Source organism: Paramisgurnus dabryanus, chromosome 1, assembly GCF_030506205.2.
Source record: "Paramisgurnus dabryanus chromosome 1, PD_genome_1.1, whole genome shotgun sequence".
Classification (NCBI taxonomy): Eukaryota; Metazoa; Chordata; class Actinopteri; order Cypriniformes; family Cobitidae; genus Paramisgurnus; species Paramisgurnus dabryanus.
The window spans coordinates 47196406-47319199 of NC_133337.1; the positions used below are offsets into that span (position 1 = coordinate 47196406).

At 37.4% G+C, this 122794-nt stretch overlaps 3 protein-coding genes across 7 annotated transcripts; 1 reads left to right on the forward strand and 2 right to left on the reverse strand.

Annotated features, from left to right (window-relative positions):
• Positions 1–12839: 12839 nt before the first annotated feature.
• Positions 12840–16134, reverse strand: socs3b (suppressor of cytokine signaling 3b). Its single transcript, XM_065262557.2, has 2 exons — positions 15904–16134; positions 12840–15070 (listed from the first exon to the last, which is right to left on the reverse strand). The coding sequence occupies exon 2, from the start codon at positions 14894–14896 to the stop codon at positions 14228–14230; it is 669 nt and encodes a 222-aa protein (XP_065118629.1). The 5' UTR covers positions 14897–15070; positions 15904–16134; the 3' UTR covers positions 12840–14227.
• Positions 16135–17197: 1063 nt separating this feature from the next.
• pgs1 (phosphatidylglycerophosphate synthase 1) lies at positions 17198–48070 on the forward strand. Its single transcript, XM_065262549.2, has 11 exons — positions 17198–17438; positions 19209–19410; positions 19870–19947; positions 21043–21139; positions 23630–23819; positions 26087–26265; positions 34982–35391; positions 38440–38515; positions 40203–40351; positions 41415–41577; positions 46976–48070. Exons 1-10 carry the CDS (start codon positions 17323–17325, stop codon positions 41532–41534), a joined length of 1617 nt encoding a protein of 538 aa, XP_065118621.2. The 5' UTR covers positions 17198–17322; the 3' UTR covers positions 41535–41577; positions 46976–48070.
• A 2610-nt stretch (positions 48071–50680) lies between these two features.
• cyth1b (cytohesin 1b) lies at positions 50681–119762 on the reverse strand. 5 transcript variants are annotated; one of them, XM_065262553.2, is made up of 13 exons: positions 119636–119762; positions 70787–70869; positions 65167–65231; positions 62894–62960; positions 62401–62519; positions 59807–59887; positions 59578–59690; positions 59223–59371; positions 58042–58154; positions 54252–54330; positions 54056–54127; positions 53565–53719; positions 50681–51855 (listed from the first exon to the last, which is right to left on the reverse strand). In XM_065262553.2, the coding sequence occupies exons 1-13, from the start codon at positions 119694–119696 to the stop codon at positions 51777–51779; spliced, it is 1236 nt and encodes a 411-aa protein (XP_065118625.1). In that variant the 5' UTR covers positions 119697–119762; the 3' UTR covers positions 50681–51776. The 5 variants fall into 5 exon arrangements, with proteins under 5 accessions (XP_065118625.1, XP_065118624.1, XP_065118626.1 ...); XM_065262552.2 differs by lacking the exon at positions 119636–119762 and adding an exon at positions 103313–103836 and having other exon boundaries at positions 54252–54328; positions 58043–58154; XM_065262554.2 differs by lacking the exon at positions 119636–119762 and adding an exon at positions 85234–85468.
• Between the last annotated feature and the right edge of the window lie 3032 nt (positions 119763–122794).

Genomic DNA, 122794 nt, shown 5'->3' on the forward strand with positions numbered 1-122794 from the left:
TGTTGTCTGACTACTTTTAAAGTCATGCATAAATTGAGAAATTAAAATATTTTGTATGTTAAACACAAATGGTGACAGAACTGGGCTACCATACATAGCATGTGACACTGGACCACAAAACCAATCATAAGGGTTCATTTTTAAAAATTTAGATTTGTGAATCATCTGAAATAGAAGAATTGAATAGAAGCTTTTCATATGGTTCTTTAGGATGGCCTAGATACAACTATTTGAAAATCTGGAATCTAAGGGGGGCAAAAATGTAAATATTGTATCCGTATCCACTCACAAAAAAAAGTTTTGATATATTTAGGGTAGGAAATGTATCATATATCTTCATGGATCATGATATTAACTTAATATCCTAATGATTTTTAACATTAAAGAAAAATCTATAATTTTTGAAGCATACAAAGTTTTTGGGCTATTGCTACAAATATACCCGTGTGGCTTCAGATTGGTTTTGTGGTCCAGGGTTGCATATGAGTTACCCCTTTCCAGTAGAGACAAACATAAGAGCATAATTATGAGATGAGCGCCGATCGTCTGCACACTAGTAAGTGTTAACAAGTGCTTACTCATATAATACCCAATAATGAGTCAATCTTCTGTAACATCTTAAGATACAATTTTGAATGAAAACCACAGAATGTGGGTTCACTTTGATTTTTTTCTGAGCTCTGTATTATATACAGTATAGTTCAAAAGGTCCTTTCTGCAAAACATAATGTTTATAAGAGATAAATGGGATGCAAAATAATTCTGCTTTACTATAAAGGGCAGGTTAGTCAGGCCAGTGCAGCTGTTTTGTGTATAAGGCTATTTTCTTTAAACGCTAAACAAACTAAGGTGTGTCTTCTAGCCCTTAAACAGGATTACATCAAGTATGAAAGTCTTGGACATTTCTATGAATTTGATGAATCATACGATTTATGCCTTTGTTTATAACCTAACTGTTTTATTATCTTGGCTGAAAGCAAAAACCAGCAATAGTATAAGAATGTCCCTGCAAACTAACTAAAATAACATTATCAGTTCAAGCACATTGTGATGTGGTTTCATATTTTCAGGAAATATGAGGATTCAAACAGGGCTGAAACCAAGTTTTTCTTTAAAACTGTAAATGTGGGTTGTGGTCACTGTTATAGGAATGCCTTATACACCATATCAGATATCACTTCAAATCGAAAAGAGCTATGCCGACTTTGGAAACCCACCGCCGGGTGTGTTCCAGTAAACTGCCAATCCATCACTGCAGGTCACAAAGTAAAACAGAAAAGAAAATGCCAATTACTGACCCCAGTCAAACTTTATTTCTTGTAAATTGTTCTCTCTATTTCCCCTCCTTCTTTAACTCTCACACGAGCTTCGGTATTGCAGGAGTCTGCTGTGCGATTCTTACTGCATTGGTGAAATTTCTTCCAGTTAAAATACGCCTACATGTAACCTGCTCTCTGCCACGAAAACATACTGATTCAGACTATCGCGTGTGTGTTTGTTAAAAGAACGTATACAAAACCTTCAGGTGTTACCTTTCCTTTGCCCAACTGAGCAGACAGGAAACCTCTCTCATTTCTTTGGTTTCCTGTCCTCAGATCTTTCAAACGCTCTGCAATCTCTTTCTGCTGTCTCTGTCATTTTGGTTGTTTGGCTTTGTTTGAACTTTTGGTGTTTTACTGTTCATGTTTACAATTCAAAGCTAAAAGGTTGCAAAGTTCATCACCACAATGCTTTTTTCAGTGTTTCGGTGATCTTTACATCTTTTCGGATCAGTAACCTAGGCTTCCAATTAAGTTTAAGATATACCTTTCGCTTTAAAAAAAAGTTTCAAAAGTAACTCCTGAACTCAGTACCAGTGACACCTGGAACAATGGATAGGAATTTTTTGGGATTTCAAGTGTTTGAGCTTTTAGTGCACACATGAGTTGTAATCTACAAATGTTGCAATATTTATTTAGAAATATTTTTAAGTGCACCGGTTGTTTGGGCCTCTTTGTACATTCACAAAAGATACAATTACTTTGGGTCAGTTTTATCGCAAAGCAGGAAGCATGTATTGCCCAAAACAATAGAACATGTTTAAAACTCAGATTACAGCTGACTGCTATAGGGCGCAATACAGGCTGTTTACTTTTCAGTGGCCTGTATGAGAAGTTTTTGTTTTTACAAAATTTTCTCCACAAGTATTTAAAAAAATACTTTCATTAAAGTCCTGTTTTAAAACAAACCAGCTAGATCCAAGATCACAACATTGCAATTTTAAAACATTTTTTGAAACATTTGAGGTATAATGCCTCGTTTGAGGAAAAACTGCTGTTCCCACAAAGCATTTAATGAACCAGAAACTTAATTACAATATAAATAGTATAAAATTCCTATGTTTATTGCACAATATTTAAATATATGCAAAGATATAAGTTGTTTAAAAGTGTTTCGCAATGTCTGAGCCGATGGTGTAGTGGCCGGGCAGCGCTCCGACATGGGTGTTCAATTCCCGGCTCGTGGTCAATTGCCGATCCCTGTACTTTCCTGTCCTCTACATACTCACTGTTAAATAAAGTCAAAAATGGCCAAAAAATATAACTACAAAAAAAAGTGTTTCGCAATACTTTATGAAAGTAGACCGTTACAAACGCAGCATGAAGTTAAAACAACTTGGCTTTGCAAGTTAATTCAACCTACTATTTTAAAGGGGACATATCATGAAAATCTGACTTTTTCAATGTTAAGTACTATAATTGGGTCCCCAGTGCTTCTATCAACCTAAAAAATGTGGAAAAGATCAACCCAGTAACTAAGTTTTGGTAAACCATTCTCTGCAAGCATGTGAAAAATAGGTAATTGAAATTTGGCTCCCCTTGTGATGTCAGAAGGGGATCATACCGCCCCTTAATCTGCATTATCCAACCACAACACTGCCATTTGGTGCAGAGATCTGCTCATTTGTATTTAACATGGCACATTTTGCTCACACCAACAAAGTGGCAATTTTAACGTTTTAATAAATTATCTATGATGTTTTAAGCTGAAACTTCACATATGTACTCTTTGGAAACCAAAGTTTTTTTGACATCTCGAAAAAGTCTTGTGAAATGTCCCCTTTAAGGTTTGGCTTGTGAAAAGTTGACATAACTTATAAAATCAATTTGTTTAACTTTATTTTTAAGTAAAAGTAACATTAAAATATTTTTGTTGACAAAAATGCAGTTTATTTTTTTAAAGTGTAAGCTCTTTTACATTTTGGCTTCATAGAAATTTGTGAATCTCTATGAATCTTTAGGCTACATTGTTAGAAAAAAATGGTGAAAAAGGTCCCATAGTTGTCACTGGGGCAGTACCCGTTTTAAAAAGTACACCTTTGCACAACGGTACATAATGCTATACATATCTCTTTTAAGAGGATTGTGCCCCAGTGACACCTTGGGACCATTTTTTGTTCTTTATGTTTTTTGCAATTAAACCAGATTTTTACGAATGAATTTGAAATCACATTCGCTTGTGCCTTTTACAGAGAAACATTTCATCACTTAACCTCAGAGCTCACGGTGGTCTTGAAACGTTTTAACGTTATCACCAAAAATCAATTCCTCTATTGAGAAAATAAATGGGATTCCGGTATCCTATTGTTATGCTGAAAGCATCACTCCACGCATACCTGCATCTTAATAAGGCTGCTATTTGCCGTAAATGGACGAACCATCCGTATAGTATAAAGTAGTATAGTAAAGTACGCATGCACTCTTTGCATCTCTATGCATTGTGTACAGTCAGTGCAATTTTGAATGTGCACAGATCCCGTGCAAGGTCAAAATATACCTTCACCCAAACAAAGCCAAATTTGAGTAGAAGTAGGAAAGGGTGCAGGGAGAAAGCGAGCAGTCAGGAGGGGGGGAAATGAGTTCTTACAGTAAAAGAACGCGTGAGTTTGTGCATGAGCTCCCGCTCTGCACCTCCCCTTCCTGTCTAAATGTGTCCTCTCTCTCTCTCTCTCACTCACATTGCAAGAGCAGTAAAGAGTCAACTCAATTAAAGAGCCTCTTTCCTGGAAACTGGGCTCTGATGGCACTGAAGGTATGAAGGGAATGGGAACCATGTGTGTTAGATGGGGAGGGGGATAGTCGGACTTTGCAAGTGCGTGTGCACGCGCGTACGAGGGAACGAGACTGAAACAGATGGAAATGAAGAAAGAGATGCGGCGGGAAGACTGGAGTCTTTGTTGCGACAAAAACACAAGCTCTCGGTCTCAATGTCGTTCATGACTTGTTTGAAAAGCAGGGTAGGGGGAATCTCACTCGCTGCACGGTGACCCCTCCTCTCTCTTTCCTTTTCTCTCAGGCATACTCAAGCAATTCCTCAAGCCATTAGTTGTTTGACCACAAAGTCCCTGCTGTAAATCTGTCCCACGAGGCCTTTTTTATTCTTGCATGCATTCGATAACTTCCCACAGGACTTTTCTCCTGCAGGGAAAATGAGTCCAACCGATAGCCTACTCAGTCAAACGTGCCACTCCACAGAGAACACAGGTCCGAACAACAACCCTTGTACAATGTAAACTGTTACCTAATCAAAACCTCAAGCCATCTTTCTGAGAAAGCACTGCAGTAAAGGAGAAGAGAAAATAACTTGCGGCATCAGTGTGGGGTTGTCTTGATTCACAAGTTTAGGCTATTAAATATTTTTATACTAACAATTTTTAGGAATGTTTAAATATTTTATTCGCCAAACTAAAAATTATTTACTTATTTGAGAGTGTGTTTTGGTGGTGTGATGATATGTGAGCAATAAAGTACGAGAGGCTGTGTGCATGACGCAAAGCAGGGTCAATGCAATCCCTTCAGACGTGACTGTAATGTACTAGCCTTGAGTAACCACAAAATACAAATATTAAAGCAAAAAAAAAAAATTTATCAATGCAATGAGGTAAGTACACTAAAAGTCTTCCTCTCCGCAAAAAAATAGTCCCTGACCGATTATGAACGGCAACAGAATGTTTCACATACTGTATGTTTACATTGCTGCGCTGAACTACACTGAGGGGCTGTCCACACAGAGACGCGTATCACTGTATACGTATAAATTTGTTATCGTATTGGCGTTTCATCCACACGGATCCGGCGTTTTGGGAGACTGAATCCGCTATTTTTTGAAGCGAAAACGTCATCACATCACGTGTCGGAAGCGTCACACGTAACAGCAACAACAATAATGGTGGACTACGTGATTGTGTTCGTGCTACAAAAGCTGCTAAAGCCTACTAGCTTTATAACAGCAAAATCTATTGCTTCTATGCAATTGTGGTGACCAACAAGCGATAATGGACAACACCATACGTTGGTTATGCGCATGCTCAAAGTCTTCTTCTCCGTGTATAGTGTATATCTGTGGCAGAATTACGCGCCCCATACTGGTCCGGCATATATACTACACCGCTTTCAGTCGGTTTCAGTGGTTTCGTGTTTACGGATTATTTTTTTAGAGCAAGGAAAAAAATGATCGGATAGGGACTGCACCGGCTTCGTGTGGACATAGCCATCCATGATCGTCGTCTTCAATCGTCTTTAAGAAACCAAACATTTGTTATTTTCGACGAGGTATTTGTTCCAATGTTCAGTTTAGCAACTAGTCAGAGCATTAAACAAATAGAATTTAAAAGGACACTCCACTTTTTAAAAAAATATGCTCATTTTCCAACTCCCCTAGAGTTACCACTTTTAGCATAGCTTAGCATAATCCATTGAATCTGATTAGACCATTAGCATCGTGCTCAAAAATAACCAAAGAGTTTCAATTTTTTCCTATTTAAATCTTGGCCCTTCTGTAGTTACATCAACCGACGAAAAATGTGAAGTTTGAGATTTTTTGGGCCGATATGGCTAGCAGCTATACTCTCATTCCGTAATAATCGTAATAATCAAGGACTTTGCTGCCATACCATTGCTGCAGGAGGCACGCAGTGCACGAAAATAGTCCCCTGCTATTGAAAGTTTCCAAGCGGACTATTTTCGGGCACTGCGTAATATCATTGCGCCTCCTGCACTCATGGTACTGCAGCAAAGTCCTTGATTATTACGCCAGCATGAGAGTATAGTTCCTAGCCATATCGGCCTAGAAAATTGCAAATTTTTATTTTCCATCTGTTTTAGTACACGATGTAACTACAGAAGAGTCAAGTGTTAAATAGGAAAAATATTGAAACTGTTTTGGTTATTTTTAGCGTGATGCTAATGGTCTAATCAGATTCAATAGATTATGCTAAGCTATGCTAAAAGTGGTACCGCCAGACTCGGAGATCGGCTGAATGGATTCCAAAACAGTGAAAATCAAATGTTTAACTCTATGGGAGATGGAAAATGAGAATATTTTCAAAAAAAGTGGAGTGTCCCTTTAAGTTCCGCTTAGACGCGTAACAGGGACAACACACGTGCATCCGATGAAACCGTCTACAGTATATTGACCAAGCAGAATCAAGGACTGGATTTTATAAATATGTTTATTGAAAAAGATATTTGGAAATATAAAAAGTATTTAAAGGTGGTGTGTGTATATTTTAGCGACATCTAGTGGTGAGATTGCGAATTGTAAACAACAGCTCACCCCTCAATTTCAAAGCACATATGAAAGCCGCCACAGGACAAACACCTTGTTGTTTGAGACAACATAGGGATGAAATGCACTCTGTAGAACAGTTTGTCCGCTTAGGACTACTGTTGAAATATGAAGCCGACTTCCATGTAATGAGACCTGCGGTGTATGGAGATAAAAACGGCTCATTCTAAGGTAATAAAAACAATAAAGTTTATTATGTGAGGTCTTATACACCACTGATAATATAGTTATTGCATATAGTATTGCATTTATGTCAAGAGATCCTTCTATAAGTTACACAATGCACCTATAAAACATCCCAAAATTAAGGGAAGATTTAAATTGTATAATTTCTACAAGTTTTTGGTAGAATATGCCACTATAACAACATCGAGCTCATGGGTTTGATTAGGAACATACAGTATACTGATAAAATCTGTTCTGCAACATTTAATAATCCAAAGGGGATCGCACACCAGCCGCGCAGCTCAGCGTCGTGCCGCGTCGAGTCGCGTCTAGGACAACTCGGAGTTATTGTAAATAGCGTGAGCTTCATCAGATAGCGTCTACTTCAATATGCAAAATATACGTTTGCAGCCAATGTTAATCGTTAATGATTTGGGACAAATATGATGTTATTTAATGTTAAACTATGAGAGTGGCGCTGTGTGGCGCGACAGGAATTTGAGCAACTTCCTGAGTCACAGCTGGGCGGCGTGGACAGGTGCCACCTGGCGGCGCCGGTGTACGTATACTCATAGAAAACAATGTGTTCGATATTTTTTTTGAACGGTGTGGCCGGTGTGCGATCCCCTTAAGTTTATGTACATTTCAGCAATTACCTATACATTTTTTTTAATCAAAAGTTGTAACTGTTAACATCAGCACAATGAACTAACACGAACAATCGTATAACATTGTTATAGATTAATAAATGCTTAAAAATTATAATGTTCATTGTTAGTTCATGTTAGCTAATGCATTTACTAACTGTATTGTAGTGCAACCATAAAAGTGTATGCAAACGTGTTTAGTGAAGTAAATAAGTGCAAATGCACTCATATTAAAGATATATCACAATACACAGAAAGTCGATTTTGCTTCTTAGATAATATATCTTGTTTTGAGGATGTTAAATTCTTTTCATTGGAAAACATAAGAAAGTGGTTGATTTACAGAATAACAGTACAGTTCAGAAGCAGCTGTGGTACTTTTATAGCTAACACTTTCTGTAAAATATGCAAATAACAAAACTTGACATTTGGAAAACTCACACGCTGAATTTTAATGCAAGTGCGTGTGTGTGAGGTCATGATGTCTAAAGTTTGTCTATTGCCAGTAGACCAAAGACCTGCAGTTTTCCATAGTGATGATGTCATAAAGCTGAAGTGGAAACTATAGGGCAACAAAAGTACTTTGGAGAAACAAAGACTCACTTGACATCATTTGTTTAAGCGGGAATAAGAGGAGAAAGAACAGAGAGATAAAAAAGCAAACTTTTACCAAAGGTATGAGCACAGTGTTTTGATTCTGTGTGATTAAAGGCAGACTTGACAACGATCTTGCGCAAAAGCGTGTTTCCCAACAAGGTCTGTATTTATCGTCGTCCATCACTGACACACAAATGCCTATGTGCACAGCCGCATACACAAATTTGCAGAGTCTTCCCTGGGCCCCTGCAGAAGGCCAGGATGTATAAAAAATGGCCTCGCATTCTTTTCCTGTTAAGTCAACCACAATATGGGACTGACACACGAGAGTACTGGACGGCTTCCCAGCACACACAACCCCTCCGGAGTCCCGTTACTTTCAGTCATTTAGTCAGACACACACATGCACACACGCACACACACACACGCACGAACGCACATGCATTCGTTTATTACCTCCTCAGGATTTATGATAGCAGATTAGCCATATAACTTATCTTTTGATGGTAATAATCAACGGATTTATCAGGGGTATCAACATAGCCTGGCTTACGGTAAATTTGCAAAATTCAGGGAAGTCGAAATATAAGCATATCTAGACATGTGCAGAGCAAGCTCAAGGGGAAGGCTCAGCAGAGTATTTCTTCCCTGGCATTACAGTAAGCGAATCAGAAAAAGACAAAGTGAGGTCACAGAGGTAATTTACTGTAAAGCCCTAACTAAAGCTGGTATTGATAGCAGTTAAACATAAACATCCTGTGGAGAACTGCAATTTTTTTTTTCTTTTTCTGCATGCACATGTGTTCATGGTTGTGTATGTTTTGTGCATGTGATATGTCTTATTGAGCAAAAATGTCAAATAAGTAAATAAACACTTTTGTTTTGGGTGGAGCGTTGCCAGGAACTTTCTGAGCCCAGGGGCTTTGTGTTTGACGGGCGTCGCCCGGACCAAATGGGACTCACTGACTGGAGCTTTGTTTTGAAAACACAAGGGAGGGAGGAAGGGCAGAACGAGTGTGAAGAAGAGGCGGAGACTTCCCAAATACCATAAAAAGAACATAGTAGGAGATACAGATTGTTCACTTGTTGCCTATGGGCGAGTTAACTGTTTATCAAGTCATAAGCCACACAGTTCACCTCTCTCTTTATTATGATTACGCTTCTGCACAAACACATTTGCTGGCTTTCTGTATTAATGTGTATGGATGGAATTAACCCATAATTCTCATGCACAACTTTAAAAAGCTTATCTCCAGGAAAGGGACACATAACATGAAATACTGATAACAGACATTACCCTTTATAAATATTTACACATATATAGATTTGCTTTCATATTCTTTATCTCGCAGCTTATTTATTTGACTTCTTTTCATGCAGTTTGCAAATCTGCAGTTGTGTACGGTAGCTTAAAGATTTCGATCAGCAAAGCAAGACTTGCTTTAATACTAGCACATTTCTTATATCCAGATTTATTTTATAGCTATTTATTTATATTTATCATATATATGTGTTTTTTTAATAGCTTATTTAGCTATTGTACTTAATTGTTTTTATAAGAGTTCATTAATATGACCACACCTCTTTATAACAGTACTAAAAGTGTTTAAACTGTCTAATGACAAAGATAATATTATAATTTAATATTAGGAATTTGTAATGAACATCACGGCTAGTTATTTTTTTATTGTTTTGAAGCTTTTGTGCTCCTAAGATTAAATGTCGACACGAGTTTCACAAACAAGGCTTAAAGCAATACTCCAGCCAAATATCAAAATAACCCCATGACGTACTCATCCTCAAACAATCCGAGATACATATTTCTATCATATTTCAGACAAACACATTTGGATTTATTATAGTAAATATTCTTGTTTTTCCAAGCTTATAATGGGAGAAAACAGGGATTTCTGACTTCTGACTTTGATTCCAAAAGAAGTGCATACATATTTCACAGAAGTAATCCAATGGGTAAATAAAGGTCTTTCGCGAGTAACTGATGCGATATTGTAAGGAAAATATCCATATTTTACACTTTATAAACTATAATAACTAGCTATTGCATGCAACGAACGCTCACTACGCTAAAACTGCACATGAGTCCAAGATTGCGCCATTACCGGACGGAAGCTATTTTTTAAAGTTTGAAATCTGGATATTTTTCTTACAAAATTACATTGATTACATGCAGAAGACCTTTATTAACCCGTTAAAGCCATGTGGATTACTTTTGTAAAGGATGAATGCACTTTTCTTGGGTTTAAAGTCAGAAGTTGTTGCCCGATCCCTGTTTTCTACCATTATAAAGCTTGAAAAAGGAAGGACACTTACTAAAATAACTCCATATATGCTTGTCTGAAATATGATGGACATATGTATCTCGGATTGCTTGAGGGTGAGTAAATCATGGGGTAATTTTTATATATGGAGCTGCTGGAGTATGCGTTTACGGTTAGTCCTACTAAGACACATATTGGAGCTGTCTCAACAGAAAATAACTTTAGATAGCACTGAGATCTTAAAGGGGCCATGGCATGAAAATCTGACTTTTTCCATGTTTAAGTGCTATGATTGGGTCCCCAGTGCTTCTATCAACCTAGAAAATTTGAAAAGGATCAACCCAATAAATTAGTTTTGGTAAACCATTCTCCGCAAACATGTGAAAAATTGGTCGTTGAAATTTGGCTCTCCTTATGATGTCATAAGGAGCTCTTATTATAATAATACCACCCCTTAATCTGCACTATCCAACCACATCACTGCCATTTAGTGCAGAGAAAAAGAGAGATAAATAATTCACAGCACAATTGAGTTTCAATTTCAACAAACCACCATCTTTGTGATCATTGTTTGCAATTCATCCGCTCATTTGCATTTTAAAGGACACACCCAAAACGGCACATTTTTGTTCACACCTACAAAGTGGCAATTTTAACATGCTATAATAAATTATTGATATGGTATTTTGACCTTAAACTTCACATATGTGCACTGGGGACACCAAAGATTTATTTGACATCTTAAAAAAAGTTTTGTGACATGGCCCCTTTAAAAATAAACCAGTGCCTTAATCTGTCTCAAGACACACACCAGTAACGTCTTTTTCTAAGGCATTTTTATAAGATGCTTAAACATCTTAATTTAACTAAGACCTAGTCCTGCCTAAGCCTTGTTAAACAAGGCCTGTAAGTCCTATATTGTGTCATTAGGCTGTATTGGGTTCGCTCAGAAAGATTATCAAGGCTTATTGATTTTTTTCACTTAGGCATTTAATGGTTTGTGAGTTACTACTTTTACAATGTGTTAATTATCATCTAATATGAGGACAGTGAACTGATAAAAGCCTTTACTTAAGTGGAGAGAAAATTAATTAGAGAGGGGTTAATCTATTAAATAAGTGCAATAGCGCAGGTCATAAACTGAAACAATTTCAATATATTCCCAGTATATACACTTAAAAAGCAATGTTAGATGAAAATTTTAGCTGATAGAAATGAAAATGTGAAGACAAAGTGCTTAAAGGCATAGTTCAACTAAAATAAAAATCTGTCAACATTTATTCATTTGTATTTGGTTTCATGTCCTTGCCTTAGGGCTCGATTGACTTGGCAGGTTTATTTTGGTTAAGCAGTTTTTTCAGTTCCTGCAATGTGCATGTGTACTATATATATATATATATATATATATATATAAAATTATTAAACCACCACCTGAATTTGATTTATTGGAGCAAATGTAAGGTTTCAGTATTAATGATTACCAAAATAATTTTTTAATGTTTCTGTAATGGTTAATCAACCAGTATGTGTAAGCTTTTAGCCACATTATATTTCTATTGCTAAAATATTATTGTTGCAATTCATACTTTTTCAAATGTACTGTTTTACATGAAATCCAGAAATAAATAGTAAAGCACTTTATTATTATTTTATTCAGATTTACTTGCAGTACTTAATAGAAAAATACGTTTTAATGGTTGAATATTAAGCTTGATTAATTTTTGCTTAAGAAAAGTTTAATGTGCCATAAAAAACGTAAATTTACTTTGACGTTCCTCACTTCTCTTCAAAAAGCAATTCATGATGCTGGATGGTCTTTGAGACAGATAGGTTGTTTAATAAATTTGTTAAGCACTGTGCAAAGATTTCAAAGTAACTTACCTCATCAATTTATAATATAAGTATATTTAATTCTGAGATTGAAATCACACATACAGGCAACTTTACTTTAACAAAGAAAGCAGAATGTTAGAGACTGAACGTCATTCACTTTCACTGCAACTCTTATCTATTCAATAAAAGTAAAGAGCGACTTAGGCTGTCAGCCCCTAACACTTTACCATAAAAGATGCCTCTCTTGTGCTCCAGATGGAGAGTTACAGTAAGCCATTGAAATGGCATTAGGGTGAATAATGACCGAATTTTTGGCTTCTTTAACCAACAGCTGCGTATGTAAAATACATATTAGTGATCAAGAACTTGAGTTGTGTTTACTTCCCGTTCATAAAGGTTTTTCCTGTAAGGAACAATGGATAACCTGGAGTGATCTATAGATCAAGGAGAGGCAATGTTTTAATGTTGATCAACAGAAAGTGCACTCAGACACATCCTGTACACACATACACACAAACGCACACCTCAAAGTAAGCCTCAGGCCTGTTTTTATGAAAACAAGAGCAGTTGTGGTATTTTCATCTATGTGTATGCATGTGTAGGAAGAAATGTTTTCTACAACAAATGCCACATTAACATCTTGCATATGTAAAGCCTGAGGCATGGGAGAACAACATAACATTTTCTCAAGAATGCGAGGCACTCGGTGGGATGCATTTTGTAAAAATAGTGCTCTTTAATATAAATTATGGAAATAGTTTATAAATATAAATATGTGCAAAGTTTCTTGCCGCATTTACTATTTTAATGCCTTTGTTTTCTGATCTTCAAGCTTGCACTGCGGTCATCAGACCAGATCTTAAGATGAGACATCTTTATAAAAGACAGAGTAAAACACATGCTGTCCCTGTTGGTGGCCACACATGTTAACACCTTGATCTGACAAAATATGAAAAACGTTGAACCATAAGCCCTTCCATAGACTCATAATACATTCAGTGAATAGCAGATTTTAGTCCTGCTAGCGAAACAAACACTGTGTCGTTGTTATTGAACGAGGGTGCTGAAGCGTAACTGATTTTTCATGCGCACATAAAGCACGAATGCCTCTCTGCGTGACCAGAGACGCATAGTTCTTCATGCCAAACGCCACCGTAAATCAGTTAAAGATTTGTCATACTGTGCTTGTATTTGTTTCACAGTATGTGAAAGTCAATTCGTGTATACATTTTACATTGTAATTTAACCATGAACAATCTTCACTTGTTGCCTGCCTTTTCCTAGCACAAATATGAAACTAATGCTTGCTTTGGCTCCTGTCAAAAACAAAGTAACAACAGTCCACTGAGCTGTCCTCAGGGGCCGTCTTCTCCAGAGAGGGCTAAGAGGGGTCAGAGGCCGAAAGCGTCCGAGTTAAAGGCCTCACGTCTGGTTTATCTGTTCTCTAGTCCTCCTCTTGACGCTGCACAGTCCACAGAGCAGACGAAGCAGTGTCGGCTCCGAGCGGTAAGTAGCCACCCCGTTTGCGCCCCCACGCCCACTTATGAGGCAATTACACTTGGCAAGAAGCAGTGGAAATGTGTGCGTCATCGCAAACAACCGGCTCTCGCTCAAACACGGAGGGCTAGCTAGAGCTTTCCTTCCAGGAGAAAGTCAAAAATGTCGAGCTGGATAAAACAGATTGTGAGAGCGTCTCCCGATCGATCGGACAGGAGCTGGACCGTTGCCACAGCAGCACACTTAACTCCTGTACTGATCAACTATCACTCGTGTTTATCTTCAGCAGTTTGTCTTTGCAACCAGCCACCAGAAAAAAATCGCTTCGTGTCAACAGCGGCCGAGATGTCAGATCCTGGCAGCCGTCCACTTGACCGGGAGTACACGCATCTCATGCTGTCCTTCAAATGGCAGCCACCTGCCAAAGTTCACAATCCAGAGGTCAAAGGCACAGCTGGCCCGCAATACTGACAGACACAGAGGTGTGGAGCGAAATATCTCCACTCACGCCATTCTGCGGATCTGTGAGCATTTATTGGCACGCACATCTTCTGCCCATGCGGCTCTTTCCATCTGAAACGCATCTGGAGCTTGAAAGAATGGCTAGATAGGGGCATCATACTCCTGGAGGAACTCTTGGAGTGTTTGAGGCAGTTGATCCCGTTTGGTGGACACATCTATATGGCCATTTAGAGTCTTTCGACACAGGTGCTGCAGACTGGACATGCTAGAGGCCAGTGGACGCAATAGCTGCAGCGGGATCTTCTCTCCACCAGAGTAAATGAAGTACGCGCTCCCGTCTGCTGACCTTCCGCTGTCCCCATCACCGCTACCTGCAGCCTGGACCATAGATGAGGTCCCTTTCGCAGGTGGCATGTAGTGATGGATAAGTTTGAGGACGCAATCAAAACGAGGCACCGCCTGCTCGCTCCGCGGGTCGGTCTGCAGATAGAACGAGCAGGAATCGCACTGGATGCGCAGGTTTTTGGTGCCCGTGGTCGTTTTAACGCTCAGGGTGAAAAAGTGGTGGTGGTCTGAGCTGTCACGCACCAAGAAGGTACCCGGGGGCTCCGCGCTCAAAAGCGAGCTGGCCTCCTTCCCGCTCACCGTGCTCCAGTAGAAGCCGCTCTCTTGAAGTTTTCGCACAGCCGCGAGCACCATCTGATACTGCGCCTCTGAACTGAAGGTCTTGTACCGGTGAGGGGGCAGGCGCACGCCGCCTTCAAAGGGGCTGCTGCTCATGACGCTGTCAAACCTGCTGTGCGTTACCATGGCGCTCTGCCCACCCCCCGTACCGCCCGGCAACCACTGGTGCTCGGTGTCCAGGGCCGAAGGGCCGTCCCAGCCAGGGTGCTCAGACACCGGAGAGCACCAACACAACGCCCAGAGCTCTGACACCTCTTCCACATTCAGAAGAACTGACGTCTCAGTGGGTATGGAAGGAGGCTAAAAGAGGAAAAAATGAGTGGATAAGTCAGCATATCCTGAACATTGGTGCCAGCAGACTACTGACATCTGCCATGACATCACATTTATGATACATCTTAACAACCAGATTCAATGTTTCTCACACGTGTTGGACTTAAAAACGTAGCCTTTCCCCTTCAAAGAACCCAAACGTTTCCCCTAAAGCTCAGCTGGTAAAGCAAGTGTTAGCAACGCAAAGCTAATAGGTTCTAATCCCAAGACACTTACTGATAAAACAATGCGTACTTTGCATGCCCTATAAGTCGTTTTTAGATAAAACAGTCTATCTATCAAATTAATACACGTAAATGTAAGCGTTTCAATGACGCAAATGTCCTGTCTGAAGAAAAATGAACTAGTTGGCAATCAAAGCTTTATTTTTAGCAGGAGTAAACTCGATATTCACTCGGTCTATTAGAAAGCGAGTTATGAATGAGGTCCTCCAGTTCGTTGTGAATAACCCAATTCCTCATTCATGACACACGGTCTCTGGCTCGTGTTACACTGTAAATACCCCTTCACTCTCTCTTACTGGAATAGACCAACTTAGTCAGGTTACATCGAGGTCGTTTTAGTCCGACTGGCACACATTTAGGTAAAAAACTAAAGTGGATTTTAAAGATAGCACGTTAGCGCGCGCTTGAGTATTAAGAAACGGTTTCACGCGGACGTGTAGCGCCGCATATATAAACACGTTATAACGCTGTTTATATCCCGGTATATTGATAAAAAGGTCCAAAGATACTCAACCATGGTTTTGGTTTTTATAACCGACAGTACATCAGAAAACACAGCAAAACCTTTGTATTTACCTTCAAAGCGTTATCCGACTCAATCTTGGACTTTTCCTAAAACATAGCTCCCTTTGTTGAGTCCCATACAAGTGTTTATACAAAACGTGCCTTCTTTGAAAGGGATAAAGATGAGTTTCATGTCAGTTGTTTAACAGTTGATCGGTGATCAGCTGTATTAAAGTCTTTCAGAGGTAGTGAAGGTATCCTACTGCTTGTGGCATGGAGTTGAAGTAGCGACTGATATTTCTAAAAGGCTCCTCCCTCCCATCGGTGTTCCAGTAAGCAACCACACACTCACACACAGACACGCAAGTGGCGGACTGCCAATAAATAATCAGTGTGACCCTTTTTTACGGGATTTCTTCCCCCTCCCTTCCCTGTTCACACAAGGTGAAAAAAATGCATTGCCCTTGCGGATAGAAATGTGCTCGGTGTGTTATGACCGACCACACACATGTTGCATATTATGCTGTTTTATTCGCACTCGATTTGATTTATTCATTTCTTTATTGATTGGTTTTGCAGAGCCGCACTATAATGTAATTTACTGGCATCCTCACGCGTGCATGATGGAACATTCGGTTTTCAGGAAAATGGGTTTTTGCAAAGCATTTTGCATACCGTCATGTTATTTAACCCTACATGAAGAAGAATGCAGTATACTTTAATATGTACTATATCATAAACTGTAGTAATATTTAGTTACTTAAGTGTTGTAAACCTATAGTAAATGCTAGTAAAAGTATAGCATACTAGTTTTTACAGAAAACTGCATTATATGCATTTTACTGTAATATTCTATAATACAGAGTATACTACAATTTGCTATAAAGTACCTTATGAATATAGTAAGTAGGCTATAGTATATCACATGTTTTTATTACTCTACTTACTGGATTTGTTCCATACGCCATCTATAGGAAACGAGCAGTAAACAATCTCGACTTCAATGAATCACCAGGCCAGGGTAATATTTACATTAGGCTACTAATCACCCTTTGTAAATGATTAGCTTTGGATATTTGCCAAAGTTGTGGACAGTACTGTACAAATTTAAAAATGCTTTTGAATATAAAAATTAAAATAAAGTAGCAAATAACACTTAAGTTATATGCGATTCAACAGAGCTATTATATAGTTAGAATCTAACCAGAAGTGGAATATTTAAAAATAGTGTACATGTAATAATAAGGTGTAATTAGCAACTATTATAATGAAAATTACACGTTGTATAAATAAAGTGAGTTCAGAATAGCACAATTTGGCAGAATTTATGCAGAAATCATTATATACAGATATAGTTGCATCAGTTGTATTACAAATTGAAACACGATATTCTTGTGTTTTGCGCTTTTTCACTCCAAAACGGATGTCTGTTGAGTGTCTGGGGAACGAGTGTTTACATAAAGTTTCTATATTCAAAATTCCCGTGAAAACATGGCGGCGCCCATGACATGGAAAAGACTTGTGTTCTCCGTCTACACTCCTGCATTCTCCTGGGTTTTCACGAGGATTTCAGACCGTTTCTTAAGGACTCATGATCGGAGGAGAGGGTTCGTTTCATGACATAAATACAGGGGATAGATAGAAATCCAGTTGTAGAGTCTTGCGTGTTTCACTAGCGTTAGCTTGTGGTTTTGTAAAGGAGAACTTTTCTATTCATGTGTTGCTTTAAAAGCGAATTAAATGCAGATATGTGCTGTAAATGTTAAGTAGAAGTTTTACATCTGCTAAAGTTAATTGCTTGTAATTTTCGGTAAACACCCTCGTGACTTTTCTATTGGTGATTGACAGCTGTCAAACTGCACTACGGTGTGATGAGAGTAAATAGAGATAAACAGGAAAATCAGATAGGGCATGTAACGTTGAAGCACTTGCGTTTTTAGGAGATGTTATCAAGTTCAGGCATCATCAGAGTACAACAACCATATTCTTGATTCAGACAGTTATTATGGAACATATTTTGATAATTTTGATTTTATTAACACATTTTGTTTTGTAGATGTTCATGCACTTAGTCAAAAAGACAAAATAATACAGTATTGCATTCCAGTAAAGTTAACTATTAGTTGTTTGAGTACAGTGAGCTTGCTGGATGTCTTTTGATAAATATATACATTTATGCAATGCTTTCACCAAAGCGACATACAGTTCTTTTCAGACTTAAGTAATAAGGTTTGCTATAATATTATTAGATGTGCATTGCAGTAAAAGAACACTCAGATATGAACTGTTTTGCAACACACCTATTATTTTATTAAAGTCATGTTTCTATTATCTAAATTAACTAACTTTCAATCAAGAAAGTTTTCCCCAGATTTTCTCATGCTTTTCGAACAAAGCCAGTACGTTACGGCAGATTTGTCACTGTGTGTTTTTATAACCGGTTTGATCTGTGTGAGAGATGGAGGTCATTTAGATTCGCAATCAGCAGTTCACCAGCATTGTTTTACACTCGGTCATAACGGCGCCTCTTTCATTTGGTTTTCTCTGGATTTATGTGAGCTCTACTGTCGTGTGCGGTAAGGCTCCGGATTCGATGAAGAAAAACACCGTCTGGGTTGTAAAGAACTCAGCGTGACCTTGGGGTTTGGCAGTAGATCTGAGTGAAGGGTTGCAGGGTTTTAGACTTCATGTTGTGTCATACAGACCATATTACTGCCTTTGTGCCTTGTTTTGTTGCCTTTGGAGCTGGACATTACCATGTTTAGTGTAAGTCCCAAATCAGATCAGTTGGTAGCCATCTTGGTAGCCCTCAAGGGCTGATATTTTTTGTAGGTAAGCCTAATATAAGTATACAAACAAAGCTCTAGGTGTTTTGGTATTATAAAGATTGCTTTTCACAGTTACATTTATGCATTTGGCAGATGCTTTTATCCGAAGCGACATACGGTGCATTATAAGGTATATATTTTTATCACTGTGTTCAAACCCATGGTCTTATTCGCTACTAATACCACTAAACTATACAGGAGCTCAAATCATCACATTAAACCATGTTTGCAGTGTTTTTCCAGCTTGTATACCTATAGGACAGCATATTTACTTTAACAAGAGTGGTTGGGTAGGCCTGTTTTGCATACAATTGAAGACTGATGCACAGAAGGAAAAGAAGAATAGGAGATCTCAGATCTCCTGAATGCATTGGCTTGTTGTTAAAGCAGAAAAGGAAAAAACAAGAATCATCATCACAGTTCAGCAACCAGATGTTAATTCACAAACGCCCTACATGAAAACAGCACATTGTGAAGCCAGATGAATAGCTCTGCCAGTCTAACTTTTGGATGCGGATTAAAGGGTTTTCTCTTCCTGTTATCCTGTAGATCTACTGTGCTACTCTTGGCCCCTCTCCTGGCAGAGACTGACCCGTCCCCCCTGGCCTCCTCCAGACCGCCAGGCTTCACCGGGGTCGATGGGCTCCACACTCGCTTCCACTGGATGGCAGATCATGTACCTGCTTTTAGGGTCCCTGGGGGCCACATTCGTGTTCTCCATTCACCTGATGAGTTTTATCAGGCTATGAAGGTATGTAAATGTGTCATACGATCACTAAATCTGTTTTTAATCCATTGCTGTCTAAGAGCCAATTACATTTGAAGTATCACAATGCTCCATTTGTGTGTAACTTTAAGTTTGCAAAACCAGATTGCAATTAGTTGGAAAATATGAGAATTAATGTGGTATTCACATATGTAATGACTATTTAATAAAGCCTCAAACACAGATTTACAATTTATTACAGTAACTTTTCAGTAGTTTTTTTTTTTTACATAACATTAAACTGTTTTGCAATGATGCCAAAATAATTTATTATACGGTAGTTGGGAATAATCTTATCTTTTGGATCACACCCATAAAGTTCCAATGAAAATAATGTAATACTTCCTTATATTGTCTCTAACAGCTCAGTTTGGTAATTTGTAATAAAGTTTTAACTTAATAGCTCTCATTTTTCATATCTCCTATAAATCTTTGTTTGACCAGGCTCGAATCAAGACAGCCAAGAGTCGTGTGGTCATGGCTTCCCTCTACCTTGGCACAGGACCTCTGGAGCAAGATCTTGTATGTATCCTGTTTGTACATTTTTACTGTAACTGAAAACAGCCTAACAAAAAACTGACTGTGGTCTAAGTGAGATTTTTTCTTAGGAAGGAAGCTGTCCAGGCCACTGCTGTTTAGATGTTAACCACTCAAATGTAAAAGGGAACTTCACATATTAGTAAAAACTAAGTTTTTAGAGAGGCTTAAGAAATGAAGTATGAAAATTAGTTAATGTCAGGTCAAGTCAGATGAGATAACCAATAAATCAGTGGTGCATGGGTAACTGCTTAGTGAATAAGTCATTTTATACCATCTGTTGCTAGAGGCATTTTTGCCTACCAGGTGAAAAATTTAGTGGCCATGGACCTCAGTGATAGGGACCCAGATTATCATAGATACTTTATAGGACTAGTGAGCAAAACTCAGTGACACAAAAAAACTCAGAACACTGTGCATACTCATCATATTCATGCCCATATTCAACCACCCTGACGTCAAATTTTGCATTGACAAGCATTCACATTTTCTGTTGAAAACGTCAAAATCTACTTTGGTATGTGTGTGTACTGTAAGTGTAATACTGTAAGCTCAGTCTACAGCAGGTTGTCATTTCCTTGTTCCAGCCAACATGCAAAACCAGCTGGACAAGACATTTGAAATCTTAAGTACAAGGAAAGGGAAACATTGCAGATTTAGAGGAATGTTTACATAATCTATTGTCATTGAAAACCTGTCAGTCTATCCGCATGTCTGCCTAATAATGGTATTTGGCTCATGTAACAGCTCAGGGTACTGTAGTTTCTACTTTTTACACCTGACATCCATAATATGTAGTTTTTTGGCCTAACCCAGTGGTTTTGAAACTGGTGCAATGAGTTTTTTGACATTTTATAAAATGCATATATTTTTCATAAATTCTGTGTAATTGAACCTTAAAAGAAAATAAGGGTACAAACCAACATCACTACATTGTATCATTTAATATGTTTATGTCATGAATCTTCTTTGGGGGGCTGCAAAAGGATGCACTGACTCTACACAATAGGCGGGTGGTGTTGGGGTACACCAGAAAGTTTGGTCTTACCTCTTCTAATGACAGTCTGATTTTCTGTGTAGGTTGACTGCATGGAAGAGGCATTAGAGCGATCGCAAGCAAAAGATGCACCTGATCTCAAAGTGGATTTTCTGCTAGATTATACTAGAGGATCAAGAGGTCGGTCTCTTTCTTCTTACTCACTCAGACTACCTGTATGACCAATTTTTCTCTCGGTGTGGGCGTGGGCTTATTCAGGGTACTCCGGTTTCCCCACATAGGTCACAAAAACATGCAAGTTAGGTGAATTGAAGATACCAAATTGCTTCTCCCCCAACCTGTGTGTTTCTCAAACTGGGGGTAAAGAACCAATTGTGGTTCGCAAGGAAATTGCGAAAGATGTTCATTAGTTGATAAAAAAAATATTTTTACAAATCTGAATAAAACACTTACTAACAAAATATAATGTTTTTTTATTCTGTATGTTATGTGACTATTAGACAACACTACAATACACTCACCTAAAGGATTATTAGGAACACCATACTACTACTGTGTTTTACCCCAGAACTGCCTTAATTCTATGTGGCATTGATTCAACAAGGTGCTGAAAGCATGCTTTAGAAATGTTGGCCCATATTGATAGGATAGCATCTTGCAGTTGATGGAGATTTGTGGGATGCACATCCAGGGCAAGAAGCTCCCATTCCACCACATCCCAAAGATGCTCTATTGGGTTGAGATCTGGTGACTGTGGGGGCCATTTTAGTACAGTGAACTCATTGTCATGTTCAAGAAACCAATTTAAAATGATTCGAGCTTTGAGACATGGTGCATTATCCTGCTGGAAGTAGCCAACAGAGGATGGGTACATGGTGGTCATAAGGGGATGGGCATGGTCAGAAACAATGCTCAGGAAGCCGTGGCATTTAAACGATGCCCAATTGGCACTAAGGGGACTAAAGTGTGCCAAGAAAACATGCCCCACAACATTACACCACCACCACCAGCCTGCACAGTGGTAACAAGGCATGATGGATCCACGTCGAATTCTGACTCTACCATCTGAATGTCTCAACAGAAATCAAGACTTATTAGACCAGGCAACATTTTTCCAGTCTTCAACTGTCCAACTTTGGTGAGCTTGTGAAAGGTCTAGCTCTTTTTCCTATTTGTAGTGAAGATGAGTGGTACCCGGTGGGGTCTTCTGCTGTTGTAGCCCATCCGCCTCAAGGTTGTGCGTGTTGTGGCTTCACAAATGCTTTGTTGCATACCTTGGTTGTAACGAGTGGTTATTTCAGTCAAAGTTGCTCTTCTGCCAGCTTGAATCAGTCGGCCCATTCTCCTCTGACCTCTAGCATCAACAAGATATTTTCGCCCACAGGACTGCCGCATACTGGATGTTTTTGCCTTTTTACACCATTCTTTGTAGACCCTAGAAATGGTTGTGCGTGAAAATCCCAGTAACTGAGCAGATTGTGAAATACTCAGACCGGCCCGTCTGGGACCAACAACCATGCCACGCTCAAAATTGCTTAAATCACCTTTCTTTCCCATTCTGACATTCAGTTTGGAGTTCAGGAGATTGTCTTGACCAGGACCACACCCCTAAATGCATTGAAGCAACTGCCATGTGATTGGTTGATTAGATAACTGCATTAATGAGAAATTTAACAGGTGTTCCTAAAAATCCTTTAGGTGAGTGTATATCGGAAAACGTTGACATTAAACATGCAAATGTGCTATTAAGTTATTGAAATATTTACTAAAATCTCAAGAAGGTACTTCAAATAAATAATTTAGGTCAAAAAAGTTCAAAAAACGCCTTATCTAGATGGTACGCCACTCAAATAAGTAGCAAAAAAAATCACATGAAATCTTAAATTAACAGCTCAATCCACACCACATCCTTATTTGGTTTAATATCTGATAATGACTTAGATCAGATTATTTCTTAAAAATCTGGCTCAGTGTGAATGGTCTTTCTTATCTGTCCATTACGGGAGTCATCACACTGTATGAGTGTGACGCATGCAACTGTATCTGATACTGTCAGAACATCATCTGAAGGCAACTTTTTGGCATTTAATAAAAAGCAATAGCTTTAGGATGATATTCCACAATGAGAAGGAAGTAATGCCTCCAGGAAAACCCCAGCTGGTTTCAGTTCTTCCTTTGAAATGAGACTAAAATTTTATGTATTTTAATGATGTGGCAACTTGGGTGTCATTTGCAGAATAACCAGTTTTGGTAATTGTGGGATAGCATGAAGACCTCCTTCCTGTTTTTCTTTTCCTTTAACCTAGAAAATGTCTTAACAGGAATTGTTAGTCATTCCATTGACGGATTTGGCTGTGCTTTAGGAGTCACCGAATGTTGTAAGAGTTGATAATCTAATATCTTATGGTAAAAGAGGCATCATATTACAGCTTAGACGTCCTTGATTCGATTGATTCAGTTCCTGCTTGTTCTCATGAAAGAGCCTGTGAACTTTTATTAGTATAATAATTTATCACACTGTATCTTTTATTAGCTGTACTGTAGAACTGGGTAGTCAGGTGTCTGATGACGAGCATAAAGTCATTGCATCTTATTCTGGCAAAGAACCGCCCACTTACAATAGATAGGAAGAGTTTGTCTGACCAATATGTTTGTTTTTTGCATATGCAGGTAAACACAATTCCCGCACAATGTTGTTGCCACTTCTCCAGCGATTCCCTGAACAGATGAGAGTGTCCCTCTATCACACACCTGACCTGCGGGGTCTTCTGCGACTTCTGGTGCCCGAGCGTTTCAACGAGACCATCGGGGTACAGCACATCAAAGCTTACCTTTTCGACAACAGTCTCATCATCAGTGGGTGTGTACGCACTTATGCATTCATGTGCAAATGTCTAAACAGTGGCGGAAGCAGCAAACGCACACAAGCGTGATTTGTTATGACAAATGCAATTTAAATGTCAAAGTTGACATTGGCAATTATGCATATAGTTGTTCCACATGCTAAACATTTTACTGTTCCATATGCTTACAGTGTGTATTTTTTGTACCTTTGTCATGTTTATTCCCTATGTGCAGTACAGACTATTTGTCACCCTGCACCACAAAACGAATCATAAGTCGCTCGTGTATATTTTTTTAGCAATAGCCAACAATACATTGTATGGCTAAAAAAAGTTTTATGGCAAAATCATTAGGACATTTAAGGCCCCCTAACCTAAGAAACTGCACTTAAATGTGTTTCTATCAGATAATGAGTTGCCTGTGTGTGTGCAGAAACATCCATCAATTCTTCTTTATGTAATCTCCTTTAAACCGCAAGGCTATTGGGGATCCCCTATGTGATGTCACATTGATTACGCCCAAATAACCACTTTCAAACTCTGCCTTATGGGCGTGTAGTTAAGCCTTCTGCCAGAGACACATGTTTTGATGTAGTCCAAAGCACATGTGTAAACGCTCTACCCCCTACTTTGCATACGGGGAGGGGAACAGAAGCTTTCTTTGCATTCAAAGGCACACACACAAGAACAGCACATTTTTCATTGCAGCCATGTTCAACGTCATATAATGAAAGATCTGTGTTGTATTTGAGCTTAAACTTTACAGATACATTATGGGGAGACCAGAGACCGTTTTAATATTGCTGAAAACACCTAGGTGAGGGGCCCTTGAAGTAAAGATCATGTTCCAAGAAGACATTTTGTACATTTCCTTCCATAAATATATATATATATATATATATATATATATATATATATATATATAAAAATTATCATTATTATTGTGTTGCTAGGACTTCATTTGGAAAACTTTTAAAGTGATATTTCGGTTTTCGGCCGAAAGACTTTTATCATCGAAACAATACGGCTGAAATGTTGTGAGGATGCAAACAGAAACCGCTACCTGCACGTGCTTATCTGAAGCAACATGTCTGCGATGTGGTCGTATTTGGACATGCGGTTGAATGTGTCTGGTCTAGCTCCAATCAGATGTAATTATCCATATGCCCTTAAAAGATCAGAACTCTTGATGTGTAAACTTTAGAGAGAGAGTTGTGCTAATGGGTCTCATACTGTAGTCTATTAACATACATTTGGCGAATAAAGCAATGAAAAACAACGTAACGTTTTTTATGTTTAACGACATGCTGCGCTGTTTGGAATTCGCCCTCTGTCTCTCTGCGCGCACGTGTTTAAGTTCACTCAGTAGTGCATACACGGAGAGATGTGTTTCAAAAAGCAAGCGAACATAAAATCTTTCTGTTCTTGACATGGCACATACAAACAAAATTATCTCCATAGGATTCTTTTTCTAATAAAAATTTTTTGTTTATGTCTTAAGTGTATGTATAGATTAGAGTCAGAAATCAGTCTGTGCTTATTTGGTCTTAAAGAGACAGTAACCTCAATTAACCTACTTAAGTATGTGTCATTAATGTTAATCAAACAACCCAAGACAAAGAGAAAATCACTTCTGTAGCTCTAAAAAAAATATTATATTTAATTCATACAATAAAGACAGTGTTATTATTCATTTATTTCGATTTCTGTACTTAATGCTAATTTCAGGCCTTACTTATTGTGCAACTTTTTTTTATAAATGTTTGCAATGTCTTTATTTGTTATTAGATTTTTCCCACCCCTTTTTTGCTGATCTGAAAAATAATCTGATCCATGCCTCAAAAACTGTAATGTGATCCGAACCATCAGTTTTATGATCCGTCACACCCCTAGTAAATTAGTACACAGTGATAGCCATAAATGCAATGGTACCGTATTAATAATTGGCATAATAATTTCTTTCGGTGTTTGGGCCTTGGTTTCCTCTTTTTCGGTTTCGGCCAAGAATTTTCATTTCGGTGCATCCCTAGCGATTTTTCTCAATATTTAGATTTTTTGCAGCCTCAGATTCCAGATTTTCCAATAGTTATCTCGAACAATTGACCCTTATGACTTTCTCTAGATTTATCTTGATTGTTACTGCAAACTCTTGGAAAAGTTACATGCTTTGATACTGGCTGTGTGTGTACAAAGGGTTTTAGACTGTGTAAAGCCCATCAGCTTTTATTCAGTGGAAGAGGCTATATGTGTTGGCCCACTCTTAGTGTGATGTCATCTCATACAGGGCCAATCTGAGCGATTCCTACTTTACAAACCGCCAGGACCGGTATGTGCTTCTGGAGGATTGCGAAGAGGTGGCTGATTTCTTTGCTGATCTTGTGGGAGCTGTTGGTGATGTATCTCTGCAGCTTCGACCCGACGACAGTGTGGACATGATGGAGGGGATGGTGCATCCGTACAAAGGCAAGTGGTTCTAAACCGGATTCTTAAAGGATTAGTCTATTTTCTTAAAAAATCCAGATAATTTACTCACCACCATGTCATCCAAAATGTTGATGTCTTTCTTTGTTCATTCGAGAAGAAATTATGTTTTTTGAGGAAAACATTCCAGGATTTTTCTCATTTTAATGGACTTTAATGGACCCCAACACTTAACAGTTTTAATGCAGTTAAAAATTTAAGTTTCAAAGGACTCTTAATGATCCCGAACGAGGCATAAGGGTCTTATCTAGCGAAACGTTTGTCATTTTTGGCAAGAAAAATAAAAAATATCCACTTTTAAACCACAACTTCTCATCTTCCTCCGGTCCTGTGAAGCGTCAATGCGAAAAAACATAATTTCTTCTGAACAAAAGAAAATAACATCAACATTTCGGATGACATGGTGGTGAGTAAATTATCTGGATTTTTTTAAGAAAATGGACTAATCCTTTAAACTGAGATGCATTTAAAGGGATACTCCAGCCAAATATCCAAATCACCCAATAATTTACTAACCCTTAAACAAACAATCAGAGATACATGTGTCCATCATCTTTCAAATTTGAAGTTATTTTAGTAAATGTCCTGTGTGATTCATGAGAGAGTTTTAGCGTAGTGCGTGTTGGTTGCCATAGGTTTATTGTGCAGTGACTCTCATGAAAGTTCAAGTCGTTACCGGAAGCTTGTTATTATAGTTTATAAAGTTTAAAATCTGAATATTTTTCATACAAAATCACATCGATTACCCGCAAAACCCTGAATGCACTTTTTGGGGTTTTTCCTTGATCCCTGTTTATCTACCATTATAAAGTTTGGTAGAGCAAGGAAATTTTCTAAAATAACTCCAAATGTGCTCGTCTACAAGAAGTATCTCAGATTGCGTTTAGTAAATCATGGGGTAATTTTGATATTTGGCTGGAGTATCACTTTGAGAATCATGTTAATGATATTCAAGATAATTTGATCTGATTCAGATGGGAGTAGACTGTCTGTTGTTTGGATAAGGGTCAAGAACATCACGTACTCTGGATGAATCATGAAACCCATTAAAATATAAATATTATATATGTGATATAATTATAGTGTTATATACATTGGAATTATTTAAAGTGAGGATCGTTCTTTGAATCTGCTGTTGTAATGGTCGTTCTTAAAGGGGACATTTCACAATACTTACTTTAAGATGTTAAATAAATATTTTTTTCCCCAGAGTACATATGTGAAGTTTTAGCTCAAAATATCACTTAGATCATTTTTTATAGCATGTTAAAATAGGTGTGAGCAAAAATGTGCAATTTTTTGAGAGTGCAAATGAATTGATCGCTGCTGCACTAAATGACAGTGCTGTGCGGATTAAGGGGTGCCATTTATCCCCTTTTGACATCACAAGGGGAGCCAAATTTAAATGACCTATTTTTTCACATGCTTGCAGAGAATGGTTTACCGAAACCAAGTTACTGGGTTGTTCTTTTTCACATTTTCTAAGTTGATAGAAGCACTGGGGACCCAATAATACCACTTAAACATGGAAAAAGTCAGATGTTCATAATATGTCCCTTTTAAGTGTTGGACTCTCTTTGCTGATTTAGTTGTGCTTTTAGAGCAAATGGGAAGCCAGCAATAGTATTATTTTAGTTAAAGTTGGCATAATAAAGGTATGCTGGCCAGGCAGCTAAATAAAAAAGTCTAAATAAAAAAAAGTATAAATAGAACACCACAATCACTATTTTTACATTTATTTTCCGCAGTTCGAAAGCAGCATATCATTTGCTTTGCAGGTTGTGAGAGGAACAACACAAACAGAATTAAAATCTATATGAAATTGAAAATGACCTAACGTCCTGTAAGAAAAATAAGTCCCATGCAAGCAGTGCTTTGATCTTTAAAGTTAATTGTTTGGATAGTTTGTCTATTTGGTATTAGGGCACGTCTTTATTTGGAAGATACAAACTTGTGTCACTGATCAGCAACTTAATCAGCACTTTTTGGTTGCTATCAAGTTGCAATTACTGATAAGAGATACAGACAGTGTTTTCTTTATATGTGACACTTGCGGTTTCCACCCTTGCTAACACACACATGAATCAGAGTTATGATGGTAAGTTCAACACTCATTTCCTTGTAATACTGGCATTGTGGTCACATGTTGAATAACAGGAAATTTCAAACCCTATTTGTGACGTTTTAGAGGCCTCATGCATAAAACTTTGCATAGATTTAATCCTAAAACTATTTATACATACATTAACTTTTCTAGCCCTTAGCCATTGTGTTGTTTTATATAGTTCAGTGTCTGTTTGTAGCACCATGGTCTTGGAGAAACGTTTCATTTCACAATGTACTGAACTAGAGATGAAACAGTATGGACATTTTACATCACGGTTATTGTGACTAAAATCACAATGGTTACCCATACGGGCGTTGCTAGACATAAAGTTTTACTGCTGTGTGCAAGAAGTGTGCAACAATTTTATACAATACCTTTTGCTTAACCCACTATTCTACACAGCAACAAGTACTGGGAAAGATAAACATGTATTTAAAAATATTTAAGTATCATCTTCTTCATGCTTAACATTATTAACATGTTTGGAGGCATAAATGGCATAAAATGTTTCGCAGCAGAGAAATTTTTTTCTACATTATACAATGACAACAGATGACAAATTTTTTTTTAATATAATATTTTTACAATATTTCAAGAAACCATTTTATGACTGCTACTAAAATAATCGCTGTCATAGTTACTGCCAACTGTTTATGTTGTGTCCTAGAGCTAGTGAACTAAATATTAATTTCATATCTGAAGATACAGAACAGTATAACACATGCATGTGTTGATTTTCTCAGCAACAATGCAGTTCTATAGATTAGGTTTTCCTGAGATTTTTCCTCTAATGTTTAAGATCTGATAGGGTGAGGAGTTTGTCTTACCTCCCTTAAACTCATCATCTCTCTTTTCTGCTTCCCTTTCCCTGCTTTGCACAAAACATATATGATGTCCATCTACAGAAGCCAAATAAGATTATCATTATTATTTAGAAACGTTCTTTAGTTTTGTCATATGGCCTGGGGCCTGATGTATAAACATTGCGTACGCACAAAATGGGCATAGAAATATGCGTACGCAATTTTTCACACACATATTGGGATTTATAAAAAATAAAATTGGCGTAAATAAGTGCGCACCGTACGAATGCCCTCGACCGTGCGTACGCACTCTTTTTGAGCGGGGTGAAAGAACAAAAACTCTTGTTCTTGTTTTTATACACATTTAGTTTTAATATCTCCGTTTCATTCATGAAGATCAGCACTCAAAGTTTTTCTTCAAATGCGAAGTGACTATATCTCCTTGAATTCAAATTTTTGAAGGGCTAAATATATTTTTAATGCTTTAAAATGTATTTATTTTTAAAATATATTTCAAAAAAGGCCAAAAATATCAGTAGCGCCTCACTGCAGAACACGACATCCAGGGGGCGGGGTTGGATTTAGATCCAGGGGCGGAGCTGGATCCCGATCCAGAGATCCCATTGGTCGGCAGTTTTACCACAAGACACGTCATACACGTGTTTCTGCGTTACCATTTCCGCATTAAGTCGTAACTAAATTAAGGTATTATTTTGACATAAAAAATAACTTTACTTATGACTACAATAAAAGTGCCTTTAGGGTGAAATGTAAGTTTTTTTGCTATAATGTTTTGGAGTAAAACATTTCGGGTAAGCCTAATCTTACCACATGCAGTTTAAGACCTATTAATGGATACAATATAAATATGCATAATTATTCAAATATATATGGACTTTGAACTTGTTTTAACGCGTCTTTGCTTACAGCCATTAGGAAACAGGTTTCCCTCGAAGATGGTTTACTTTTTTTTTTTGCTAATAAAAGATATCAGATAAATTTGTTTTTATATTTACTCGTATAGGAATAGTTGTGTTATAAGTGGGATAATGTACAAATAAATCCCTTCAGTGATATCAAACTGTCGGGAACGTGTCCGTACCTCTCCTTACACCTAACTGTGATACTTTCTAAATTATGAATCTTTCTCAACTATATTATTAATCAAACGTACACTTAAATTGATAAGAGCAAACGTTGGCGACCACAGGTTGCAACTAATTGCGGGCTGCAACAACGCAAATATACTGGTTCATTTGGCGGAACAAAGTATATAAAGTGGGAGGAGTTGGATCTAGATCCAACCCCGCCCCCTGGATGTTGTGTTCCGCAGTGAGGACCATCTCAAAAATATATCTGTGAAAATATATTTTTGTAAACATATTTCAAAATATATTCCATCAAATGTATGTTTTGGAATTTTTTTGTATTTTGAATTATATTTAAAAATATTTTTTTTGCCAGATGGGTAAGTAGCAGTTTTTGGAAATGACCGGTTTCAGTCAACCAGCAACAATATTTTTTCTTGTGTTTTGTAACGTCACATGGATGGAAAATCCATATTAAAATGATATGCAGACAACATTATGCCCAGTAAAACTAAGCGTTATACGTTATATATTTGGTTGTTTCATGGAGGAGATGGGGCAGAGACACACGTTCACATAATCTTCTGCTGACTGGGATTTATGAATGAAATTTTGCACGATTTTTAGATTATGCATGGTTTTATAAATCTGAAATACACAAAATATTTTATGCATACACAAAATATGCCTTATGTGCGTATGCATACTTTAAGGATGATTTATACATGAGGCCCCTGGACTTTTGTGCGCGGCCGAACGCAAAGACTCCCACGGACATGCACATGCCTCAGTGCAACTGCTGCGTCACTTTTACAAGCGTATATTGGGTTACTTCGTTGCATATAGATCCGTTTTTGCCCCGATTAACTTTGTAAATGAATTCACTAACTGCCAAAATTTAAACTTGAGATTTACACTGGATCACAAAAGATCTACACTGGGGCAAGTGCCGCTGTAAAATGGGTCTAGCGATGCCCCTGGTTATCAATATTATCATGGTTTTGTACTGTAGTACTGATGCAAACCAAATGTAACATTTATTTCGCATAAACATAAAATAAATAACATTAACATTAATCATGCACATTTGGGGTCGCGAGATAAATGTTCATCTAGTTCAGATGAAACACAAGTGAGCAATCAGATTTTCATATAAACACAGGACAAATCAGCAAGTTATCTGTCTGCGTTTTTTGTCAGAAATATGGGTGTACTTCAGGACCCAGGAGTAAGCTGCATGACACATGCGCTTACAGCAATCACGGAAAAAAACAAACGTAGTAGAAATAAGTTTTAAACTCATCAGATTGCATCATTTCATGGAAAATGAATAAAGCATGTATCACTGCAACTAGATTTCCCTAAATGTGAAACTTTTTGTATTTAAATACAGTCAGGACCACACTGTCATCACAAACACATGAGAGCAGATATGAATTATATGTTATTTGTTTAAATTGGTTAAATTGCTGGACAGGTGTTTTCGGTAAAGCGGTAATTAAATAAATTATGTGGTAGGACATTTTTATTGAGATTAACCATTAAACCGGTAATCGTCATCTCTATACTAAACTACTAAATATATGGTTAAAATGACAATGAAAGCCTCATGACTTGTCATGCACACACAGATTTTATGTATGCACATAAAAGTGATCTTGATTTAAAAACATTTCCTCAACTAAACTAGGGCAAAATTTGCTTTATAAGTCGAAGGTACTGGATGATCTCCCATCCAATTTATTTCTCAGAATAACCATGCATGGTTTTTATTATGCATGTCCTATTCATATAATTTTCATGTAAATGAGTCACAATGTGGCATGATAAAAAAATTTTTTAGTCACGAGTTCGTTATGTGAATTGTTCAGGGATGTAAACCATTCATGATTGTGCAGACGCAGCATGCATTTCCACACCACATTATCAGTGCACATTTGCACGTATGTAACGTTTTTCACATAGGCACATAGTTTTTCACATAGGCCCAGACCGGTTTAGCTTACAGTGCAATTGGTCCCCAGGCTCAGCGGAGACCTCGGACCGAGTGAATGAGTGATTACTCTCATTCAACCTGTATCCGTAACCCAAGCGGCACGGCTAAGAAGCGAGCGCTGTCCGATGACATAATGGTGGTGGAGCGAAGCCACAGTTTGTCACGGATCCCAGAAATAATGCAATGATGTCACCTTGCTGGTGGTAAGTGATCTGCGCAGGAAGGGAGGAAAGCAGAGATGCACGAGGATAAGTTCGGGAAGGAGCTATTTGGACCTAGCTACAGTCTGTCAAGACAATGAGGTCAACGGGAAATGATGGACTGATAGCCAAAAACAAGAATCGTTAAGTATGATGGTAAAAGAAGGAAAGCAAGGGCTAAAAAGCTAAGTGTGCTTGAGTCTATTGACGCACATCTGCAACGGTGTATGAATTGACTTGTAGATGGGTCATAAGTCAACTAGACTGTAAAAAACATTTGAAGTTTTATCAGCATCACATGCATAAGCTATTAGACCGTTTGCATGCTAAAACAAACTTATAGTCTTTAGTCTACTTATCAAGCAACCCACTGATTTTAACAAAACGTTGTTTTGCACATCCCCGGTATGCAGAGAGGTTCAAAGCCCCATCTTCCAGTAAGAATTACTGGAGCTCTGGTCCATTGAGGAGTTCATTCGCTGACTCGGCAGTAACGTCCTCCCTGTATCTCCAGTAATTGGATCCCACAGTCTGTCGGTAAGAGCTGCTGAACTTCGTGGCCCTGTTAACTGGATGCGTTTGGACCTTTGAGGCCCATAGACTCGGGGCGGCTGGCTCTGCGTCCGTGGGGAAAGCCCCCGTATTCTGCTTCAAAGAGAAGTTTGTTTGTTCATCGCCGGCCGCACATATTTGAGGAGGCTTTTGCTTTTTCCTAAATTTTGCATTTCACAAAACAGAACCCTCCCAGCAAACTCGCTGTTAACCAAATAAGCAAAGAGACCGTAGACCAGCAGGTTTCTGCCATACATTACCAACATGCAGCTTTTTGCCCTGAAGCTAATTCATTATTTACAGATTATCTCTCTTGCTATGACTCACCGTGGCACATTATGTCTCGCAGAGGCGCCAGGGTTTGACAGAGCGCCTTTCCAGACGGTCAGCAGTTATTGACCCGTGTCTCTGAGGTTTTGATCATGCATTTGCACGATTTCGCACGAGCAGATACTTGATAAAATAGATCGAATTGGAGGGGATGACGCGGATTTCGTGCCGAATGAGTGTGAATGCTCGCGGCCTGTCGAGATCCTGCTGATTTCTCAGAATCGCTCTGCTAATCTTTGCTGTCGGATATTTGGGCTTTTGATTGATATAGATGTTTGTAAGGCTCTGTTCCAGATCTAGTGAGCTGCCGTACTGTCTGCTGTCTAAATAGGCAGCATTTCAAGTCGGGAAGGGCTGCGTAATGATGACTATCCAGGATGTGTACGCAATGGTTTTACTGGCAATATAACATTTAGCAACATTGTAAAAATGGTTGTCATGCGCTTTCCTAAGGAGTGTGTCTTTAGATTTGAGTCATGAGTTTTGCGACACTTCCTTGTTTGACTTTTAGTACACAAATTCACTCGGATTACTACACAGAAAAATGACTCAACAATAAAATATTTCAATCATAAAATGAAACTTATTCTTTGAATAGCATGATAAAATAGCTTGTAGTAATTTGGGCTGTCATTAGATTAATCGCAATTAATCGCATACAAAATAAGAGTTTGTGTTTGCATAATATATTTGTGTGTAATTATTATGCATATATAAATACACACATATATGTATACATTTAAGAAAATTTTTGTTTTTGTATCATTTTTTAAAATTATATATAATATAAAATATATAAAAAATATATACATGTTAATGGTTCTTAAGTGCATACATGCATGTGTTTGTATTTATATATGCATAATAATAACACACAAATATATTATGCAAACACAAACTCTTATTTTGTATGCGATTAATTGCGATTAATGTTTTGACAGGCCTAACTACTACAAGCAATTTTTTATGCTATTGAAAGAATAACTTTAATTTTATGATTGAATATTTTATTGTTGAGACATTTTTCTGTGTAGTAATCCGAGTGAATTTGTGCACTAAAAGCCAAACAAGGAAGTGTCGCAAAACTCATGACTCAAATCTAAAGACACACTCCTTAGGAAAGCGCATGACAAAAAATTTTATATGATTAAAAAATAATTACACACAGTGCATACATTATGCAAAAACAAACTTTTATTTTGTATACGATTAATCGTGATTAATCTTTTGACAGCCCTAGTAGTAATATAATTAGGGACTTTCTTCCCCATAAAGCATAGATAACGCTGCCTTAAAATTTGGCTAAAAGTAGGCACCTTAAAAGGTATCTAGGAATATATTTGTTTTGTTTTTTATAAAAGTTTTTATAAAAGTTGCACATAGTTAAGTGTTTTCAACACTGAAAAAAAGGATTCATTCAATTTACTCAATTTTTTTAAGGTAAGTGGTTGCAATCAATTTATTTAAGCTACATTTAAACAAAAAAGATTAGTAAAGTAAAATAAAATAAAAACTTTTGTTAAATGTAGCTTAAAAAAATTAATTGCAACAACCTACATTAAAAAAATTGAGTAAATTGAATGAATAATTTTTTTCAGTGAAATGATCTTGTGTTCAAACAGGTAATCGGGCAGATTTCTCCACATCAGCACAGAGACGGATCATGGAGGTGGTCGGCGCTGCCCGTGTCCGGCAGAACATGTCAGAGTGCACGGATGCTCCGGACTCTGATGTCACCGTGCCAAATGACACCTGGATCTTTCCTCTCGTGCAAATGAAGCCTCTGGGGATTCACCTGGATGAGCAAGTAACAAAACGACTACTCACAGAGGCAGGTGATGACTGTGTGGTCTACCTGACGTCGGGTTACTTTAACCTAACAAAGACATACATGCAGCTGGTGCTGGGTGCTGATGCAGACTACCGCATCCTTATGGCCTCACCGGAGGTTAATGGGTTTTTCGGGGCCAAAGGAGTGGCAGGTGCAATTCCTGAGGCCTATGTTCACATTGCACGACAGTTCTACAACAAGGTGTGCATTTCTTTATAGTTTGGAATATTTGGAGAATAGGAGGTTGGGGCTAGTTGTCACATAGTACAAGTACTATACCGTATTAGGCCATACGGAAATTGTTTGTTTTTTTACTTAATAAAATGGTAGTTTAATTCCAACATCATCATTTTGGAAAGATCAACTACTGTATGTGGCTGTATAAATATTTATTTCAATTTTAAGTGTGACTGCTAGCCTAGATCTTGTTTACCTATACTGTTGATAATGTGTTATACAGATATGTGATTGCTTGATGTAAGCTGTTTCACAGGTGTGTGCATATTGACTGTTTTACAATAGCTTCCTTCCTGGCTCTTTCAGATGTTGAGTTACTATTCTGAGTCTTTTATTGTGCACTTATTATATAACCAAAACAGTTGTTATTTAAAGTGACACAACTGGTTTGCAACTGATGGTAAATTCGTTATTTATTTGTAATGAATGACATAAGGCTTGTGTCCAAGAATCTACAAAATAACAAAATATAATTTTATTTTAAAGTAAAACATATACTATAAACAAGCATTGTTTCATTACAAGGTTATGTTAGATATAAAACATTTTGCAGTAAATTTTTTCAGTAAAAAAAACTACCATATAGTACCTCTTGACTGAAATGCAATAATAATAATAATATACATGACTATATTATCAGTAGTGTATAGACTGTATTGTTTTTATTATCTTAAAATTAGACGTTTTTATCTACATACACCGTGGGTCCCTTTACATGGAAGTCGCCATTTTGTGCCGCCATGTTTCTACAGAAGCCCTAAATGGACAAACTGTTCTATGAAGCGTGTTTTGTCACTATGTTGTCTCAGACTATGACTTGTTTGTCCTGTGGCGGCTACCGTCGCTTCTCTATACGTTTTGAAAGGGAGGGGTGAGCTGCGGACTGAGCCGTTGGTGCCAATTCACAGTCTTACCACTAGATGCTGCTAAAAATCTACACACTGTACCTTTAAAGGGGATATTTCACATGACTTTTAGCGATGTGAAATAAATCTTTGGTGTCCCCAGAATACGTATGTGAAGTTTTAGCTTAAAATACCATATAGATCATTTATTATAGCATGTTAAAATCGCCACTTTGTAGGTGTGAGCAAGAAGGCGTCCTTTTTGGGGTGTGTCCTTTTAAATGCAAATGTGCTGATCTCTACTCTAAATGACAGTGTCATGGTTGGATAGTGCAGATTAAGAGGCGGTATTATCCCATTCTGACATCACAAAGGGATCCCAATTTCAATTACCTATTTTTTAACATGTTTGCAGAGAATAGTTTACCAAAACGAAGTTATTGGGTTGATCTTTTACACATTGTCTAGGTTGATAGAAGCACAGGGGACCCAATTACAGCACTTCATGAATTTCCCCTTTAAATACTATAGTAGCTATGTGTACTATCATACTGCACTTAAACAAAAAGGGTGAACTGTTTTTGGCTGTATGGTACTATAAACAGTCCAAAACTCGATGATGCGATTGCATGATTCAATCCATAATCAGCCAAAGTTCGCATATTTATGTGAGGGACGCATTTTTTCAAATACGCGCACTTTCGCCGCATAAATGACAGATCTCTGGGCGCAAAATATGCATGGCTTGCATGATTTCATAATCCTTGAATTTTTGTACGAAAATGTCACTTATATCTCAGCACACAGTTGAAAAATGTAGCGTTTACTTCAGATCGCGCAGTTTTCGCCAGTTCGCACAGTTTTCGCCAGTTCGCGCAGTTTTCGCCAGTTCCCGCAGTTTTCGCAAGTTCCCCCAGTTTTCGCAAGTTCCTGCAGTTTTCGCCATTTCCCGCAGTTTTCGCAAGTTCCCCCAGTTTTCGCAAGTTCCCGCAGTTTTCGCAAGTTCCCGCAGTTTTCGCAAGTTCCCGCAGTTTTCGCAAGTTCCCGCAGTTTTTGCAAGTTCCCGCAGTTTTTGCAAGTTCCCGCAGTTTTTGCAAGTTCCCGCAGTTTTTGCAAGTTCCCGCAGTTTTCGCAAGTTCCCGCAGTTTTCGCAAGTTCCCGCAGTTTTCGCAAGTTCCCGCAGTTTTCGCAAGTTCCCGCAGTTTTCGCAAGTTCCCGCAGTTTTCGCAAGTTCCCGCAGTTTTCGCAAGTTCCCGCAGTTTTCGCAAGTTCCCGCAGTTTTCGCAAGTTCCCGCAGTTTTCGCAAGTTCCCGCAGTTTTGTAAGATCCTGCAGTTTTCGCCAGTTTCCGCAGTTTTCGCCGGTTCCCGCAGTTTTTGCAAGTTCCCGCAGTTTTCGCAAGTTCCCGCAGTTTTCGCAAGTTGACACAATTTCATCGCATAAAATTGCATAAAAATCCTGCATATTCCATCGCATTTTTAAAGAAAACGTGCCGCAAGATCAAGGATTTTTACCGAGCCCCTAAGGTGACATTGGAGTAAAAAAAATCTAAAATTTTGTTTCATGTGCTCCTGTGAAACTTTCGCATGCTCACGTGAAACTTTCGCCTGCTCACGTGAAACTTTCATGTGCTCACGCGAAACCTTCATGTGCAGAATTTTTTTTTTTTGCGTGCGCACATGAAACTTTCGTGTTTGCACATAAATCTTTCGCTTTCACATGCGCGCGTGATAGTTTCACATGCACACGCGAAACTAAACGCAATAGTTTCACGTGTGCAGGCGAAACTAAACTTTATTAAATTTTTTCCCCATGTCCCCTAAGGGCTCCGTAGATTTGTGCCCACAACAATGTGTTTTTCTGGATGGACTGTATAAATAACCTTTATCATCTGCAGAACTTCTCTGTTTCACAAAAGGTACTTTGTAGTAGAGAAGGTACAAAAGTAAAGAAACTTTATAGTAACACTTTATTTTTACGAGTGTGTGGTATAAAATGACTAATTCCACAATATTTGGTCATACTGCTTAAACGTATTTAAATAGCTTACAGTTCCTGCTTTTTATTTCCATTTAGTTGTTTTTTTACAATTCTTTTTTGGTGCAAACCACCTTTGCGTGTGGTTTTGTTGGTTTTAGGTGCTTCACTCAACAGTCTCTCCATTTCAGGTGTGTCAACTTGGTCAGGAGCGCCGCATCCACTTACATGAATACTATCGTGATGATTGGACCTTTCATGCTAAAGGTACTGTCGGTGTTTATATTCTGTGCTGATATTTTGTAAAATGGCGAGTTTCCAAACTATTCCCAAAACTTGGGTGTAACAGGAAAGCTCATAATTTAATGCATGGAGCAGGTTTCCCAGCACTTCTGATTGAATAGCCTCTGAGTTCTTCCTGGACAGCTTCAGGACACAGAGGCTGCCAGACATACCTGATGTTTTCTCTGTAAACCAGAGGCAGGAGGTTTTGGCGGTTGTTAAAGCTGAGCTATTTCAGCTGGCCATTAACATGTTCAAGTTGAGATACACATAATGCAGAAGTCTTTACAGATCATTCAAATTAATCTTAGGTGCGAGTTTGCATCAATGCAGTTGCAGAAATATGGAATCTGGATTTATGTTTATATTCAAAATTGTTCCTGTAGCTCAGTAGGAAAAACATTGCGTTAGCAGCACAAAAGGTCATGGGTTTGATTCCAGGAAACATGCGTATTATGTATAACTTGTAAGTTGATGATGACGTTCATACAGCATTAACTGCATGCCCCCTAATACTCTTTCTGTTATGATGCCTGGAAGCAAAGAACAAAATGGTTGCAATGGAGAGAAATCCAGAGGAAGCATCACCACCTGTAGAGTGCCAGTAGTGTCTAATTTGACTCTCCTTGTTGAGAAGTTCAGCTTATTAGATGCCGGCTTGTCATGCCGTCATTTCTTGTAACAGCTGAGCAGAAGTGGGAACAGACAGGGTGCAGAGGTCCCCGCAGCTGAGCTTTAGAAGAAGAATCAATGACCATTAGCTGTAGTTCTGACGCTGGCCTTCGCCCTACAGGAGGGGAGAGATTGTGAGATACAGTACTCACAGTTAAGCGTCTTGCAAAGGTGCTGATCAGACGTACTGGACAAGTCGGTGTGCATCGGTCCTTTAATATGTGCTGGTCTCGATCCAAAGACGTGATATCAGAGGATGCTATGAAAAATATTTACTGTATATTAATGCACTTGCAATGCAACCTTTGTGCTGCTAACGCAGTGCTCTACTAATCGAGCTGGAAGAAGAGTTTTACAAATATCAAATGTGTGCTGCTTACCTTTATTAGTTTAAATTAAATTTGTCTGCTTTGTGTTTAATATAATAAAGCTTGAAGGCATTTGCAAATGCATGTGGGGTTAATTGGTAATGGTTTTGCGTGTACGAGGAAGTCCTTAGGAATAAATTTTCGAGTATTCCTGGCAGTTGTGTCACTTGATTTACAACTTCAGTTAACCATAACATTACCTCGGGCCATGCATGCTGTCTATTATTAGAACAGAAGTTTGGTAAGTGAGCATAGTTGTTTGTTGTCTGATGTGTGTGGTAAACCGTTGAGGCAGAACGGCTTTTGTCACTTTGACAGGGGTGTTCTCTTTTAAGTGCACCTTTCAACTGATACTACACCTTTTTTAACCAGCTTGACTGTTTTAAATGGCGAAATTGGAATGCAGCAATGTGATGACGCTAACTTGTTTGTTTCATAAGGAACACAACGTCATAGGCTGCAAGGTTTTCCCTGACGTTGTGTCTCCCTTTTGACTTCCTAAAGTATTTTTAGAGCGATGTGTGCGTAATAGAAATAGTAATTTTAGCATTTCTGTTAACACATTTCCTAATCCAGATAATAATATTTAGGTGAAGTATTTGGTAACTTTTTACTCTTTTTCTGTTTTGTAGGGCTGTGGTACTATGTCAGAGGAATAAACCGCCCCTGCCTCACTCTTATTGGCTCTCCAAATTTCGGATATCGGTCTGTGCACAGAGATCTGGAGGCTCAGATTGCCATAGTTACAGAAAATGAGGAACTTCAGGTCCAACTGCAACAGGTTCGGCACCATCTGTGATGATGTGTGATGATACTGAAATAATTAAAGGAAAACACCACCTGTTTTCAATATTTTACTGTGTTTTTACCTCAACTTAGATGAATTAATACATACCTATCTTTTTTAATGCGTGCACTTTTAATCTTTGTATAGTGCATCATGAATGTGTTAGCATTTAGCCTAGCCCCATTCATTCCTTAGGATCCAACATTTTTTAATCCGCTTAAAAAATCGCCACGTTTTATTTTGTGCCACCATACTTACTCATGTAACAGTCTTTAAATAGGGAAAACATGGAAGTGTTTGGTGGCTTCTAAATTCATCCTAGTTTGGATTCTAAGGAATGAATGGGGCTAGGCTAAATGCTAACACATTCACGACACTCTGTATAAAGATTAAGTGCACGCATTGAAAAAAATAGGTATGTATTAATTCGTCTAAGTTGAGGTAAGAACATAGTAAAATATTGAAAAAACTGTGATGTTTTCCTTTAAAGATTTGCACATAATAATTTTTTATTATCTCTTACTTCAAACATAAGCTGTGAGCGAATTGTCCCCTGTATGTAGTGCACTATGTAGGGTCTGAATTCTGAGTGAACAAGTAATTCCCTACATTCGTTTACTACTTTATACATACAGTATTTTACTGATACAAAAAGTATTTCACCATGAGCAGTTTTATTGGAGATATTCATAAAGTCCACACCTTTACTCATTACAGACCGTGATTTGAATAGGATTATATTTCATGTATTACAATTGAATTACATCTAAAGGTTACAGCAAAGCCATTTATCTTTACCAGTTCTTCTGGGAACATCTATATAGGCCACAATAAAATCTGAATAACTGGTAATGTTATTCATTGTTATAGTTTGTGAACCGTAAGTTTCCGATTATCCTCCCTTATCAGATGGTGAATGATCAGTTAATGGGATGACCATACGGCACTCCAAATGACGTAACATCTGTTAATGTGATGATAAATACAGATATTCATATACACGTGTCTCTGTTTGAACATGGACGTCTCTTTTTTTCGCATTTTATGTTTTTTCCAGGAACAGGAGATGTTATATAAAAGCTCTACTGAAGTTTCAAACTCAACTTTTAATCAGCCTGATCGATATGTGAAGTTATGGGTTAAACTGGTTACTCCATTCATCAAGAACTTCTTCTGAGAAACAGCAGGCTTGTGACGACACATCTCATCTCACGAAAAAGGTTAACTGCCAAAATACTTCTCAAACTTATTATAATTCATTCCTGTGGAAGACCAGGCATGCTGTAGTAAAGATAAATCGGTAGACTAGTTTCTCATCTTCGTGTCATTCTAGACATGCCACACAATGTTATTGTTGCTCTTTGACAAACAATGAAAGTGATCGGTGTACAAACACGTCAGGCTCTGAAAAGAACAAAAACACCGGATCAGATGTTCATAAGAATGAAGTTCTGTATTGTAGGCTTTCAAACAAGTTGGTATTTCTCCGAAATCAAATTTGTGCACGCACATCTTTACTTAAAAAGTATAGGCGAGTTGTGATTGGTCACATGACTTGCATGAACCCTTTGCATTATTAGCCTTGCGTTTTCTTTCGAAAGAGTTTATCCCTATAAGCCCTTTGAGTGAGAGCATTAAAGGAAAACACCACCATTTTTCAATATTTTACTATTTTCTTAAATCAACTTATTTAATTGAATACATACCTATCTTTTTTTAAAGCATGCACTAAATCTTTGTAATGTGCGTTGTAAATGTGTTAGCATTTAGCCTAGCCCCATTCATTCCTTAGGATCCAAACAGGCATAAACTTAGAAGCCACCAAACACTTCCATGTTTTCACTATAAAAAGACTGTTACTGTTTTTCTGAAAAATTCCAGATAATTTACTCACCACCATGTCATCCAAAATGTTGATGGCTTTCTTTGTTCAGTCGGGAAGAAATTATGTTTTTATGAGGAAAACATTCCAGGTTTTTTCTAATTTTAATGGACCCCAACACTTAACCGTTTCAATGCAGTTTAAATTTGCAGTTTCAACGCAGCTCCAAAGGACTCTAAACGATCTCAAACGAGGCATAAGGGTCTTAACTAGTGAAACGATTGTCATTTTTGGCAAGAAAAATAAAAAATATGCACTTTTAAGCCACAACTTATTTTCAATCTCCGGTCCTGTGATGCGCCAGCGTGACCTCACGTAATACGTCATCATGTCAAGAGGTCACAGATGACGTATGCGAAACTACACCCCAGTGTTTACAAGTGTGGAGAAAGAGGACCGTTCCGACATTGTTGTATGTCGATTGATACTAATTAATGTCTTTGTGTCAGTTTATTGTTTACAATAGTCCGCAATTGTGCGTTTCATATATGTAACATGTGACCTTTCGACGTCATTACGCAAATACGTTTGGTCGCGCTGGAGCATCACAGGAACGGAGGTAGACGAGAAGTTGTGGTTTAAAAGTGGATATTTTTTCTTTTTCTTAACAAAAATTACAATTGTTTCGTTATATAAGACCCTTATGCCTCGTTTGAGATCATTTAGAGTCCTTTGAAACTGCAATTTTAAACTCCATTAAAAATGTTAAGTGTTGGGGTCCATTAAAATGAGAAAAATCCTGGAATGTTTTCCTTAAAAAACATAATTTCTTCTTGACTGAACATAGAACGACATCAACATTTTGGTGAGTAAAATATCTGGATTTTTTTTTTAAGAAAATTGACTAATCCTTTAAATATTCATATGAATATACCTTTGCAAAGAATCTAGGGGAAGCTATGTGACCATCAGATATACCCTTTGAAAATCATCATTTCACACTGGACCATTTTGAGCACTTCGGTTTGGGGGCCATGATGCCCTTCAGAGAGGGAATATCCCGTTTGGAACGCACCCTAGCATTAAACTTGGCAACGTCTTAAAATTCGTACATGACAAATAAGATTTGAGTAAGATTCCGCTAAACATCTCTTTCTTTTCATAAAGAAGTTTGTAATATGAGGTTTAAATGACAAGTGGGTGAGTAAATGGTAATTGAATAATGGGTTGGTGGTATTGTGTCTGTTTCAGTTGGGTAAGGCATAAATTAGTTTTTCGCATGAAATGCACTTGAAGTAGCTCAAAGCAAAGAAAATCAGCATTCAGCATTTTATCCTGTTTCCAAACGAATGACTCGGTATAGTCAGACTTTCCCCGAAGATGGATATGTAAAACCCCAGGCCGCCAGACAGCGGGTTCTTAGGAATTCACATTGTCACTCCAGTGGTTCCTGCATCCCAGATCTTCGTCACACAGCCCAGCGTGGAGTTCGCATGGCCAGACCACAGCATGAATTTCACCACAGAGATGTTATGCATAGACTGCTCAGCAGATTACAGCTGCACTGGCAGTGACCTCCTTCATAACTAACATCTGGACTCTGTTACTGCCGTTTCTCTGTTTGCATGTAGTTTCTGATCCCTAACATGCTCATTTTTGATCCTACTAGATGTTTGGATTTATTTTATTAAATGCAGGAACAGATTTTCCAGTTTATCTTTAAAATCTGATTAAAATCCAGTATTAAACGCATCTGCATTTATCTGTTTCTGTATGAGAAATGTCACTCAGCAGGAAGAAAGTAAAGTGAATTTTGTTGTGTTGCCAAGAAGGCATCACTCGTCACTTTTATCACATGATGAGTGATTACACTCATCACACTCTTTATCTCCGTTATCTGTTTGGAATCAGAGATTGGAGTCAGATTTTTGAAAAATGTGCATAAATTCTCTCCTCAACCCTTATTTTTTGTAATGCACTCTAACGGCGCATTCACACAGGGAGTTAGCGTTAACGCTTAACGGAAGGCTTGTCTGAAGCGTGGCCAACAGCCAATCACAGTGGCCGCTACACATGCTCCATTCTTCTATAAACGTAATTGGCTGGCTCTGCCTAGCTTATTTGCATAAGGCGATCTGATTGGCTGACGCACACGTTGCCGCTTGAAAAGTTGGGAAATGTTTAACTTCTGCCGCGAGCAACGGCACTGACGCGGCGCCGACGGATCCACAATTCAGTTCGGCAACGCATGACATCACCCATTAAAAGTGAATGGGAAGCGTTAACGCTGACGCCCCGTGTGAATGCGCCGTAAGTCACTTTGGATAAAGCGTCTGCCAAATGCAGAAATAGAAATGTCTATAATTAAAATCTATTCAAAAGCTAAGGAATAAAATTTGTCTTTAAACCTAACATGAAGTGGAAGATTGTTCCACAATTTAGTGGCCTACAATAGCAAAATGCACAATTACCTTTCATTTTAAAGCATACTTTCAAGTCTGTCCTCTATTTTATAGAAAACCAATTTAGGGATACTAATACATGGGTAATGTGTGACCCTGGACCACAAAACCAGTCGGGTTAATTTATTTAAATTAAAGGGACACTCCGTTTTTAAACCAATATGCTTATTTTCCAGCTCCGATCCAATTTCCAGGTCTGGCATTAGCACTTTTAGCTTAGCTTAGCATAATCCATTGAATCTGATTAGACCATTAGCATCGCGCTAAAAAGTTTGGACATTTTTCCTTTTTAAAACTTGACTCTTCTGTAGTTACATCGTGTAAGATCGACAGAAAATTAAAAGTTGTGATTATCTAGGCAGATATGGCTAGGAACTATACTCTCATTCTGGCGTAATAATCAAGGATTTTGCTGCTGTAAAATGACTGCAGCAGGTGCAATGATATTACGCAGCAGCCGAAAATAGTCCCCTTAGTAACTTTTAATAGCAGATGACTATTTTCGGCTGCTGTGTTATACCATTGCAATATCTTTGGTTTTTTTTAGCGTGATGCTAATGGTCTAATCAGATTCAATGAATTGTGCTAAGCTAAGCTAAAAGTGGTAGCTCCAGACCCAAGATCAGCTGAATGGATTCCAAAACTGTAAAAGACAATTGTTTAACTCTAGGGGAGCTGGAAAATGAGCATATTTTCAAAAAAAGTGGAGTGTCCCTTTAATGTTTATACATTACATGGAAGCTGAATAAATAAACTTTCCATTGATGTATGGTTTGTTAGGATAGGACACTATTTGGCCAAAAAAAAAAGTGTGCAAAAAAAAATTAATATTGAGAAAATCACATTAAGTCCTTTGCAACACGTATTACTAATGATAAATATATTTTTGATATATTTACAGTAGGACATTTTCAAAAATAAATTCAATTTTTGGCATAAAAATGTATAATTTTGACCCATATGCATTGTTATAACTGTGGTCCAGGGTCACATATCAGTCTTTATAGACCCTGTAAGGAGGCTACTGGCTGCATTTTAGACCAACTTTTAATGGGATGAGGTGGTTTAAGGCAGCCCATTGTACAATAAGTTGCAATAATCTAACCTTTACTAAATTACTGGGCAACACTTTATTTCGATAGTCCACTCTAGACATTTTAGTAAGTACTTTTGCAATTTCCTGTCAACTACTAGTCATTAGTAGATTTAGTAGTTTGCTTTATTGGAATGATAACCCAACAGGCATATTGCAGACTATATGTAACTTTGCAACTGCATGTCAACTTTTCTACTAAACCCTATATCTACGCTTAAGGCTAAATCCTAGACACATGTTTAAGCAGTCTCAACTAATAAATAACTTTAACTGACAGATCTTAAAGTATGCCAGTGCCATTGATTTGTCTCAATTAAGATACACATCAGTAACATCTTTTTCTAAGGCATGTTTATAAAAGATGCTTAAACATCTTAAGGCCTAGTCCTGGCTTAAGCTAAGCCTTGTCTGTGAAACCAGGCCCTAATGTCTATTAATACAATAATGCAACGGTTCTCAACATTTTCAACTGGTAGGTGCATAGGGTGCATCCCTTACACCCCCTCATGACATAAAACAATCTTAAACTTAGAATTAAACAAAGCATATTAAATTATACAATGTAGTGCTGTTGGTTATGGTTGGTAACCTTTTTTTATGTGGTTTAATTACACATGAAATTGGATGAATTAACTTCTTTTACTGGGTACCCTGGCATTATTTCCCACCCCCCAGTTTGGGATCCACTGCACTAGTGGGAGATAGTTGATATGCAGTTGAATGTCTTAAGTGGACGATCAAAATAAAGTGTAACCAATTAATGTGTGAATGAATAGATGATATAACTGAATGAATGCCAATCATTTCATGAAACAATAAGGATTTTGTAAAATGATAGATATGTGATAAAAGCAACCAGCCATAATGCTTCTTGCCACAACAACAAATTATGGCAATGCAACCCTCTAGGCAAAATAGTAAACTGTATTTAAGAGTCGTTTCATTTAAAGATTTTCCTTTCCTTTAGTAGTGCTCACTCTGCCACCTTGTGATTATTCAAGTACAGTACACTGTTAACCAATGCATACTTTGTTTTTAATACCGTATTTAAGTTGCATTGTTTGCCACAGTGGAAATTTTTACTGCACCAGCAAGCATTACTTATATTCAGTACAGACGATGTAAAAATGTACATTTATCGTCAACAGTCTTCTGTAAATTTTATGTGTTGTTTATAATGTATGATAAGATTGATTCAAAGCTAGCATCAATTCATTTGACCTTTTTTTTTCCTGCAGGTCGAAGGTCCAGATGAAGGTGGGCTTACGCATGTGTGCTTTACACACAAGCATTTGAGAATATTTGTGGCATGATGATGGCTTTTGTAAAAGATGTCTGGCCCTGCAGCTCATTGAGTCTCTGAGTCATTGATAACCAGCGACTGCTCAACGTTTTTGCTGTATGGTGTTATTTACAAAAACAACATTTATCTTTTAATAACCTCTGTTCACTGTTACAAAGAAAAATGCATGTAAAACCACCAGTATCATACATGAGGAGCCGCAGCGTGAAAAATTTTGATGCGTTTACAAGCAGTATGGCACATATGAACTTCCCCCATTGGTTTGATGTGCAGTGCATCTACTGTAGAAGTGATCATAACATTTCCTAAACTTATTTTTAGTTCATTTAAATGTTATTGTTTTGTCTTGTCATTGTTATAATTCCAAATCTGTTATACCAAAACACAAATCGTACCTTGCTTTATCTTTTGTAGGAAATATAGCAGAGGTTGCTTACAGAAAGAATAAAGTTCTCAGGGTCTTTGAAATGCAGTCACGCACATTTCAGTAGCTTAGTTACTTTATCTTTATTTAAAATGACATATTTAGAAATAGTTTTTTTTACATATAGTATAATATTTAGTTAGGGTTATGCCATCGCATGGACTGCCTTAACACTTACTTTACTTACAGTAAAAAAAGCTTGCCTAGTACTGCAACAGAGATTTGAAATGAAAGCTGCAGACCTGACCAGGCTTCAATATTTATTATTACTGGACTGGCTTGGATAAAACTGTTGAACAAAATACATGCAAGTATTTGAGATCTTCTTTATGACTATGTAGTTACCTGGAATTGTTGCAGGAGTATGGCAGTATTATTATTTTAATGTCAGTTGCAGAGCTGGTTTGCAAAAGTTGAAAAACTATGGTTGGTTTTGTAATAAAAACTAAAAGCCTTAAAGCCAAGAGCTCTTAAGTCTTTTAAAAATGGACTAAATTTTGTTCTTGCAGTTTATTTTGCCAATGTAAGGATTGTTTGTAAGAATATAAAGGATTACACTGATGTACTTGGACTTTTTTGGTTGTTGAAATAAATCCACTCTTTTTTTTCTAGTCAAGAACACAGTAACTAAGAAAAATTACTTCAATTGGTACACAATTGACAATTGGTACACAAAAAAATGTTATGTTGAATTTACTTAATTTTATTATGACAAGAAGATGCACACAATTAATTTATCTAACTCCAGATATATTTTTTAAGTTGAGTGTACCCATAATTTATCAATTGAGTGTACTTATATTTTATATGTAATTTCAGATTAATTATATTCATAATTATTTTGAGGAGAATTTGCTCAATTTTTTTATGTTCAGTACACTAAAATTAATTATGTGCAAACAAATCATTTTAATGGTTTAATTTCTACATACTAAAATTAAGATAATCCAATCGTTTTTTTAATCTCTTATTCTATTTAACTTTTCACATATAACTGCCACATTATGTTGAGCAAGTAAGAAGAGACTCAATAGATCTCAGTACTGGCATAAGCACAGTTTTTGCTTACATCATGATTTTCATCGCGTCACCTATTGTCTATATACAAGCACCACTCTTCTGAATGATGGTAACCACAAAACTCAAAACAGAAACTCTTCTAAATCTCAAAGATAATTTAACCTGAAACACTAACAAGTATTTCTTTTTTGTTAAAAACAAAAAATAGCGTTTAATTTTAAATTTTACTCTCCAAATGCAGTCCCATGCAAAGCATGCTGGGAAGTACAAGCCCACTGCCTAGTTAGTTATATTTACTTAAATAATTCAAGTAGTTTCAACACAAAATTTCCTTCTTACAAATTTGGGTGGATTTTACATAATAAAATTAAGTGAAATTTACTCAATAATTTGTTAATTTAGAATTAACTTAAATTTTTTGTGTTATTTTTACTTTTAAATTTTTTTTAATAGAATTTAATAATTTCTTTTAAGTTAAATTTACTAAGGCACAGAATCATTTTTTTTCAATGTAACTTAAAATATTTAAGTTTTATAAAATAAAATTTTCTTACGTTAAATGAAAATTTTAAGGTAAAAAATAAATACAAATGTATAGAGTTGTTTACTTTAATTTCTGAAAGTGAGAAAATTCAATTTGAACAAAAAAAATTTTTAGAGGTTGCCAATTGAAGTAAATTAAGTTAATCCAATGTTTGTTACAGTGTAGTTTAAACAACCCAATATTGGTCATAACTGTTGTACCCAAACATCCCACATCCAGTCATCAGTGATATGGCTATGTAATCTCACCAAACAGAACATACTGTAAATTACAGATCATTTTTGGGAACCTGCTTGAGTTGGCAGTTTGGAAGCAACTTAAAAATATAGTTTGTAATTAAAAGCCTGTAGTTATATGAGTTTGCTTACATTTATTATATTTATGCTTTAAACAGGACAAACACAAATTGGTTGTTTTGCATGATACTGCTGGCCTTTAAAAGATGTGTATTCATCATCATGCAAAACCAAATATGGGCCAATGCTTTAAAACTTCTTCCCTGATTTAAAACATTGTACATGTTGGCACACCATACTGCTGGAAGACTCATTGGTGATGTTTGTGTCATTTTCTTTAACGTTTTTAGGGATGAGGAGTTAAGGAAGTGAAACCACAAAGCAAGATGCAACTGCTATTGATCTCACAATATAAACAGGCATGTAATATAAAACAGATACATATATGATTTTTCAATGTTTTTGTTCTTGCAATTTGCAGGATAACTTATTTAGCAGAAAGCTACGGTAGATAAAGCAGACAATAGAGACCTCTGCTGGTCAGCACCTGTAATATAAATGCCTAAGTGTAGATGTTAAAGCAAGAAGTTTATTGATTGAGAACTTTTAAAAGTGTGCACTAGACTTTAATTTAATTTGAATCGTGTGCACTAAATTTAGCATGAAACCCCCGAATAGCAAATATAACTGTGCACCCATTTCACTCATCCTTAAGTTACAAAAGAAACCACAAATAAGACATTGAGGGATCCCAGACGTCAAAAATACACTACGTACATTTAGTAAATGTACTAATTTTCATGCACTAATTTTGTACTGAGTATACAAAAATGTGTCTTTAGTACACTTTAAAAACAGATGTGTAAAAAACAATACAAATAGTGTTATTTTTGACAAACTCTTGACACATCTCTGTTTTGTTATTGGAACAACTCCTTTTTGTTACCTTTAACACAACTTGTATTGTCACTTTTATTGATTTTAACACAACATGACACTAATGTAATGTGTTAAATAGCAATACAAAATGTGTAAAAAAAATTAACACACCCTTTGTGTACTTCTTAAGATAAACTTTAGAACATCCAAGTGTATTCCACTGTGCTAATTTAAGACATAAATGGATTTTTTTTAAATAAAATGAAGTATTACTGGCATTTAGTATACTTTTTTCAAGTGCACTAAGGTAGTGAAGTAGAACTATACTTCTAATCAGTATATTTGAAGTGTGAAACGTTTACATTTATTTAGCACAAAAATATATTTGCTGGTAATTAAGCATATTTTAGTACATTCAGGTATACTGTATTTGTACCTGGGACAAAATAAAAAGTACAAAGCAGAATTTACATTTTGTCTTCTACTGTATGAAAAAAATGTAAAAGACAGCATTTGATTTAATGAAGCTTAATGATATAAAGCTCAATCATATCAACTTTATTTTAAGCACAAGATTATTACATTGCAATGGAGAATCAAACATAACCGGCCAAAAGCTTTTCTTCATCCCATTTACTTTTAGACAAAAGTAAATTTTGACAATATAAAATAAAAACCAACTATGTTTAAATATATACAGCATTGATAAATTAGTATTCGAGTTTTCCTTCAATTATCAGTGCATATAAAGAAAAAGGAGTTTTGTTTGGTTTGGATGGGGCTTACATATACATATCATTAATTTAGGAAATAAATTTAATAATGGCAAAACTCAGAAAAAATAAAACTCTTAACTCAGTAGTTAAATTCTGTAACAGCTTTAACATTTTTCCATAAATATTCAGCAAACTAAATGAAATATTTGCACATTTTCCAGTCTTTCAAGGCCACCTATGAGTATGTTATTGAACTACTCTTTAAATAACTGTTCAAGCCAAATAAACAGTATCAAAATAAAACTAACATTTTCAATTCAGAAAAATACTCATTACAGCTGTGTTTGAGATAACATAAAATTAAGTATAAGCTTGACAAAATTTTGGCAAATTTGACAAAATGAAAATATAGAAAAGCAAAAAATGCCTCCAAATAAAAAAAGACTAAGGTCACTCTTAGTTTACGCTGTCAGTCTTTAACAAACCAGGGGACCAAAGCTTCCCACATATTTACATAGCAGTGTAAAAATAGGTGTACATTTAGCATTTTATATGTATCAAAGCACAAAGAGTAACTGTCATGTCTGCAGCAAGCTTAGAAAAGGTCAATGAGATGCCACATTCAGTCAGACCTGCTGATTTGAGATGATAATGTATGAGTACTCGATAACCTCCTTTCATAAGCACTTCATGAAAATTAAACATATACATGTAACACAAAATCCCAAAATACAAACTGCACTGATAAACTTCAAAGCACAAGGTCATTCCTGAGAAACATCGGTCCAGTCCAGCGTTATGGCTTTTGTGTTTTATTTGCACCTTTTCCTCAGACCCCATGACCCTTTTTCAGGTCCATATACTAACATCCTGTTCATGGCCTTCAATATCCATGTTCAAATACAGTATAAATGCTCCTACTGTCTCTTCAAAGATGAGGCTTTCTTCTTCCGGGCAGCAAGCATTTCATAGAAAGGATCTCTGCTTATGGCAGCCCTGAAAGAGATAGAAAAAAATATGTTTTTTTAAACTGGGAAATATACTTGTTTACAATGAATTACATAATGGCAATGTACAGTACGTTGGGCTTCGGCAACGTACAGATGTTACGCTATGGCCACATAGGATGTTATGCTACAGCAACGTACCGTAGTTACGCTACGGCAATGTACGGTATGTTACGCTACGGTTAAGCTACAGCAATGAATAGTATGTTACTCTGTGGCAACGTACAGTATGTTATGCTATGGCAACGTACAGTATGTTACGCTACGGCAATGTATGTTACGGCATTTTACGGTATGTTACACTACGGCAACGAGAGGTATGTTACGTTACGGCACCCTACGGTATGTTACGCTACAGCAATGTATGTTACAGCAACGTACGGTATGTTACACTACGGCAACGTGCGGTTTGTTACGTTACGGCAACGTACGGTATGTTATGCTACGGTTAAGCTCCGGCAATGAATAGTATGTTACTCTGTGGCAACGTACAGTTGGTTATGCTATGGCAACGTATAGTATGTTACACTATGGCAATGTATGTTACGGCATCTTACGGTATGTTACACTACAGCAACGTACGGTATGTTACACTACGGCAACTTACGGTATGTAACTCTACTGCAACTTACGGTATGTAACGCTACGGCAACTTGCAGTATGTTACGCTATGACAACGTTCGTTATGTTACGTTACAGCAACGGACGGTATGTTACGCTACGGCAACGTACGGTATGTTACACTACGGTTAAACTATGGCAATGAATGATAGTTATGCTATTGCAACGTATAGTATGTTACACTACGGCAATGTACGTTACGGCATCTTACGATATGTTACACTACGGCAACGTATGGTATGTTACGCTACGGCAACGTATGGTATGTTACACTACGGTTAAACTATGGCAATGAATGATAGTTATGCTATTGCAACGTATAGTATGTTACACTACGGCAATGTATGTTACAGCATCTTACGGTATGTTACACTACGGCAACGAGCGGTATGTTACGTTACGGCAAGGTACGGTATGTTACGCTACAGCAATGTATGTTACAGCAACGTACGGTACGTAACGCTACAGCAACTTACAGTATGTTGCGCTACGACAACGTTTGGTATGTAACTCTCGGTTGAGCTATGGCAATGAATGATAGTTATGCTATGGCAACGTATGGTATGTTACGCTATGGCAACGTACAGTATGTTACGCTATGGCAACGTATGGTGTGTTACGCTACGGCAACGTACGGTATGTTACGCTATGGCGACGTACATTATGTTATACTACGGCAATGTATGGTAGTTATGCTACGGTGACGTACGTTGTTACGCTACGGCAACATACGGTAGTTACACTACGGCAACGTACGGTATTTTGCGCTATGGCAACATACATTATGTATACTCTGGCGATTTACGGTAGTTATGCAACGGTGACATACGTTGTTACGCTACGGCAACGTATGGTAAGTTTACATTATAGGCAATGTAAGGTATGTTACGTTTTGGCAACTTGTGATTTTAAGTTTTGGCAATGTATGATGTCTTATGTTTTGGCAACCTATGATGTGTTACATTTTGGCAATGATATGTTGGTATGGTAGGTTACGCAACTTCAGGTGGATTTTCACCAATTTTGAAAAATGGCCTCACTCAATATTAAAATTCAGAGCACTGCAAAGTAACTTACTTGATGCTCTGCATCCACTCCTCTTTCTCCTCCGTGGTCGGGGCTGAGATGCGGTAAAATGTGTGGTTTCCCTCCACAACCCTCCCGTCTGCCTCAGTCTTACATGCTTTTATAATCTGATCCTTGTTGTCTGGGATGAAGAGTTCAAAGCAATTCTGTCCAAAGACAAATTTTCTTTAGGAGAGGCTTTAATACGGAGTAAAATAAAATGATGAAAAACAACCCAGGCTCCAAGTTAACTTTTAATTTTCATGGTGGAAGATAAAACAGCTAAAAACTGCACAAATGGCAATGCAAGTCAGCTTCTGTTTGGCAGAGTACTTTACAAAGCATTATGTTTTGTGGAAAACAAAGAACAACATGCTCTGAGCATACTATTTAAAAAAAAATTAAGATAATCTAAAATTGAATTAATTGTAAGACGAATGTTTGGCCATCGGCCTTGTGGAAAAACTTGATAGCAAAGGATGAAGATGAGAAAGAAATCTTACTGGCTTCTTAGAGTCATCCACTTCTCTAATACTGAGATTTTCCAGAGGAATGATCCCTCTTGGCTCTTTATCCTTCACAAATGAAATGAAACAAATGAAAAGGGATGGGTGATCAAAGTAAACACAAAAACAGGGTTCGCAGTCAAACCCTAAATATCATACAAACATTTAACTTCACCAAAATGGGTTAACATACCGTGGTGTATTCAAAGTAATAAAGACAGTTGTCCGTCAATATGAACCATCTCCTCTTCCACGTTTTTACACGTCCACCTGTGGATCAGACAGAGCCGAGTGAATTACTGATGTCATCGCTCAGGAAGCGTATGAATATTTGGTAGTTTGATGAATCTGGCGAGCCGGCAACATTTGCAAGATGAAGACTGACGCACAGCAGCAGACAGACACATGTATGGTCATTCACGTTAGCAGATTGACAGCAGAAATGGCTTAAAATTTGGCCCACCAAAACAGCCCACATGTTAAGAACCCCACTGAATCAGGCACAGGTGTTAGTGAGTAAATTAGTAAGAGAATAAAGTGTTCCTGTAGCTTGTACAGCATGGTATCGGCAATGCCAAGGTCTGGAGTTCGACACAATGTATAACTTGAATGCACTCCAAGTCACTTTGAAGAAGAAGTTTGGCAAATGTATAAACCTTAAAAAGTAACTTAAAAACTTAAAAACTTAAAAAGTATTTGTATTATTGGTAAGTTTTGTATTATATTATTATATGTTCCTGCAGCTCAGTACGTAGAGCATTGTGTTAGCAGTGCAAAGGACATGGGTTCAATCCTAGGGAACACAAATACTGATCAAATATAACCCTGTACATGCATACATTTAATTGTAAAATTGTAAATAATAGATTTGTTTTTAGATGCCACGTCCGCAACAGAGCTATCTTAGCAGCTCAACTGGTAGAGCATTGCATTAGCAGGGCAAAGGTCATGGTTTTGAGCCCAGGAGACACAATGTATAACTTGAAAACACTTTATTATTTATATACATGTATATGTATTTTATTATTTATAAAATTATATATATATATATATATATATATATATATATATATATATATATAATTAAATAAAAAAAAATACGGTTCTAAATCGTACATTTAATTACAATGAAATATAATTTTGATTTTCTACCAAGGAATAAAGAAATTAAAACCCTCTAGAGATTAAAGTCATTAAAATGTAAGAATAAAGTCATTATTTTAAGAGAAAAAAGTCAGAATTGACTAAACTGAATATTATTTTCGAAGTCAGAATTGACTAAACTGAATTTCATTTTCGAAATTTTACGACATTATTCCCGTAAAACAACGCCTTTATTCTCGTTAAATGAAGACTTTATTGTTGTTAACTAACGACTTTATTCATGTTAAATAACGACTTTATTCTTGTTAAATAACTAATTTATTCTCGGTAAATAACAAATTTATTCTCGGTAAATAACAAATTTATTCTCGGTAAATAACAAATTTATTCTCGGTAAATAACAAATTTATTCTCGGTAAATAACAAATTTATTCTCGGTAAATAACGACTTTATTCTCGGTAAACAACGACTTTATTCTCGGTAAACAACGACTTTATTCTCGGTAAATAACGACTTTATTCTCGGTAAATAACGACTTTATTCTCGGTAAACAACGACTTTATTCTCGGTAAACAACGACTTTATTCTCGGTAAATAACGACTTTATTCTCGGTAAATAACGACTTTATTCTCGGTAAATAACGACTTTATTCTCGGTAAATAACGACTTTATTCTCGGTAAATAACGACTTTATTCTCGGTAAATAACGACTTTATTCTCGGTAAATAACGACTTTATTCTCGGTAAATAACGACTTTATTCTCGGTAAATAACGACTTTATTCTCGGTAAATAACGACTTTATTCTCGGTAAATAACGACTTTATTCTCGGTAAATAACGACTTTATTCTCGGTAAATAACAACTTAATTCTCGAAATTATATTTATTCAGACTTTTTTCTCGTTAAATAATGACTTTATTCTCGTATTTTATTGACTTTAATCTCGAGATGGATTTATTTTTTATTTTAGCTTGGCCCTAATCCTTCTTGGTAATTTTCTTCACTAGCCGTGCATTTAATTTTTTTTTGCCGATACACGAACCCTTCTTCGATTCAATTACGATTCAATTTAATTAATTTATCTTTATTTTTATATTATGTGCCTAGTCAAGCAGTTACATTTTTACTTACAAATGCAACCAAAATATATAACATGAATATTTATCTAAACTCTTTGAAAATGGCACAATCTCTGTCCCAATTGGAACATTTACAACAACATAATGACAAAAATACACTTTTTTAAATAATGAAAAATTAATAATGAGGGGAAAAATGTCACAAAAAATTAAGCTTATGATGGCAAAAGCCAACTTCTTATTTTGTGCCAAAATGTGCAAAAGTGACAATCACTGAGATAGTTTTAGAAAAAGATTAATTAATATAAAAAAGCTGTTTAAATTAAGCATTTGATCTGTCACACAACTTCAGATCTAACAGTCAAACAAAGTGCTGCAGTGGTCTCTTTTGTAAGATTTTTATCACCTGACAATATCACCTGCAGTGCTAAACACACGCTTGTCTTCTGTTTCTTTCGCTGTGTTTTCGCTGCTACAACCGCCTTTTTGCTGCATCGCATTCACTTGCTGACACTAGCAGATGAAAATAAACAAAATTGTGTGCTTCGGCAGAAATGCGTAGATGGATGTTACGTCAAGGAATGAGGATGTGGAGTGTGAAAATAAAGATACCTCATATCGATTTTTCATGTGTGGCATCGATGCATCGGAACATTAGAAAAAAATTAAAACGATGTATTGATCTATACTGATGTATCGTTACACCCCTTATATATATATAATATATATTTATAAAAATTATTATTATAATATATATTTAGTAAACATGCCTTTTAACAGTCATGGAAGTTTGGCATGACTTCAGTTCTTCACCTATCCATAAAAATCTGTGATTTAGTCGACTAGGCCATGAAAGATTGACAAAATTATCAATTGAGGCCTATAAGGAAACCCAGTCAATTTTTCTCACACATCAAGGCACATTTTCCCCAAAGGCTTCCTTCCAGTGTCCCAGTTTTCATGCTTGCAAGCACATTAGCATTAATGGCATGTAGGGCCAGAGTGCTGACATTACTTCAACTGATCACATGGGTGCAGCAGAGACCAATGAAATATCCCAAGTTAGACTAACACGACAGACTCCATGGCAAGAGAGAATGCAGATCATCTCACAAACATCAAAAGCCCAGTGTGAACGCAGCATAACAGCACATCAATCCAGTTATTTCGCAGACAAACCAGACAAATAAGGTATCTTCATTTTTTCATTTTTATGAAATGAAAAATCTGTTAAATGAAACAAAAAATTACAAAAGAAAGAAGAAAAGCACAAAGCACCTGGAAGCAAACAGTACAGCAGCTTAATGGTCTAGCTAAAGAAACCAGTGTACATACCTCCTGAAGAAAGACAAACGTCAAACCAAACAAACAAATGTGGAAGAAAGAAAACAAAATGAAATTAACCATAAAAATTAACCAACAAATGTTGTAGTAAAATATCTGTCTGTGTAAGTGCGTGAGGCTTGTGTAAAGCCTTAAAGATCTGCGATGTGAGCATTATGTGGATGCGCACGAAGGTTTGTATCAGCCATTTTATATTAGCTTTGGGATGTGAGGTTTCTCTGCAAGTAGGGTTTTAGTTAATACAAGTTCGGCATCTGTGAAAGCCGTTGAATTTCATCCCTCAGTTATAAAAAACAAAATTGTGTGTATGATATACACTAATGATTTATAGATGTTTATGGGGTAAGACGTTACCCTAAAATACTGTACATGCTTATATACAGTACAAACAGTTTGACTATTAAGTCATACTTAAGGATCCCTTTTCCAGTTTGAATCAAACACTTAACTCACCCAGTTTAAGCAGCCAACCCTCACGGTCTGGGTTGAAGAACGTGTGAGTGAGGTCATTGCCATCATCTTCGGGTATCTTGAAGGGTTCATTTTTTATACTTTCATACAGGTTCTGTGTGAATGATTTGAGCAATTCAAGGGTTATGGATGTGGCATTTGCAGTCAAAACTTAAAATATAAATGCTCAAAGAATGCATTTATTACCAATATATTCAACCATCTGTTTATATTTTCCTAAACCTCTGATGAGAAAGTCCAGACATCAGAAAAATATCAGTCTATACTCATGCTTTCTATTTTAAATGAGGGAAACATACATGGATTATGGAGGTGACAAAACGACAACATACTATGTAGGAATTCTGTGAATTAAAAGGCACAAACCAAAAGCATTAATACCCAACAAATGGAGAAGGGATGGCTCTTCAATTTAATTTTTGTATGCGCATTCACAAGGAAATTTGTGTTGTAGACGTGACATTTCTCAGTTTTTTTCATATGACAATACTGAAATGTTCACTTACTTATCTATTGCAAAAAAATGCTAGAAACTTGAACTATGGATGGGTATTTAGCAGTGGCGGCCGGGGACTTCTTTTTCGAGGGCGCACGATGTGAAGTCACAACATGTATGTAGCCATCATGTGTGTGGTTCGTAATTTCAAAATATGTGTTCGGTGCATTGAGTGAACTTATGTGAATCACGTGTCTTGTCAAAATAAGTGCCTGGTGCAGACGCGTCTAAAGGGTTTATGATAAAAGAAACGCTCGCGTTTGCCAGATACTCGCATAATCTCATGCGTAATCAGAGTTTACTGTTAAGGGAGTGTTTTGCGTGAATTTCGTGAATGTGAGCGTCTCTTTTATCATTTTGACGCGTGTGCAGAAGGTACTTATTTTGACGAAACACGTGATGCACATGGTTCAAATGACGCAACAAACACATATTTTGAAAACACAAAAGCAACACACATTACACTGCGAACACATATTTTGATTTTGCGCCCCTTGGAAGAGCAGTCACGAGCCGCCACTGGTATTTAAACCACCAAATATTGACATCTAGTATGGTTAAAACCTTTGCTTTTCATTATAAAGTTGACATTTATATTTTGTTATCTAATACTCTGTCAGGCATGGGACTAAGTGTCCCATTACTTTGTCTGTTTTGGACACTGACCCTCAGCAGGTCTTCTGGTAGATCTCCTCCATCATTGATGCCTCTGTTCATGCCTATGAATCTCTCTGCAGATGGCTTGTCTTTCACATTTGGGTTGTGCAGGCTTGTGTTCAACATGATGATAGCGAATGAAAGTACATAACAAGTATCTGACAGGAAATAAAATAAATAAATAAGTCAAAGGAATTCTTACAGTATGCCAAAAATGCTTGGTGTCAAACCTCTCCAAAAAGTGCATGAATACAACTTTTGCAAGAACTCTCACGATTAAATTTTAAAAAGGAGTGCATTGTATTGAGAATTATTAAAATACTTTGTATTTCAACCGCACTACAAATTATACACTGCAACATACCTGTGGATTGAAAAACACCAGGATTGCATTGACAATAACGCTGGGCAAAGGCTTCCATCATGCGATCGATCTTCTGAGCTTCACCCGGTAACCGAAAACTCCACAGAAACTGTCTGTATAGGGCATAAAGAGAATTTGATGAGTTTGGTTTAGTACTGAATTAAATACTGGTGACTGAACGTGACAGAACTGAGGAAAGAACATGGTGTGTAAAACTACATCTATTCACCTGAGAGCTTGAACCAGGTTAAGGTCTGTAAATTCATGAAGCTCCACAAAGGCATGAAGAACCTGGATGTTAAAATCATCCCTGAAAGACAAAATTGAATTTATGTCAGTTTCTGGAATACCAAACTCTGAAAAGTCAATCTGGGCTTCAACCATGTGTCACCATTTATATTTTAGGATTTTTGGTTACTTTTGCTCTGTGGTCTCTATATTCATTAGTGCTAAGTTAGCATAGCTTAACGGTGTAATCTTGTGAATAAAGTTCCATTCACACCAAAGACGACAACTAAAACTATAAAGATGCAGAGGAACGATATTCCCACTTTCAGAGGTTTTTTCAAGCTCATAAATGATAAAACATTGACAGCCAATCCAATCGAATTTAACTCTTCTCTGCCAATGAGTTTTTACAGCAATCCTTATTTCCGCTATTATCCACAAGGTGGTGCTTTTACCCAACTTATAAAACAGTAAAGCATCCACTGATCCAAAAACAGTAAAAACTCCATGTACCTTGATCATCAATCCGAATTTGATTTCTAATAAAAGTCCCTCACAAAAATTCAATTATCTCAGCTTTTTGTTCCAAAAAAAGGTGGTAAAAAGAGAAACAAATGAAGATTGCAGTGTCCATTCTTTCATTTGACATAATGTTTGTTTATATATTTAAAAAAGAAAATATTCTAAAAGGCATTAAACTTTTGTGAAAAATAAAATGCTGTCGCTGGCTGGCAACTTAAAACAAAAATGCTGGCGGGGAAAGATTTAAAGGGCTTAAAGGCATTCTAAGCGAATCTGTGTGTTGATTTTTGAAATGTGTTTTCAAACAAACTGAGCGTAGTTAACTCCTCCCCCTCCCTTCCGTGCTTTCATGAACGCGCCCAAACCCAACCCCCAAATCCTTCTTGGCGTTTATTGGTTAGAATACTTTGTTATGGTTTCTGGTGTAGGTTTGGCCAGTTTGTTATTATTGCAGTTTGTGGAGGCTGGGCTGTCTACAGAGATCGCGTCTTTTTACAGTTTGATCAGCGGACAAGGAGGCAAGCAGATAGTGAGATGTTCGCTGTATGTAACAAAAAATGTTTTATTGTCTAAAACGCGTGAATTCGCTTAGAGAACCTTTAAGTATTTAATATTTGAAACTGCGGCGAATGAGCTCAAATAAAACGTCATTGATTGTTAGTGTGGGAGCTAAAATAAACAACAGTATACTGAATGAAATCTGTGCATGAAGAGATTTTTGCTGAATTACTGCAAATACGATAAAGACAACATTACTCCATGTGCCACTGAATAACACATCTACTGTTATAAAAACCTGTGTAAACTGGGAATTATGGCTGTGATCCTCCTTCCAGACGTCTCAAATGGGCTTTAAATCTCATGGGGGGATTAGCATTGGGATTACGGACCGTATGTAACTGGCCTTTTCTTCAGTGAGGAAATGGTGCATGTCAATAATATCAATTATCTGTGAATGCATTAACCCACTTTGAGGGTTTGTCCATTAAGCTCCACACTCTTGCGCTTCTCTTACGGCTGTGCCGTGACAAAAATTCACAGTGTTCCTGTATATGTGTGTGTTTGTGTATAAGAGAGAGAGCAGATAAGCTCAGGATTCCTTATTGATTTTCCTAATGTGACACAGAGTATAATGTGTTCGCATTAATCCGGGTGGGTGTTTAGAGGGGTACATACTGGTTTAAGAAATCATAGATTTATCCGTTATCCAAAGGGACTTGCAGTGCATTACAAGGCATACATTTTTTTATTATTATGGGTGCCCCCTGGGTTCGAAACCCATGGTCTTGCTAACAATATGCATACCACTATACAGGAGCACAGACAAAATATATAAAAACTTGCGTAAATGTAGTTTTATCAATTTTGCTTAACACTTCAAGCTTCTTTCAATGATACCTGATATTAAATGACTTATTTAACATCGTGACATGACTTTTATATGCAAGGCAAGTTTACACAAAATCATTTTTTACCTCAAGTCCTTTCATTATTGCTACTTTACAATGCAAAATTAGATTTTTTTCAAGAAACAGTAACATATCATAGCATCTATAACACATCATATGTCTATAAGACTCAAAGTTATGCCAAATAACACTTTATAATTTCAGTCTGTTCATTGCGTAAAGATGCATTGCTTCAAAAGACTATGCCTTTAATGATACTGCAACGTTTCAGTGAGAAAAAATACATCCATCATATAGCATTTTTTCCTGCAGTGATAGGTCCCTGATGGCAAGGCACTGACATTGAATTTCAGCCCATCAATAACTGTGTAAACCGAGCCTTTATGCTAAACACAGCGCTTTCATACGAACACAACCCATCCTGACACAGCTCATAATGGCCTTTGGCAGTAGCTTTTAGTGAGCACAAGCTTATGATCAGTGATGTCATCCTCCCTTGAGCTCTGATTCTAGAAATAGCAAATTTATAAGTCGCAGAAACCCAGATCTGTTTAACTTATCTAGATGTTGGAAATATGTAATGTAGGTAATTTGGTAAATATGTCCCTCACAGTATGGTAGCATCTCTACCATCAACGCACATCATAGTCTCTGTCATTCCTACCTTTCACCCAAATAATCTCCGATGGCGGTCTTGTTGAGGCCCTCACCCTTGTAAAGAAATTGTGCAATATCTTCTTCAGTGTTCTTCAGCAACTCATTCTCTATGAGGAACTGAATCCCCTAAAAGAAGCACCATAAAAACACTATCAGACACTGCATTCAGATTACTGTACTGTATGTTTGCCTGTAATTCTATTGGACTGATGTTCAAGTAGGCTACCATACTTGTAAATCTAGTTTCATTTCTCTATTATCGCTTTCTGAACTTCAACCCATGTGTCTGGATTTCTGAAAACTATTTTAATTCGTGGTTGCATGATGACTAGCAACACTTATGATAATGTGTGCACCCACACAAGATCAAAGGTTTGAAGAAGAGAAATGAGAATAATTTTTCTGTAGTAGGGAGTATTTGCAATTCAAACATGGCTAAAAATTGCGGAAAAGTTTGAGAAATGTAAATTAAAGTAAAATAAAATAAAAAGCATGCTTACCTTTTTGGGGTCCATATTAAATTTCTTGCGGCCCATGGCCATCTGTTTACTCCGCTGCATATTTATTCTGTAAACAAAGACGGGGGTCCATTTATTTTAAGCGACCAAAAAGTATTTTAAAAAGTACAGTATACATTTTTAGCAGCATGTGTGCTTCTTAACATCGAACCCTTGACTAGATGGCTTTATGAATGTGTGTTTCTGCAATCTCAAGGTAAAGGAAAGCTGAAATGGGGAAAGTAGGTTTACAACATTAACATCGCCTACGATTTGCACAATTCAAATGCTCGTAAGAACTTCTGTAATGACATCATTATGTATGTCATCAGTCAAAAGCATGATGTTGTGAAATGTAATCTAAAAGGCCAACGTCTGTATTAAAAGGGCCACCCATTGATGTACTTTCCACAGGGGTCACATGACATCACTCAATTTCGAGAGAAAAATTGAGAGGGGGTGCAACAAAAAGAAATGACAACAGAATTTCATAAAAAGGGAAGTAATGACATGAAGCATTTGTCCTGAAAATGGCTTTGTTAGATGCAAATGGTCCCCAAGTGAATCAAAGTGGCCATTCCTGTGAGGTGATTCATGTAAAATGGATGAGCCTCATAGGTTGATTCAGTTTGATGTATATGCTAAGAGTAACTCTGTTTGGTCTGGGAATATGGGTCACTGCAGTCAGTATAAAAGTGCATTAAACGCGGTGTAAAATTCATTAATTTTAATTTTTTTTACTTTAATGGAAAGTATACATGAGAAGACTGACTGTATGACTAACATGTGCGTTTACATTGCCCAAAATCCGGCACAATCTAAGTCAATTTACCCAAATTACCCCCTTCACCAAAACGCCTGTACATAATTCACCAGCCTCGCCTCCCAAAAGGGGCACTATCATTAAATATTTAAATGGGATGGAAACGACTAAGTATGTGTGTGTGTAATTCCTCTGTGTGTGCTTGTAAGTAATGGAGAACATGCTTGTGTGTGTGTGTGTGTGTGTGTGTGTGTGCGTGTGCGTGCGTGCGTGCATTTTATACACTGGAATTGATTGAAAAAAACAGGTGCTTGGAATGGAGGCAGACTGGAATGAGATTTTGTCTAAATAGCTGTTTTATGATTGGTTTCAATACACAATAAAGAAAAGGTATTTTGTTTTTGGGTTAGAACAGATTTGATTTTGACAATTGTGACTCCGCCATAAAGTCATTTTAAGTATGATTTACTGTTTCTACATAAATTCATCTTACATAATATAAAGAACATATTTTCATATTTATATGACCGTAATATCTTTAAAGGGGACATTTTACAAGACTTTTAAAGATGTCAAATAAATCTTTGATGTTCTGAGATTACGTATGTGAAGTTTTACCTCAAAGTATCATATTACACATACATATCACATTTTAAAATTGCCACTTTGTAGGTGTGAGCAAAAATGTGTAGTTTTGGGCGTGTCCTTAAAACGCAAATGAGTTGATTGCTGCACTAAATGACAGTCCTGTGGTTAAATAGTGCAGATTAAGGGGCAATATTATCCCCCTTCTGACATCACAGGGGGAGCCAATTTTCAATGACCTATTTTTTCACATGCTTGCAGAGAATGGTTAACCAAAACTAAGTTACTGGGTTGATCTTTTTTCAAATTTTCTAGGTTGATAGAAGCAATAGAGCCCCAATCCTAGCACTTAAACATGGAAAAGTCAGATTTTCATGATATGTCCCCCTTAATATTGACTGACTAAGGTAGGAAATCAATGTGAAATCACTGAGTGAAATCAAACTTTAAATCGCTCCTAATCTCATTATTAACCTGGATTTAACAGATTGGGACACACATATATTTTTCTTTTTTAAAGATGAAATGATATATCAGCCAATAATCAGTATCACACGAAACAAGCACTTATTTACACTCTCAGCTAATGGCCAATAGTCTAAAAATAGCTTATAGTTATTGCCAATATATCGTGTCATTTAAAAGTGAACAGGAAAATTGAGCTCTGTGTATAGAAAATGTAAAGAAACATCACTAGTTTATTGTTCAATATTAATGGTCCTTATATGAACGATGAAACATTAGAAAATGTAATCTTCAGAATTTAGTTAATGCAAGTTAATTTAACCACTAAACTATCTGTATCGGCAGATATCAGTCTGAATAATCGTGTATCTTGAAAATTTTTTGATATCGGTACATCTCTAATTTTTTTGGTAGTGTATTATTTATTTAACAGTACAACCAATATTAATAATAATTATCAAACCTTTCTTGAGTGGAGCCAAGACTTTCGATCTCATTGGTGACCTTTGCTATCTCATCCTTGAGCCGCTGTAAAAAATAAAACAAGGAAAGAAACAAATGAGTCTATCACAAGGAGAGCTGAAGATGGTGTTGTCCTCTGTCATTCACTTCAATGTCACTAGTGATGGAGAGCTCTCAATGTAATGCAATTAACACAGAGAGCATCACAGATATCTAATATGATTACCAAGAGTATGAAACATTCAATCATGGCCCGGTGTGGCACCTGCACCAGATATCAAGATGAAGTGGTGAGAATGGAGGAAGAGGTAAAACATGAAGATAGGGAGAGAGATAGAGAGAGCGAGAGAGAGCTACAGCATAATTTGATTTGAATTGGCCACACCCACAAAATGACATTAAATGAAGAATCTGATTTACAATGACAGAAAGAGAAATTACTCGCACAACCAAATGTCCACACAAAGATAGGAATACCAGTAAATTTTTGACCGTGTGGGGACATTTTGAGGTCCCCATGAAGAAACAAGCATATAAATCAAACACAATGATGTTTCTAGCAGAAAGTTATCTGTGATTATTGGGGTCAGGTTTTGGGTTAGGGAAAGGGAATAAAATATACAGTTTGTACGGTTCCATCTGAAATGTCCCCACAAAACATAGAAACCAGAATGTTTGTGTGTGTCATAATAGCACTTAGCCTCTGCCATCCATCTTCCTGAACCAGCTCGTGCACAGATCAATACGGCTCATATTACCAATCCACTACAGATATGCGAACACATACACTGTGGATGCTGGGTTAACACACCATCCCTAAGACTTATAGCACCTGAAAAGGTCAAGCAAGTTCCCTTTTAACACCTGACCTTCCTCCGCTATACAGGTCAATAAATAGATTCACAGCAAGATCAGATGTAACAGCTTGACCACAACAAGTGCTTTGGTAGCTCCATAAAACAGTGTGTTAAAGAGATCAATGAGTTTTAGGGAGGTTAATCCCTGAAGTCTTAAAATCTAGAAATTGAGTTAAGTACAACCACACATTCGTGTTGACGTTCCTTATATTCTCAATCTTATATCAATGCAGGACACGTCACAACCATGTGTCTCATCATGAGCGGGTCATATGAAAACTGCACATGCAGAGGGTTGGTTATTACAAGTGTCAGTCAAAAAGCCTCTTCATGTCTAAGTGGGCGGGTCTTGGCCTGAATAACTCCTGAACTGACTCATATTGTTGACAAGCAAAGGCCTGGATGTGAAACCAGTGGCTGCATATCGAAACATTAAAGAAAGAGAAACAAGGGGGATATATGATTATAGTCTACTAGACTGAAAGTTCCAATAAGAGAAGAAAGTAGACAAATGTCTGCATCCACAAGGATAAAAATAAAGGTCATGTGGTCATGATAGTGATGCGACCGTTGCTAGGTGACACTTGCCATAAAAAGGTAACATGTAAATAAACATTACAAGTTGTCAGCCCACACCTTTCCATTTGTTCTGTCTTCATGCAACGCATTATAATATCCGTCTCCTGGCAACGGCTGGAATTTCCAAGCTGGATAAAAAGAAATCAGGAGTGTCCAGAGGGACTCTACTGAGAATGTTGAACGGAGTACTTTGTTGTTGACGTGAGCAACTCACCGATTGCATCACCATTATAAACAAGAGCACCCACGTAACTATTCAGTTACTAAATATAATATTTACTGTATTAATAATAATGCTATTAATGTTTTATGGAAGGAAAAGTGTAGTGTGACTTAAAGGGATAGTTCACCCAAAAATGAAAATAATGTAATTAATGAATCACCCTCATGTCGTTCCAAACTCGTAAGACCTCCGTTCATCTTCGGAACACAGTTTAAGATGTTTTAGATTTGCTCCGAGAGCTTTTTGACCCTGCATTGAAAATCTACGTATGGTATACTGTCCATGTCCAGAAAGGTAATAAAAACATCATCAAAGTAGTCCATGTGACATCAGTGGGTCAGTTAGAATGTGTTAAAGCATTGAAAATACATTTTGGTCCAAAAATAACAAAATTACGACTTTACTTAGCATTGTCTTCTCTTCCATTGTCTTCTTCTCGTCTGTTGTGAAGTGCATGTGCGAGACTAAAGTCATGTGACTGCAGTGACGCAGATGACGTGTTATCCTCAGACATGTTTGCGAAGTTTTTTTCTTAAACTTACAGTGTGTGTCTCCCCCTCAGACTGTAAACGAAGCCCGGGCGCACAAAAACAAAAAAACAGCTAGGGGGCACCAGATAACACGTCAGTCACGTCATACATCATCCGCGGACGAGAAGACAATGCTGAATAAAGTCGTAATTTTTGTTATTTTTGGACCAAAATGTATTTTCGATGCTTACTGATGTCACATGGACTACTTTGATGATGTTTTTATTACCTTTCAGGACATGAACAGTTTACCATACATAGATTTTCAACGAAGGGTCAACAAGCTCTCGGACTAGGGCTGGGACAACGCTTCGACGTAATTGACGACGTCGACACAAAAAATACGTCGACGCAAAATATGCGCGTCGATTCGTCAGACCCAAAAAGACGGCGCCATTGAGTAGTAGCAACGCGAGTGGCTCCAGTCCACGCCGGCTTCACAGCAAGTGTGAGCAGTGCGTAAGCGGCGCATGTTTTTTCAGCGCCCATGTTAACAAGCATGCACCCTGCCGCATGAGGAGCGCGAGCTCGCGGCTCTGTAGCAACAGTGCTGCAATCGTTTCTGCTTGGGTTCTGCTGCGCTGCTCAAGCTCATTTAAAGTGAAAATGCTTTGTTTATGGTTTAAATGCTCGTGGATTGACGTGAAAGAGTGTCATTTTACCATAAAATCATGAATGTGATGCCAAGTGTGTTTTAAACAGAGCAATTTAACAAAAAGCAATGAAATATGTAAAAACACACTGTTGCCAGAAGACTGCGTTTTCATTCACTCTCTGTACAGCAGTAAATGAGTCCTCATCTATCTTAATAAACTTAAGAGAAAGATTTAATAATGTATGTGCTTCTTAAGTCTAATTGTGTTTATATCTGTCATTACATGGACTAGAACAGCACAAAAACAATGTGGATTAAACAAATCAAGTTATAAAAATTACACTGTGTGACCATCAAAAGGCACATTGAAGAGGTTTTGCTCATAAATGCATGCAAAATAAAGTCATTTGAACTTGAGATTTTTATACTGTTACTAAACAGCACAGAATGAGCTGCAAACGCTTTATGAAATGCTACCTCTGACTAAGAATGCATTATTTTGCACTTGTATAGTCTTTTTTAATTTTGAAATTTCAAGAGCAATCAACATATATTGAAATGTTTACATTCAGATATGTAAATCAACATGTAGAAATTGCTATTAGTTAATTAATGGGGAGATAATCGATAATCGAATCAAAGTCGAATCGGACTGATAAAAAGAATCGTTAGATTAATCGATGCATCGAAAAAAAGAATCGCTAGATTAATCGTTTAAAAAATTATCGTTTATCCCAGCCCTATCTCGGACTAAATATAAAACATCTTAAACTGTATTCCGAAGATGAACGGAGGTCTTACGAGTTTGGAATGACATGAGGGTGAGTCACTAATGACATTATTTTCATTTTTGGGTGAACTATCCCTTTAACTCAAGGAATAACAAGCTAAAGACCAACTAATGATCCACAGACGTGCTATCACACACAGCATCTATCAACTTCAGCAAACACTATTTGGAACGACATCTGCAATGGTAACGTCGATAACCGAGAGAGGCCTTCAGGGCGTGCAGCACCCAGCTATGAACAAAACAGATCTGCTGAACACCCAGATGCAAACAAATGCTATTAAGTTCAGAAAGCCAAGCATCGATTTTCAAACTGACCAGTTTTTGTCATAAAAATCAGAAGCTCTCTGGGAAGTGACAGATGTTTACTTATACATGAGAAATAAAGTATTGTCTAGTCTCTTTCACTTGAAAGGAATAACATTAGCGCATAGCTGACCTGGTTCGACTCAGACTACGATTAACATGTCAGGGTGTGTGGGAAAAGTAGGGTGAGCTGTGTATAAATTTCTTAAGCCTTCTTATTTTTTTAAATGTCTGATATCAACAAAAAATAGCACTGGGGTAGTCATAGGTAAAACATGATCAAAATCAAATAAAAGACTACGTTTTCTATCTCTTGATCACCCAGAAAAGATCAGAAGACCCATCAAGCATGCTGTATACCGCCCCAGTGCCCAAAGGCATCCTGTCTAGGTCATAGGGAGGGTCTGTGGGTGGGCTTCTCTTGCCCTTATTAGCCAGCATCACATTAGGAGTGTAAGAGGGTATTTTCTGAGATATGGTGGTCTACCTAAACAAGCTAATCTGATCTCTGATCAGGACACCATCACCAAATCACATCCTACATCTTATGTGCAGGAGGGGCAAAGGTCTTATAATGCTCCAGTTAACTTATTTTGTGCTGACCGTCTCTACACCAACAAAGCAGCCAAACACAGAGAATCCATCTAGATTGTGAGCACAGTAGTACCTAAGGCTTTTAATATGCACTAAATAAAAAATAAATGTATTTTAAAATCACACCCAGGTCATTTCTTGCCTTTCTTTGAGTGCATTGAAATGAATCTGAGATTAAACTCAGTTTAAAATGATGCATAGACTATAGGGAAATAAGATGAAGACGCCAGGGTACAAGTGGCCTAGAAAAGGATTTTCTACATAAGGGGGGCCGCCAAGTCAAGATCACATGACCAGATGATAGGCATCAGTATACACCCCTATTAGTGAGGTCAAGTTGCAGAATAAATTATTCAAGGGTAAAAAACTTGAAAATATGTTTTATCGACAATGGGAATGATAACTAAAAATGCAGATGCTGTCCAAGACTAAGCAATATAAACAACCGACTCTGTGCACATTTTAACATAAGGTTGCCAATTTAAATGTATAAGAGGTCTAAATAAATATCACAAATTAAAAAATTAATTAATGGCTTATTGGTTTTCATGACAGCTAAATTTTATATGCCGTTCAACGATTATTGTCACTAAACTCCATTCAAGAGTTTTGCTTGATTGATTTAACTCGTTTAAGCGACAGTAGGGACAGCAATTGGCAGAAAGGGGTTTTAATGGTTGACATTCCAATTGCATAATATAGTTAGCATAATTGAATTTGCTGGACCTGGCTTGCAGCATCCTTCATGGCCCAGCTGTTACAATGCCTGTCCTAGGGTGGGACAGCCCATCAATCCTGTATACAATCAATTCTTTACACTAAAACTGTACAAATGGTTACAGAGCCCATCACCTAGAAACCACCCAACCCTTCCCAAATCTCATTCCCGTTCCAAACAGGTTCAGTTTATCACAGCTGCCTTGCCTAGATAAGCATATGGTCAATTTGGTGATATGAATAAGTTTAATTAATGACGCATCTGGCAAAGACAAACAGAAGCCGGTCTACCTCACGTAACATCAAATATGTGACTGTATGAATTCATAGAAATGAATAACCACCGTGTAAAACAGTTTTAAATGTATTGATATCAGATTGTGTTGGTTTACACAGCAATGGCACAATGAAGAAGATTTGAAGGTATTACCTGTATGTCTTCCAGAAGCTCCTGTTTGCGTCTCCTGATGTTTTCCAGCTCCTGCTTCTCGTCCGCCGTCAGGTCGTCCGGCACTTTGTTTGGAAACAAACAAAAGCAAAAATTAAGTTCTTGTGTGCACAAACAAGAATTTACGTTTTTCGACCAAACGTTTTACAGACATTCAAGTGGGTACATGGGGGAAAAAAACCTTTTCAGAAGAAAAAATAACAGATGTTAGACTTAAGAAGGGATGGATTAGGGAAATAACATTAGGCAGCAACCGAAAAGGAAAAGAGGAGATGTTGAACGGGAGACAGGGAGCATATCGCTTGAGGCAATGAACTGCCTTTGAGACCCAAACTGACTCTGCAATCAATAACCAGAAAAACACATTAGGTTGTTTATTTGGCCCTCTGATTAAGGGATTGAGCATTGCGCAGAAAGTTGTTTATTTCATCAAATTCTTCTATTTTAGTTCACAGACACTGTCAAGAATTTGCAACGATAGTTAGATGTATTGCAGATCAATAATAATTTGGCTTTTTTGTCAATAAATTGTTTTATGATGCATTCGGATTAATAACACTGATTTGCAGCAATAGTCACACAGGTATTTTCTAGCTATGATACGCCAATGATATTATGTACAAGCAATTTCACATGTTGATGATAGGATGATCGTACTATGGACAAGATCGCCCAAAACAAGATGACGTCAATGCCAAGCCTAAAAAGCCTAAAATGCTTAAAACTAACCAAATGGTGCTGGGAATAGATTTAAAGGGCCCATATTACTCAAAATCCACTTTTACAAGGTGTTCGGACATAAATATGTGTTGGCAGTATGTGAACACAACCACCCTACAATAAAAAAAAAGGAGTGGGTGGAATCTTTTCAATTCTCATTCAACTAAAGCAGTCTTATTAGACATGCTATTTAGATTTTTTGTTAATGTGATGTCACACTAACAAAGCCCCGCCCACAGTCATTGACTGACTGGTTAATTTTACCCAAAGCTTTTCTAAAACTGATTGTTAGCACATTATAGCACTAATGCGGCTAAAGATACTATTGTCCCAGACTGTATTCACAGGAATCACATCTATTTTTAACCGAAAGCAGTAGCTCATTTGCATTTAAAGGTACACACATGAAAACATGACTTTTTTGCTCCAGCCCAAATAGGGGCATTTTGGACATGCTATAGCAAATTATCAGTGCAGTATTTTGAGCTGAAACTTCGCAGACACAGTCTAGGCACACATGGGACTCTTGTAAAAATGGGCATAATTGAAAGTTGCATATTTTTAGTCTCAATTGAAAAGTATTAAATGGGTCATTACTATACTGATATTCTCATTCCAATACTTTTTGTTACATATTTCACAATAACAATATTTTTGGAAAACAGATTGACCACCGTTCAGATATGTGAGAAGTAGAAACGTACTGCAGTAGATCAACACAAAAACAACTTGCCAGAAAACATTTAATATTAAAATAAACTGTTACCAAACCTACCGGCAAACCAAACAAACCCAATCAAAATCTATCGTTCTCATCAACATTTCTGATGTGCTTTGAGAAAATCAAATGCAAGGGAGTCACAAATAATTTAGGACCTTGCATCTATAAACCTCAGATTCAGCTGAAGTGTTTTGTTCGAGAATGCTCAAGTCTGTTCAATACCGGGCTGAGTGCCAACATCCCCAGCAATCCTGCCTGCTTTGGCTGACAGTCAAGAGTTTGCTTTTCAATCTTTGTGCAGTAGATTATAAACACTGATACATTATTATCAGAATTAAAATAACATTCATCATCAACCTTGCATGCATTTGATCTAATGTGTTTTCAGAAGTCAATCGGTCATGCTGGTTTAAAACGACATGCGGTGTGTAATTAATGACACAAAAGTTTTTTTCCTTAAAGACAAAAGGCTTTTAAACTTGACATCTTTGTTAGTCATATGATCAGTTGTCCTTAGAATAAAAACAAAGACACTAAGCCGTATGAAATGATGACTCTCACCTTTCATGTGATCTCATTAAATACTTTCATGGTGGCCAGCGGTACCGCCTGACCTTGCACACGCACCAAAGACCCCACAACTAGTGACCTGTGGTGATCCAGAAAACTAATTGAATCCATGTTCCATTCACAGCCACAAAAAGGTGGGTATCTCCTTTGTAACCATAGCAACAGATCCCAAACCATTAAAGCCCCTGACATCAAGGCACCATTAGCTGATGAAAAACTCACCATTGTAATAAAAACAAATTCTTGCATGTTCATTTAGTCAATATTTTTGGTTTAGTCACCATCTGCACATCCATTGCTTGTCGCCACATCACGATTTCGACACATTTTCCATGAAGCTGTTTTTTTTATCTGAGCCAACTAATTAAATATACAGTATGTGTTTTATGCGATACATCAAAGAGACTGTCCTACTAAATTCATCCTTTACAGATCACAAGCACAGCCATGTTTCGAACAAGTACTCATCGCCATGGAAACGTATTTCAGAAGAACTCCAGCTGGGATGTTTGACAGGCAGGCTGTGAGAAGAAATCCCATCCAAAAAAAACATCCCCCATTTGACAGAAATTGGTACAGCAACCTACAGTAGAAATCTATTAACCTCTTCATACATAACGCAGGGATTCACACTCAGTACACGTGTTCAGAGAGCACAAACCACATGAGAGCAAAAGGTCGCTCAGGAAGGTAGGAGAGAGTGTGGGATTAATGGATTCCCTTTATGCAGGGTAATTTCAAAGAGAGCGAAATGAGATGTTTCAATTAAACATCTTTTATATAGATATATATACTTTAACAGCTAACTGCAGCATCCCATGAGCCTTGTTTGAATTTTAGAAACAGCATTTTACCCAGAATGTACTTAGTTTGAACCATAGACTATAAAAAAATTGCCTCCTTTCATTGTAATAAACTGGACATAATACGTACGACGATGGGCGCTGACAGGTTCCGAATTGTCCTTGAAGCCCGTAGGTGGAGCAATGGTATCAAAACTTCTGCCCAAACGCTTGAACACCCAATTCAACCACACCCCTTCAGAATCTCATTTGACTAAAATAAGCTAAGTTAAATACAAATACAACTAACGACTTAAATATAAAAACACATAATAACTAGAGATGCTCCGATCAGCATTTTTGGGGCCGATCACCGATTTCCAACCACCAAGATCATGATCTGCCGATCGCCGATCACAGAATGGCAGTGGAATGGGAATCTTTTATCTATAATCTAGCAGAGTTGCACCATTTGTAGAAATGAAACTAACTGTAAATTAGGTATATTATTGTTTAAATAGAGAATCAAATAAATAAGCACAACAAATATTTCTTCTTGCAAAGAGAAATGTAATATGCCTTTAAAAAGGTTTATGTCTATTAAAAGTAATTAAAATAAAACAATTCACAACCTTTACTGTATGTATTAAATATACACGCATTCGTATGAAGTACAACAGTTTTTCACTGATGAGCAGAGAGTAATTTCATTGAGAGATGAATTAGGATACTGTAGCTTTAAGATGTGGGAGAGATCGTTCTCGTCACCTGCACTGATGACCGGCTACTGTGTATGCGTGTGGCGAGTGTCCGCAAACAAGAGCAGCTGTGAGGAAAATGGAAGTTTAAACCTTCAAAACTTTAAAACGAATGCAAGTATTAAACTTTCGTCATGAGGATGCAATTATCCGCGATAGATATGTGTTGTATACGCTGTTTGCTAGGGATGTGAAGACGCATCGCGCTGAGGACCGGAGCGCGTCCTCATAGAAAATACGCATATCTCTGTAAAAGCAGAGAGAGAAATCCAAATCTGCATGTCACACATGAGCAACGGGTTACAAAATGCTCGCACTGTGTAAAATGGTCTCTTATTGCAGCCGCATCAGGAACGCTATGATGACAAAAGTAAACAGAAAGATCGGCTCTTGAGATCGGCAAATTTAGCGAGTGCCAATCGTGTCATTTAATGCCGTTATCGGCCGATTACGATCGGCGGCCAATCGATCGGAGCATCCCTAATAATAACTACACTATATATAAAAAATCAGATTCCAGACTGTAAGGTAACCTAAACACTATTTGGCTATTGGCAAAAGAGGGAGGGAGGGGCCAGTCAATTTCTCAACGCAACTTCCTGTTTCAGTGAAAGGCAACGCATCGACCAAAGTTGTACTTCTTTAGTCACTTTGGTGAGTCTTTAAAGTGCATTCAGATTCAGGCCCGTATTGATAATGTAATAAAGACAATATTATCTCCTGGAGCTGATCTTTCAAATATGGTAAGGAGCATCGCATTTCCATTGCACGTTTGAAGTATTTGACCAATTACAATGCACTGAATAGGGGGCCATTCGGAGCACACCGCACTTTCTCAGAACGATGAGGTTTTTTTAAATTTACGAATTTCAGTATGTGAAAAATGTGTTTTTTGAACCATAAACCACTTTTAGGGCTCCAGACTAACTTTTTCACTAGGAGCACAGTGGCCCCCAACTGAAAATTTTAGGGGCGCAACTAGGGCTGGGCGATATGACGAAAAAAAATTATCGATAAAATGTTTTCCATATCAGTCGATATCGATAATTATCATGATAAATAACAAATCTTTATTCCTGTCAAATTTAAAGGCAGATTTTTGCTCCTGAATGAAAATTGTAAAAACCAGACAGTTAATAATGGTTTTAAACTACTTTTTTATTCAGAACATGACAAATACAAATACTAAAATCTTGTTTTAATGTTCAGGCATCTGTATTAAATGTAAATATATTTGTTATGAAATCAACACATTTCTGACACAGAAAGCAGCAGGCTACTGTCACTTTAAGACCCAAGATAGACTGCTTTAAGTTTTAATATACTACTGAGTAACATCCAGCTGTTTATGTTCACTTAAACAAGAAAGAAAACTTAGTTCAGTGATCACGCGTGTGTTATACATATACGAGCTGTACACTGATAAATGGATGTCAAGAGCGTCACGTTGCTGTGGGAGCGCACATACGCATACAGTATATTCACTGCAGTGGTGGATCTGCTGTTTTTCCTCAGTTTCCTGAATTTGTGAATGTCCTGTAAAAATACTTTTAAAGCTGTGCGGTTGTGTGCGTGCGCTGAAAGAAAGTACAGAATACTGCACCTATTGTGTCTGCTGTGTTAGACGAACCCTGTTTGCGCGTCCAACATTACACACAAGAAAATGTTTCCGCGCATTTGGATTCCGTGATTCCGTCCGCGTTATCCGCATCGCGAAAATCATAGGGCTCTACTAATAAATGAATAACTTGCCTCATCCTCCACTCCTTCAAGTCGAACTGACAGTCTGATTGTAAACCAAGAGCGCGTGCCGCATCCGGAAGTGCTCACGCAAGTTACGCAACATTACGCACAGTGCGTAAACATTATCGATCCCTTATCGAACTGCCCTTATCGTTTTATCGAAAAAGTTTATATCGGTAAAATTATCGTTATCGAATTATCGCCCAGCACTAGGCGCAACCAGAAAATTTAGGGGCACACACTGTAAATCAACATGCTATCCAAATATTCACATTTCTACTAATTTCCACTGTATAACTAATAAATACTTTAATGATAGATGCAGAAAGTACAATGTGCTGTTTTTAAATTCAGTGTCACATCACAATCGTCGCACATGTGCAACTGGATGTAAAATTCAGTGGCACACTCTCATATTTTGGTGGCAAAATGCCCCCATTTGGTGGCAGTCTGGAGCCCTGACTTTGCATTACACCAAATACACCAAATAAAGTTCTTTAAAGGGGACAGAGAATGAAAAATCATTTTTACCTTGTCTTTGTTGAATAATGGTAGTCTACCCGCATTCATGAACATACAAAAAGTGCTAGACATGCTAAACATCTCAGTCTCATAGAAATTCCTCTTTAAGAAATGTCAGCCAGAAAACGGGCCAATCTGAAAAACTGAAGTTTATGACATCACAGGCATCTAACTGCCCCTCCACTTTAAAATAATTGGCTACATTTTTTGAGTGGCAGCAAAGTCAGCCAATCAGTAATGAGATTGCAAGTTAAGCCAGTAGGGGGAGCCAAATAGGTGCAAAACCACTTGTTTAAAATCCCCCACCCTAATATAGCTATCTGAGAGAGGTTTTTAGGAAGCTTCTAAGCCATTACAGACCCAAACAAAATTTTTTTTGTCTTTATGTCACATCACAGAACAAGGATAAATACTCTGTTCAATCATTCTATGTCACCTTTAAAGCAACGTAATAGGGCCCTTTAATAACTATTTTGATCAAACATAGGTCCTCTGACTCCCTGAAGGAGGAAAGGGTTAAATGTGACTCCACACCATAATTTCACATGCTAAATAATGTGAATCAACAAGACCATTTCATGAATGGCATAGGACAACCGAATGCCTCACACATTACTTGAGCAGACAACACTAAACACTACAGTTTAATGGCCAACTAACAAAAATGCTGCTTACAGCAAAGATCTTAAACCTTGGTAAAATCTTTAAATCTAAAGATGCTTTGTTTTCAAGTTATCATTTAAAAGCAACAGCCAGCACCCTATAGCAGCAGGGAAAAACCCTGGAGCAACTGAAAGGTTAAACAGTGATGAGGGTCTCAATAACTTTCCTGTTTGGCTCTTCCACTGATTTAATATCCAACCCTTCATAAAAGAGGAAGAAAAGCACATTATATGACAGCCTGAAGCCCAGATCTAAACCACAGATAGTCATTGTGTGTAGATTGGTAAGCCACTTTTAGAAACAAGATCTCTGGTAGAGAACTGTTTTAGCAATGCAAAGATCAGAAGTTCAATTCCTTAAGGAACTCCCATATAAAATACAGATAGACTGAATGCACTGTACAAAAGCTTTGGCAAATGCATAAATGTAAATGTACTGTGAGGTCTGTTGCATGATCTGCACATGTTCAGACAGGTAATAGCTAAATCCCTTTTCACGTCTTTAATAAGTGCTTATCCTAAAATTGCATTAGCATCTCATTAACACATTTCTAATGAATCATTAGAGGACAAAATCTTCACTTCATATTAATGTGCTAAAAGGAAACAAGCTCATACAGAGTCATTTACAGATTCTGGGTAATTCATTTGGATTAAAATTTGCAAAAAGTCAGTACACAAAGTACACAACCGAACAAAATCATTGGATGTATTCAAATTATAAGTAATTAAAGCTGCAAGCAGCATTTACCGGGTTTCAAGCATTAAAGCACGTCAGAGACGTCAGACGTCGTCAACCAGGCTGATACACCACATCACATCCAGAAAAACGAAAGAGATGGTCAGAAATGGTTAAGTAATAATTCTGGCTTGAGTTATGTGACAAATAATAAGAGTTTTGTATGCTCTATATAATAATAAGTTGCTGAGGCTTACTTTTAATAAGTAACCTGGTTAGTTCATGTCATGAATCATTTGTGCAACACATCTGACAGCATAACGTTTTGTGAACCTGATGAAATGTAATGCTTAGCAAGGAGGCTTCAATTATGAAGCATGAGGTATTATGTATTTGACTGACAGTGAAGTATATTATGTAAGTGAATGGTTTCAAGATCAGAGTGAAGTGAATTCTTCTGGAAATGTGATCACAAGCTGCAGAAACTCTTGGCAAGCTAATGATTGTGCATCACCCTGCAGTTCTTACTCAACAAAACATGGGGCTGTCAGAACCCAGAAGGTTTGTTAGATAATAAATTGCACCAAAAACTGCTTTGGTGCCCGTTGTCACTGACTTGTAGAGGTTCTCAAACTGGGGGCCGCGGAGTATGTCATACATTTTCTTTGGGGGGCCGCATAGGGATGCACCATACCCAAGGGAGGGCGCACGCCAATAAAGTTTGGGAACCACTGTTCTACAGCATTCAAATGTGAAGTAACAGATATTTTATGATAGACCATAGTATTGTTTATCGGCACAAACCAAATGTAAACCTCCCCCAAGGTATAGCCCATTTTTTACATGTATGCGAGGAACCATGTACAGTGTGCTTTGGGTCACGAGAGGTATTGCAATTTGTCGCAATGTGCATGCGTCAAACATCAATAGTCAGTGTTGGGGAAAGTTACTTTTAAAAGTAATGCATTGCAATATTAAGTTACTCCCCCAAAAAGTAACTAATTGCCTTACTTAGTTACTTTTCATGGTAAGTAATACTTATGTTACTTTTGCGTTACTTTTTCTTACATACTTTTCTTAAGAGGTTTGATCTCTTTCAGGCCTTGCAGGTGTTTTTTTATGAATGAGAAGTTCTACATTCAGAAATTGCATTTTTCCATCGCAAAAATGTCGAGCTCTGGCCTGCCATCTTGGTTTCTGACTCAAATTGTTCCCGCTCAGGCGCGCACGCATAGCGTGCATGATTCGACGTGACTATGATCATTATTTTTTATCATCAAATTAATTAAACTAAAAACTTGCATTACTTTTTTATAAAAGTAAATCAAATATTAATGTGTACATTTATAAATTAATGCATTACTTCAGAAAAGTAATATTATTACATAATGTACGTTACTTGTAATTAGGGCTGGGTAAAAACATCGATTTTTCGATTAATCGTTTTTTTTTATACGTGGTCAATTCAGAATCGATTTTTTTTTTCATATTTTTTCCTGCAAACAATGAATGTAAGATTAACGTTAATCAAATTACTAGTCTTCTTCATTAGATGTCGCACTCTTTTTTGCCTTGCGCGATGTTACCAAGGAGCCTGTCATTCTTTCATTCAGTGCTTAAAATGGCGGTTTTAGGTGCTTCGTCGACGTTGATGCCACCTTAACATAAAAATGTAAGAGGTATGGAAGCATCCCGAGAACCAGAATCGAAATTGAATCGAGAATCGGAATCTAATCGATTTGATAGCTTGTGAATCGAAATTGAATCGATCTGGAACATCTGAATCGATACCCAGCCCTACTTGTAATGCGTTACCCCAACACTGTCAATAGTGTTCGACTGTGCACGTATGCATAAAAAACAGACTCACGTATTTTCCGGACTATAAGTCACACTTTTTCATAGTTTGGCTGGTCCTGACGCATTTTTGAATGATGCGACTTATACTAAGTCAAATAATTCAAAACAAATCAAGTACACCTCATCAACAAGCAAGCCACACAAGTTTAATACAAGCACTGAAGTTATGAATCAGCCAAACTGAAGAGATTGAATTTTTGTTTCTTCAAGATCAAAAAATAAATAACATAGCGGGAAGCCAATGCAAACATTTTTTAATATTCCAAGAATTCTGACACACAGCTTGAGCCAGGATGCCATGTCAAACATCTCCCTACTGACCAGGTCAATTCAGCACACTCACTAAATACCAGACATGTCACTCCAGCAAAGACACACGACGGGGGAAGAGGAATGTGCTGTCATTAATCACAACACTGACTGCGTGCTGTTTTAGCACATGAGCAATTGATCATCTGTAAGAGCCAAAAAGCATTAATTTACAATGCTGAAGTTTTTTGAGAAAACTCTGAACACACTTTTTTTTCTACCCAATTTCACAACTTTGTCTACCCAATATTTGTACATGCTTTGTATTTTATGTCAACAGCAAATATTATATGTTTCATATTTGTTTACCTTGTACATTTCCTTATGTTTTTTTATGTATAATTGTAAAACTAAAACTTTTGTTGTACGGCTGTGCAATGACAATAAAAGTGTATCATGCTCCTGTAAATATGTGCTCTTGTATAGCTTAGAGGAACAGCATTGCATTAGTGGCACAAAAGATCAAGGGATCAAACCCAGAGAACATATACTTTTAAAAGTGTATACCTTGTAATGCACTGGATAAAAAGCATTTGCAAATGCATACATGTAAGTGTATTTTAATAATCTTTTCTCTAGTCTAGTCTGATCTGGTCTAGTCTATTGATAGAAGTCCATTAAAATCTCCCACTGTTAAAGTCCATTATAATCACGTCTCCCATGTACTTCTCACAATTTCTGTCATTTTGTACATTTTGTTGCTTATGTAGAGCATTTTAATTAAGTTATAATGCCGTCTTATAAGGTAGCTGCCCATAAAGGCAGTAGAGAGCAAGGCAGCTTAGCATGTTTAAAAACAAAACCAAAGCGCTCCATACTGTACGTTGTGTATACGAACAAAGCAACAAAAACATTAAGAAAAGAACAACAAGGATCTTGAACCTAAAGGTCATTTGAAATAAGATCACTCAACACAGTTTCCTTTCTCGACACTTCTCTGCAAACATACAGATAAGGAACCAGTGGCAGAACAGTAGCCCCATATCAGAATAACAGTCTAATCGAGTAATTCCAGAAACATACACAAAGCTTCCTACTAAACAGACAACATGTGTTTCGGCTGGTTCTGATGTCATACTGTCACGAATACATACATCTAGTTTCCTGATGTCATACTAACTCTCCCATAGGAAAGAAAGGTCTCCCATAGGCCTGCAACAAAAACTAATATTGTAATCATTGTGTTGGTCAAAGTGCACACAATTTATATTCACATTTATGCATTTGGCAGACACTTTTATCTAAAGCAACTTGCTGTATAAGTGCATTCAACATAAACATTTTATCATTATAGTGTGTTCCCTGTGAATCAAACCCACACCCTTTAGGCTGCTAAGCTAACACAATGCTTAAACAACTGAGCTACAGAAATACAGGAGCATGCACTAATATATTCAAAAAATAACCAAGTGATAAATACATATCAAACTAATGCACAAAGGCATCTAAAGTACCTCTGTAATCCCCTACCGGCAAATGACAAGACAGTACTCTCTATGCCTCCACGATTCCGCGTTTTTGATCCATTTATCCGGATAAATGTGATGCCTTTCTGTGGCAGAAAACAAGCCAAACTCTTAAGATCTCAGTTATCTCTTGCTCTCCATGTGTAGGTTGGTAATGATGCTACAGGAAGATGAGACGGCAAGTTTAAAAAAAATATATATATATAAATAAAAATAGGATGACGAATAAGTGTCAGATTGAATACGGGATACGAGTCCAATCTACAAACAGCTGAGCGACTGCTTTTCTGTCCTCACAAACTGTCCTGTATGTTGAAATGACCCCCTTCTCTTCTCCTCTTTATCTCTCTCCTCTTGTCTCCTCCCCCGGCACACAAATTGATTTCTGTTCACGCAAGACCTCCACCTTGTGGCTGTACAGAATTTTGCCCCTTGTGTTATTATTTTATAGTGATTGAACAATATAGATTTAATAGGACTAATGTATTTAAATATTACAAAATACACTTTTGATAAAAATGCAGAAATCGTGGAAAATGATTGAACAATAGGATTACAAACAGCAAGAGAATGAGTACACAGAAACAAGCGACTCTTTCTTTCTCTGATCTGCTTTTGTCTCATTCCGGTTTTATACACAAAAAGAGCCAGTGAGCAAACATACCTCTCCCAACGGGATGCATTTACAATCAGGTGTGTTTTTGTTGGAGCTCTATCCAGTCTGGTTGTCCCTCCACACAGAAGGAAAACAAAGTGGTTCACATATAGAGATGCAAACAGAGTAATAATAGCCTTGGCTTGTCCTGTTCTCTATTGTAAATGTCTGCCGCCCATGACTGAGAAAGGTACATTCAGACAGATGTATGCTTGGTACTCTGGACAGATAATAAAGCTGATCTACATGTAAGAAAACTGTGAGAAAATGTTTTAGCCATACCCAACTTCAGCTTAAACAGATACTTGAGCAATCGAAAATCAGCTCATAATAAGGGTTTGCTTAATCTGGACTGGAGCACTTGATTTGGGATTTCACCAAGTAAAGCCACTGCTGACCTGAATATCTAGGGAAAGTAAAGTGCAGACGGTACAAAGATTGTTCTTAAAAACCCATTTCCAAATGTCATTAATCACAATGAAATTCAAACTTGGGTGTTATCATTAAACTTCACGATGTGTCCATTTTGAAAGTCTAAATCCCTACTATCTCTCCAAGTAGAATATTTTTTAATACACCTGCCGAAAAAATTAATCGACCACTTCTGTTTTGCCTTTTATAATCATGTCTACATGTATCCTATTGTTATCATTTCAGTCCAGTGTCGGTTGATATCACACAGCGAACCTCAAGAGAGACATAAAGTCCAACACAACATCAATATACAAGACTGAGAACTAGGGATGCTTAACGATTAATCACGATTAATCGATAGCAGAATAAAAGTTTTTGTTTACATCATATATATGTGTGAACTGTATATAATAACTTTGTATAAATAAATGCACACACATGCATGTATATATTTAAGAAATGTTTACATGTGTATATACATTTGTATATTTATTTATAATTTATATTATATTTTTTCTTATAATTATACATGCATGTGTGAATATTTATATATACATAATTATTATACACAGTTCACACACACACATATATGATGTTAACAAAAACTTTTATTCTGCTATCGATTAATCGCGATTAATTGTTAAGCCTCCCTGCTGAGAACATTAAAAAAGGACACGTGAAAGATGTGATTAAAAATCAGAGTTATTACGTTAAATATTCACTTTTTAATTGTTCCTAAAATAAATGTTTAAACATTAGCAATGATTGTTAAAATAAAATGAATTTGAACTTGTTTTCTTTAAATTGAAGCCTATTCAAAATCTGAATCTTTTTTGTTATTTTGAACATTCTGTTCCAATTTCAATTTTTAGTAAATTAATGCAAATAAAAACATTTCTATTAGGAATTTGGCTGAAATGTGTTTTGGTAGTTGATAGAATGAACCACAAAAATTATAATTTTTACTTAAACGCATACCTATAAATACTAATAGTACATTTAGATGAACTGAAAACAAAATAGTCTTGAAATAGTCTCTTAATGTTTCCTGCAGCTGTATATTTTACCTTTAAAGATGTAACTTTTAAAGGTACTACCCTTGAATACTGATTAAAAATAAAGTCTAATCTCTATTTGTCCAAGCCTAAAAAATCTACCTTAACATATTCCACTTAAAAAGTTTTTTTCTTGCTCAAAATGACCTATTTGGTTTGTTTGTTCCATTAGAAACAATGACATTCCTTGTTCATCTAAAGAGGGGAACCACCAGGTTTAATGTGTAATGTTATGGCGCTTTTCCATTTCCATTGTAGATCAATGGTTGGTCTGAGAGAATCGTCACTACCAGCATCATCACTATAATGTAAAAGATTAGCTTTACCTTCATGCTAGCTTGCGCTGTCTCAAGTAAACCTGTTGTCATCTGTGCTTTGTTGTAAGTTCCCAAACTCCCTTTTAGCAATGAAAACATCCACAGGTTTTGAATCAGGAACACCATAACAGTTTTTTTCCAGACTTGCAGTTTGTGGCGGCACATTCGTGACACACACGTCCACATGCTTGAATGCAACTTAAATGAGGCTCAGCGGAGCGCGTCGACCAACAGCGCGTCGGATGTTTGTACAGAAACTGTCATGTGAGACAGAGGTAGTGATAAACACGATGTGTAAACATCTATTTGTGGTGGTCAATTTTAATTTTGTGGTGGACTGAGAAATAAATGAATGTATGGGAATGCACAACAACACTCTAACTTGTATGATGTCACAGCAGTAGGCACAGCAAATATATAGACACGACACCACCCACTTCGAAGTGTTACTAAACTCGATGGAAAAGCTAACTAAGCCAAAGTGAGATGAGATGAGCTGACCTGACCCAAACCGTGGGGTACTATGCAATGGAAAAGGGCCATTGGTGACTTTAGTGAGGTAAAAAATGTCACCATGCATCGTTTTTCTGTTATTCTAGGTTGATACTATCATATTTAGAAAGGTGGTACTCGAAATGTTTTAAACAGTCATTGGTGGGCCGTAAGTTGCAAAAGGTCCCTGTTCTAAGCAACTTTGTTACTTTTCACCTGTTGTAAGATTTAAAAAAATGACCAACACGGAACAGTTAATCTGTAACAAATGTACAAAACAGAGAGCCTTATTTAACACCAGTGCCATTTAATTTAAACAGATATTTAATCCAATTTTACCTCAATCGTTCCTAAAAAAAAAAAGTTCAGATCAGCATCTGCAGGATCTTCTCATGACAGAAGTCCGATCAATCTTAATTGTTTTCATTTGTGTAATACAAGGTCTGTCACAACAAAGTTAAGACACAAATGACACTACGTTGGTTATTATGGGAGCCTTTCAGTTTAATCGCCTCGCGTGGACTGAAAATCGCGACGCGTGGACCTGTTGCTCGCTTATCCAATACGTTTCCGTTAACGTGTAACTAACCGATCGTTGAAACGTAATTCCAAAATACTAGCAATACGTAAACTGACATCTATACAACATTACAGACACTATTATAGGCGAAAGGTTTATCTGAAAACTTCAAATATTCACTCACCGTGTCCATCTTCTGAATTCAGCACCATGGTCACGCGAGCAAATACCCGATCTCTCGTGGCGGCCACTAAAGTTCAGCTGGGTCAAAAAACACTCACACTTTAAACTTAAGTCTCTTTAATCTTGCTTAATCGAAACCAAAAACTTAATTTAACCAAAAGTATTTGAAAATATTCGCATTAGCAGCAGAGAGAGACCGGATGTTACATTGAAGAGTGAAGACCTCATGCTCTACAGACGGGGGCGTGGCCTGATGATGACGAGTAGCCAATCAGCGCAATGTTGTTTATTCGGGTTTTTGGTGTGCGTGCTATGACACACACACACAAAATTTGTATAAGTTGTTAACGGGGACTCCCCATTGACATAATGCTTTTATACTTTTATCCAAAGTAACTTTTAGAGCATTACAAGGTAATCAGTGAGTATGTTGTTTCTATTTTTCAGCTTGTTTGGGCGGCTGTAAGTGCTTGCAGGGAGAAGCAGAAACAGCTGTAGCCTACCCATGTCTTATAATATCTCAGAAATGCACAGTGAACAGCAGTTAAAAACATCCACTTATGTGGCTTGTTTGATCCTTTTGGTAGCTCTCATTCAGGGTTCTGCCAGCTTGAAGACATTGGAAGAAGTATTGGAAAAGCACAGCACAAACCCCATCGTTTTTTAACATTATAACTAACAATAAAATCCTACTCTGTTTTATATCTAACTATATTTTCATATTAGTGTGCCCCTTGAATTGCAAGTGTTGCTTTCATATCAATACTACATTTCTTGACCAACAGAAATAACTAGAAAGAACTTTTATGCAATGCTTTAAGCTGGCAAAAAAAAAAAACACATACAACCCTAGGATGTTCAATGAGACATTAAATTATATAGCCTTCCAGCTATTCCTATTAGTAGAGGCTTATGTTCTCTTCTTGTCCTCAATAGAATAGTGCTTAGATCTAACCATGACCAATTGGTGATTATCCTCAGGACAGGTTAAAAGAGCACTATGTGAAAGACGTCTTTGTTTGTCTGTTAACTGACTCATTAAGAAAGCTAAGGAACAAATCTGAAAACAACTTGAAACAGTAAAGAGCTAACAGATGTACATCCATGTTTTCATATGCGTAAATTTAAGTTGCTTATTAGACAAAGTGTGCTAGAAGCAACTGGGGTTGTGACAATTATTGTATTTTTTGATGTGCTATGGGAAACTGTGCATTTCTCACAAACATCTTTTTCGGTTTCTAGGATGAAGAAATCTCATGCAAAAACAAAACTGTGTATGTTTTTCTATGCCAGTAACCACCGAGAAGAAAATGTGGACAGCAAAACAACAGATGTTCCCAGATGACTGTATAGCCTGGTATTTAGCAGTAAAAAGAACGCTGAGTTAGAGATGTGTGTGGAGCCAAAGAAATGTCATAGTACAGACTCTTCTCTTACACATAAAACAATAAAAACAGCTTTAACCAAAGAATTTTTGGTAATAAAATAATAATTTAGTTTTTTATGTTACATTTATGAAAAGCTTGTGTGGACTCTTTTTTGCAACAGGACAAAACACACAGCAATCCTCATTATTTCTGTGTATTGATATCTAACGATAGATTGACATTTCTTAGTAAACATGATGTATAAAATCCAGATGGTGATTTAGTACACTGTTAGAAATAATGGTCTTAAAATGTTCCCTTGCTGTTACCCTTTCAAAAAGTGCACATTTGCACCTAAACAGTAAATATTAGGTACATATTGCTACCAAAGTGAGCCTATACTGGTACCACACGTATAAATATCTGTTCCCTAAATGTTACATATTAGGAACTTTAAAGGGACACTGCACTTCTTTTGAAAATATGCTCATTTTCCAGCTCCCCTAGAGTTAAACATTTGATTATTACAGTTTTGAAATCCATTCAGCCGATCTCCGGGTCTGGCGCTACCACTTTTAGCATAGCTTAGCATAATCCATTGAATCTGATTAGACCATTAGCATCGCGCTAAATAATAACCAAAGAGTTTCAATATTTTTCCTATTTAAAACTTGATTCGTCTGCAGTTACATTGTGTACTAAAACCGGCAGAAAATTAAAAGTTGCGATTTTTTTTAGGCAGATATGGCTATGAACTATATTTTCATTCTGGCGTAATAATCAAGGATTTTGCTGCGGTAACATAGCTGCAGCAGGCGTATTGATATTATGCACTGCCTGAAAATAGTTGAGCTGTTTTTAAAATATACACCTGAGTTTTTCTGTAGCTTGTTAATCAAGATCTATTCACAAGCAAGCACTTGAGGTACCAATCTGCCATTACACTCACTTGTGTTTGCTTTACCTATGACGCAACTTAACATGAATAAAAAACAGCACATTTCACCTCTGTCAGCCTCTCCGCTGCAGGTCTGGGACACTTTAGTGTGATTACTTTACAATGCTCAAGTGTTGTTATATAAGATGTTGGGTTTGGCAATGTCTTTTTGTCTTGTTCGACAATATATGTAACATAAAAGTTAGAAAATGTACAGAATATTAAACATTTTGATACGCTTGAACATGTCTTGTTAATTTTCTGCTGTTGTCATGGCGATAAGTGCTTATTAAAGATGACCAATACCATAATCTTGCACAAAAACACTCACAAAGGTCATAAAATCCATTGAATAAAACAGCCACATTGAATAGAAGTCGAACAAAGGGTTTATTGCGTGAATATAACTCTTTGTTTCCATCGCAACAACAAAATTTTATTTCAGTAAGAATCTCAGAATTCTGTTCTTTTCTTTTAACTACCATTAAGGTAATTTGCACCAGGGTGTAAAAGGTCCATTATGCTGGCTTTGTTATCTCTCACTAACGTCCTATGTAAAACTCCTATTACCTCAAATACCATTAACTTAAGTTGCCATTACTCTATTTTTGTATCTATTTATGTATTTATTTAGTATTATGTGACCCTGGACCACAAAAACAGTCATAAGGGTCATCTTTGAAATGTATTTATCATCCGAAAGTTGGATAAATAAGCTTTCCACTGATGTATGGTTTGATAAGGACAATATTTGGCCGAGATACAAGAACTATTTGAGAATCTGGAATCTGAGGGTGCAAAATAATCAAAATATTAAGAAAAATCGCCTTTAAAATTGTTCAAATGAAGTCCTTAGCAACACATACAGTATTACTTATGCTAAATAATTTTTTTAAATATATTTTTACGGTAGCAAACTTACAAAATGTCTTCACCGAACATGATTTTTACTTAATATCCTAATGTTTTTTGGCATAAAAAAGAAATAATTTTGACCCATGCTATGTATTGTTGGCTATTGCTACAAATATTCCCGTGCAACTTATGACTGGTTTTGTGGTCCAGGGTCACATATTGCTAATAATTAATACATATATAAATGTAATAGGTCACTGTTTCAGTGCTGGAGGTATTTATTGATAATATTACTAAAACTACCCATGCCACTGGTGCAGACAAGAATGAACTGCTTAAAGAAAATCTAGCTATTAGCTATTAAACACAATATTGACTATCCAAATAAATAATAATAATAATAAAGAATGCCGTGTTGGAATGTTAATAAACTGTTCGAACAACATCTCATACTATTCACCTTAAGAAACCGTGAAAGACAATTCACAAAATCACATCCCCTACTTTTGTTAAGTTGATACAACAAACACAAATGCAGGCTTTATACTCATATACAAAAGACTTATTGACATGACATACTGTACGCATGGCCACGAGTCACATGAGGACATTACACTTAAAGCCAAACAGATGTCATATTGCATGAAAACTTTTCTGGAAAACCAAAACTAAAGTTTGGAGAATGAGAATGTATTATACATTTATTTAAGACGCTCAATATGAACAATGCTTTAGCCAAACTTAGATGTATAAAACATACTTTGGTGTACAGCAAAACATGTAGCTGCATATTCAATCCACCAGGAGGAGCTGTAATTATGATTAACACAAACCCAATGAATAGTCATGTTTTTGATCCCAGGGAACATAAATTTACAGTATAAGTTAAATGCATTTGATAAAATTGTCAGCCAAATGCATGAAATATAAAAGGTGGTTGTTTACATTTAAATACAGGAAAACCTGAAAACTGTCACTGCATTATTAAATAATGACTATTACTACATCCAGCATTTTTATAAAGACTATCAGGCCTTCATTACCCACTATTTAAGTTATTTATGCCTAAACGATTGAGAGAGAATCAGGGAAGAGATGTAGAAGAAAGTGCAGTTTATTCACAACAGAACCCAGAATAGAAGCAGTAATATTTTCTCTCTATGCACCAAAAACTTGCTAACAGAAACTTTCTCTTTTACAGATCCAAGCGCTGAGCTTTAGACATGCTGTTGAAGAAATAAGCATTCATGATAAAACATTAACAATCACAAAAATATCACAAAAACCAACCCTGTGGTAACATTAGTGCGCATGCTGTGCAATTGTACAAAGGCCTCACATTTCCAGCACATCAGGAACATTTTCTGTTTTTCTGAAATACTTTGTTGCCTCCTGTACTTTCCTATATCTAAAATAAGTGGCAACAAAGAAAGCCATTGCATGCAATGACAGAAATGTCATTATGTATTGTAAAAATTCATACACAGGTTGGGAAAGGGGCAATGTATCTCCAATTTCACCTAACTTGCATGTTTTTGGCCTGTGGGAGAAAACCGGAGTATCCGAAGTAAACCCACGCTGACACAGGGAGAACTTGCAAACTCCACACAGAAAGGCCACCTGCCCTAGCCGGGGGTTGAACCGGGGACCTTCTTGCTGTGAGGCAACAGTGATTTATTATATTTAATAAAAATGTGTATTATATTTTAAATAAAAGATATCAAATTTATTTTTCATTTGCTGAAAATAACTGACAACTTGTTGTTAAATAACAGATTTTTACCTTTTTGAAATCTATTTAGCAGATCTCTAGGTCTGGAGGTACCACTTGTAGCATAGCTAAGCATAATCCATTGAATCTTATTTGACCATTAGCATCGTGCTCAAAAATGACCAAAGAGTTTCAATATTTTTCCTATTTATTTTAAAACTTGACTCTTCTGTAGTTACATCTTGTACTAAAACTGACAGAAAATTAAAAGTTGTGATTTTCTAGGCAGATATTCTGGTGTAAAAAACAAGGACTTTGCTGCCTTACCATGGCTGCAGTAGGCGCAATGATATTATGCAGCCCCCGAAAATAGTCCCCTTGGTAACTTTCAAAAGCAGGGGACTATTTTTGGGCACTGCATAATATCATTATCCTAGAAAAGGGCAACTTTTAATTTTCCGTCAGTCTTAGTACACGATGTAACTACAGAAGAGTCCAGTTTTAAATAAAAAAATGTCATTTTTAAGGTGATGCTAATGGTCTAATCAGATTCAATGGATTATGCTAAGCTATGCTAAGTGGTACCACCAGACCAAAAAATTGTCTGAATGGATTCCAAAATGGTAAAAATCAAATGTTTAACTTCAGAGGAGCTGGAGAATGAGCCTATTTTCAAAAAAAGTGGAGTGTCCCTTTAACCTTCGGTTTCTGTTGCTTTACTGAACTCTGGAACAAATACATGTTGTCTTTGATATAAAAGTACATATTATTTAAACTATCCACTTGCTCTGAAACTCACATAACTGAGCAGAGAAGAGAAATGAAATGACCTCAGACTCCTCTAACCTCAGCAGAAAAAGTTAAAATAGACAAGACTCCTCTGATTTTGTATTCTGATTGTGTGTGCAGACCAGCGTGAGCCAGTCCTAACACACACAGGGTCTTCTGTTTAAGGCAAAGCAGATGTGAGACTATCGCAATCTTTAGCAAACCAGCCCTCAATACATTTAAATACCATTTCTACCTTGTGCCCTCTCAGGATCACTCTACTTATAGCAATGGTTGCTATTAAAAATATCTGACCACTGAATGCATTTTCCAGAATCATACATTCTACTGAGGTTCCTAATAATTAAAGCTTTTCTTTTGATTGTTTCATGAGTAATGACTCAGCGTCTGATTCCATTAAGCTGCGTCCTTTTTCAACTAGCTGCCTTTATATTACAAAGCACCAGGGCCGACCAAACAACTTATCTTTTAAAGGCTGTGCTTAAATGCCAACTGAGACAACCATTAGAGCATTACATTAAAACTCCACACGATACAAGACTTGAGGTCAGTTCACATTGCTGTTGCTAAAAGCACCAAGATGACATTTTAAATATTTCTACGTGGAGGAAGTTCAGGGGCAGAAAATCAGATCTGACCCTTTACTGGAGGTGCTACTACAAAGCAACCATTGCTAAGACTGTGGGTGCAGAATAAAGGTCTCTATATTTCATATAAAGCAGATAAATCCCACTCACAAACCACTCAAAAAAAGAGTGCCCACTACTGTCAATACACTGTACTCTGATTAAGAAAGAGTTAAACTATGACACAGAGTGGATTTAAAAGTACACATCCAAAATAGAAAGTCAACATTCAGCCAATACCCAATTACAACACTGTTACCCAGATGGTTATAAATCATGTCGTAAAGATAACAACGTGAGTGATTGATTAATCTCTTTCTGTGCACACAGAGTTTGTATGGGGAGAAAAATTTAGTATATTTGTCTTTAAAGCAACACTAAAGAGTATTTGCTCTTTGCTCCCCCTACAGATTGGAAGCTGAATTGTCCATTACCACTGTCGTAAATAATTTAGCCTACTGCAGCAAAGCTGGCTCTGATTGGATTCTAGGTCTGCCGTAAAGCAAGTTTTTGTAGTTTTCACTCAAACTACAGGACCGCGACCCGGCGGTTGGAGACTTCTTTAGTGCGGTTTAGGCCGATAGAGGGCTGCAAAGCGAATGTGAAAGTGCCGTTCACCCTGTTTCGAGTGGATGAACGACTGAAACTTTTTTGGAAACTTCATTTTAAGGTAAAAAAAACTCTTTGGTGTTGCTTTAACTAATTGCGTACTTACATAAGAATAAAACCTACAATACCTTTTAATACATTGCACCTATTGCATACAAACGAGTTGGGTATGTTTGGGTTAGGGATAGGTTCGAGAGTTTAATTATATGCAGATACGTCCCCCACGACACACCCCATTGATCAGTTCAGAAAAGACCATTTAGGGAAGTCGGGTCACTAGACAGCCATTTTTGTAACTCCTTAGGAGAGTTATTTCCAGTAGCGCCTCTATAGACTATGGGTCCAGATTGAGGGGGCGGGCTGAATCCAAATCTAGGGGTGGAACTGGATCTCCTCCAGCTGCATTTTGATTAGTCGGCAGTTTTACCACAAGACACGTCATACTCACAATGTTCCTACCATTTCCGCATTAAAGGCGGGGTGCACAATCTCTGAAAGTCAATGTTAATGTAAGCCTATAGGAGTTAAATACATATAATAAAAGTGGAAATGATGTGTTTCCTTATACGGTACTAAGCCCTTACATAACACCTAACTTTGCTTTAATATTGCTTTCTCAAATCATGAGTCAATATTATATTGAGTCAACAAGTTAAAATTTCTATAAATACTCAGAGTTGTGTAAGTCGCAGAGTTGCAAGCATTGGATGTATATGTATATTGTATATGTAAATTCATCCAATGTCACCGAGAATTGAACTTTAGCTCTGCATTTTAAGACTAGGTGGAAACAGACCAAAATAAACAGCCATCAAATACTCTCTCTCTCTCTCCTCCCTCGTTCTTTTCGTCGCCTCTATTTACTAAGAACACACTGTGCTATGCAAAAGATACTCATTACCACTCTACACCTGTTCCAAAACTGAGACAGACAGAACAGCTGAGGTGGTTTAGAAGTCAAGGCAAAGATAATCAAAAGTTGAACTATGTCCAGCAGCAGGAAAGAACAGATTTAAGAAATACATTTAAAGGGGTTTAGTGTGGGAACTATTTTTTATCTCTGTTATCAGGGTTGTATATAATGGTCAGCTAGCTGTGATAACACTGTCAAATCCAGTTTAATGACTGTAAATAGACTTTCAACAATATAAAAAACGATTTATGCGGATACTAGAGTCACTATTTATTAAATGTAACAGTGATGCTGTGGTAACACTTAAACTTTCATTCAAATGAATGCAATCACCCCAGAAAGTTCAAGGTTGGTGAACTATGATCTGTGAATTTGTATCACGTGAAGGCAAGTGCCCAATGGGTGATCTACCGTATACATCTATACACATACATGTGACATTTTCAGGTAGAGTAAAACTGAAAATAAGATTTCTATTTATAAAATAATCGTATTTTATATCATGATAATAAAAGCAACCGTAACTATACAAGCAAATCTGAATTCATGATTAATAAAAAACATCTGTTGCCCATATACACAGGAGTCTAGTGTGACCGCAGCATACACCCATAAACTATTATAGGTCAAAAAATACATTTTGAGATGTCTGTGTATGACCAATGACGAATGCGATCAGAGCTTTCCATTTCATCGCAAGAGCCTGATTGGCTGTTCTGTTTTCAGCACATTACTAAAAGTCAGGCTGAACAGCTGCACGATTAAATAAGAAACTTGTTGAAATGGCTCTCTACAAAGAGGACAGCTGAATTATCATAACGTTATATATGTCATGGAGAACAAAATATTGGACACAGTATAGACGGTTTCATCGGACGCACATGATACACGTCTGGATCCGAACCTTACTTCCGGTTTCGTTTTTTTTTAATGGTCTGACTAGTTGCTAAACTGATCTCTTGAACAAATGCCTAGTCGAAAATAACAAATGTTTTGGTTTCCTAAGTAATCTATGTGTTGTTTTTTTGCTTGTTATATAAATAAACTACGTTTAAAGAACTTTGTTGGTATTTATTCTTTGCGGAGTTTACCGGAAGTTACATGCGGACCGCGACAGCCGCTTGTTTATGTTGTTACTGCTGAAACCGTCTATATGAAGGTAAATACCATTAACATAAATGACAGCATATCAGGGTGGCAAGGCCAGGAAAAATAAAATTTTCTCAACATTTCTACTTATAATGATTCATCATTTGTGTGAAAACATAAAAAACAGAAAAATAAGGTTGTATTTGTTAACATTAGTTAATGCATTAGCTAACATGACTAACAATGAACAATACTTCTACAGCATTTATTAATCGAAGTTCATGTTAATTCAAAGATATAACAAGATTGAGCACTCATATTACTATGAATAGGGGACGATGCAACCAATCATCAGTCAATAAAGACTGGCGAATCTTTGCGGGAAGGGCTCTATTCAGAGTCATGTGAGGCCCTTGCCGACCTGTGTGCATGCTCAGTAGCTGAAACAACCTTGAAGAAAGTGCAATTTCTTTTTAGCGCAATTTAAGCTTAAAGGAACACATATTTTGGGAATTTAGCTTATTCACCGTATCCCCCTGATTTAGCTAAGTCCATACATACCTTTCTCATCTCGGTGCGTGCTGTAACTCTGTCTGATGCCGCCCCGTTAGTTTAGCTTAGCATAAAGACTGGAAGTAAATGGCTCCAGCTAGCATACTGCTCCCTATAAGTGACAAAATAAGGCTAACATTTTCCTATTTATATGTTTTGATTTGTATAGTCACATCATGTACAAATAACAAGGTCATATGAGACACAGCCATCTTTTAACAGTACACATACTGGGAACTATATTCTCAGAAGGCGAAGCACTGCTACATGGTTTATACTGTATTTATACAGTTAAAAGATGGCTGTGTCTCTTATTACCTTGTTATTTGTACACAATGTGACTTTACAAATCACAACACATAAATAGGAAAATGTTTGTGTTATTTTGTCACTTATTGCGAGCAGTATGCTAGCTGGAGCCATTCACTATCAGTCTTTGTGCTAAGCTAAGCTAGCGGGGGTGCGTCGGACAGAGTTACAGCATGCACGGAGATGAGAAAGATATGTATGGACTTATCTAACTCTGGGGGATAAGGTAAATAAGCTAAATTCCCAAAATGTGGGCGTGTCGTGTTCCTTTAAAAAGCAAACTTTACAGTTTATGTACAGTTAATGTCAAACTTAATTGATGGTAGAGATATCTGTCTGTCCCCATTTAAGTAGATAAGACTTGCTTTAAGTAAATAACTGCCCTGAGGTTTTGCAAAGAAGTGCCCGCCAAATGAAGCGATCCCCTACAAGGGACTTTGGCTGAACTGACCAATGGGGTTGTTCACTCGTCCATACACTGTCAGATATATTAATGGTCCCAAGCTGTCACTGGGGCCCTAGACCAGAGCTGCCGACTTTGGCGTGGATCCACCCCGCAGTCTTCTATAGTCTGGGGAGGTACCCTTTAAAAGGTCCCAATTAAAAATGTAGCATTTAGGTACAGATATGTTAAATTTGGTACCATATACACTATACAATATGTAGCAGAAAGGTACTGCTCTGTCTCTCTGTCCACCAAGAGCCCTTGGCCTAAAAAAGTTTTAAGACCCTCTTATCAAGACACCCAGAGGGGCCTTTACTGTAACATTTTGTTATGACAGTTACTTATAGCAGATACTTTCTTAGAGACCAACAAAAGTGGAAAGGTTAACTGAATAGTAACCTACAGTGGCAATCGGTTAAAGACTGTGATTTTATTTCAGATTTAATACAAGTCGCGCGAAGGTTGAAATGTTGACAGCTTGTTCTAATAAAGGCCATGTCTGGAACAAAGTGGAGCAAAGTGCCAGACAGAAGCAGGAACCCCAGAGCGACCATCATTCAACTATTACATATATTAAGGCACAAATGTTATACAAATGTCCTGTATTGCGCTACAAGAGGGTGAATTTTGTCTTACAAGAGGGTGAATTTTGTCTATAGTTTACCCAAAAATGTAAAGTCAGTTATCATTAACTTATTTTTAAACCCATAATCAATCATTTATTTTTCCACATACTGTGCTGGTTGCCCTTTTCCATGCATCTATTAGCTTTTATAATAAACAGACAAAAAAGCATAAAAAAGTACCAAAAAGTATATACATATATACATATCTCTTGCTGTATATTTGAAGTCATATAAATGATTTTTGAAGTCATATAAATGAGTAAATGATTTTTGGTAGGGATGCCCGAATACAAAATTTCTGTGCAAATACTGATATTCGATTACTTCAGTCGACGTCCGATAGTTTATTACTTTTATCTGCCGATACCGATCATAGGTCGATACACTGGTGCATCCCTATCTCTTTTTGGTGAACTGTTCCTTTAAGGCTCCAGCCGTCCAAAGATGATGTCTGAAGGTGTCCCGATCGAGATCAGACATGATAGGATGAGAGAATGATGGACAGATTGTAAGTACAATTTACTTTAAGCTCCTATCTTGGTGAGGCAGAGCTCTGTATGAAGCTATGGAAAACTGGTAAGAACATAAAAAATAAGGGAAATAATAAAGATGCAAATATGTTTTGTTTTGCATCTCATCAGAGATGGTTACACCCTCAGAAAAACTAGTGGGCGACTAAAACGGCATCTTGGGAGATCCAGGAGTGGGCAGCATTGATCACTTGCCGCCAACATGGTATGGACTCATAATCCAAAAATGAGTCACTTTACTCATACAGTATTATACTTCTGTCCTCTTACCCAACTCATTTTAAAGAGGTCATAAGGGTAAATTTTTTTAAATTGAGATTTTTACATAATCTAAAAGCTAAAAAAATAAACATTTCATTGATGTTTGGATTGTTATGATTTTATATGATTTGGCCGAGATACAACTATTACAACCAACTAAAAATCTGCAATCGAAGATTATTGAGAAAAATGCCTTTAAAGATGTCCAAATGAATTCATTAGCAACTGCATCCACTCACAAAAATAAAGTTTTGATATATTTACAGTAGTTAATTTACTAAATATTTTTACGGAACATGATCTTTATATAATATGACTTTTGGCATGTTTTTTTTTGCTTTTCCTACAAATATATCCCTGTGACTTAAGATGGTTTTGTGGTCCATCCAGGATCACATTTTTGATGATTCAAAACATATTCAACATATCTGAGTGTTTCATCTCCTGTGCTGAGTCTGAGCAACAACATTTCGCTCTGGGTTAGCAGATACTTAACAGGTCTTAGTCGTGCAAAAAATGCCTCCAGACAGACAAAAGAAAGAACAACATGCTTCACAATGTGAAGGACACAAGAGAAGGTTAATATATTACAGATTAATATAATAAAAAATACCTTCAGACCTTTATCTCCAACTCAACGGCCCACACATCTGGTGTCTTTTTAACTAAAACTACAGTTTTTGTCGTGTGTGCTTCTTTAAGATTCTGTTCAAGATACATTACATTAGTTCAAGTGCAGCAGTTCTTACTGCACGATTGATTCGTTTGAGAGATAAAAGCTACAGTATGACATGAATAATGAAAACAGACTCGTATGACTAATGTATGAAAATTCTGGCCTTTTATAAAAAAATCACAATGCTTTCTTACAACATGAGGCTTAGCCACAAAACATGCGGGAATGCAAATCCTTCTAGGTTCACAGACTAGATTTCACACATTATTGCAATGTGAAATGTGTCAGAAGTGTTACCAAAAGTGTTACTATATTGAGAACGGGCTTCTGGTTTCTCAAACAATAAGCATTAGTCGACCACTAAAGGACACAAGACTGAATGTTTGGCAATGTACAATAAAACAGCAAGTTTGCAATGCATTGCCCAAGCATTTATGCATAAACTGTATGTTTCTGAAAATATATGAAATGCTCCCCCATGCATATTGTAATGCACCGTAAGTTGATTTGGAAAGAAGCGTCTGTCAGATGCATGAATGTACAGGTACATGAGAGACGCAGTGTTACATTTTCATCTCTATAATGCTCAGTGTCCTTTTGAAGACACTTAAAAAATGCCAACAGACTTCCTGGATTGAAAAATGCTGTTGTGTGCCAAACGTTGGAGAAATGAAAGAAAATGCAAAAAGATGCAATGAATTTCCTGTTCCTAATGTTTAACAAAAAGTGGCCTGGTAATGATTCATTGTGCATATACTATGTCAAGCAAGTACGAATTTTTGTATAAATATCATCCAAAAAAATTGGTTATCCAAATATTATTTCACATAAAAGCAAGCAAATTATGGTTCACTTACAATAGCAAGTGTTTAGAGTTCGCCATCAAATTTGAACCTATAACCTTAAACTTACCCGCACAGATTAATAACCAATAAGCAACCAGTATTTGCATAAAAAATTGGTGGTCCTAAAGGTAGTGGAAAAAACGTAACAATGACTGCCAGGTGATATTATTCTGATGAGTCTCCGTGGGGTCAAGATTCATCATGTTGATTCAAGTTCCTAAAAATTTGGGTTGCTGCATAATGACCATGTAAAAATATGCGTCCCATGGCCAAACCAGAGTGTATTTTCACCAATTTATTGTCTGGTCAGCACAAACACTTATTTCACAATAACCACTGGTGTGCAACAAACATGCATAAACACATGGAGGGAGGTGCTAAAGTAAACAAATAAACAAAATGCCAACACACAAACATTAGCAATGAAAGACTATATATAATTTTAATGAGCACGGCGTCTCATTGCATAACAATAGGCAGAGGCATCGCTAGGGCAGAGGGGGCTATAGTTGCAAAATATTTCAGACATATATACAAGTATAAAAAGGTCAATTGATTTAAACGTTATTTTTTAAGAGTAATGTTTTAATTAACGATCGCCCTTAACATTCATCAGAAAATCCTCATGAATGAGTCAGAACCTGTGGTGGATCATGGCATATAAATATGACAAGAGCGTTCCCCCACAATGCCACGCAGTTCACTTTATATAACTCATACTGTATGTAATGATCTCTGGGGATTGAGCCCACTCTCTGTTCAGCTTACCTGCTAATCTCATTGAAAATATATTGTAGCCTGGTGGGCAACGGCTCATTGGACTGAGCAATCCCTCACCATTCCTTGCTAACATATCTGTTTGTCTATGATAAAAATTGTGACAGAGAGAATGGGACGCGGTGATGTTAGTGCCATCCACACAGGTCAAGTTAAAGGGGCACTTCACCCATTTGCATTAAGCTTTGTATAGTTAGAACCCCAGTCATGTTTTTGAATGGTCGTGCATCATTTCCTCAGTTGCCGCTGAGACAGGAGAAATACAGATTTCAGTGTTGCACTTCCTTCTTTCAATGATGTAAAAATCATCATTTTGCATCATTGAAAGAAGGAAGTCCAATATCTTTGTTGAGGGGGTGAGACTACAAATACTCCTTTTCTCAGTCAAATAGGCACCAAATTCTAAATGTATCTTACATTTCGACTACAAATATGACGCACTTTCAATAAAGATAATAATGTTTCTACCGGTGAAATGCTCCTTTAAGCAAACTACCAAAAAAATGGCTAAACAATATATTAGAACAGTACAGTTACAATTTTATTGCAATAAAAGAGTATGTTTCTCATATTTAACTTATGACTTGGTCATAACATAAAAAATGTAAATGTACCAATGATCTATATTGTAAAAAGTATGTTTCTAGAGTAATCTTTATCTTTGCTTGTAAATTCTGGGTTTCTACCAAACTTTCATGAAAACATTAATAGCCAAATCAAAGTAAAATAAACTTCAGTTTTTCGAAGTTTTGTTTTTTGTCCCAGCAAGCACATTGGAATTGAGTCTTAACATCTGCCAACGTCGGGTCTTGACATCTGCCCGACGTTGAGTCTTGACATCGTTGAGATGAAGTTGTGTTTTGAGATCAGGACAACGTTGTGTTTTGATGTAAAGACCCTACAATGTCAAGACCCTACGTCAGACTGACATCAAGACCCCACTTCGGATTGATGTCAACATCAGGCCTGCTTTGGGTCTTGACATCTGCCTGATGCTGTGTCTTGATGTCAATCCAAGGTGGGGTTGACATCAGTCCGACGTGGGGTCTTGACATCGTGGGGTTTTGACATCAAAAAACACAACATCGGGCAGACGTCACTACCCAACATCAGACTGACGTCAAAACTTAACATCGGGCAGATGTCAAAACCCAACGTAGGGCAGAGTCAAGACCCAACGCCAGGCAGACGTCAAGACCCAACGCCAGGCAGACGTCAAGACACAACGTCGGACTGACCTCAAGACTCAACGTCTGGCAGACGTAAAAACCAAATGTCAGACTACCGTCAAGACCCAACGTCAAACTGAGGTCAAGACCCAATGCCGTGCAGACGTCAAGACCTAATGTCGGACTGACATGAAGACCCAATGTCGTGCAGTTGTCAAGACCTAATGTCGGACTGACATCAAGACCAAATGTCTGACTACCGTTAAGACCCAACGTCAGACTGACGTCAAGACCCTACGTCGGACTGACATCAAGACCCAACTTCGAACGAAAGTCAAGACCTAACGTCATCTGGCAAACGTTAAGACCCAACGTCAGGCACACGTTAAGGCCCAACGCCGGGCAGACCACTATAAGAAATGTCTGTTCTGTTTTTGTATCATATCCAGCAGACCTCAAGATCCAACTCCAGGCAGATGTCAAGACCCAACGTCAGACAGACGTCAAAACTCAATGTTGGACTGATGTTAAGACCCAGCATTCACCAGACATCAATACCCAACGTCGGACTAACGTCAAGACCAAATGTCTGACTACCATTAAGATCCAACGTCAGACTGACATCAAGACCCAACTTCAAACTAAAGTCAAGACCTAACGTCATCTGGCAAACGTTAAGACCCAACGTCAGGCACACGTTAAGGCCCAACACTGAGCAGACCACTATAAGAAATGTCTGTTCTGTTTTTGTTTCATATCCGGCAGACCTCAAGATCCAACTTTAGGCAGATGTCAAGACCCAATGTCAGACAGACGTCAAAACTCAATGTCGGACTGATGTTAAGACCCAGCATTCACCAGACATCAATACCCAACGTCGGACTGACGTCAAGACCAAATGTCTGACTACCGTTACGACCCAACGTCAGACTGACGTCAAGACCCAACGTCGGACTGACGTCAAGACCCAACTTCGAACTAAAGTCAAGACCTAACGTCATCTGGCAAACGTTAAGGCCCAACGCCGGGCAGACCACTATAAGAAATGTTTGTTCTGTTTTTGTTTCATATCCAGCAGACCTCAAGATCCAACTTCAGGCAGATGTCAAGACCCAACGTCAGACAGACGTCAAAACTCAATGTCCGACTGATGTTAAGACCCAGCATTCACAAGACATCAATACCCAACGTCGGACTGACGTCAAGACCAAATGTCTGACTACCGTTAAGACCCAACGTCAGACTGACGTCAAGACCCTACGTCGGACTGACATCAAGACCCAACTTCGAACTAAAGTCAAGACCTAACGTCTCATCTGGCAAACGTTAAGACCCAACGTCAGGCGCACGTTAAGGCCCAACACTGGGCAGACCACTATAAGAAATGTCTGTTCTGTTTTTGTTTCATATCCGGCAAACCTCAAGATCCAACTTCAGGCAGATGTCAAGACCCAACGTCAGACAGACGTCAAAACTCAATGTCCGACTGATGTTAAGACCCAGCATTCACAAGACATCAATACCCAACGTCGGACTGACGTCAAGACCCAACATCAGACTGACATCAAGACCCAACGTCAGACTGATGTCAAGACCCAACTTCGAACTAAAGTCAAGACCTAACGTCATCTGGCAGACGCTAAGACCCAAGGTCGGGCACACGTTAAGGCCCAACGCCAGGCAGACCACTATAAGAAATGTCTGTTCTGTTTTTGTTTCAACAGATCCTGCTTAGGCGACTAGTTTTGGAAAGGTTAACAAATAGAACTGCATAGATGCAGTCTTGGGTTAGTTGCTTTTGTTGATCACTTTACAGGCAGAACGAAACTGTTTTCTTCCCTTTAGCTGAGCCTTCAGAAAATAACCCGGGAATGATCTGCAAAAATCACAAAACAATCCATAGTTTGCCCATTTAATAAAATTAGGTGGAAAGCTACTATTGTCTGATAATAAGACGACTAACAGACAATAATTGGTTAAAAGTGCTTGTAACTCATATGTCAAGATTGAACTAAATGAAACATATTTATAAACTTCCTTAACTGAAACAGTGCTACATTAAATTCACTAAATGTCTACCTAACATTAGAGCTTGACATCAGGCTGTGCCCAACAAGAAATGAAATTAAAAGTTATTAAAACCAAACACCTTGTAATCACTGTTGAGTTTGCTTGAAGGAATATCATACATCTCGCAAGGTATTTTGGCAAAAACAAAATCCAACTGAAAGTTTATTTTGGCTAGAAGTAGGTTATTCAAAACCGGAATATATTGGCTCTATATGGTGAAATGGCAGCTATTGATTGATGGGGTAGCTCAGTAAGCAGAGCGCTGCATTAGGGTCACAAAAGGTACCCACCCAGTAAAAACACACATGCTGATGAAATGAATGCGTAAATGTACATGCTATATTTATACTTGTAGCACTAGTAAGCCAAGCCTCAGATGTCATTTATGTCTAGCGATGCCCCTTTTCATAGGACATGAATAAAGAAGATCAGTGAGCAACAGGTGCATGTCTCAAGACTAAATATAAAAAAATCACCAAAGGTCTCAGGTATCAAAATGATGTAGTGACTTAAGTATCCTTTACGACATTGAGTTTTATGTCAATGTTCACCAGTATCTGTGTCCACAACATTTCTGACAGATCAACAACAACTTTGCATTAACCCAACAAGTGATTTCTCTCACACACAACATTGCTTGACCATTGATGGCAGCTTTTCTCCGTGAAACACTCCCATGATCCGGGAACAGTGTTTATCACCACGGCAACAACACTAGACAGATATAACATTTAATTACACCGAATGATTGTACCGAGGATCTAAAAACAACAAGTCAGCCAGAATCTCATCCCAGAATCTCATCACAGAATACAGAGATATATCAAATGTATCTCAAAACAATAAACAAAAGATTTGACATTCAGAATGAATGTGATTCACAAGCACATGCATACAGACGTCAGCACATATTGACTGACCCACCTGCTGGAGCAGCCGGGAAAACCGTGGGACACAAAAACGCCTGGAAGCTGGAAGCACACAGTTCGCTCACCGTCCCCATCGCTCACTGCCAGAACCTGGTCCCTATTTCACTTTGAGCGTGTGTGCAATTGTGAGAAGTGACTGCAAGCGAACACACAGAAAACACCAGCAGCTGCTTCCCTTTTTATCCGAAAGGAGAACTTGTTGAAAAGCTTGTGACGATACACTTAGTTTTCCCCTTTATTGTTTTCCTGTTCAATAGGAAACCGATTCCAAAGCAAAGATCTCAAACTGTATCAGAGAGATTGTAGATCCACCAGCGCTTTTTGCCGATCTCCACTCCGATGTGATCTAGACTTGCAAGCTCTCTCAAATGACTTCTGCTATTCTCTCTCTCCCTTTCACTCCCTCTCTCAACCTGTCATTTTACTGTACATCCAACATACAGGGCTTTCTAACCTCCTCCTGTGTTTCTCCTTCACTCGTGCATCTATGACACACTCATTCTAAGTCTATACCTTGGATCTGACATAGCTTTGGTAGAGCATGTTTTACATAGACATAAGAACAGGCTCATTAACACCTCCCCACTCACACCCACAAACAGCACGAAGGGCAGTTTAGTCACAGCTCAGCAATCTAAGGCATCTATGCCATGCGTGGTTTTGAAGGACATGCGTATGTTTACTCATGGACAATGACAAGATCACCCACCCTGACTATAAATGTACAGTATAGAGGCTACATGGGATTGTGTTACTTTGGAACCACCCATATGCCTTTATTTATGATTTTACTTCAGTTGTTTTAAATTGAAACTGTGTTTATATGACCACACATGTGGCCTTGTATTCAGATTTCCACATATATATATAGTGGCAAGAGAAAGTATGTGAACCCCTAGGAAAAAAATGGTTTTCTACAGTGATTGATTTGCCATCAAATGTGATCTGATCCTTATCTAGGTCACAACAATAGACAAACACAATGTGTATAAGCTGACAACTAAAGGGCGATTTATAGTCGTGCGTAGGTCCTACGGCGTAGCCGTGACGGCGTAGGTTCCGCGTCGGTTTTCATTTATACTTTTGGTCGTCCTCCACGTCGACGTGCAAATACACGCGAAACCGCTGGTTGGCAGTATCCACACGTGTAACCACAGTAGCAGCGCGACCGTCAGAGAAGAAGCAGCTTGGCAAGTTAACCCACAAACGAAGAAGAAATAGCAACTTGTTGTATATAATTTGAGAAGACCAGCAATGATGGAAGTAAATAAACAGCGACTTATATTGCAGTTTGAGTTAAATCACTCCTCAACTTGGCTCATCTTTGTTTTCACCGTCTCAAACAGAAATACCTATGACGCAGTTTTTTTACCTGACGGGAGGGGTTCTGGAGGACCAATCACAGCGCTTGCGGTCCGCGTAAAGCCGACGCGCTGTTAGAAATTTTCTGAGGTGCGCGTCAGGCTACGCAGAGCTACGCACAGGCTTCGGATAGCGTACGCCGTCGCTACGGTGTAGGACCTACGCACAACTATAAATCGCCCTTAAGGGTGTCACGATTTCGATTTTAAATCCAAATTAAGTCACAACCTCGAACTTCGAAGTAAAATATGGAATCGTCGATTATGCCACGCCCCCATGTCACTTCCGGTCGACTTGCCAAGCGGAAAAAAAACACACGTGTTGAGTGCTGCAAGTCAACCTCCTCTAACTTCGGTAGCTACAGCCAGTCAAAAGATAGCATGGCGGAGACACCACGCAAGCTGCTCTTGGGAAACAAAAAACAGCAAGTGCCTCCTGCCTTCAGCTGAACTCAAACAGAGCACACACGTCAAACGTCGTTTCTCTGAACTGAGATCTGTTTAAGTTTCACAACAACTTATTTCAGTTGCTTAAGAGTTATGAAAACAGCATTTAAACATGACTTATTGGGGTATAGTCACAATCTCGTCTGACAGTAATAAAAGCGTGTTTTAAGGTGCAAAGTACTGACAGGAATGTTCATCTGACAGGAAGTTTCGTTTTATCAGGTATGTGCGTGCACCCAATTTTTCCACTGGCAGCACGACTAACATGGCAGGGCATCTCCGGGATCAAGGTCAGATATTATATTTCATAAAAGTCTAGTCTAAAAATGGCTTAGCAACCTGTTCTTTAAAAAAAAAAAGAGTTAAACTCAAGAGTCGAATCGAACCGAACCCTGACCTCAGCATCGAAAATGTAATCGAATCGAGGATTTGGAGAATCTTGACACCCCTACTGACAACACACAAATAATTCTAGTTTCTTGTGTCTTTTTTGAAAACACTCATTAAACATGTACAGTGCTGGATGATAATGTAAGCCAACCCTTGGATTTATTAACTTGTTGAAACTCCTTTGCACTCTAATGCTGCGTTTACACCAACCGCGGTAGAGGCGTGAAGCGCGAGTGATTTCAATGTTAAGTCAATATGAAGACGCGTTGACGCATGTCAGGAGGTGCCTCAGCGCGAAAGAGGCGTTCGGCGCGGTGCAGAAGACGCGTTTCCGCCTCTTTCGAAAGGCGCTAATTGAGTGTTGTGCGCGATACGCGCGAATGGTGCTTTTTTGCATTTTGCGGTTCATGCGAATTTGCGGCTGGCGCCCGAGTTGAAAAATTTAAACTTTGGCGGAATTTCGCGCCGCGTTAACCAATCAGGAGCCTGCTTGCTGCTGTGGTGGCAGCCCCGCCCGAGTCACTCATTCAACCAACACTTGATATTGTCCATAAGCAGTCATCCGGAGCTATACGACACAAGTTCTTATTTCTATAGAGACAGGAATAAAAAGGATCTTGCTTGGAAGAGTGTCAGTGAGGACATTGGGCAACCTGGTAATTGTAATACACACTTCACTTTTGAGTCAGGTGAAGTTTATCGACCCGCGTCGTTTATTTTCCCCCTATAGTAAGGTTACCAAATACAAACTGGTAACTCTCTCGATAAATGCACAATCAACATCAGTCATTTTGCAAACAGACAACCGCATAGCACTTGCCCCTCCCACAAGAAGCGGAGTTTTCTGCTTGCTTTTCCGCGCAAATGCATCCAACTTGTTTAAGCGACAAACCACGCGCGGTAGACGCTATATTGACGCCCGAAATGCAGTTGGTGTAAACGCAGCATAAGTAAGGATGTGTTCATTTTTTACATTGTTTTGTGTTATTCTTTTTAACACATCATTTTGTGATCAAATAAATAAAAGGGACAAGACAAGATGTGTTAAAACAACACAAAAGGTGTTGTTTCAAAAATAACACATGTGTGAGATGTGTCTAATTAAGGACAACACATTTAATGTGTTTTCTTTAACTAGGGACAAGATGTTTTTTTAACACAACCGTTTTAAGAGTGTGGCAGCAATTACTTCAAGCAAATGCTTTCAGTAGCTCTAAATCAGACCTGCACATCGTTCAAAATGATTTTTTATCCATTCCCTTTTCAAAACCACTTCAATTTAGACACATTTGTAGGATGTCTGTCTAGTGTGAACCGCTCTCTCATTCCACAGGTTAAGGTCTGAGCTTTGACTAGGCCACTCCAAATGCCGTATTTTGTTTTTCTTAAGCCAGTCTATAGTGGATTTACTTCAATGCCATTGTCCTGCTGCATCAACCAACTTTTTACTGAGTTTCAACTGGTGGACAGCCATCCTGACATTATCCTGTAGGAAAATTTGTTCAACTTGGGAATTCATTTTCCCCTCGATGATGGTAAGTGGTCCAGGCCCTGAGGCAGCAAAGCATGCCCAAATCATGATGTTCTCTCCACCATTCATCACTTTTGGGATGATGTTTTCATGTTGGTAAGCTGTGCCATTTTTGCACCATAGTATTATTCTCGAACAGTTCAATTTATGTTTCATCAGTCCATCAAATATTTTCCAAGTAGCACTGGGGTTTGCCAAGGTGCTATTTTGCAAACTTCAGGCTCACAGGCAGCGATGTTTTTCGGGAGAGCACCGGCTTCCTCTGTGGTGTTCTGCCATAGATACTGTGACTGTTCAAAGACTTATGTGCCAGTTCCAGTGATGTCTTTAAGCCTTTAACTGTTACTCGTTGGTTTATCTTTACTTTATTGAGTATTCTGCATTGGGAGTCATCTTGGCTGTGCGCCCACTTCTAGGAAGAGTAGCTACAGTATTAAACAATTATCTAACTGTAGACGGATGGATGTCTAAACATTTTGAGATTGTTTTGTATCCCTTTTCAGCCTTATGGAGTGCAACAACTCTTGATCGAATATCTTTAGAGAGGAATGGTTCATAAGAGCTGATGAACAATCTTAAATGTTTGAGTGTCTTTAAATCCATCGTAGTTGCTCTAAACCACACCTTTAAACTCATAAACTTATTAATTGGACACCAGTTTGCCAGCTTCTGACACAAAGTTGCTTTCATTAAAGTTATTAGACTATAGGTTCACTTATATTTTCCTCCAGCACTGTAAATGTTTAATGAGTGTTTTCAAAAAAGACACAAGAAACTAGAAGTATTTGTGGATCAAAACACATTTTATGGCAAATCACTGTAGAAAACCAGTTTATTCCTAGGGGTTCACTTACTTTTTCTTGCCACTGTATACATACACTATATTGCCAAAGGTTTTGGGACACCCCTCCAAATCATTGAATTCAGATATTTCAATCACTTCCATGGCCTCATGTGAATAAAATCAATCACCAAAGCATGCAGACAGCTTTTACAAATATTTGTGAAAGAATGGATTGTTTTCAGGAGCGCGGTACAGTGATAGGAGTCAATAAATACAGACCTCCAAACTTCGCGTGGCCTTCAGATTAGCTCAAGAACAATGCGTAGAGAGCTTCATGGAATGGGTTTCCGATGGCTGAGCAGCTGCATCCAAGCCTTACATCACCAAGTTCAATGCAAAGAGTTGGATGCATTGGTGTAAAGCACAACACCACTGGACTCTAAAGCAACGAATCTCGCTTCTCTGTCTGGCAATCCGATGGACAAGTCTGGGTTTGGCGGTTGCCAGGAGAACGGTACTTGCATGACTGCATTGTGCCAAGTGTAAAGTTTGATGGAGGGGGGATTATGGTGTGGGGGTTGTTTTTCAGGGGTAAATATATAAATAAATAAATAAATGTGTGTATGCACTTACATATCAGCCTATAATCGGTATCGGCAGATAAAAAGTATTTTTCTAACTACTGGACATCGGCCCATTGCTTAAAAACAACCAATGATGAGAGCAAATTATATCCTGGCAATCAAAAGGGGTGAATAAAACACATCAGATCTATTTTTAATTGGGTGGCAATGCAGTTTGGGACAATGCGGATTTTAGTTTGCACGACACGTTCTGCACAAGGATGTCAGAATATAATCATTTGAAACAAGGAGTTAATAGCAAACCTATCGCCATCTATCGGTATTGGTGGGTGTCACTCAAAGTAATCGAATATAAGTATCGGCACAGACATTTTGTATCATCCAATCCCTCATTTTGAGGGGGCGCATGATGCGAAAGCATTTTACGAGTTCTCCTCACTGACAATAAAGTGGGACTGCTAATATGCGTGAGTGGCGTGCTGTCCCGGGGTGAAGGTTCCGAGCTCGGGAAATACCCCCCGAGTTCGGAACGTTCGTCCCTTGACCGGGGAAGGAGCCCCGGGCCTGGGGCGTGCCCCTGACCTGGGTTATCCCCGGTGCTGAGCTAAATGTACGTAGTGAGGCGAAGGGGTGGAGGTGGGTTGGCGATAATTCCGGAGAATGAGGGTAAGGAGTCTTGATTATTTATAGAGCTGCTACTAAGTTTGTTGTGTTTATTAGTGATTGATAAACAGCTGTGTTCATTGCTTAATGATCGAGAGCCAGCCGTGTTCATTGACTGATCAGCTCCTCCCAAACCTTGTTTATATAAAACATCATATATTTATCCTGTCGTATTCGGCGCGTCATGTGAACTTATGTGCATTGCATGTCATGTCAAAATATATGCCTGCTGCAAACTTGATAGGGGTTTACGATAAGAGAAAAGCTCGCGTTTGCCAGATACTCGCTTAATCTCATGTGTAATCAGATTTTAATGTTAAGTTAGTGTCTTGCGAGTATTTTGTGAACATGAGTCCTTTTCCACGTTTATAATGCTACAAAATCAGCTGAAATAGTAACTTTACTGACACTTATTAATGTCATATCTGTGGATTGTAAAAAAGAAAACAAAGAATTTGATTCACAGAAATTAATTTAATTAAAAACCCAACAACAACAAAAAGACAAAATCATTCAAAAAAGGTTTTGTCACGGTTTTTAATTTGTAGATAACAACAAATACTATTTTAACTATTAAACTATTACATCTCCCCAGTTTTTGTTTGAAAAATCAGGTCACCTTATCATAAACCCTTTCAAGGCATGTGCAGCAGGCATGACGCATGACACACATAGGTTCACATGACGCACCGAACACATATTTTGACATGACGAGCCACACACATGACGCTCATATGTTTTGATTTTACGCCCGCTTAGAAGAGAAGTCACCGGCTGCCACTGTATAAATGGGATATGTATAGAGTATAAATAGAATGTGAAAGCGACCGCAATGTTTTCCTCAAAGCCATGCATTTCTTGCTCCTCCAAAAAGCATGCTTATTTGTGCAATAGGCCTACTGCTAAAGCTAGACTGCTGAATATTGAATATTGCTGCGTTGTTCCTTGTCATGTGCCACAAAACAGGAACAGAACATTACCCTAAATAACAGTCTCTGGCTGTCAAAATGACAGGTTTTATAAGCCTGTACACTCCCATGACCCGTAATGCAAGTCTAAAGGTTGATAGTTTAAACAGAAATTGCTACTTTTGGTTTATATTAATCATAAATATAAGGCACTAAGATTTGACTCAAATTATATGGGAACATCCCTAAATAAAGATCTCAGAAGGGAGATCCTGTCGGAAGGTCCACCCAGTACTTTCCAGATAATTGGCAAAGTTTCCTAATTTTATTTTTTAACATTTGTGCTGGTATATACACACTTCCTCTGCTTCAATTCCACTTGTGCATTAACCAGATTCATTAAAAACACAAATAAATCAAGTATATACTGTATATATATGGTACCAGCTACTCTGTTCTCTCCATGAGTAGTATTTCAGCAGAATGTGTCAGACTTTGTGGTGTGTTTTTTTTCTAAATCAGCTCTCACCTTTAAAGGAACATTAAACCACAACATTTCAATCACGGTCAGAATAGAGTTAAAGGAATATTCCATTTTCTTAAAAGAAAAATCCAGATAATTTACTCACCACCATGTCATCCAAAATGTTGATGTCTTTCTTTGTTCAGTCCAGAAGAAATTATGTTTTTTGAGGAAAACATTGCAGGATTTTTTTCATTTTAATGGACTTTAATAGAGCCCAACATTTAATAATTAACTCAACACTTAACAGTTTATTTTCAACAGAGTTTCAAAGGACTCTAAACGATTCCAAACGAGGCATAAGGGTCTTATCTTGCAAACGATTGTCATTTTTGACAATAAAAATAACACAAATATACACTTTTAATGCACAACTTCTCGTCTAAGTCCGGTCCAGCGCGACCTAACGTAAATGCGTAGTGCCGTAGGGAGGTCACGTGTTACATATATAAAACGCACATTTGCGGACCATTGTAAACAATAAACTGACACAAAGACATTAATTAGTATCAGTTGATATACAACAACATAGGAACAGTCCTCTTTCTCAACACTTGTAAACACTGGGGCGGAGTTTCGCGTTCGTCCTCTGTGACCTCTTGACGTCATGACGTATTGCGTAGGGTCACGTTGGCGCATCACGACCGGATTAAAACGAGAAGTTGCGCATTAAAAGTGTATATTTGTTATTTTTATTGTCAAAAATGACAATCGTTTCGCTAGATAAGACCCTTATGCCTCGTTTGGGATCGTTTAGAGTCTATTGAAACTCCGTTGAAAAAAAACTGTTAAGTGTTGAGTTAAGTATTAATTGTTGGGCTCTATTAAAGTCCATTAAAATGAGAAAAATCCTGCAATGTTATCCTCAAAAAACATAATTTCTTCTCGACTGAACAAAGAAAGACATCAACATTTTGGATGACATGGTGGTGAGTAAATTATCTGGATTTTTCTTTTAAGAAAATGGAATATTCCTTTAACAATGAAAATTACATGATTAATCTGACATTTTGCTGAAGATGTTATTCAAACCAATTTACCGTTATCTATGCAACTATGAATATTATGCAAATCTTCAAATATTCACCTATTAAAATTTTTACACTCTTGGGACAGCAGAATAAAGCATTTAAACTCTGCACAGATTCAGAAAAAATACAAATATGTACCTTTGAGGTACTAAGTATACATCTGAGGTACCAATATGCACCATTTAGGTACAAAAGTGTACTTTTTGAAAATAAACCACCCAAGTGACATCCTTTGTACCTTTTTCTGAGAGTGAGCTTGGATAAAACAAGAAAAAATAAAATGCAAGTTACTCCCTGGTGAGCTGAGTACTAAAACAATAAGACCTATAGTGACATACAAGTACCACATTTCTGTGACAATATCTAAGAAAAATCTGTAAATCTAAAGATACTTTAAAAGCAAATAAAAAGCACTGCCTACAAAAGATGTTTTATCTTCACACACCGTCAAAACAGAGAAAACAGAATGCGGTTATAGACCAGCATAAATACAATATAAGTATACAGCCACGATTCCAGTTACAACATAAGACAAATCAGGCCAACCCAATGTCAGCTGTCAACTATGATTTTTACCTTTGTCTCGAGGGTAGGTCTGTAAATGAATGGATGGCAGAGGAACATTAAGAGGTCATGCAGAGTCAGGACTCTGTACAATGTGTCTGCACAGCTCAACAGCCAAAGACCGAATAACCACCCTGACAGCGCCAGCAGACGTCTGTATGCTTTGACTTTTCGATCTGCTGTTCTGTTTAAAACACGAAACTGTAAACTGAAAGGTTGAATTCTGAGAAACCGTGATGTCAGATGGGTTTTTCCATCTATTCCAATAACATTTTCTTCTTCATAATTCTGTCAAAGCACCTGCAAATGCATAAATGTACTAGTACTAACCAAAAAAATCTGTAAGATATAATAACTATAATTTTTTTTAATATCACGATATAAATAATGAAGGTTTGAGGACATTGCAAATTGGCGAGATGAGAGTGATGCTTTCTTACCCTAAAAAGAAAATAAACATGTATTTTATATAATTTTAAAGTTTTTAAACATATTTAATATAACCTATATTGATTTTACAAAATTGAATTATTTTATGGAATATCGTATATTGCATTATCTAGCAAATTAATGCATGTTGCAATTTTCTGCAGTATCGTGCAGCCCTACTACACAATATATGGCAACTGACACCTTTGCACATGCAACAAAATTTAGTCACTTAACAGAAGGTAATTGATCTGTTCCTATACTGTATATTTTACATTAGTAATCTCATCCATTAGGCACAGGTGTAACAGAAAAACACAGTTCAAAGAAAGATAAAAGGACCAGAAAATGTAATAATTCACACAATGCAGGTCTAATGAAATGAGACTTATACAAGCTATGAATAGTTTAAATCATCATAGGATGGCCTATTTTGATTCAGGCTGTGTATGCATGTGTCAGAAACAGGACAAATGGAGCAGGGTCACAGCAGTTGGTTGCATCTGACCTAACACTGGTATCTCTAAGTCCCGCCCGTTCCAGTTCCATGCAGGAAAGCTGCCATTTCATCTCAGTTGATCTCAAAACAGATCAGCTCTCTGAAGATTTGTTCTTTACTAAAGCTTAAAGGATTAATGACAAATTTGTGGATAATCTTCAGATCAAATGTGGCATGAGAAAGAAGGTGGGGAATAAAAGCTTAGACCAATATAAAACAATCATGGTATAAAGTGCAGAAAAGTTTTTGAGGATACACGGGCTAGTTGTCACATGTTATACAGGGTTCCCACACCTTCGTTAACTTCAAATTCAAGGACATTTCAAGGACTTTTCAGGCCAATACCCTCAAATCCAAGGACTGAATGTGTGGACACATTTTAAAGTGAGAGCAAGGTTACATCGTGTTACCTTTTAAGATACATTGTTACAGTTCCCTTTCAAGGGAACTCGCGCTGTGTCACTGTGGTGACACTTTGGGGACGCCTCCAGGGGTAAGTGCGTCTGAATTTGTATATCAAATTCAACCAATGGTGAGGCTTAACGACAAAGACAGGAAATATATCGCTATCTGAAATATTGTCAAAGACGGCGTTACAGGGATGCAGGAAGTATGGCAAGGGAGACGCAGCGTCTCGTTCCCTTCTCAGGGAACAACAGTTACATACGTAACCTGAGACGTTTTCATGTGTCAAACACAACTATGCAAAAAAATTTTTTTTGGTATGAATCAACATTCGCATACAGAAGATATAAACATTTACAGCGAACAGTTTAGAATGTGTGCTTATAAAGTCTAGAATTTTTATGATATTATCCTACAGTTTTTTTTCCAGATTTTTTTTGGCATAAAATAGATTCAAGCATTTTTAATGACCTGTATCTATGTATGTATATTTTACAGGGCCTTGAATTTTTTCCTCCAGATTCACAAAATTTCAAGGACCCGTGGGAACCCTGGTTATAATTCAATAATTAACATTACTTATTCTTTTTTTTTTTTTTACTTTTATTTAACATTTCCATTACTGGCAAAAAATAAAGCAGTTAATAAAACACGTATCAAAGTGATAGTTCAAAGAAAAAAAAAATATTCTGTTATCATTTACTCACCCTCAAGTTTTTCCAAACCTGTTACATTTCTTTGTTCTGCTTAACACAAATAAAGATATTTAAAAAAAATAATAATAACCAAGCACATCTGGGAAACCATTCACTTCCATGCTAGTATTATTTTTTCGTACTATGGAAGTCAATGGTGGTCCAGATCTTCTTGCTTAAAAACATTCTTCAAAATATCTTCCTTTGTATTCAGCACAACAAAGACAATTCTACAAGTTAGGGTGAGTAAATGATGACAGAATTATAATTTTTCAGTGAACTATCCTCTTTACCTTTTGTGACAACATCCCCCTATAGCATGCCATTATGACAAGGGTGGGCCATTTTCCATTGTTTATCTTTCCTTAAATAACACATTACACTACATACATATGCAATGATGTTGTGTGTAAAGCATTCCGACAGTGTTGACGTTAATAAAACGCTTGTTTGGAGACATATCCCATTCCCTGTAACGGATGCATATTTTCAATTCATCATTCCACAAACATATTAATGCACGGAGGACCTTGCATTGTGATAAGTGGGATTCAACAAAATATAGGTAGGCAGGCCTCAGCAGGGCCTTTAGTTCAATGGCTGTAATCTCAGACGCACAGCCTATGAACCATAAATCCAAGCAAGCCTCTATCTCTTGTACTCAATCTAAGTTGGAGAGCCGTGCACTCATGATGCTGTGATGATCTCTTCTTGAACATAAGAGGTCCTTATGACTCAAAAGCGCACTGATTGACCGACAAACCCTTACAATCATATTTTGTATTATTTATTATGACACAAAGCGGTCACTATGCCAACCAGGAACAAGATTTTGCTCTAATCTTAACTTTCATCCATCAATCGATTCATTAAAAAATGTTCTTCGGGCTGTTTTTGTCATCATGACTTACTGAGATAACTTTCATCCTACTGAGCTTTTACTGAATATTATATATTATATATTATATTACAGGTTTATCTGTTTAATGTAATAATTTCTATTATAAAAACTATGGGATGTTCGTAATATAGCATATACCAATGTAAGACTGTGGCAGAAAGTTAATTGTATCTTCACTGATACTGCAAACCATCTAAGGCTTGAATATTTCCACAACTGTGTATATAGTTTAATTATACACAATCTTGAATCTTGTGATTATTTCTCTAAACAAGGGAATAAAGATGTTTGGTGGAAACAGACGCCATCTATTGAGAATATTGTGTTAGTGCACAAATTGTTTTTTATCAGCCTATCAAATCTGTCAACCAAGACATCCTTTCTGCACATAAAAGTGCATTAATAAACCCATTAATAAATGCAGATCTATGCGACAGGTTTTATTTTACTAACTATCTTAGAGAAGAAATAATATGTGACCCTGCTTATGAAAACCCACGAAAAGACATTTTTTTGTAATTTACGATTTAGTTTTTTTTTTACATAAAATCATCCTACATAATGTAAAGGACATTCTGTGAAAATATAACCTAATATTGACTGAGCAGGATCATGATTAAAATTATAGCCAAATTAATGGTTGAAAATCAAACTTTGATACTACTAATCTCATAATTTGAGATTTTAGCCTGGATTTCACATTTAAAGAAAATTGCTATTGTTAGCTTGCTCTAGTAGTGGTTTGTTAGACTTGGCTTTTTGTTGTTGTTACTGTAAACAGAATGCTTGATTAGCATCTTACATGTACAGTTAACCCAAAAAAACATAGACAGCAAAAGCTTCAAGTAAAAAATGCATAAAAAACAAACCCTCCCTTTAGACTCTCTCACTATCTCTTACTGGAACAGCCTGAGAGGGAGGAGTCAACATCATTGAGTGACAGCTAAAAGAGGTAAATTAAGGACAGCCTCAAAGGTTTCCTGTGCAGTTTTGCTCCTTCCTGGATATGACACTATGCCACGTCTGCAGCTGTAACTGTGGTAATGAAAGACATATCCCAGTCCTAGATACTTTACCTGTACATTTACACATGCCAGGTAAAATAACAGAATAATACGTTTAGAATAAACAGGGACATGAGAAATGAGGGAAATATAATTAACATTACATTATACAGAAACATTTGCTGCTATAAATCTAAATGTGATAAAAGTTCATTCTTACGATGTCTGCCTCAACATACAATCAGTCTGAATCACCCATCAGATATTATAATATTATACAGGTATAATCCTGTTATCAGACAACTGGTAGCTGGAGGGGGCGGAGTTAACAGATGCTCCCACCCAAGCCATCTAGCTGAAGTCATCAGAGAATGTTCGCCACAAGAGTGCCAAAGTACATTTTCAGATTTTGATTGAAGTTTATAAGGGCACATAAATAATTGTTTCTATGTTAGCTCTATATGCTAGCTAATGCAATATGCTAGCGTTTAGACTGTTGACGTTTTACAGGTCCATACTAAAAAAACACCCATTAACAATCTCCAAACAATTGATAATTCCTTGGATGTCAATGGAAGGTATGTGACGGAAAATGCTGCTTGTAACTTTCCAATTTCATCAGATATTTGTATGAAATTTGAACAGACGGTAGAATTTTGTTAGTTCTTTCAAATTAAATTATGAACATTTACTGTTTTAGTTGGAATGGGCCATTTAGTTGAAATTAGTTTGTCATATTCAGACTCAGACCCATGTTTTTTAGAACGATGCCTGCAGTTCTGATGTTCTGAAAGGACGTTCGCTAATCTACCACCAAAAACGTGACTACCAAATTTCCGCGATTCATTTAAATACCTTTGCCTCCATAGGTTTCGATGAAATTTCGTCAGTACCAAGATAAAATATATATATTTTGTCACCCCTACCTTACCTACCGAGTCTAGCGGAAGCACACCGACCGGTTGAATGTGACACAAATTTCCAAACAGTAGCTGTAAAATAAAAACACCTCAGGACTGAAAGCTCAAAATATCAAGCTTCCAGTGGTTCTTCTTCACGTATTTATTGTAGTATTTTTTACTAAACCATGCGGCTAGAAGTGGATATTGCATCATGAAGGGTTTCCCGCAGAAAATGTGTTAGTTAAGGTGGTAGGGTTGGGCGACGGGGCTGGGCAGAGGGCGTGGCAATCAATGGGGCAGGGAATATGCGTCATGATGAAAATTTAAATCTTTTATTTAAAACACTCAAATAAAACTTATTTTTGAAAAAACTATGACAGAAAATGAACACATAGTAGATTATTAATTAATTAAATGTTTTTAACAGATACCTCTAATGGGAATAGCTGCGTGATGAAGTGAAACTAAAGGGTTAATAAACACAAACTAAAGCAGATGTTGTAGAACGTTAGGCGAACAATGATAGCCCGCATGATATCCGCATGGCTTCTTTATGCCGCCAGCCCCAAGCTGTCGGCTATAGGTGCGTCCCGCTGGCGGGGATGAAACTTTTGCCGCCGAATACGTCACTCCCATTTGTTGCGAGATGCCGCCAGCATGCAGCCGGCGGACCGACTGCTTAATTTATGCAAAAGCGGCTGCCGCCGGCGGTCCGCCGTCAGAGCTGTTTGCGATTACGCCCTTATGACGCTTACTGCCTCCAGAGCACCGCCGGTGGTCCGCCGACTCATTGCTATCTGGGAGATACCGCAAAAATGGTAAAAAATGATGATTTCCCATTATTAATTACATTATCTTAAAGGAGTGTAAACTACTGTAGCATGTAAATAATGCACAGAAATAAAGTGAGCAAGAGCGCTCAACAATTATATCTAATCAACAGGCACGTGAAACCTATCTAGCAGGTTGCTCAAACAACAAAAATCATCGGCTAACTTACTCTAATTTGCAAGAACTATAGATTAATACAATAACAGGCTTAAATAACCTCAAAACATAAGTCCAATTACAGTTCTCACGGACACACGTTTTATCAACTGGCTATCCTCCAGACATGACGGATGACGACTTTATCTCATTTTGGCCGTGTGGTGCACGTGCACGCTCGCGGTGTGAAGCGTGTTCGCACTATTCTCCGAGATGTTGTATCAACTGGCTAGTTATCCTCCAGACAGTGACAGTCTGGACCACGTCTTTCTCATTTCGGCCGTGTGGTGCGCGTCCCCGCTCGCGGTGTGAAGCGCGTACGTGCTATTCTCCATGATGCACTTGACGGCCTTTTGTGCTGCAATTTTTTTTTTTGCACGACCTAGTTAAGGCGGTAGGGTTTCCAAGCTTAGGCGGGCCGCCTGAACTGAAATGTGCTACGGGAAACCCTGGCATGACATGCACCTTTAAGTAACAAGCCGGTTGAAACCCAGAAGTTTGACCCAGAAATTCGGCGCGCGTGCCCGCAATGTCAGCTGTCTGATACAGGCTCAAATATTAGCAAATATACACAGAGGTAATGAAGGAGCTGCTCTGAGAAACAGCCAATCAGAGCAGAGCTCGATAATATTATTCATAAACCTTTCAAATAAGGTAATAATTCTAAAGGCAAATCCTAAGGTTGTAAATGGACATGTAAAAACGTCTTTGGATAATTTTTCCACCTATAAAGCCACATACATTCTATGTAGATATAAGAGAACAATTTAACATATTATTTCAATGTCAATGCATTCGTTGACACCTTTAAAATAACACAGTTTTACTGTTAGCTTGTGGTAACTGTTAATTTATAATGGGTGGGGTGCATTAAGTTCCTGCTGCTCATGAATTCCATTCATTTTCCGGTCAGCTATCCGTTCCACATCATAAGATGAAACTGTGAGTGATCTGTTTGAGTAAGTATAGGTTTTATAAACAGGTGCCACTTGACTCAGTTGACGTTACATATTCACTTTTGTGCAGAAACAGATGCCCACAGTTAACCACACTCCACATGCTCTATTTGTGGCGTGTCTGTTGTGTTAAACAGGAAATCCTGTAACATCATTTTTGCTACTCTGACATTCTACAAAAAAGTAAGAAATCGGGCAAATACATGTCACCATACAAGAAACAAAAACTGAGTGTATAGCTTTTGAAGCATTCGTGTTTAAAAAATATCCAAGATGTATGAAAACACCTCAGTCAGTACGTCAAAAGTTTTCTTGACATTTAAGCACACAGTACCACTGAAGTGGATAAGATCAGTTTTGCATCATCATTTCACGCTCAACTTTAGACAATTCAAAACAAGTCTAACTTTATTTTGTCCTCTTAAAGATGAACTCCTCCTTTAAAAAGCACATCCACGTACCAAACGTAACGAAAACAATCTAAACAGAAATCAGTATATACTAAACAAGTGTATGCTATATTACTAACAACTCTTCAGTCAGCAAACATACCGATTAGTGTCATTATGTAATCGTTTTGCTTCACTATTCAAATGCAACCTGTTTAATAATGTTGATATTAAAACACACCATAGACGATCGGTTACTACTTTCTCATTTCTGTTATAGTCTTTAGAAAACGTTACATTTTAGTCCTACGTTCTTAGTTTCTCTAAACTGTAAATGACACGTGCCGAAAGAAATGAAAGCTTACCGTAATCGTCCGCCTCCATCCTGCAGCAGTTTCTCTCGAGTGTTTCTTCACTCCTCAACATCAATTGCCTGTTGCGCTTTTTTGTTTTGTTTTTTGTATCTCCGGGTTACCTCGTTGGGTTACTTTCCGGCGGCTTTGAGCTCTGCACACACGTTGGCTATGTAAAGCCTGTCTATCTACACTTTTAAAAATAAAGGTTACTTTATGGTTCTTTATTCAAAGAACCTTTCTGTTGCACAAAATGCAGTGAAAAACGCCTATTAGAGTATATTTTTGTTTGTCTATTGTCTGTCTGCCTGTATGTCAGTCTATCTGATTTATGTGCCCTGCTGAAAAAAACAGCACCAAACCAGCATGGACCAGCATGGGAATTATGCTGGTTTAGCTGGTGGGCTATGTGTCTGTCTACATGTATGTCTATCTGATGTATGTGTCTGTCTGTCTGTCTACTGCATCTTGTCTTTCTGTCTGTCTTTCTGTCTACTGTATTTCTGTCTATCTGAATATCTATCTGTGTGTCTATCTATCTAATGTCTGTGTGTCTGACAGACTGACTGACTACTGACTGTCAGTCTGACTGACTGTCTATCTGTTTACTGTCTGTCTACTGTGTGTCTGTACGTCTGATATATTTGGGTCTATATTAATTTCCATCTGTCTGTCTGTCTGTCTGTCTACTGTAGCTCTTTCTTTCTATCTATCTACTGTATGTCTGTCTATATGTCTGATGAATGTGGGTCTATTTTTATGCCCATCTGTCTGTCAGTCTATCTATCTATCTATCTATCTTTCTGTCTGTCTGTCTGTCTGTTTATTTGTGTACTGTGTGTCTGTCTGTATGTTCGTATATTTCATTTGGGTAGGTCGGTTGGTCAGTCCGTCCATCTGTCTGTCTGTCTATCTACTGTCTGTCTGTTTGTCTGTCTGTTTATCTATCTATCTATCTGTCCATCTGTCTGTCTGTTTATTTGTGTACTGTGTGTCTGTCTGTATGTTGGTATATTTTATTTGGGTTGGTCGGTCCGTCCGTCCGTCTGTCTGTCTATCTACTGTCTGTTTGTCTGTCTGTCTGTCTGTCTGTCTATCTATCTATCTGTCCGTCCGTCCGTCCGTCTGTCTGTCTGTCTGTCTGTTTATTTGTGTACTGTGTGTCTGTCTGTATGTTGGTATATTTTATTTGGGTTGGTCCGTCCGTCCGTCCATCTGTCTGTCTGTCTATCTACTGTCTGTTTGTCCATCTGTCTATCTATTTGTCTGTCTGTCTGTCTGTCTGTCTGCCTGTCTGTCTGTCTACTGTATCTTATGTCTATCTATCTTGCATGTGGCCTTGCATCTCAGTTTCTGACTCAAACTGTTCCCACAAAGGCGTGGAGTGCATATAATGTGACTACGTTTAGTTTCATTTAGTACATATTTTTTAATCAAATTAATTAAACTAAAAAAGTAACTTGCATTGCTTTTTTAAAAAGTAACTTGCATTACTTTTTAAAAAGTAACTTGCATTACTTAAAAAAAAGTAACTCAAATATTAATGTGTTCATTTAAAAAGTAATGCGTTCAGTGTCGGCTCCACGTGCGGGCCGGCCCTAGGGGCCATGGCCTGGCCACTTGAGTCACTGTGCCCCCTTACTTCTCAAAATAATAATGAACTTAATAATTTAAAAAATGTGCTGCAAATAAATTTGGTTAAACAATGGATACTGATTAAAATTAGGAGTATAATTAATAAAAAAATAATAATTAAAATACTAACCCACAATGCAATGCTAACATAGTCAGCCAGTTACATACACGCAGCCACTACATTTGAACAACACAAATTCTTAAAGCTATCCCTAGTGTTTTGTCTGCACTGAAAGTTAATGTCACGTTCGGGGTCTCAATCGCCATGCGTGAGAACTCATTCTCTATCTAAATAATGTACACTTGTAGACTAAGTCTCGGCATTTGAGCAAGACGAAGAAATTTTAAAAGGACCCTCTTAAAAAGTTTTTAAAAGTCCTCTCGTCGCCTGCAGCTCTTCTAAAGGTAAAATGCATAGTTCATTCTGGTGTTAGTTAGATATGTCAGTGACATTGTTTTCTTTTGCTGTTATTTGGTTATGTAGTTTTTCAGTCTTGATAATTTATTGGGGTTTATTTGCGACAACAAATTGGCCGGCTGTAATAATCCCCCTAATTTCACAGCTAATTGCTATACGAGTAAATATATAGACATAACATTTAGATTTTATGTCTTTTATTAGCTTATTTTTAAGAAATACAAACCTGGGAACACTTACGTTTCATAATGGGTGAAAGCCAGATGTGTTAAAACAAGTTAAAAGTCAAAAGACAAACATTCAGTTTAATCAATGTAAATACATTCTCTTATTCTTATTCTGTATAATTTGAAGGTGACTCGCACGCAGCACCTGGGTGAGGCTGTGTTTCAGGCGGTTGTTCAAGGAATAAAATACCTTTGAATGTTGCGACTGGCCAATCAGTACCAAGCATTTTACAGTGCTATGTAATAATAATAATAATAATAATAATATACTACTAATAATAATAAAATAATAAGATGAACAAGGTGCCCCCCCAGTGAAACAGGAGGCCCCCTCATTCTGTATTCTTTGGCGCCGACCCTGAATGCGTTACTTTACTTGTTACTTCAGAAAAGTAATATTATGTGTAATGCGTTACCGCCAGCACTGTCTGTCTGTCCACTGTATCTCTTGTCTGTCTGTCTATCTACTGTATCTATCTATCTATCAACCGTATTTATCTATCTATCTACTGTTTGTATGTCCGTCCCTCTGTCTATCAATCTACAGTCTGTATGTCCATCCGGCCATCTGTCTATCTACAGTCTGTCTGTCTGTCTACTGTATCTCTTGTCTGTCTGTCTATCTATCTACTGTATGTCTGTCTGTATGTCTGATGTATGTGGGTCTATTATAATGTACATCTGTCGGTATGTCCATCTGCCTGCCTATCTAATGTATGTCTGTCTGTCTGTCTATCTTTCTAATGTATGCGTGTCTAGTTTTATGTTTGTCTGTCGGTCTGTCAGTTCTATTCTATGTTCCTACCACCATTATTAATTCTGTCCAGCAGGGGTCCCCCTAACCTCTTTTAAAATATAACTGAACTGCAATCTAACAGAACCAAATGATAC

Bases quoted from the DNA above. Each gene is read 5' to 3' on its own strand.
- pgs1 (XM_065262549.2), top strand. From the start codon at position 17,323: ATGGCGGCGCCCATGACATGGAAAAGACTTGTGTTCTCCGTCTACACT. The intron at 17,439-19,208 runs GTTCGTTTCATG...GTTATCCTGTAG, and splicing joins ACTCATGATCGGAGGAGAGG to ATCTACTGTGCTACTCTTGG. The intron at 35,392-38,439 runs GTGTGCATTTCT...TCTCCATTTCAG, and splicing joins CACGACAGTTCTACAACAAG to GTGTGTCAACTTGGTCAGGA.
- cyth1b (XM_065262552.2), bottom strand. From the start codon at position 103,391: ATGGGGACGGTGAGCGAACTGTGTGCTTCCAGCTTCCAGGCGTTTTTG. The intron at 70,870-103,312 runs GTGGGTCAGTCA...TTCCAAACAAAG, and splicing joins TTTCCCGGCTGCTCCAGCAG to TGCCGGACGACCTGACGGCG. The intron at 54,128-54,251 runs GTATGTTAACCC...TCATTTGTGAAG, and splicing joins ATTACTTTGAATACACCACG to GATAAAGAGCCAAGAGGGAT.
- socs3b (XM_065262557.2), bottom strand. From the start codon at position 14,896: ATGGTAACGCACAGCAGGTTTGACAGCGTCATGAGCAGCAGCCCCTTT.